The 144,179-nt window shown below is 36.3% G+C and overlaps 2 protein-coding genes across 3 annotated transcripts; one reads left to right on the top strand and one right to left on the bottom strand.

Annotated features, from left to right (window-relative positions):
• Positions 1 to 9,600: 9,600 nt before the first annotated feature.
• On the bottom strand, positions 9,601 to 64,305 carry LOC131072943 (protein CONTINUOUS VASCULAR RING 1). 2 transcript variants are annotated; one of them, XM_058009252.2, is made up of 7 exons: positions 63,997 to 64,305; positions 43,811 to 43,842; positions 43,524 to 43,633; positions 41,358 to 41,525; positions 40,781 to 40,878; positions 40,430 to 40,556; positions 9,601 to 10,024 (listed from the first exon to the last, which is right to left on the bottom strand). In XM_058009252.2, exons 1-7 carry the CDS (start codon positions 64,132 to 64,134, stop codon positions 9,927 to 9,929), a joined length of 771 nt encoding a protein of 256 aa, XP_057865235.1. In that variant the 5' UTR covers positions 64,135 to 64,305; the 3' UTR covers positions 9,601 to 9,926. The 2 variants fall into 2 exon arrangements, with proteins under 2 accessions (XP_057865235.1, XP_057865241.1); XM_058009258.2 differs by having other exon boundaries at positions 43,811 to 43,863; positions 63,997 to 64,304.
• LOC131858057 (uncharacterized) lies at positions 30,774 to 32,407 on the top strand. The gene is made up of 3 exons (XM_059210947.1): positions 30,774 to 31,477; positions 31,590 to 31,805; positions 31,908 to 32,407. The coding sequence occupies exons 1-3, from the start codon at positions 30,841 to 30,843 to the stop codon at positions 32,150 to 32,152; spliced, it is 1,098 nt and encodes a 365-aa protein (XP_059066930.1). The 5' UTR covers positions 30,774 to 30,840; the 3' UTR covers positions 32,153 to 32,407.
• Positions 64,306 to 144,179: the final 79,874 nt, after the last annotated feature.

Consider the following 144,179-nt stretch of genomic DNA (forward strand, 5'->3'; position numbering starts at 1 on the left):
GTGTTTCCATACCTACCTCAGGTTCTTGATATGCTCTGATGATTCTGTGAATATTTTTAAGTTTCTCTTTAATAAACATTTTAAATCTTCTGCAGAAATAAATATGTGCCTATTTTGTTTACAGAATATGTATGCTCAACTTATTCCCCTTTGCTTTGCTAGCACCTCGAATGCCTAGCATGGGAGTGGGCATGGGAGGTTGCTTTCAGCCAGGTATGAGTGGAATGGGAATGCCTCCCATGCCAGCTTATGGTATGCCACCTATGGGTGGCTATTGATGGGATTGAAGAACTTAACGTGGGACACAATTCTTCAATCATACATGGTTTTCTGAGGCTGGTTTTCGAGTGGAAAGATTAGATTGTCAAATTGTTTTTATTATCATTTGGTTGGTTGATACAAAATAATGAATCTTTAGTATTATTATATTGGTCAGTCAATTCAAATATTTCCATCCACCAAGCATTCGATGCCCGAACTGTCGCATGATTAGATTGTCAAATTATTTTTATTGTCATTTGGTTGGCTGATACAAAATAATGAATCTTTAGTATTATCACATTGGTCAATAAGTGCAAACCTTTCCATTCACCAAGCATCTGACGAGGATGTTGTATGTCTGACAAAATCCTCGTCAGATAAGTAGTGAGAGGCCGTCATAATTCTGACGCCCACCCAATTTATTCTGACAACTATCGAGTTTTTCTAACGCCCACCCATTTTTTTCAGACGACTTATCGAGTTTTGTTGACGCCTGCACCGTCGCACATACAGCATCCTCATTGGTGTGGATGCCCTCGTTGTCGTCGGACTTTCAACGACTAAACAGTGACGGGTTCGTCTGAATTCAGACGCCTGAACCATCACACATACAACATCCTCGTCAGTGCGGATGCCCTCGTTTTCGTCAGAATTTTGACGGCTACACAGTGACGGTGTCGTCTGAATTTAGATGGTCGAGTCGTCGCACATACAGCATCCTCGTCGGTGTGGATGCCCTGGTTGCCGTTGGAATTCCGACGACTTAACGAGTTTTACCGACGACTAAGCACAGTCATGGTCTTCATTGGAAGAGTCTTTGACGTCATCGAAATTCCGACGGTCTTGAGCATCGTCAAAATGTCTGACTACAAGTTTTTGACGGCGTTGCTCATCGGCAATCTGACAAATTATAGTCAGAATCTCGACAAACTGGCATCGAAATTTGAGGCCAAATGTACTAGTGGAGGAACCTTGTCCATTCTCCACATGATCATTCATCATAGTTTGACATGAGTGTGGATACTTTTGATCAACATTTGGAGGAAGCATCTTTATCTTCAGAGGAGGTAATGGATTCTTTGGATCTTGTTCAACATACATCTCTACTAGGTTCTGGATTGTCATCTTCATCAGTGTGGCCTAGAATGCCTAATTTGGACATGACTACTTTCAGCATTAACATGGAGACACATGAGCATTTTTTCAGAGATTTCATACATTTTGCACTTTCTTCCTTCATATTCCTTTTAGGAATGGGAAGATAGTCTACATACACCTTTGGTTTTGTTTCTTCCTAAGGGGAGGAATGTTGTTCGACGATCATGGTCCATCTTCTAGATCCAGTTTCAAGCATCAACCATTGGTACAGTTGGTTACTTTGAGGAAGTCTACATAGTCTTTCTTATCCTTTCTGTTTTGGAGGAGATTTTTTCCTTGCATGAGATTCTTTCTTGTGTTGGGAAACTTGTTTTCTTTTCTCTCTTTTGGGGAGGAGTTTTCTCCCACTAGGTTTTCTCCTTTTCTCCAATTGTGAAAGATTTTTTTGTACATGGGTACCTAACATGGCCTTGTAGTTGGAACCCATCTTTGTGTATTTTCACCCACCTAAGATACACTTAAGGGGGTTGTTAGTGTAAGTTTTTATTTTCTCTTATGTTAGGGAATATTTATTTTTCCTAGACATTATTAAGCTTGCTTAGGTTATATTAGAATGGTTAGAATGAGGACATGTGGCATAATCCTACATTCACATGTGTCATTCACACCCACATATGGGTGGTTGAATGTCACACCCTCTTTTGGATTTATTAGCCACCTCCCCATAACCATTTCTTGTATTTCCCTGAGTTGGCATAACCATGTATTTGGCATTTACCAAGTAGGTAAAACTCCCTCCTAATTTGGGCTACAAGGAGCTATTATTCCTCTTGGTTTTATATGCCCATATTTTTCTATATAAACAAGTCCTCAACTCTCCGTATGCTAAGTATTGAGTATTAGAACACTAACTCAGATTATGAGTCTAGTTCTATGTTAGGAGAGTGTTGAGTTTTGTTCATCTTTGGGTTCTTGTCTTGCTTTATTTCAATTACATTGATCTTGGGTGGCTTCACAGCTAAATTTAACAATAGGTTTCTAATAGAGATAAATTTAAGTGAATTTATGTGTCCAGATGGGGTGCAATTTTTCCCAAGTGGCTCAAGATTGGATTCAAGTGAAATTTTAATAACAAGTATGTCCCTAATGGTATCGATTTTGTCTTACCACAAACATTTAATGATCATACAAGGTGGCATTCAATGCTAAATGTTGAATCCCAATGCAAATTGTTTCTTCACCACGCTGGTAAAAGAGAAGTTTTATCCCACATTGGCTATGTGGTGAACTTGCAAGGTAAAAACATGAATAAAAGACACAGTGCAACACTAATATATTATAATATTATGACTTATTTGATAGCTTTGAGGTCTTCAATGTGCGAGCAATGTGCAAATTTTGAGTTTTGAAGTCAATAGGATCAAATGTTTAAAAAATATTAAAATGTCAAGGTGATCCTAATTTTGTCTAAGTGTTGAGATTACAACTTGCTTTGAATGTGAGTGTAAGATGTGTTTAAATGTTGCAAATTGGTGTGAATTTTGTGCTAGAGCATCAAGTTTTCTTATAGGAGCCATTTTTCTACTCCTATGAGGTAAAATAAGTCAAGTGTGCACAAAGTCTCAATGGACCCTATCCCCCCACCCCCCCCCTAAAATCCAATTAGAATGTTAAAAGCCCCAATGGAAATAGAATTTCCACTGAGTGAAATGGAAAAATTTGATAAGTTTGGGACTTTACAGTGTGAAAATTATCATAGTTCCAATGGGAAGCATTTTTCCTCTAAGTAATAAAGTAAAAATGGACTTTGTCCTAATGGAGCATGATTTTCCGCTCCAATTTTGAGGGAAAGAAGTGATTTTTATGATGAAAAACGTCTTAGTCCTGATGAGGTGCGTTTTTCCCTTCAAGGAATGACTTCGCCAAAAAAATATGGAAAAATCGTGATGCATTTGGATTTTTCACTGTGGTTGTCCTGGTGGAGGTTGTTTTTCTACCAAGCCTTCAAAAGCGAAAATATACAATCGAACACAAAATAAAATACCAAAGTATTTTACCCTCTCTTGAACAAAATAACCTCAGATGCTAAATATCTGATCAACTAAGACAATTCCAAGGTTTATACAGTCAGTTCTTGACATATGGGCAGCTCAATGGCTTGATGTGAATTGTTGTTTTTACTTGGGGACTTACATAATAGTTCTTCATGATGTTATACTTATCATGAATGGAGATGGATTTGCAAATAATTTTAAATCACTTATGATTTTGCAATTGATCTATCAATATATTCTAACAAAGACTTTAAATGAAATGCAAAAGGATGAGGGTTTAGAGGCTCTATTCGTATCCTATCTAACCTAAAATGCAAGAGGTAATTCATGATTCAATGAAATTCAACTAGGCCAAATTTCGCCATCAAAGAACAATTCAACACAAGCTTAGTGAATCATCTCAAGTAAATTTATAGATCTTCAAATTACTACCATCAACATCAATACCATCAAGCAATGCATACCAATCGATGAGCAATAATTGAAGTTCGATTCAAAGTCCAGCTAACCACACAGGGCAAACTTACAATCAACAAGAAGCTAGTGGTATGGTTTAAATAAATTTTATTCCAATGCATTCAACACTTCTTTCATCCAATCTAAAATACTTGAAACAAATTCTAATCTAAATTTGGAGGGAATGAGAACCACAAATGCTTCAAATCTCAACAAAATCACCAAACTTCAATGATTGTATTCAAACTTGTAGCATGTAGACTACAATTCCCAAAAATCTCTCCCTTACAAATGAGAGGCAAATGGGTTTATATAGAATCTCATACATAAATGAATGGCCAAGATCATGCCAAAACTGCCCTAATTAGGGTTTACATCAAAAAGTGGAATCAATTTATGCTTATTGTACAAAATACCAAAGTATTATCTGTTCAATTTACATCAATTTATCCTTAATCTTATTGGCAACAATGAAAGATAAAAACTAAACACCATGCACAAGAGAATGCCACATTTACATGAAACACGAAGAGGGAAAAACCACAGTGAGAGTTAACTCACAATATATGAACAAGATTACAATAATTGTTTTAGGCTCACTATCAAGGAAGCACACTGCTCCTGGGAGGACTTGCAGGTTGAGGTGCACTAGCCCAAGGCAAGATACTAGGGACTTGCAAGCTGAGACTCACAACCTCAAAGCAAGATACAAAGAGTTTGTTGCGGAGACCCACTATCTCTAAGCAAGGTACTTGAATAGATGAATCAAGATGAATAGACCTTTGACAACACTGCCTTCAGCAATCTCCAAGTATAAAGTTGTCCTTGCACCTATGTCTTAAGCAATCAACTTCAAAATAGTCACCACACATTGCCTCAACTTTGCATCACATACACTGCAATTGATATGATCGTGTAAGCACATACGCATGCTCTGATCCACAAACTCATGTCACACATTCACAATGAATTGATCTTCTATATATACCATCATGTTCATTACAAAACATTAATTAGGTTGGCCAAAAGAGGGAACAACTATTAGTCCTATCAAGTCAGCCATCAAGAACAATTATGGTGAGAGTGGTCCATTCCAAGAGATAGAGAGGACCTAAATCATCATATCACATCTTTCTAAGTGGCCCCAAACATTGCACACTATCACACATTCTCCAAAGTCGACAACAAGGTAACATCTAGGTAAATTATGTAGCACATAACTAGTGGACACAAAAACATATATTCCAAGTGAATTAACTCAATATAGACCCCCTCACACAAAGTAGAACCCGAATACAACATAAAACAACCTCCAATGCAAGCAAAACACCTAAGGATACATCACAAGAAAGAGAACAAATTTTGTTGTCCAAATAAGAGCAATCACCTTGAAATATTAACACCAGACACAATGCAGCAACAAATATATCATCTAGCATCATGTGGAGCATGTAAGGATGTTCCTTGAACATTCAACAACATTCCCAAATATCTCTTTCTCACCGTCACCTCAAAAACATGTTGGCACAACACAAACAATTACAAAACACTTCATTCCAAAGGGCCAAAAGACCTAGTCATGAATAGAACATCAATATCAACCCTTGTAGACTACATCAACACCTGAAACTTGAGTTGAGACAAAGAATAGTCAATACAAACATTTCCTCCAAGCCGCAACACCAAAAACATCACTGTGGAGAAATGCAATGCATTTTTTGGACCAATCCTAACAACCAACCAAACTACCAATAAACTGCAATTACCAACCACATTAGCTGCAACACCAAAGACCTAGAAAAATAGGAGTGTAATGTCCACAAAACGTACACATTATGTTCAAACCTGCAAGATCATATCATCAAATGTGGAGGAATGCTAAGCATTCTTCCCAACAGTCTTCAACATACTTTTCTACAACTACTTACACTAACAATCTTATAGAGACCAGTATATCCCGAAAACATCATTTTCCCACTCAGGAGAAATAAACCAACATTTTGTAGCATACACAAGATCATCACAATCAAATCCAGTTTATTGTCATGAATCTAATCCTCATCTTAATATTCCTCATCTCAAAGCATCTAATCCTCATCTTAATATAATATCATCATTATGCTTCAATACATCATACTGAGTGTAGACATTAAACACCAAGAAGGTGGGCATCCACAACATAGATCGTCTGCAACCAACATTCATCTATACTTGACATACTCTTGACAAACGTTATTTTGGACATCAATGATAGTGCACCAATTGCAAGTTGACATCAATGACAACAACACAACAACTGCCAACAGTTTCATGGTAGGCCATAATATGATTTGAAATGGATAATGGATGGGATCCCAATAGAGTTTCTATATCTTAGCATTATTATAGGTGGCTTGATGTGTTTACTAATGCATTGAAGCATATGATCACCCAATGAAATGCATGGTTAAATCATATGGTTTAAAAATACATTTCAAGCCCTTGACCAAGAGATATCAATTGAATGCATAAATGTGAATATAAATTGATCAAGTTGAGTGTATAACTAATCTCCTTAACTAAATTATATGTTTTTACTTCCTTCAAGATAAAATGGTATTCAAAAGGGGATCTAAAATATCTTAGATTCCTTAAGGAGCCACGTGGGAGAAAGCTTATCTTATATAATCCTTCCTAGTAAGCATAGTGGACAAAATATCTAGCTATGATGCAATGAAGAGAGACTGATGAATGGTACGATTTTGAGATACTACAAACCTTCCAAATCTCTTAATTCCATGTGGGTGCACCATGCATCTCTCTCTCTTTTATCTTCTTGAATTGATGGGCACCATAGCATCCACTATAGGGGTCATGATTGACTTGAATAATTAACCCTATTTTATGCACTGCTTGATCACCTAGTGATCAATGATGGGGGGGGGTGGGGGGGGATTTTACAAGTGTGTTAAAATGAGGTCCCTAGAAAAATTCATTTGTCCAACTCACCAACAAGAGTATGCTCACGTTAGTTGTAAAAGCACTAAGCATGACATCATTACACAACCCATGGTTTGTTGGCTAATTCATATCGCAATAAAATATTTTTGACACCACAACTAATTCATACCACTAAAAGCAAAAAAATTGCACAAGTACTTAATTAAATATGTTAGGACTTATCCCATTTGTTAGTTATATTACCTTTTATAATTAATTATAGTAGGTGAATGCTTGACCTATATTAGGTCAAGGCTTGACCTATTCTCAATGGGGTAGATGATTGTATATACGATACAAATATCATCGAGGCAAGTTAGTGCATTCGAGTAAATTATTTAATTGAGCTCTCAAGTTGGAGATATTCCATAGAGTAGCTTCTACCTTGAGTTTTGTATGGCATTCTCCTACCTTAAAGATAATTATTCCATTTAGAGTATATATTATATCAAGTTATCTTGGTCCAAAAGCATCATGTAGTGTGTTTTTTGTTTTATTTCAACATGGTTTTGCATGTTTTTGGTTTTAGTGTATGTAACAATCTTATCATGTCGTATTAGAGAAATGATTTGGGTAGACCAAATCTAATTATATAGATTGGGTGGAAAATTTAGTCATCTCTAGCACAATTTTTTTTAAATTCATATATACTCTTTGTAGTATTTTTTTCTTCACTACTTTTTAGCTTTATCTCTATTTTCAATCTCATCCACCACTCTTTGGACTACCCTCGGTTGACCCATTGTATGGGTTCTATACCACTTGACTCCATCCTTCTTTGGTCCCTTCATTACTCTTCTCACTTCCTCTTATTTTCTCTTAGCAACTCTCTTTTCTAATATTTTATACTATATTCAGCTTTTTTATTCTTACCAACGACCTTATTTTCTTTTTGAATCTCTTGTAGTCAGATATTCTCCTACTTCTAGTCTTTGCTACACTCTTAGATCCTCTTTAAGCAATTACAGGTGGTTTCACTTTCCGTTGTGGTCCCTTGTTAGACAACCTCGTCCTTTTAACTGTCCCTTATACATCCAACAATAACATCAAGTGCCTAACTTGTTGGGCTAATTGTTTGATGGCTTATGAAAAGATGCAGCTCACTTCTCCACAATCAACGCTTCTACTCATAATAATATTCCATACAATTTTCCTCAATGACTAATGAAAAAAATAAACACACTCAAATGCCTTCTAGCCTTCAACAATAAATTCAGTAACTAGATGTCTAGCATCATTTTTACCTAGTTATGAAATATCCTCATCCATAACTCGTCAAATGTCTGCAATTTCACCTTCGCTTTCATCCAATCAAAACTTCTTCGACCCCTGCAGCTGCTATTGATTTATTTAGAATCACACCAAAGGACCTCATAAATGTCAAAGCAAGTGCATGTCAATCTAAATGTTTCCATATCCACTTTTATCTTTGATGCTTTATATGGTACAATCTCCTCAATTTGTTTATGGAACCATGCTTCAACTTCTCGTTGATCATGTGATCAACTTAGTTTTGGCATCCATCACATATGACAAGCAACCCATTGTTAACTATTTTTTACCATCCATTCCAAAGCCATACTAAGTATCGTGCTCATGTTGCATTAGGTGTAAAACACTGCCTTAGGGAACAAGCATAATGAGAAGTGACAACATATAATAACAATTTACAATATTTACTATTCTCCAACTCGACACTCATCTGCTTCTGTTGTGCCCGTGATCAAGTCCTCTGTGGGAAAACCCACCCTGCTTCCCCAGAACTGGAAATTTGGAAGATATATTTCTTGGACAATTGTACAAAGACAAAATAAAGGTTTGCATAAATCTGTCTCCTAGACTGATCCTAGAGCGAAGGTGTGAAATTGAATACGGTTGGGTTTGACATCATTTAAACTGGATCCTTAGGTCTTGTTTGTCCCATATTTCATGGTACTCATTCCGTTTCCATGTTGTCTGCTTCATCATACAAGGGTTTGGGCCCTTTCAAAACCCATTTTTATCAATAATATTTTAGAACATGGAATTAAATGAAACAATGAAGAAAAACAACCAAACACATTTACAGGCAATATTGGAACCATATAGTACTTCCATTATGATTTCATACAGTACAATTTTTCTCTTTTCTCCGAACTCACTAATCTTTCTTCATTTCTGCCCACTGTATAAATAATTAAGGCAGTTGCAACTACACAAACTACCCATAAACCAAGTTACCAATTAAACTATCAAATTATACCTCACAAAAAATTAATATTGATATTCATTAATATTTCACACAATTTATACGCTTGAAAATATTGCATCTAAGTTACACTTTCACTTACACAAAACAATTCCAGTTAACTCATACCCTCATCGGCTAGTATTAATCTTAATGTTATATGGACCTATCATGCAGTGCATTTTAATCGATGCTATTATTAGTACTTCCTTTTAGCATTTGATCTTATTGTTTAGTCTAGTAACTACCAACAAGTCACTTTTCAATTGGGATTCATATATACTAAAGACTAGTTATGAGTGATTGAAAATGATCCATGACTAAGAGAGTTCCTTTCTCTAGAGACGATTTTATTTAAATTCTCAAAGTCCTTACATTGCTCCGACTCCGCAAATGCCACCTCTAACATACTAGAACTACTTGAAAAACACAAACAACCCACAGCAGAAATTGTCAAGATCATGCTATTAATTTTCATATTTCCTGAGATAAGTTACAGAGAAAAGGAAGACACAAAACCAAGCCTGAAAAAAAGCTGCCTTATCTACAGATGCCTTTACTTTCAAATTGAAAATCAAACACAAATTATGATACACTCGAACAAACCTTTTGATTCAACTTGTCACAGATTGAAATCTGAGAATCTCCAAATTTATGCAAGTTAGAGACCCTATGATTGACTTAATGTTACATTCTTTAAGCTTCAATATTACATGGATCTGACCAATTCAAAGCTTAGTCTACTAAAATACAAACGAACATAATCTTTACAGAAATGGAAGCTCTGTGTCTCAAAGTGCATTTCCAAGACAAATGCATGGTTAACCAGAGAGCTCTACGAATATGAATCTTCATCCTCTATTTATCCGAGTTCTGTCTGCTGGTGTTACTGTTCTTTCTGAAGGAGAGATTACTTGTGGCATTGTCATACCTCCAGATACAACGATCTCTGCATTTTACAGGGGGAAAATAACACATTGTAAGCAGTAATGTGAAAACCTTGGAAAGAAATTTAACAAATAAAAGAATTTTTTGTTTTCAAGTGCCATTCTGCTAATAAATTTCTCAATAGACTTTCAGAACAGTGCAGCTGCCAATAAATTTCTCATTAGAATTTCAACAAATGCAGCACAAAAGGATAAAGCACATGCTGAAAAGATCACAAGGAAAGGTCAAGGCTTAAAATCACTGTAGAATAGATGAAAAAAAAACTCTGTTACCAGGTTGTCTTCTAAGTACCCCTGTATCCAAGCCAGTAGGAACAAGATACTCCTCAAACAGTTCTAATTTCCAACCGATTCAGGTTACCTTGCCTTGATACTCCCCAGGTTATCTCCTTTGTAAAGGTAAATTTTTTTAATTTAAGATGGCAAGAAAGGGGTGATTGGTTGATGTGCATTCAAACTTGCAGCTCCAATCATGCAAGCAACTGACAAGGGTGATGCCACAAGATGTACAGATCGTCCAGCTTTAGCTTTCCATGCAAGAGCTGCATGGTGCAATTAGTCAAAGTGGTGCCATTGGAACAGCTATTGCTTGTGATTTTATGAACCAAATGATGATTTTGATGCTCTCAATGGAGAGTAATATGACAGTTTACTTTGAGATTTCCTGTGCACTATGTAGTTTGTCCCATACAAAAATTCATGACTTTGTGAAACTCAGCAGCATCGGAACCAGAGTTGCACAAAAGCTGCACAATAAAATGAATTTTTCGTGTGCACTATGTAGTTTGTCTCATATGAAAGTTCACATCTTGGCGAAACTAGGCAGCATTGGAACCAGAGTTGCACAAAAGCTGCACAATAATATGAATCTACACTGAAAAGGACACAAATAATGACAGAACAATATATTATGCTTGGATAAGTTACAATCTTATGATACTGCCTTATACAAGCCTCTACAACTAACTACTTGTGAAATCTCCCAAACGCCTATATGGAAAACTACCTCAAGGGAAATTACAAACATTAAACTAAACTAATACTAAGGGGTTGTCTCATAAATGAGATGCCTGCCCCATACAATTATTTATTTAAAAACTATATTATAAACAACTAAATCTATTCGGAACAGAAACCTAACAAGCATATGTCTGCGATTCAAATAGTTTGTACTGCACCTGCAAATTGGTACACTGTACATCCTAGTACTAATCAACTGGTGTGGCTTCACATAGAAGCCTGCTACCCCCTGAGTTGTAACATGAATGATAATGTCTTTGTAATGATGCCCCTAGTATTTTTTTTCCAAGTTATGCTAAGGTAGATCACAACATAAACATAACAATGAAAATGCTAATGAAGAATTGTCTGCTGTCATAAATTCAGATATGATAATTTGCAATTTTCTTATAACTGCTATTCAAATTTTCTCCATTGATAGATTCATTAATTTGAAACTCCGTTACATAAAGATATACATTTAAATCACAACATAAAGTCATCAATCTCATATAATGTAGGAAAATAGAATTTACTAGACTGAGATAAAAGACCAGCTTTATCAGAACTGCTGTTGCATTGATTTTCTGATGAATAAACATTGATAAATGATACTAAACATGTAATAGACGTACAATGTAATCATCCACTTAAGTAACTTGTAAACTGGACTGATGTAGCTTGTTTCTTGGTCTGAAAATGGCTTGAGAGGGATGCCCAGAAATGCTGTTCATAACTGCAAGACATGGCATTCAAGAAGCACCTCAAAACCCACTTCTAAAAGCTAATACATTTTCTAATAAAGGCAATTAGTATTAAACACTCCCAACTCTCCAAAAATGACCCTTGAACAACACACAATCTGCATATTTATGGCTTGAAATTTACTTTCAGTTAGCATCCAATCTGGAACCCATCACCAGCAAAGGGACGATTTTATCAAATCATTACCCAAAGCACCAAGCAGTCCCAAAACCTTTCACAAAAACACTCACAAACCAATCACCCAAACTCAAGAAGAATATCTGTAGTAACACTTATTGATTTAAACCTCTTTTCACAAACCTGCAAGCCAAAATGGAGGTATAGCCCTGCTAGGGCATCGCCATGAACAGCATCTGCATGGCCCAGCAATAGAATACCAGAAAACACCATCAAATGCCCACACAATCTTTGCAAAAAAAACAAGAAACAACCCACACCCTGCAACCAGAAAAAAACCTTGAATTTTTATTTTTTTTTCTTCAACCCCGATCCAGAAATGACTATGAAAACACCAAACCGGCAAGGGAATATCTTTCACCACCGAAACTAGTGTATTTGACAAAGGTTTCCGTCCTCGATCAATATTAGAAGAACTTCTCTGTTCATTAAGTGAGCAAACTCTGAATAAACCAAATGAGAGCCTCAATCCCCCTTTTATAACCTCTTGAGAGCTATTTTAGGAGAAAGTATTTTTGCTTTTTGGTTACTTTTTCAAAAAAAGTGTTTTTTGCTTTTTAATTTTTTGCTTTTTTATTGTTTTATTTTTTTGAAAAAGCACTTTGTGCTTTTGCATTGCTTTCTTCGAAAACACAATATTTCCACTCAAAAAGACCTCAAAAAAATAACTCAGTGAGTAAACATTGATAAAACCCGCAGGTCAGAAAAAAAGGTAAGTGCTTGATGACTTGTTGAGTATGCAAACTATGCTTTAATCCTTGCCATCAGCCACTTCTATCACACAAGAAAGAAACTAGTTGAGAGGAAGCAAGCACCACCTCATGCTCCATCGAAAGAGCAAAGCCATGCTTCTGCATACGAAAATCCTTCTTATCACTCTCAATAACTCCAACATCATTAGTCTTCTTGATATTTTCTGGGTCAATCTTAATGGAAGAGATAGTTGTATCAGATTTAAGTGTATCCTTCCTACATTTAATAAGAGAGCAATCTTTCCTCAATTGTCCTTATTTTCACCCATAAGACAAGCTTTAAGACCTATTGTGACGTTTTCACACATCACCCCATTGCAAATGGGGATCCCCACTTTTTCGCTTTTTAGGGTTGGTGTTTTGTTTAGGTTACCCTTGCTTATGAGAGGATGTCAATCAGAATGTTGAAAGGATTAAAATGATCCTACCCTTGCTTATGAGAGGATGTCAATCAGAATGTTGAAAGGATTAAAATGATCCTAAGTGTCAAGTTGCCTTAAAATGTGAGCGTAAATATGTCCAAGTGTTGCAAGTTGGTGATTATTGTGCGCTTGAGCGTCAAAGAGTTCCTTTAGGAGTCATTTTCTTGCTCCTAGTAGGTAAATTAAGTCAAATTTGCACTTTGTCCCAATGGAATCCCAATTTTCTTGCTCAAAATCTAGTTAAAATGGTGAATGTCCCGATACACAACAATGAAATTTGACATGTTTGGATACTTAGTGGTACAAAAATCATCGAAGTCATGATCGAAAACATGAAATTATAGTCTAAAAATGAGTTTTCCCGATGAAGGACGTTTTTCCTGAGTTTTAAGGCATAAAAAGCCCTTTTTCCGATGGGTCATGATTTTCCCCACCCATTTTCCTGAAGAGGGGCATTTTCCCCCAAGTATCCTGAGAATTGCCCTGATGGATCACGTTTTTTCCACTGAGAGGCCCAAAATTTGACCAAGTGTTGGAAATTTTCCCGATGAGGTGCGAATTTCCCCAAGAATGAATGATGAAGTTTAATGTGGACAAATTTTTTTGTCCTGATGGGGGTTGTTTTTCCCCTAGACCAATTTGTGGATAAATTTGAGGAAATGAATGTAGATAATTGTCCAGATGGGGATCGAATTTCCCCCAAAGTGGAATTTGTGGACGAAAATGAAAGAATTTGGTATCCAGATGACCTACGTTTTTCCCCAAGGTGATTTTTTCCGAACAATGCAAATAAAATGACATAATCTAATTGCCCTAATGAGGGTCGATTTTCCCCAAAGTGAATTTTTGGGACTTAGTTAATGAAATGAAGCAATTTAATGTTTCCTGATGGGGATCATTTTTCCCCAAATGGCTATTTGTGATGAGCTATGGCGAATTTTAATGCAAAATGTTGTCCAGACATGGATCAATTTTCCCCAGCTAGCTTAAATTTAATGTAGAGTGAATGATTTAAATGCTAAGTGTGCCTTGTTATAAATTATTTAATGCCCAACAACAATTATTTAATGATAAATATGTGATCTTAAGGCAAATCGATTTTCCCCCAAGAAGTATAAAGGCAAATTTTTATCCCACATTGCTTGTGTGGTGAAATATCAAGGTGAAAATGTGTGTAAGTGTGCCCCGCCAGCATTAAAATGATATTATAAGTCGCTGATTGAAGGCAGATTGAAGTTTCCAGCTAGGCGATTTTTTCCTAAATGTCATTGTGATGTCCCCACTTTGAAATATAATTTAATAATAATAAATACCAAAAAAAAAAAGTTAAAATTAAATAATAATATAATATTAATACACTTAATTAGTACTGATTAATCATCCATTTATTTCTATCAGCAATATAATATTAATTAAGTAATAACATTGAATATTTAATATGTATTGTTAAATATATATCATAAAGAAGAATGTGTTAATAACAATTAGATTAAATAATATTATTAACACCCAATGAACTGATTATGAATGCCACGATTTCTTATTGGATTGAGAGATACCGTTTAATATTGGGAGGACGTGACTCAAGACTAAGTCACGTCTCTCCCAATAAGCGTGCCTTTTCCCTTGTAATAAAGGTGAGCATGCGTGGAGTGAGGGAAGGATACGGGGAGGAAAAATATTTTAAGAGGAAAGGAAAGCTATCTTCAGAAGTGGGGCCCAGCCATTACATAGGAGTCTGACTCTGCCTTTCTACGAACTGTAAGAGAATAGCTTTCCCCTTTTTAATATAATTCATATCATACTCTTCAATATCTACAGTAAGAGATTAATATCAGAATTGATAATGTCAGTTATGTTAAGAATATGTTTGTATTAAAAATAATACTGTTCTAGAAGGTTATGTAGGGCATAATTAAATATGGGAAAATGATAATCGTGTCTTCCAATCTCTTATCAGTCTTTAGAAAATATAACTGTTACCAGATTTAGTGGACATAAATGTTATCAGATTTAGACGATATAAATACTGTCAAATAGTATTTAGAAGATATAAATGTTATCAGATATAATAGATATAATTGTTGTCATAATGTTTAACAGATTTAATAGATATAAATACTGTCATAATATTATCAGATTAAATAGGTGTAAATATTATCATATTGTTTATCAGATCTAGTAGATATGAATGCAGTCATAATGCTTATCAGATTAAGTAAAATATAAATGTTATCATGCTGTAATAATAAGAATAATATAATATAAATGTAACATGATATCTTGATATAAGTCACAGCATGATAAGCTTAGAAATTACTAATATTCAGATCTGATAACACCCTTAGATCTGCACGTGTAATTAAGTATTTAATACAAATTGCCAATGAGTATCGGATTGAAATTGTTTGCAATACAGAAGCATTATTTATCTATTTTCATGTATGCAATCTACTGTTGCATCTTGTGGGGGAAGGTTAGAGGTGTAATCCAATGTTAAAGAGGGGCTCACCAGGGGTCATAAAGACTCTGGGAGTCAAGGAACCAGTTTGCACTCTATATGCCAAACTCACAAGGTGAAGTGTGCATGCGTAATGGACGTGAAGGGCAAGCAACATGGGCCGCCAAGTCTAGCAAGGAGGTTAGAAGCAACCATTCCTTGGGCTTGGTAGACAACGGACCTGCGCAACCCCACTCATGTCTCATATACCATCTTTGGCTGCCTACATTAGATGGATTAGGACTAATGTTGATTGAACATGTATGTAGGTGTTTTCCTTTCTTTTTGGGTGCAGGTTATTCTTACAAGACTCCACATATGGTAAGTCTCAAATCTTAATTTATGTACTTTATGATTTTCTGATTATAATCATATTGTAGTATTGAGATAATAACTGGATTCGTAATCACATTAAGTAAGAACTATTATTAACAGTTAAGTATAGTAATTGTCTCCTAGTTAAATTGAGTCATATATGTATTAAAATTATACATTAACTATTGTTAAAAGGGCCTATAACTAGTAGGGGACATTACAGTCATTTAGACACCATTGTTGAGGTAGAGTTGTAGATTGAAAGGGGCGATTTTGCCCAACTATTCCCAGTGCCACCATTGGAGGGGAATTTCTAGAATTGTTGTAGGTTGTTGGTCACCATTGGAGACTTAGGCGATTTTTGTGTTTGGCGCCACCATTGCTTGGGCCACGATTTTCTGTGTGGCTGGTTATGCCACATTTTTGGGCGATTTTTTGATTGCATTTGTGGCGCCATTGCTGATGTAGAGAGGCGACTTCATCCAAGTTCAAGTTTGGCGCCATAGCTGGAAGAATTTTTCGACACCATTGGAGAACACCATTGCTGGCCTTAATCTGAAACTTCATTCCCAGCCATGTTGATTTGTTCTTAGACCATTTCCAGCTATCATTGGTGAAGGGCGATTTTGTTTGGACACCATTATTTGAAGAATTTGGAGGCATTTTGTTCGACACCATTGCTGGTGCAAGTCTGAAGCATCATTTTCAGAATTGTCTTCAGACTGAAACAACATTTCCAGACCCATAGTTGTGCCCAGGCATGGCCATATTCTAGTTTCAAAGGACAAAACAACTTAAGTGCAAAAGTACACCATGGCTGTGACCACTTCCAGCCACTGATGTTCACCATTTTCTGAGTATTTTCAGACTTTCAAAGGGTTTATTCAGATTTTAAAATCAAGAAATCAGACTTCAATACACCATTTTCTGAGTATTTTCAGACATTAGAAAGCGTATTCAAACTCAGTCCTCAGAAAATCAAACTTTATTACAACTTTGATATTAAAAATCAGTCACTTTCTGAGTGTATTCAGACTTCCAAGTGACATTTTCAGACTTGGGTATACTTTTTTGAGCTTCAAATCAGTCATTTTCTGAGTAAACCAGGGTGTCTTCAGACTTGGTACTCAGAAAATCAAATCTAAGACAACTTTTCAGCACCTAAATCAACCATTTCCAGGGGTGTCCTCGGACTTTATACTTAGAAATCAGAACTGAGATTGCATCAAACATGCCATTTCTGAGTTTACAGGGGTGTCTTCAGACTTATTTATTGCAATCAGACTTATCGTAAGTCTGAAAATCAGGTTTTCTGAAGACAAATTTTCCAAATTTTGATCAAATCTCTTGTATTTTCCGGAATTTGTGTTACCTAATGTTGAATTTCTGATTTTCATGAGCTTACAGGTCTGAAAACTATTTGAAATCAGGACCTTAATTGATTCTGGAAAATTATTTGTGAGGACAAAGTGAGGAACATTGAAGTGTCCTAATGGGGTTTGAATTTCCACTCCATCAAATGGTGATCAAATCAATACAAAATTTTCAAGGACAATGAATCCCGATGCGGGTCGGATTTCCACTTGAGGACAAAATTACAAAGGGATAAATCAATTCAAATGAAGATCAATAACAAAGTTGTCCCTATAGACATCAAATTTCCACCAAGTGAAGGAATGGACAGGGATAATGCAGATGTTTTGAGAACCGATCCATCCCTATAAGGATCGATTTCCCACTAAGGTCGAAACAAAGTTTATTCCATAGGTGTTTGATTCAATACTTGTTTGTTTTGCAAGAATGTTACGAGGAAAGGAAGCATGATGATCAAGGCTTGAAGAGGATGCATATTGCAAGGACAACATCACAAATGCGGATGAGGAAGATCAACACTTCAAATATTGAAAGAGGATTTCAGGACAAGGATTTCCCAAGGTAAAGATGTGGACTAGATCAAACATGAAGAAGACTTCACCTTGATAACACATGAAGGAAAGCAAGCTCAAGACATATGCACAAAGGATTTCACATCAAGAAATCAAGGACAACATCAAGAAATTTTGAAGTCCTAGAACGTTAAGGAGGAAATAGTCCAAGGAATTCCTTAACATAAGGATGGAATGCAAAGAATCAGAAGGAATCCCAAATATCATGAAGAATGTTCAAGGCAAATTGATTAAGTCTACAAGGCAAACTGGGGTGGCATCCCAGTCACCATTCGTTCAATCAAAGGGTACCAAGTCAACATTTATTCAAAGAGGGAATAGGTGACACGTGGCGCTACATCAAATATTATTTATCTTACTTACTCTCATCTCTCATTGGTCAATGTAATGGTGGTTATAATAACCCTAATTAGGGTTTTTATCTTTCAATCTTGGCCATTGATCTTGAATCAATCTAAGGCATTCATTGTAATGAGACCTCTATATAAGGCTCAGTGCTCTCATGTGTGAAGATTAATAGAAGAATAGTTCGTAGTAAAGGAGTAGAACAGTAGAAGAGTAGTTGTTAAGGCAATTAGGAATTAGAAGTTAGAGTAGGAGTAGAGTAGGAGAAGAGATTGTTGCAAAGACTTGTAAATGAATATACTCTTTTCATTGAAGATTTTGTGGATGATTAGTGGTGAAATTCATTTATTCCATACCACTAGCTTCTTGTTGATTGTAAGTTTGCCTTGTGTGGTCAACTGGGATATGAATCAAACTTAACTCAATTATTACTCGTTCGTTGGTATGCATTGCCTTGATGGTATTGATGTTGATGGTAATAATTTGAACATCTATAAACTTACCTTAGAAATTGCACCAGCTTTGTGGAGTTGTTCACTGATGTCAAAGCAAAGTCTAGTAGAGTCTCACCAAATCATTCACTACATCCTACATTCCTAGGATTAGATTAGACTCTCTAAACCCTTTCCTTTTGATCTTTCTTTGTTAGATGAGTTAATCTCATGTTCCAGCAACATCCAAGTATTCAAGCATTCATGTACAACGTAAGTCCCCTTGTGATTCCAGCATTATCACATCAAACCATTGAGCTTATCCACACGCCAACACCTGACATTTCGTAACCTTGAAGTTGTCTCATTTGATCGTGAAGCATAGCATTTGAGAGACTTTGTTCAAGAGAGGATAAGATACCTTGGTATTTTATTATGTGTTCGATTGTGCATAAAAAAACATCAACAAGACCTAATTTTCTAACTTCGTATTGAAACAATCTGTTCTCAAATTGAAAGCAAATTACTTCCAAAATATCTTTGTCTAGTTTAATAGAGATTTAAACCCTCATGCTAAGTTGCAAAACAATAAATCTCATTTCAACCTACAACACTTACCCCAAGGATTTTAAAGAATGAGATAGCAAAACCAAAGCTCACAAGGCACATTTTGAATTTCAATCAACTTAGCAGCTTTCCGTTTTACAAACAACCCACATCTAAGGGGTTTAAGTGCAGGTTCCATGAAAAAGCTTTGAAGACTAAGCAACTTGTGTTCCAAAGGGGCCAACCCAAAACAAGTCTTTGCATATTGGAATTTTTAAAGATGACCATAAAAAAATGTATTTGCAACATTCTACAAAGAGAAATATAAATACCCATCGATCTACCCCAAACAAAGGAAACCCAATCGTCAACAAAATTTTCTAGATAAGAGGGCATCCTTATTGAAACAAACAATAAAATTGCTACACTTTTCTTTCATTCTTCCTTTTTCACAATTTTATTCATCTCAAAATTAAAGGTAACTAGGCATTTCTTAGGCAAAGGGGGAGACTTACCACAACCATCTCCTCCATAGCTATTGCACACAGAAAACTATGAAGTATCCAACACCACAATACTTTTTTCTGCTCACACAAATTGTTTAAAGGCTACTTCTAATTGTTTCAACACCAACAAGACCATCAATTTTAACCTTGGTAGCATTAAAATAATCATTTTTGCTCACTGTGAACTTTTATTTGCTTTGGATATGGAAGGATTAGATTTTGTTCTTGGTTATCCACTATGTGAACTTTGCTCGTTACCCACTATCAATATGGTTATACATCAAAATATTTATGCCTTGGATATGGATGGTTTGGATTTTGTTTGTAGTTATCCTTAGTTAGAATCTTTGGGAATACTATGCATTAATGTGTAAAATAAGTTCTGGAAACTTTGATATAGGAGGAGATATCACACATAAATGAAGACTTTAGGGAAGTTAACCAACTCCAAAGCAACCCACTCTATCATACATCTAATCTTTGATCTCACAAGGGGTTATGCTAGGGGCCTATTGTTTTTGAGTCTTGACAATGAAGCGAGGCAATTTGTATAGCAGTACATCTCTTGCACAAAGGTCTACACAAAGCCTCACAACAAATAACTACTATGAAAGCATGGTTCACATTAAAGACAAAGTTTAAACACCTATGTTTTTGGTTCTACTGCTTATCTATGGCATGGTTCAAGATAATAAAACAAGCAAGTTTGATGTTAGTGGCAAATATTTGTCATGCCATAAAATAGAGGCCCCCCTCCTTTTACCCAATCACCCAGCCAAAAGCTTATCATTGATGTTGCTACTAAAAGAATCATAGTTTGTAGGGATGTTTAAATAGAGGAAACAAGGCCATTTTTTTCTAGTTCTTCTTTAGGGTAGTATTGAATGTTCTAACCAGCATGCACTATCGAATGATATGCAAAGTACTAGTTTTGGTATTTTTACTTTGTTGGATCATGATCGAATGATACCAAAAGTATCAAGTTCCAAGGGGGTACACAATGTGACTCTATCCCCAACCAAACATCAATCTCAATTCTTGATTTGGATTAGAGTGAGCTTTAGGATGTGTTTTCTCTAACATCTCAGATTTGCCAACAAAGGAGACCTAATTAATATCACATAACTCTGCAAGATGTGTGGGAAAATGAAATTCCCAACTGAATACACAATCAAAAATCCAAGAAAGCACCTTGTTGATGGAGTTGCCTCCAAGTAAGCAGCCCATTGGATGAAATGGATTTATAAAGTGAAATACAAGACGAGGAGTACTTTATATAAGTACAAGGCTTGTCTTGTTGCCAAAGGCTATTCACAACTAAGAAGAAATCCGCTATTAGAACTTTGATCCTACTATCAAAATGATCACATTTTGTGTACTACTCTCCATTGCAGCCCGAGTATGATGGTAAGTGTAACAAATAGATGTTACGAGCACTTTCTTGAACAAGGATCTAGACAAGGAGATATCGTACAACCAAAAGGGTTCTCATAGGCACACAAGTAACATCTACTATGTAGGTTGGTCAAGTCCTTATATGGACTTAAGCAGGGTCCACAAGCCTAGAATAACAAAATTGATCAACATTTACAATATTCTAGATTCAAATAAGGTTTTTCTAATCTCAATATCTATATCAAAAACAATGATGATAATATCGTGATTCTATTGTCTATGTAGATGAGTTGGCCATCACCAATAGTAAGGCATTGCTTACTAGAAAGTAAAATTAGATAAACGTTAAGCTTTTGACATGACAAATTTGAATGTCCACTATTTCTTAGGAGTAGAATTTTGGCAACTTGATTGTGTGACCTATACAACTGAAGTCGATGATGCCAAAAATCTTCTAGAGAAATTTAAGATGAAGGATTGTAATCCTTAGTGTATCTTAAGCTTTTAGGTGAAAAGTTTGAACTATCTTAAATCCACTCAATCAAATCTATATTTTGTTATCAATTATCTTTCTAGGTTCTTATCATGGTCAAAGTGAGTGCACTATAAAGCAGCAAAACAAGTAGTCTAATATGTCAAAGTTGCATTTGACTTTGTTGTCTTGTACCAACAATCTTCAAAGATAGGTTATCAAGGTATACAAACTCTAATTGGGCTGAATTTATTTATACAAGCAGATATGTCACTAGCTATATGTCTTTGTTATGAATGTAAAAATTGTTTCACTATAAAGCAAAGTTGCTAGTTCAAGTATGGGAATAAAATATATTATTAATATATGTTACTAGTAAATTAATAATATATAATTATGTTAATTATATATATTATACATATCATAATAATAATAATATACAAAACTAAAGTTTATTAAACGTTTTTAGCCATCTCATCTACACTCCCATCCCTGCTCCTGCTCCCATTTGATTCCAATTCACATTGAAAAATGTCATTTCTGATAGTTTAGTTGCAAACCAAACTCTAGCATATGATCACCTCATTTACTACCAAAGTAAAGTACAAGAAAATCATTAGTGTTGATTGTGAAACCATATGGTTGCACCGACAATTCTATAACTAAAAATTCGATCCAATCACACCAACTACATTGTACTTCAATAATCAATGTGTTCTTTTAAGCAGGTGATGAATCCAACATATCATGCCCAAACCAAACACATTGAGATTCATAATCACTACATTCAACAATTGGTTGATACTAAATATTTGTCTTCATTATTGTCCCTATCAAGAACAGATTATAGATAAAATGACTAAATTTCTTGGGCATGATAATTTGTAAACTTTAGAGACAAGCTTGGGGTCATCATCCTTGGTTTAGTCATTATAGACATAAGGTATCCATTTAGATATTAAGATATAAATATCTAAATGGATACTTAAGTTTTAAGATATAAATATCTAAATGGATACTTAAGTTTTAAGAAATAAATATCCGAATGGATACTTTAGATATTAAAAAACATGTTGCACACACATTCCAAGCTATGCCAATTTCCTCTATTTCCTCATCCTAACAACAATTCCAATCCTATTGATGGAAGTCCCCAAATGTCCCATCTCAAGCAAGATTATTGATAGTGAAATTCTTATTTATACTATGAAAAGTACAATCTATGATACCATGCCAGATATGTATAAATGAAAGTTTAAAATGGATTTGAATACTCACATTCTTGTGTCAAACTAAGATTATTAATTTCTTAAAGTCACCAAAGAAAGGAGTTGTATTACTCTTATACAATAACCTTCAAGATTTAGTAAGTCTGCAACAATGTTGACCACATTAACCGCAACCATGTTTCTGTTCGCCTAATGTCAACTACTTCTACATACATTTGTCTACGACTAAAGAATATCAAGCTAGAATCAAGTTGCATGGACATGGATACAGATACAGATATGGATACAGTATCGGATACAGATACAACCATTTTTTAACACCCTCAATATGTAATGTCCCCTCTTCTCTAGAGCCATTTAGAGCTCAGATTCACCTATCACCCATCTCCACAAGTGAAGTTGATGTTTGGAGATGAATTCGCTAGCCAAAGGGGACTTAGATTAGTCATTTCTTTTGACTTTGTGGGTGTAATAAAGTAACTTTATGATATAAAAGTTACATAAGTCATTTTTCTTAAAATAGAAAATCTAATAAAGTAACTTGTAAGTTACTAATAAAACTTAATAAATGACTTTATTTTAAAAGTCCTTGCACACCTTCCTAGGCGAACTCCAATAACTTAAAAGGTGGTTGTTTATTCATGTTGGAGAACCCCTCTCATGTGGGCTCCACTTTTTAGAGAATAAAAGATTCCAAAGAATCTTTCTTTGATGCCTCTAGGGTTCCTTTTGGTTAAAGAGGCTTGTACGGTTCATTTGAAGCATTCATGATTTGTTAATTTTTACAACCTTTGCACATTGGAGGTCTGCAGCAGCACGTATCCAGCTATGGAAGCCCAGGGAGGACGAAAACCCTATACTATTTGATGGTGTGGACGGAATCCTACACCCTCGGCAGCACTACAGCAGCAATCTCTTCTCAGAAATTGACCATTAAAGATTACAGTCAGCAAAGAACACACCTACAGCAACATCAATTGGTCTTAATCTGCAGATCTGAGCAAGTTTTGTATGATTTCCAGCAAGAAATAAGCCACAAATGCCAGCCGTACAACTCCCTTGGCCAGCCGTCCCATTCTCTTGCCTGGGGATCCATTAATAAATAAACTAAAGGGTTTTGGCACCACTATTGGTGTGTGAATTCATTGTTGTGGTAGTAATAAGCATAGAAACAACAGTCTGGAAAAAAACGCGATTAAACCCGATTAATCGTTGATCGGGTGTCTGGCCGATTAATTCCCCCCAAAAATCGCGTTTTAATCGGTCAACGCGGTCAACGATTTTTTCGGGTATAATCGGCAAAAAAACGAACATATTAGACGCGATTAATCGGTAAAAATCACCAGCGCGGAATAATAACCCGCGAAAACCCTAAAAATCCCCGCGAAAACCCTAAACACGCCGCGAAATGTTAGAAAATGTCAGATTTTTTATAAATACGCGGGGAAGGTGTTTGTAAATTAACAACGAAAGCCACGGGGTCGCGTAATTAGACGGAAGCCATTGTGGGGTCGTGAAATAGCCCGACGGGAAGAGAAGAGGCACGGGAGCTCGACGAAAACGGGAAGAGGTCGCGCCATTGCACATTGACGGGAAGAGGTCTTCTGCCATTGCCAGGTTTTTACACAAATTTTTTTAATCCAAAGTTTTATGTGATTTTCTGTATTTTTTATGTGATTTGCCAGAAATATACAGAAATAATTTTCCTAAATTAATTTAATGTATTAATAGATTATTAATTTTAAGTATTAATAGATTATTAATTTTTTTATGTTATTTTCTGTATTAATAGATTATTAATTTTTTTATGTGATTTTCTGTATTAATAGATTATTAATTTTATGTATTAATAGATTATTAATTTTTTTATGTGATTTTCTGTATTAATAGATTATTAATTTTCCTATATTAATTTTATGTATTTTATAGAAAATTAATACAAAAAATAGAGTATTTGTATGCAGAAAAAGAGACTATATTAAATAGAATTTTTTTATGTGATTTTCTATATAAATAGAGTATTAATTTTTCTATATTAATTTTATGTATTTTATAGAAAATTAATTAAAAAAACAGAGTATTTTTCTGTATATTTCTTTATTTAATATAGTATTAACTTTTCTTTATAATTTTTTTGTATTAATTTTCTATATTAATGGCTGTATACAGAAGTACTTATATATTTTTTGTATAGTATAGAATCATAGATTAATGCAGAAAATATATACTCTATTTTCTGTAGCCACTGTAAAAAATTTATACAGAAAATATAGCCACTGTAATTTATACAGTGGCTATATTTTCTATATAAATTTATACAGAAAATAAAGTATATATAGGAAATTTATACATAAAATATTTTTAAAAAATTTATGTATATGTTTTTTGTATATATATTTTTGCTCTATTTTCTATATAATAAAAATCATATTAAACTCCATTTTCTTTATTAATTTATACAGTTTAATTTGCACAGAAAATAGAGATATATTTTTTATAAAATTGGGTAGACTACCACAGAAACCCTACTGCTCAACCATATCACTTAAAAATTTCCTTGTTTTGGTTTTTTGTGATAGAAAACAATTCATAAGTGAAGGAACAATTAGGATTCATAATAAATTTGGCAGTTACTATGCTTAAGCCCCAATCCTTATTTCCTAATCATCAATGCTGACAAAGGATGGGGAATTACTTGTCATAGGGCGTTTAGAAACCAGTCTACTTAACATGCTTATGAAATTGTGTCTTTATTATGACTTGTGACAATATGAAGTCTTAGCTTTGCCCAACTAATATTCTATTTGATCTTGATTTTGATATAACTTTGCATGGCATTGATTCTTTAAGTGTCAAAGGTCTAATATAGGTGCCCATATAACTGTGTGTGACTTCTACTATTAGTTCTTTGTCTTGATGTCGTAAATTTATGAATTAATGTCATTATGTCACAGTTGTTTGTGGTCATCTACTAGGTTATGTATTGAGCAATGATTAAAGTATACCATTGGTGTAAACTTGAAATTCAATTACATTTAGGTTTCCAATTTCCCATGTCAATGTAATTAAAATGCAATTATTATACACAAGCCCAACCCTAGATCCCTCAAAAGTTTAAGACTAAGTGTAATGTTTTTACAGATCTGTTTTTTGATCAGAATGCCGCGTCAAAAAGACTTTGTGTGGACACATTGCACAGCAGTTCCTGGTAGCACGAAGGTCAAGTGCAATTGGTGTCTAGAAGAGATCAGTGGTGGAATTTATCGTTTCAAATGGCATTTGTCCAAAGAACGAGGAAATAACACCGTGATATGCAAGGCATGCCCTGCAGATGTCTCGTATCAGGCAAAGCAATCTCTTGACGGGATTGCTGAGAGTAAGGCCAAAAAGGCAAGAATTACCGTTGAACTAGGTTCTAGTTCTGCAGATCCCAAGACGAACCATTTGGGTGAGGAGGATGGTGAAGATGGGAGTTTCAGGGAATTGTTGACGTGTATTTTGTACACAATCATACACAGAATAAAATACCAATAGGCATCTTATCCTCTCTTGAGAAAATAGTCTCTAACTGCTGAAGATTCGCATAAAGGATCAGTTAGGTAGACTCCAAGGTTCTTTTAGTAGGGTCTCTACGTGTGGACAAGCTCCAGTGGTATGATGTGATTTGCTGGAATCACAAGGGGACTTACATGTGATGATTGAACTTCCGATCTGCTTTGCTGGACACAGGCTCTTACTAACTTAGATTTGGAAAAAAGAATGAAAAAAGGATAAGGGCGAAGAGAGGATCTAATCCTAATACTAAGAATGTAGGAGCAATGATTGATCTTTGACAAAACTCTAACTAGGTCTTGTTTTGACATCAATGGAACATCTACACAAGACTAGTGCGATCTTCTAAGGGAGCTTTATGATGTTCAAATTATCACCGCAGGCATAGATACCATCCAAGTTGATGCATATCAATGAAGAGGCAACAAATTGAAATTGAGCTTAGGCTAAATGATTCCAGTTGACTACGCAAGGCAAGTCTGCAATCAACAAACTGCTAGTAGTATGGATGTACGAATTCCACCATTGATCAATCGCATTTCCTCCATTCATCTAATCATCTACCATCTAAGATTGAAAACTCAACAAGAAACCATGCAAATTGCAAGAAACGACACACTTCACCATTACTTCAATGAAAATGGAGTTTGTTTACAATCAATGGCAACAATTTCTTGCCTTGTCCTCCTATTCTACTCTAATTGCTTCCAACTATTCTCTAACTATTCTAACTATTTACATGCTATCTCTAACTTATTGCTAATTTATTGCTAATTATTTCTCTAACTCCTTGCTAATTAGCCTTTACAAATGAAATGCCTGGGCTTATATAGTGCCCACAATACAATTTGATGGCTTAGATCAATTCAAGATCAATGGCCAAGATTTTACAATGAAAACCCTAATTAGGGTTTGTTACAACCATTACATAACATTTAATGCTTGACCAATGAAATAATTGTATTGCTTGGACACATGTCCCTTCTAGAAAAATCGACCAATGGATAGCCAGGGTAGGTACATCGGAGTTTGTGCCACCTTCCATGAGTTAAGTACATTGAATCTGGACATGCTGAGGTGGACCTCACTGACTGGAGGAGTGATGACTGGGATGCCACCTCATCTGACACTTGTAGCTTGCTAGATATTCAATTTGATGTCGTTGAGAGGCTATCTTTAATTAACTCTTGTTCTAACTCCTTTTGTCCTTGATTTGCAAGATGATGATGTACCTCGCCTTGGAACGCTGGATTGAAAGAGGTTGCCCATGTCCTTACTTGATCGTCCTGGCGAAGACCGTCCTGGATCCAGCTTGATTTTCCTTGAAGGGATCTTCATTTGATGCCTACACAACATTTCAAAATTAGTACCATGATTTTGCAATAATCATAGATTAGAGAGAGAAGTTTTTAGGAAACGTCATGATAAGTCTCTAGAGTTATCATTTCCTAAAAAACAACGATTGAGCTAAGAGAACCAAAATTCAAAACTTCAAAATTTAAAATATGACGATGAATGAATAAAAGCAATAAAATCAAATCGCCATACCTCAAAAGAGAGCTAACTCTAGAATGCAAAAAGACAAAATTCGCCTAGGCAAAATTGAGGTATAAATGATCTTCAATGTGATCTCCTCAAAAGATCAACTTCGCCACCTTTGTCTTCAACGTGATCTTCAAGTTCGCCTTTGATGTGGTCTTCAACTCTTGGCAAATTCACTCAAATGAAGTATCGCACCACCTTTGATGCATTAGCGCCACCTTTGGTTGAAATGAAATTCGCATCTCTAACACACAACTCGCACTTCTCCTTCCAAGATCGCATGTAAGATGACAAAATGGTAATGTGAAAATAACAATCTTCACCACCCTCCCTTTATAGCGCTCATCTCACAATTACCTTAAGGCCGACGTGTGTAAAAATAAGGCAATTTAAATGATTTTTAATAAATAACAAGGCCGACTCTCATAAACCAAGCGCTCCTTTTGATTTTTTTATTAAATTAATAATTAATTATTAAATGCCTTTATTATTTAAATTGTCAAATTCGATTTTTATAAAGGCAAAAATAATTAATAAATATCAAGCGCAAATTTTAAATGCCATTTTTAATTAAATTTTCAATCCATCGATTTTAGCATTTAAAATAAATTTAAAGAAATGTGTTTGAGCGCCAAATTTTGAAGATGAAAATTGCGTACCTCATCGCCCTGGTCCCTGACTGAGGGACAGGAGCGATCCATCAACTGGGTCATGATTCTTGCAATTTTAACGTTCAAAGTCTTGATCTCCACGTTGAATTTGCCATTTTCGCTAGGATCTTCGAACTTGAGTATCTTGCTTGTGCGAATGAATGTCCTTTATGACCATTATCGCTCTGGTCCCTTGGAGAGGGACAGGAGCGATCCATGTGTTTTCTCCATGATCTTGCATCTTTATTCTCAAATTTCCATCATAAGGCGAACATTAGTGTTATTTCTTCATTCCATGCTTGTTTCGCTTGAATTCTACAAGGCGTTTTTTGATGTTTAGAGGATCATCGCCCTTGTCCCTTGGAGAGGGACAGGAGCGATCCTTGTCTTATAGCTTAAGATACTTTGTTCTTGATTTAACTTCACGTTCATCACCTTTTAAAAGACGTTTCAAACCCTTTGCAATTTTTCTTTAACGTGATCTTCAAAGGATAACATGTGTTTTGGCAAATATCGCCCTGGTCCCTTGGAGAGGGACAGGAGCGAATTTGTACTTGTAGTCTCCATCACACTTCGCCAGCTTCCAAATTTATCTTCAACGGTCTCGTAATGTCCCCTTTCATTCATCCATGCCTTGGGTTTGATTGTAACTTAACCAGAAATTTGTCTAAGACAAAAATCGCTCTGGTCCCTTCCTGAGGGACAGGAGCGAACTTAAGCATTTTGGTCCCTTGTTGGCGTTTCATAATCGTCAATTTATCTTAAACGCGTTCATTTTGCCTCCTTCCTTGCCTTCAAACGTAAACTTGACTCGATCTTTGCCTGAATTTTGTCTTGTGAAGAACTTCGCTCTGGTCCCTTGGTGAGGGACAGGAGCGAATTTGACCCTGTAGGCAAAAACTTCATCATTTCATTGTTTTTGATCAAGTCTGGATGCTCTATCATGCTCATTTCGTCCTTCACCATGCCTTTGATGTCTCGATTCGTCCAAACAAGGTCAGGAATGGCTCAACTAAGCATTTTCGCTCTGGTCCCTTGGTGAGGGACACGAGCGATTCGCCTTGGTCCCTTGGAGAGGGACAGGAGCGCTTTTAATGTTTTGGACCCTTGGAGAAGGACACGAGCGAAATTTGTCTTTTCGCACTCTCTATCAGGATAATTTTTATGGAATATAACATTTAAGTATAAGTGACATTATACTTTAAGTTATATTCCATATATACTTTCAGGATGTTTGAGAGTGGTTTCAGACCTCCAGGAGTTATATTGCAAAATCTAGTTTTTGGAGGTTTTTTTTAGTTTCCAGACTTAGTCAAATTCAGGATCAGGGCATTCCAGACTTAGCCAAATTTTCAGGACATTCCAGACTTAGCCACATTTCAGGACTAGGGCATCACTCAAAATGCAAAGGCTAACTAACAAAACCCTAAAAAAACCTAAAAAAAACAAACCCTAAAAAGCAAAAAACATGGGTCCCCATTTGCAATGGGGCGATGTGTGAAAACGTCACAACAGGAATCTGGGTCGACACATAATTCTATAGCACATGGACCAAATACAGGTGGAGGAAACACTAATGCTTTCTTCCAACCTCGTACCACACCAGGATCACAAACCACTTTGGAGAGTACAGGATGGAGGAAAACTGTCACTGAACAAGCAAAGAAGGCAATTGCTAATTATTGGTACTCCTCTCACACGGCATTCCATGCTTCCAGAAATCCATATTGGCAACCCATGGTAGATGCTATTGCAGCTGTAGGTCCTGGGTTTCAAGCCCCATCTTGTGAATCATTGAGGGTTGGTATGCTGAAAGATGCAGTAGAGGATGTTCAAGATGTTGTTAAACAACATCGATTACAGTGGGCTAGAACTGGTTGCAGCATCATGTCAGATGGTTGGACAGATAGAAGGAACCGAACTCTCATTAACTTCCTTGTCTCTTGTGAGATTGGCACTGTTTTTTTGAAATCTGTGGATGCATCTAATATGATGAAATCCACAAATGCATTGTTTGAGATGTATGACGTGGTAGTTATGGATGTAGGGCCACAAAATGTGGTTCAATTTATCACAGACAATGCTGCTGCTTGTGTTGCTGCAGGGAGACTTCTGACAGATAAATATCCTTCCATGTTTTTTACACCATGTGCAGCACATTGCCTTGATCTAACCCTAGAGGACACTGGAAAAATTGAATGGGTTAAGGCGGCATTTCAGAAAGCTCACAAGGTTACCAAATTTGTTTATAATCACACAAGGGTTTTGGCTATAATGCGCTCTTTCACAGGAGGCAAGGAGCTAGTTCGACCAGGAGTGACAAGATTTGCAACATATTTCCTTGCATTACAAACATTATGTGAACAAAAAGGTAATTTAAGGCGAATGTTTGTTTCAGCTGAGTGGATGGAGTCTGGTTTCACAACTCAAGCAAATGGCATAGCAGTGGCAGGGTATATGTATTCTACCACATTTTGGGAATCTATTGAACAAATTGTAGAATTTTCAGAGCCTTTAGTAAAAGTCTTGAGACTAGTGGATGGAGATAAACCCCCCATGGGATATGTGTATGAGGCCATGGATAGGGCCAAGGAGGTGATAAGGAGTAAGCTGGAAAATAACAGGGATAAGTATATGCCGTTGTGGGACATAATTGATAAGAGATGGGATGGACAAATGCACACTCCTCTCCATGCTGCAGGATATTTTCTCAATCCTCTGTTATTCTATAAGACTGACTTCCTGGAAATTGATGCTGAGATCAAACAAGGCTTCTTCAAGTGCATGGAAAAAATGTTTCCTGACTTGGAAAAATTTGATGCGGCTACGATAGAGCTGGAAATGTACAAGCATGCTAAGGGCTTTCTCTCTTCTAGGGCTGCTATACAAAGCAGAAAGACAATTCAACCAGGTACACTCTATAAACTTTTGACAATCTCTTTATTTTGCCAACCATTAAGTTTGTTAAGATTATAAGATATTCTTAGTCTTACAATATCATCTCCATATAATGTGTTTTTCAGCTGCATGGTGGGCTTCTTTTGGAGATGAAATACCAAATTTAAGGTGGATGGCGGTGCGTATTTTGAGCCAACCATGTAGCTCATCAGCTTGTGAGCGTAATTGGAGTGTGTTTGAACACATACATTCTAAGAAACGCAACCGCCTATCACAACAACGACTGAATGACTTGGTATTTGTTCATCACAACCTCCGCTTGAAGATAAGGAAAGCTCAAGGTGAGAATATTAATATATAGTTGCAGTTTTTTGAATTGTATTCACTATTCATTGGTTTTTCATTTGTAAGGGAAACACTAATTTCTACATGGGCAAAATCAGGAACTATTGAGGAATGCTTGCCAATTGACCTCGATGAGATATATCCAGAGTGCGAGTTGATTGCTGCTGATGATGCTGATGATGTTGATGATGATGTTGATGATGATTATGTTGTTGCTGATCGTCCGCTTTTGTCTGAAGAATTTGATATCATGAGGCAAGCCAACTTTCGTCCTGAATGGGTTGAAGGAATTAGGACAGGCTCTTACCCAAGAGCTTCATCATCAGGGCCTCCTGCCCTCTAGCATGTCATTGCCTACATTTGAGATTTTGGAATTTTGTACTTAGTTTACAGGTTGACTTTGTTCAAAGTCACAAACTATATTGTAATTGACATTTTGACATCTATCACCATCTAGATATTATTTATGGTGTAGTATATTTTGTGGAACGTAATCAGTGATATGAATATAAACAACGAAAATCTATTTCCTGCAATTCATGTTTTCAAGTGTCTATTTTATTTGCCTACAATATCTCTATGCTATGGAAATACCCTAAAATATATTAAAAAAGTAGTTTTTGATTGTTTTTCTGCAATTTTTTACCTTTTTTTGTATATCCGATTTTTTCTCGATTTTTTGAAAAAATCTTATACTTTTGTTTTGCCGATTAATTCCCCAAACAATTATTGTTTCACTGGTAATAAGTGATCACACTTGGTTTGGTGTGAAGAAAATATCAGATTTGGGCAGCAGCAGCAATTATCTGAATAATTCTTCAATATTAGTTTTTGGTAATTATCCTAGAGTTAAATAAAGTCACTTGCAGCCATTGGTAGCAGCTGGAGGTGCTTGGTTCAGTCACTGCTTCATTCCATGCTCAAATTTCACCCTCAAACCCCAGCTTTGGACTCCTAGTAAGCCTTGAATGGCTTAATTCTATCAAGAATCCTCTTTACTGTTTATTGGTACTTGCTGCAATTAATAATCAAAATTCTGGAAACTATTATCAGTTCTGTATTTATTGTATTGCATTTATTATTTTCCATGTATTGTCAAAAATCCAAAAAACTACAAAAAAATTGAAAATACAATAAACTTCCAAAAAGCTCTTTCGCTGGTCAAAGAATTTGAATTTGTAAACAATCAGCATTTTGGTTAAGAGATCTAGTCAGGGATCTTTCACAATATGGATACGGCTGGATACAAGATTCATAAAAAACACATACACGTATATTTGACACAATTTTCTAAGTTATTAGATGAGATTTTCATTCATTACTTTAAAAGCAATATAGACACATAATTGCTACATAAATAATTACAAGTTAATTTAACAATTTTTCAATATGCTAAAAAATGTAGAATTGCATTGGAAGATAACCGAAAAAAATGGATTGCTAAAATAGAAAAAAAATAAAAAATTGAATGATTGAAGTTTTTTAAATTAAGTTTAGGAAGATTAATCTCAAATTTTAAGAAAATCAAATCACATAGTATGCAACATGGTTGGAAAATCAATGTTTTTTGGGCACATGTATTTACGGTATCCGACATGTATCCATGTTGTATCGTATTGTAATGTCCCCTGCTAGGTGTAGGCCTGTTTTAACCATAATTACTCTATTTCAATATACTAAAATTGATTGAGACTAACCATGAAGCCAGTCATTGATATTCTTCAATTGATTAGTTATTAACAAGTGCTTATTTATTTTCCTCATTAGATGATTAATTTCATTATTCGTAGTTCTTAATATAGATATCAGATCCTGCTACTACTTCAGTTTTAAGGGAGAAGGGTTTATGTATGTTACCAAAGCGCTTAGAGACCAAATACAATAGGTTCCCTCAAAGTTTACAAATCCAAGCCCTTACCTATCTTGGGTCTATACCCTCAAAGCTTATGGGTCGCTGATCCCCAACCTATCTTGGGACTTAGCCTATTGCTTGGATTTAGATTGCCCCTCTTTGGAACATCTCATTCCCATCTTAGATACTGACAGTAATAACATGATTCAGACTATGACTGTCATACATATTGCAGTCATATTAATATTACTATTAAATTCTGCATAAGAACATTATCAGGCTTCATATATTAAGCATACATTTAAGCACATCTCACGCATACCACCAAGAACAAGGACGTTACTGCCTGCAACTTAATAACAGTTCTGATCTCATCTGATCCATGGTGATGTCACTAGATGATTTTGATTCCTTCCCTTTATATCTCTCAATGTGAGGGAGAGATCACACCTCTTCATCATGTATGCCCTTTGGCAAGAGACACACCCTTTGGAAGAGTGCAACTCTTCATTATTTCTGCCCTTTGAAAGGGACACAACCTTTCACAATCAGATCTGCACTTCTTATTTAAACCAGATCTGCACCTCTGATTTCCAAATTTTGCCCACCTCAAATGAGGTTCTCTTATCCCTTTTATATCTCACGTTTGAGGGAGTCACAACTTATCATTTCATGCCTTTTGACCATTCATTAACTTTAATCAAATTTTAATTATATTTAATTATACTCTTTTATATTTTAATTTAAGTTTTATATTTATTATTTTATATTTTAATTTTATTATTATTATTTATTATTAAATTATATTTCGAAGTAGGGTCATTACATGTATCCATATCCATATCGAATATGCCCAGGGAGGGGGAAAGGTGTAGCCGACTACTGTGACTAGAATCTTTTTTTTTTTACTCTAGAGGTATCCCGGTGACCCAGCCCAACACCCAACCCGCCTTATCTTGGTCTTACTTACTACCAAGTTGGGGTCCAGAAGGGGCGAGCTGAGGCGAGACTAGCCCTCTAGGGATGTACGCAGCTGCCCGCAAGCCACGTGCATTAGGCGAACACAAGCCTCGGAGTCAAACACGAGACTAATGGAGAGAAAACCCACGGCCCAAGCCAACTCCGCTACTCGTGCGGGCTCTGTGACTAGAATCTATATTCAAGTCATCTTCAATGATCAGCGATTTCAATCACCTTCCCTTTCATGGGTATATTCCTTTTTATTATTTGTAGCTTTCCCTAGGTTTATAGCATATACTAATCTTGGTTGGACACAAACTATCCCTAAAGATGTTGCCTTCACCAACAAGACCTTAGATTCCTTCCAACAATCTCATCAAAAATTCAACATACAAAACCCTTCAAAAGGTGTATTTCATTTTACAACAAGATTGCACTTCCTATCTAAACAAACCCCTGTTGCTAGTACCGAAAGATTTGAGGATGATAATAACCAAAAAATGATTAATGTGTAAATTTAGATAGAAGGAACCCTCAACAACTGGAGCACAAATTGGGACCCTCTCTCCAAGCATGGAATACATGAACTTCATTACCTCTAGATTAACATGTTGAAGGTTGCTCATAGCTAGAGCATGTTCAGTAATTCCCGAGGGAATATGAACCCAAGACATCATCATGATAATGCTACATCTTCACCATTGAGTCTAGCTCATTGGACTAATAATAACAATATCAACATTATTATTAAGCATTATAAAAAAAAAAATATAGCAACAATCTTTGTTGGAAACACAAAATACAAGTATCTAAATTATGAAATACATTACACAAGCTTAGATTGTAAAGACCCCTGTCCTTCCTTCTTTATATATTAGTTTGTATGGGTTGTCATTTTGACAAACACTTGGCAAATAATGTCACAAGCCTGATTTTTCTGAATTTGCAATGGGCTGCCTTGTTTGATACAATCTTTTCACAAACAGTTTGAGGAATTTTGTCAAACAGTTGTCACGTACACATTCAGTGTACTGATTCTTTCTTATTGTAAGGGTTTGCTGCTGTGTTTTTAACTGGTGCTATTTTCTTTGAGTTTCAACCACAAAGTTGCCAACATTCATGAACAATACAAAACATACTTTTTACTTGCATTTGCGCCAAACTGAAAATTTCATTGTACAAGTAATTCTGAGTTTTTTAGATTTGCACATTATATATTCAAGATGCACATGATGATAACAACACACAATGATAGATGGAGCAGTGGGGTGGATTTTTTCCTTTTGGCGATGACTCAAAATGTAGTAGTAATGCTGTTGTTACCCCCTATTTCAGTATATATAAGAGATCACTACAGTTGTTGCAGGTGGATTGGAGGGAAATTTTGGCTACGATTTGGTTTTTGGTCGATTCGATATTGTAGTTTGTGGTGTCAGTCTTGCTTACTTTTTTTAGCACTTCCAGTCATCTATGCAGACAGTTGTGGAGGATTTCTTGGGTATAGCTCAGTTACCTTCCATCTCTACTTGTGGGAGCATTAGACACTACAGTCGTCACATGATATCAGTATACATGCCTTTTGTTTGCTGGTCAGCTGTCTTTTCTATGTTTGATGTCTCTTGCTTTTTGTAGTGCTTTAATGGCTATCTTTTGATCTTAACTTGTAATGGGTTTCAGGGGCCCATTGAAACCTGTGTTCCCTTAATCAAAAACACTCAATGATAGATATTTATATTCATGAAAAGCAGAAATTTAATCCAATGAACCTGGAATATCTCCAGTGTAATGTATAATCTGCAGGGACAGCTTACTGCAGTCTTCACAATTGAACTAATACCAAGGCTCACCCTTCATTTATAGACTCCAGCACTACGAGAAACCAAGCACAGCAAGAAGGGGATTACTCATGGCCACTCTGGTATTTCATTGGGGTATACAAGAGTGTACCACCTGGACTGTATGTTGAGGTATATCCATCAATTTACCTTGAGCCCACATACACAGGATTTGACTATGTCATTGATGGCAGGGAAAGGTGATTTAAGTATATGGAGCTTTGGGGGCCGTCCTGGTATGACATGTTTCTAATGACAGGTGATGAGACCACGTTTGGCAAGTCTCACACCCTGTTCTCACCAGCTAGTTGCTTACAGAATCCGATGTTTGAGATTTGGTTTGATTGGACTATATAGGGTGACAGAGTATTGCAGCGTCAGCGGGGTGGATTTTTTCCTTTTGGCGATGACTCAGAATGTAGTAGTAATGTTGTTGTTACCCCCTATTTTAGTATATATAGGAGATCGCTACAGTTGTTGCAGGTGGACTGGAGGGAAATTTTGGCTAGGATTTGGCTTTTGGTCGATTTGATGTTTTAGTTTGTGGTGTCGGTCTTGCTTGCTTACTTTTTTTAGCACTTCCAGGCATCTGTGCAGACAGTTGTGGAGGATTTCTTGGGTATAGCTCAGTTACCTTCCACCTCTACTTGTGGGAGCATTAGACACTACAGTCGTCACATGATATCAGTATACATGCCCCTAGATGGTGATTGGTTGATTGCAATGAGTTGGCTTGGTTGGTGCTCTCGAGTTTCTTTCCGGTATAGCTCAATTACCTTCCATCTCTACTTGTGGGAGCATTAGACACTACAGTCGTCACATGATATCAGTATACATGCCTTTTGTTTGCTTGTCAGCTGTCTTTTCTATGTTTGATGTCTCTTGCTTTTTGTAGTGCTTTAATGGCTATCTTTTGATCTTATGTTGTAATGGGTTTCAGGGGGCCATCAAAACCTGTTTTCCCTTAATCAAAAACACTCAATGATAGATATTTATATTCAAGAAAAGCAGAAATTTAATCCAATGAACCTGGAATATCTCCTGTGTAATGTATAATCTGCAGGGACAGCTTACTGCAGTCTTCACAATCGAACTAATACCAAGGCTCACCCTTCATTTATAGACTCCAGCAGTAAGAGAAACCAAGCACAGCGAGAAGGGGATTACTCATGGCCACTCTGGTATTTCATTGGGGCATACAAGAGTGTACCACACTTTCTATGCTCAGCAAATATCAACACTTCAAGCTGGGTCTTCGTGCCCAGCAAGAGAAATTTCACAACAGCAGATAAAGAACTCAGTTAATGTCCACACCCAGCCACAAAATATCAGAAGTTTTAAACACCATTAATGATACCTTGCTATATTGGAGCAGCCATCCCAGTTCCAGCACTACGCCCAGCAATATAAATTTCTTACGCCCAACAGTAAGGGTTCATCACGCCCACCAAAGAGAGCTTGTACACTGTCTGTAGAATTGGGAGTTCGAACTGCATTGGGGTTTGCAAACTTAGCCAACTATAATTTCCAACTTGTGCCCATACTGCTCCTGTGCGTATTCCTCGTATGTTTACAGCTGCTATGTTGTTCAATACCCACGAGTATGTTCAATACCCACGAGTATGGGATTGATATTGATTGTTCTAGCTGCAGAAAATCTCTTGTTTTTGAGTCTTGACAATGAAGCGAGGCAATTTGTATAGCAGTACATCTCTCGCACAAAGGTCTACACAAAGCTTCACAACAAATAACTACTAAGAAAGCATGGTTCGCATTAAAGACAAAGTTTAAACACCTATGTTTTTGGTTCTACTGCTTATCTATGGCATGGTTCAAGATAATAAAACAAGCAAGTTTGATGTTAGTGGCAAATATTTGTCATGCCATAAAATAGAGGCCCCCCTCCTTTTACCCAATCACCCAGCCAAAAGCTTATCATTGATGTTGCTACTAAAAGAATCATAGTTTGTAGGGATGTTTAAATAGAGGAAACAAGGCCATTCTTTTCTAGTTCTTCTTTAGGGTAGTATTGAATGTTCTAACCAGCATACCCTGTGTACTCAAAACAAGAGATTTTCTGCAGCTAGAACAATCAATATCAATCCCAAGATGTTCTTACCAATCAATCCCATTACTGCGACTCCTCTATGGATGATTGTTCGATTTGCACTCCAAATCCCTGTTTCCACTCTCTGCAATTTAATTTAATGATTTCCCAGATTTGATCTTTCACAAACGTGGGAAATGTTACATCTGAGGATGAACGTCCCTAAAATGCCTCAAAAATTCTCCAGAGATAAACTCCAGAAAAAACACACAATCCCAGAAGCACACAAATTCCTCAAGATGTCCTTTCCAGCCACTTGAGCTCTTATTTATTACTTCACTTTGGCACGATTCCCAATGCATGAGAAATGTGGGATAAATAACTCCCTTTTAAAAAATCACTTCCCACTGAAATTAAATGTACCTTTAGTTATAAAGTGACTTTATGAGTTAATATTGTACTTTAATATTTAAGTCACTTTATTAAATGAAACTCCCTTTTTCCTCCGAAAAATGACCTTTCCAAAAATATAACAATATTTTGACACTAAAGGTCACTGTTTCATGCGCTCAGGATTTAAAACTTTTTGCCCTAGTTCCAACGAGCTATAACACTAAGGTTGGAATTGCAGATTTTAATTAAACTTAACCAACCTTAGTAAAACAATTAAAATAACTCATTAATGCACCAAATTTGCGAAAACTAGTTAGGACACATCGGAATCAAGTTTCGATCGCACCAGAGTGATCCTGTTGACGAATAATAGCAAACGGGGCCGATCAGGTGACTTACTAAAAATAGACGGCTTCTCCAAGATTCTTGGAGACCAATCCAGAGGCCAAAAATTACTTCGGAAAGTGGCGTATAACTCCACTAAATCAACTCAGCTCATCCGAAACATCAGATTTACTCATCTGAACAAGGTGGCGTGAGCCAGAGTGTCAACTACTAAAGCTTGCTAGAGAACCAAAAAAATTGGGGACATTACATAGCTCCATATTTAATATTATATATAATAAGGTATGATATTGAAGAATTCCCTTTAATGCAAGTAACTAAGATCCATATTTAAGATTATATATAATGAGGTATGATATTAAAGTCTTCCCTTTAAGCAAGTATTCGCTCATTGGCAATTAACTTGTTAAAGAAGAATGAAATGAGCATAAGTTTAACAATTAATAAAATATTGAACTCATTAGGCATTATTTGTACCTCATCTTCTAGAGACCATAACATAAGTATACAAACTCCATTGGAGCTCCTTTCCAAAGAGTTGGAAAGATAATTCAAAGCTCTTCACAATGTAATACTTTTCTTCAACATTTGCTTTCATCTTTTGTAATCTATTTTCACCACATAGAGATGGTTCGAGATGTACATATACTAGTTAACTATCCAAGTTTGTTGCCAAATAAAAGAATGTCATTATCACATATATTTGCCAAACTTAATATACCTTACATTTAAAATATGCTACTCACTGGTTTCCCTGCATGCAACTATGATCGTAAGTTGTAACAATACAAGAAATTAGAAAATGTTCAGTGACTATGAAAAACTGAATAACTCTACTAGAAACTTAGGCTTCCACAGTCCATAAATATTGAAGACGGGATTTCTAGGAAAATACTGTGCATAAAGATTTTAAATCAAAATTTTGTTATGGAAATGCAATTTTGAAAGTCAGACCACATACATGCATCCAATACAGCTAGCATTGATATTTTACTTGGGGTAAGTTTGAGCACAATCCAGCACATTAAGGAGTTCAAATAATTGGAAGAAGCATCCAAGTGAAAATCCAAGAATGGAGAAATTATCGACTCTAGCTCTACTGATGATATAGGTGGAAAAGAGGATGAAGCACAACTCAGAAACATATTAAGAAATGGAAAACATTGACAATGCAGAAAGCAATCTTACCTATGCCTTCACGAACAGACAAATTTGGTCGAATGATGTCTTTAGAGTTGATAAGCAAGATGTCACCAATATATAAATGATTTGTAGGAACATAGACGCTGCATAGTTCTTCATCTCCAGTGTCAGCCTTCATATAAATACAGAGAAATAATAGTCACTCAGGCTAAATCACTACCAAAGAGTACTTCCCCATGCAAGTTTACAGAACTTTCATGCATTTATAATGTGACAGATAAAAAGAAAACTGAAAGAAAAACCATGGAATAAAATTGTCAAACTAAAAGTTGCATATAATATAAAATAACTAATACTATGTCATTGACTATGGCGTATCCAACTTAAGCAAATTACCTGAAGAATAAGTGATGATGTGATAAAACCAAATGCATATTCACCTATTCGTGGATGCCGTATAATAGCAACCTCTTTGAATGCCCTTGTATTTTGATCTGAAATGAAAAGCCATGACAACAATACAAAATTAGTGAGAAAAGAGAGACTGTAATATAGCTAGTTCTGTAATGCATATATCCAAAGGGTAACTCTTTAAATGAAATTGCAGTCCAGCGATTCATGGCTAAATTTGTCTAGTGTTAAGCACATTAATTTTTCTTCTTGTTTAAAGGAAAGCTTAGAAAATAAGGTCCAAAAAAATCGTAAGAAAAAACCAGTATATAAGAACCATACCATTAATCGAGAAGCTATATACATGTCTCTTGAAATTACAAAATTAGGGAAAAGAAAAAATTCCTTATTAAATCTTTGAATTTATACAGGCAAGATGATTGCATATACAACGAAGGGTGTATGAAAACTGCAATTGCTCAAATCTTTTTAAGCATGCTCCAAACGAAAGAAAACTGAGCCTCTTGTAATGGACTTATACAATCTAACATGCAAACAATATTTTTGAATAATCAAATGATACCTGGAGAAATGGCAGCGCTTATTTGTTTTGAGGCTGAGTAGATATGCCTCACAAGAGGCATCTTCTTTATAAACCATTCTCCAACCCAGAGAACAGAGGCTCCCATCCAGGAAGATACAAAAACACCAATCAATAATATGAAGATCAAAGAGGTAATAAATCCAAGACCTGGAACAGTTTTACCAGAAATGAATGTCAGCAAAGGTCATGCTGTAAGCTTAACTGGCTAGACTATCAAAAAAGGAAATTTAATGTGCCATAATCTGCATTGGCTGGTACTTGTGTAATTAGACAAAAAACCATAAACTTGTTCATCACTGTGAGCAATAATTCAAGCTTAAGCAGAATATGAGTAAAGACTGCATGATGAGATGGCATCTAATTTGTGTGAAAAAGGCTGATCTCATCTCAAAATCCAGAAAGCACATACTCAAATTCTACAAAAAGCAAAAAATTATTACTACAAAGATGACAATATAGGGCACCAAAACCCATACTCATACGCATTGTCACCTACATGCTGTGAGATATTTCTTGAATCGTTCAATCTTTCATAGTCCATATAAGGAAAAGTAGAAGTGAGAGCAGAGTTATTCAAGTGCACTACCACATTCTTTCCCAATACAGAAAGAAGACGAGCAGCCATTGTGAATTTGCCACCTTACAAGTAAACAAAGGGCTTCTCCTCAGACATGTGCACAATGGAATCAAGCATTAAATTTTATTTAACAATTTGCAATCAGACTTCATCTTATAGCCTTTTGGCTTTTTGCTTATTGGATAATAAGAAATGTATTATTATTTTATTTATTAATTTTGCTTTCGCAACTAATCAAATGTCATCACAATGGTAAGACTACTTTGGTGGCAATGCCAAATCACTTTTTTGGATAGCAATATGTATTCTAACCCAATCATGCAATTCTTTTGCTTGAGAGAATTCTTGGAGTGTATTTGCGCAATTACTCTAAAAAACACAATCTCTTGAACCAACAGTAGACATATAATTTGGTTTTCATCCACCACAAATTTCATCTTGGCTTGACAAAAATTCAATATTAGAAACTTCACAGTTTATGACATTCAGTAATTTTTTAGATTTCTAGCATACATTAGTAGGTCAAGGATTTATGCATTTGTCGTTGCTAATCTTAGGTAGTGTCAAAGATGATCAACAAATTGACCTCAATGAGATTGATCCTAAAATTCGAAATGGATCATAGCTGAGGAGATGCATTCATTTACTGAAGAGAATTTGGCTGTCTTGTATGTGGCTTGGAATGACTGTGATTGCACTCAAATGGAGGGGAATAGGGATGTAGGGGGCATCAACTTCCACTTCATGTTCTAGTTTAGGAGGCTACGATCATTAGAGTATTTGTTTGGTAAATGTACTCTAGGCCTGAAAATTGGTTACTTAAGGAGAATTCAAGAGTAATTAGGAACATTGAATCTTTATTTATGTCTTATAATTGAAATTTAAACATGATTTCTCTTCCTACACACTCTAATTGGCATGAAATAACTAACCGTGGTTTTTTCTTCCCTCTTTTGATGACTTATTCAAACTTTTTCAGTTTGCCATGTTTTTGTCATTTTAAACCCATGTAATTGAATTCCATTTGCAATTTTGGTTTGTTGTGTCATTGCCCTGTAAATATAATGCTACTATGCTTCGAAGTTGTTAAATCTTCCCTACAAAAGTCTTACAGAATACTCAAAACAAGGCTCCCCCAAGGGAAAGATAATGGGTATGCAGTTTTTTATTACAAGAGTATTTACAAGAATAGCAAATTTCTAATAAAAAACTGCTGAGAAGATCGAAGAAGATCTTACTAAAATAGAATAAACACTATTGAGCATTAATACTAAAATTAACATTATTTTAATATTCTAATAGTCTGTGGAAAAATGATATTGCTTTTCCCAAATGTGAGGAAGGGTTTATTGCATGTGATAGCTCAATAAGCTGAACAGAACTTGTGAATAAATGTTAATGTTAACGTCTATGTATATTGATGAGATTTTATCTGGCAACACATATATATATCAACAAGCAGAAGGCATGTAACGTGTAAAATTCAATCAACATTACTTGCAACAAAATTGTTAATTAAGTTCAGGCTTTAAAACTGCAATTAGGGAAGAAAAAGTTGAGAAGCATACCAAATATGTTAAGTCCCAATCTCACATATATTGGTTTAAAGAAACCATCGACAAACTGAATAAACCACCAGGTGATGTAGAAAGTTATTGCAACTGGAAACAGAACCACACTGCAAAATTGTGTTCAACATTTCAATCCCACATAATCAACTACTACACATTTCAGGGTAAATTAATAAAGCCCAAATCCTTATTAGAACTGGAATTTGCAACAAAAGAAATAGTCTATCAACCAATAAGTTTTAATTGATTGTGCAATGTAATAAATGGAAAAAATGTCTTCTTACCATCCACTAATAAACTTTTTCGATACCCAGCTCTGCAGAACAGCATAAAAAGCCTGGTCAATTCAAAACCACCCAACAAATTTGAATTAAAAACCCGTTCAAGTATTTACTAAGGTTTTGACAACAACAAAACAAAAGATAATCAATAGAAAAATTGGAAACAACATCACAACTGCCCAATGGTTGCAGAGACAATTAAGGGTATGAATGATTTTACCAAGATTCATTATTCAGTTGTTAGTCTTATGAAAACAAACAATTCCACAAAAATCTACAGAAAATTGATAAGTGTCCTAATATCTTGTCACCACTGGTTCAAATATCCATGCTGACATCAAAATGCATGGCACATGTAAAGATAGTCACAACATGGAACTACTTTATTAGCCAATGCAATAAGATGCAACCTTTTGTTTCTAAAAACGTAAAAAAATGGTATTACCATGGATCAACAACAAAAAGGCAAAATTAGCATTCAAAGTTTAAACCTAACTCTTGCCAGGTCAATTTCAAAAAAGAATACAGAAACCCTCTTCAACACATGGAATTTTTCAAAACCTATCTATTGACATATAGACAGCTATAAACCAAAACTGAACAGAAGAAGCGTACACAAACAAAGGTCTATGATGTGATAGGAAACATCTGACATGGTATTTCTACCTTAAATTCAGTTACCATTTTACATAGTCAGAGTTGAGTGCCCCTCTCCCCATCATTGTATGTGTTGCTTCAAATGATAAAATAACAGATAATTAGGTAGAGCTAAAATGCGGTTGCAGAACTACTTGAAAAAAAGACCAATCAACCATTAAAAGTAGGAATGAGGATATAGTTGCACGTATATTGCAAATCCCTTACGTCCCATATGAATGAGCCTATGGCCTAGCTGTGACTACATGAGTTGCGAGAGAGGCATAGACAAATCAGGCATACAAAAAGAAAACTCAGATCGTATCTTTAAACATAAACCAATATGTTTTCACATCCTAAAAACCAGCTTGATGCAGGAGCTTCTAAGCTTCAAATGACAACCCTGTAAATAACATGAAGAAGTAGCAACCTTAAGGAATGTGGAAGATATTCCAAGAACCAAAAGATATACCTGTATTTGAAATTACCAAAAGCTGACTGTGCTGCTAAATTGAGTTTCACAATATTATGAGTATCAAACACTAAAACTGGAGTTAAACTGTAAAATCGGGGTTCATTTTTATCAATTTCTCTGTCGATACACTATGTTATAATAAAAATCCTGCAACTGTATAAGCACCTGTCTATGTTTCTTAATTAGCTACATCATTTGATTATATAGGGTCCCCTCAAAGACTTGCCAGAAAGGAAAGCCAACGCAACAAGATGAAGTGAGATCATTTGGCAGTCAACTATTGTTAGGAAATCAAAACTAAATTTCACTCATAAAATGGCACAATCGTTTATATGTTTTGTAATTTATATTTGGAGATTTATATCAATCATTTTTTAAACCCACTAATGACCTGATTATCAGATTTTTCGGTACTCTCGGTGGTGATTTCTTCTTACTGATTTATTTGTGAGAGAATTTCAATATGTTTCCCATTACATGAAATAGTTTCCCTTGCAATGTTTCCCCTACTACTTTGTAAATAACCCAGCATACTAATGTAGATTTCATGGATAAGAAATAGCATAAATATGAGAGAATCCAGCTCTAACTTTGAAATTAAACAGAATAGCGGATACCTGCGATCTATAGAGCAATCAAAGAAGAAGATCCATTCACAACAGTACATGACCCAGTATGTACTTCAGACAACATGTATGTACCACTTATAGTTATTATAGCCATAGTCAATATAGTCAATATGGTTTGAAACATTCAATTCATTCAGGAGGTCAAAAAACTCCAAAATCTAAAAAAAAGTTTAAAAAACGAAAAGTTGCCAGATTTCTCTAACAATTGAAAAATCCAGACTGAATCAGGCAAATATGTACAGTCCAAAAGATCCAGACTGAACCGGATTTGGTAACTATGATAATAGCAAATAATTAGGCATTCTAATCTGCTAACTTTACCCATGCAATACAACAGCTGAATACTGGTCATTTTTAAAGAAAAATGGTTTATAATATATATAAACTATAAAGTATAATAGCATTATCATGGTTGAACAACTCGGACTCGGCAATGACTCAGCTGACCCAAATTTTCAATCACTAAGGTCTCAGCAAAAACTTGAATAAAAACTCAACAAATTTTCCAAACATTAGAAAACACAAATTTATTAAAAATTCTTCAAAAACATGCATACTACTAAATTTAAGGAACGTGTTACTGATTTCCTTCATATATAGATCAAAATCAGAGTTCAATACATGTCATAGACCAAAAATGAAAAACAAGTTCAATTCATATGAATTTCAAATTTCAATATAAATGAAAATCACAAATTACAGTTTCAATACTAATAATCTATATTTTACTTTTAAGACAAAGGCTCAAAAAAGGCTTCCTGGTCACGGGTCAATCGTTGTTAAAAACAATATAAGTGCTAAAAGATAACTGCCATACGAAGGTGGAATAAGTTTTGATAGTGTCTCAAGGAAAGCCAGGGAATGCAGTGGCTGGAATTATTATTTGCAACTCGGAGATTTGCTTATGGCTGTTTCAAAACATTTTGGCAAGAAAATCAATAATGTAGCAGAATGGAAAGCTCTCTTACCTAGCATTAAGGCAAAATATGTGGCAGGTTTTAGCAGACTAGAGATAGAAGGAGACTCCAAAATACCAGTGCAAGCAATACATAAGTAATATTGTCCTAATTGGAGTCTTAAAGCAATCTTCAAAAAAATATTGAGATGAATAGAGAGATTTGAGATGTCTATGCTGCATTGCTTTAGAGAACAAAACAAAATATATGATGCCTTGCTAATCAAGGGGTGAATAAACATGATTTCTCCTCTATTGAAAGCAAGGCTGTTAATGATTGGATCGATCTCGATAGCATTCTTCTACATGATTGTCCCCCTTGAAATCATGGTGTTAAGTAGATTGAAAGGTACTTATGAAGTGTTAAAGTAATAAGGGAGTTTTTACTATAAAAGTGTAGTGAAAAGTCTACTTGAGCGTAAGAAGTGAATCCTTGATTCTATCCCCTCTATTCTCCATCTAGATGGTACATGTGGACAGTAAGATGTGTGTTAAATTGATGGCGGGGCCACTTGTTGTTGTGGCCATCCGTGTTTGTGTTTCCTTCCTTTGGAGCTATGTAATAGCTTGAGGTTACTTAGTTGTTTGTTAATGAATGACGGAGAGAGTTGCGCCAAATATTCTCTCTAACATCAGAGAGTGTCTGATTATAGACTTAAGATCAGTTATAGTTGCTTGTCCCCTAGTGTCCTCAAGGTTATAAAGGTGATTTTGGGTACTAATGGTAGTGTGTGGTCACAAGGACCTACAGTGGTGGATTCTGAACAAAACCTTAAGGTGGCAATGGAAAACAATGAGATTAGGGCTAGTTGGGAGAAAATTCTAATCAACATAGATGAGGAGGAAGAAAAGAAAAGGTAGTACAAGAAGTATTGCTATCGTAACATTAGCAACCATGGAGAGCATCAAGGAAAGAAATGACACAAGTGGTAGGCACTCGGCTCCTTAATGCAAGCATCTTGACCAAGAGGAGCATATGAGATCTTTCGATATTTATTGCAAAGCCTTAAACCTAGTGTTACAACACTAGGTGATTTTGTACCACAAGGGTTCATTGAGGTTGCTAGCAGTTACACGCTACCAAAATTGGAAGATGAGAGGATCCTTTGAGCAATGTGACAAGTGGAGTTGCTAAAAGTAATCAAAATTCATGGGTTAGATTCTGCGACCAGTCTACAAGTGCTACCAATGAAATTCATAAATGGAGTTCACAATCATGCTCATGAAAGTTAGAAATTGCCTTCTCCAAGTGTTGGCCTTGATTGGTAAGAGGTGTCTGAAATGCCTTAACTTGGACTACGTTTTCTGTGCATATGTATCTAGTTTTTGGGTATCAAATAGGGTAGTTGTATGTGTACATGTTGTCTATGGTACAGCTATGCCTAATCATTGGGTTGTTCATGCTGTTTCTTACAATCTAGGTGCTCTTTGTTAGAGTTTCTTTCCTCTTTCTATGGAGGTTCTTTATGCTATTTCTATGTTATGCTACAAAGGAATGGTTTAGGGAGTATGTGCAGCATTTTGCTTTGTAGTTGTAAACAATATTTCGCAGGGAAGAGGTCTTTTAATAGAACCCCTATATTATACATAAAAAAAGGATGTCATTATGTAGGTGTCCTCAAACCAAATCTCCAACTTCTAGTTGAGAAACAATATCATCCTCAACAAAAGCATTCTTTGAAAGAGATGAAGCCCATACTTATGGCCTGCCTTCTCTCTCCTCTAAACCCTAGCTGAACACAAAATCTCAAAAAAAACAACAATAAAAATTAGTAGAATGGGAGTTTTCTTTCAAGAGGATGGAGTTAAAAAATCATGGCCAAGTTTTCCTCCAAGAATTATTATTTTTTGTTGAGTAATCAATGAGCAATTGGGAGTCAATAATGAGTTTTATTTAATAACTTGACGACGAGTCATTTTGCAAGTAACTCACAAATACTTGTGGCCAATTGTTCACAGGTTTTGCAACTATGGTTTTTGATGTATCTATTGTAGAGGTAGAAAGTCTCATCCATGGAGAAGGTTTCACCCTCTTCTTTGAAAGGATCTCAATTCATCTCTTGGGCTATGCATCACCTATGCCTTTGTAAAAATTCTACAAGTGTCTCTCTAACCTACTAGAAAGAATAACATATAGTGGTAAAGATGGACTCATATCCTCTGCTTGTTCTATCACATTTTCCTAATGTGGCTGAATTTTAAGGAGATTGCAACCCTCGGAGGAAGATGCATTTGTAATCTGCTTCTTTTTGAACTTTGTTGTTTTCAATTGTATCCAATTACAAGCTCTCTGGATCACTTTCTCATTTCTATGCTCTAAGAAATTAATAGAAGGATCAACCCAATTTATTGTTTGGAATGTAGCTATGTCTAACCCCTTTTGATCATTAATAAGTGATCCCACCTCTTCATCGTCCTCTATAAGCTCCTCAGGGAACTTAGATAACTGATATGCTTTTACCTAAGAGTATGTAATGTCCCCGCTTTGAAATAGAATTTAATGTAAATAATAATAATAAAATTCAAATTCAAAAGAAAATAAATAAAATTAAAATTAATATATAAAAGAATAATTAAAATTTAATTAAGTTAATGAATGGTCAAAAGACATGGAATGAAAAGTTGTGACCCCCTCACACATGAGAGAACCTCATTTGAGGAGGGGTAATTTGGGAATCAGAAGTGCAGATCTGATTTAACTAAGGAGTGCAGATCTGATTGTGAAAGGTTGTGTCCCTTTCAAAGGTCACAAATAATGAAGAGTTGCGCTCTTTCAAAGGGTGCTAATGGTGAAAGGGTGTGTCTCTTGCCAAAGGGCATACATGATTAAGAGGTGTGACCTCTCCCTCACATTGAGAGATATGAAGGAAAGGAATCAAAACTATCCAATTACATCACCATCAATCAGATCAGATCAGATCAGATCAAAACTGTTATTAAGTTACAGGCAGTAACATCTTTGTTCTTGGCGGTATGCATGGGGATGTGCTTAATATATGCAGCCTGATAATATTCTTATGCAGAATTTAGTAGTAATATTAATATAGACTGGAATATGTATGACAGTCTTAAATTTTATATACATTCATAATAATTGAAAGACAAATACATTCACAGTCTAAGTGATTAATTAATTCTAATTCTATTCCCCAAGGGAGACGGGTGCTGTTAGGGAGAAGCAGAATAAATCCACTGCAAGATGATCGAACCCCAAGGATGAAAAGACTGATGTTCCTGAGGTCTGGGCTGAATTAGGGAGGTGGTGTCATAGCGCCCTAGACAAGCCAATGCCCTCATTTGGGATTAAGAATGAGAAAGGATTAGGAATTACGACTAGAGTAATGACAATATTAAGTTGAATTATGGATAACTTAATTATCTACTCCGAATTAATGTAATATACTAGGCAGTAATGTATGTTTGCCTTTGGAAATTGACAGCTTCCTAATAGGGGACATTACAGAGTAAGGTGGCAATAATCTCTATCTCTAACGTGAGATTCATTTGCCAAAGTGTCCAAAAATATTTTAACCAGGGTACATAAGCATACTTTTGCCCATTTTTTCTTTGAAGAAACCCCTTAGGTCAAATGACAACATAGCCTTAAACACACTAAAGTTATCAATGCCAATCTCTTTATCTGCACTCTTGGCAGTTTCTCTTGCCTACAAGAACAATAACCAAGGATAATAGACCATTGTAGTCCCCATTTCTGCATGAATCTGAAAATGGAATCAACCATTGCCAATCGCCTATTCAATTGTAATAAAAGAATCTTGTTAATATCTCATGCCCCCAATCTGATATCTGATGTACAGCAAATTTAAAATGAAACTGTCTTACAAAGACAGACTTCACAATTTCATATGATTGAGCACCATGCTTTAAATGGCCTGCCCCATATTATCAGACTTGCTAACATAGAACATCATTAGTGTCAAAGGATCGATCCTCCTTGGTGCAGCAATCTCATCCCTAACTATTAATTGGTTAATACAGATTAAAGTGGAAAAGTTCAGAATTTATAACTATTGATTAGTTAAAGATTAAAATGGAACAGTTTAGATGTGATGAAGCAAGGTGTCTCCAAGCAAGGGTCAATTAGGAAGAGGCAGCAGTCAACCATGAAGGAAAAACCATGACTTTCCAGTCAAGCGAAGGAAGGGTATAACGGATCACTCCAGCACCAAGAGAAAGGCATCAAACAGAAAATCAGAATACAGAATACTGAACACCTAACAAATAATCAGATCAGACTATAATTGGTAATATTCCAATACACTGTAGTAATGTAGAGATTATTGTTTAGTTTTATATATGAATTTATATGTATATCTGTGTTATAGATTAATAAGCATTCAAATATACACAACAGCACTGCAACAGCCTATCACGATGTCATATCCCCGTATAGACAGCGGAAATGATTAGAAACATAAACTATACGCAATATGTAAATATGTATTTTTTCCAATTCATAAATTATTTTGACCGCTTAAATGCGTTTATATCTTAACTAGTATGAGTGATGAAAGGACGTGTCCATTCCCAAGTCATCTCCGGAATAGAAGCCATGTTTCCAAGGGAATCGCATGGTTTCAAGAGGTATAAACCCCGCACCCCAAGGGAAGCACGGGAGAAGGAGGTGACAAGGAGAGAAGGGCAAGGAGAGGCGTCTAACAGGTAACCTCGTTACTCAGCAATAATATTTATTTCAGTTTCATATTTTACGATGCCTAGACAGCCATGAGGGTTAGCTAGTGAGCGCATCAGACAGCAGACGATGTGGAGGGCTAGTCGTTGGTTCTTCCCAGCGATGTAGAACCAGCGCCTAGTAAAGCATCCCTCCCCATCGCTGGCAGTCTAGCACTATTAGCCCTAAGAGACAGAATGGGTTTGGATGGGTAGCCCAGCCAACCTGGAGAGTCCTCAAAGTCTAGAATGGGGCGTGTGCGTATTTTTTACTGCAAACATTATGCCACTGATTTAATATTACTGCTGACATATAAAAATGAAATATCTATAATGTTGCAGGAAACCATAGATCCGTTTATTTGCCCTAATAAAACCTTCGGTGGACAGATCAGCCCCTAATTATCAGCAAGGTGAGGCAGGTACAGCAAAGGTTCATTACACACGAAGGTGTAAGGAAGGAATCTGCATTAAGGGAGAACAGCTTTAGGGCACCTTGCTATAGTGACAAGTAGGGAGAACGGCTATTAGGGCACTGTTGACGTGTATTTTATACACAATCATACACAGAATAAAATACCTAAAGGCATCTTATCCTCTCTTGAGAAAATAGTCTCTAACTGCTGAAGATTCGCATAAAAGATCAGTTAGGTAGACTCCAAGGTTCTTTGATGTAGGGTCTCTACGTGTGGACAAGCTCTAGTGGTATGATGTGATTTGCTGGAATCACAAGGGGACTTACATTGAACTTCCGATCTGCTTTGCTGGACACAGGCTCTTACTAACTTAGATTAAAAAAAATGGAAAAAGGATAAGGGCGAAGAGAGGATCTAATCCTAATACTAAGAATGTAGGAGCAATGATTGATTTTTGATGAAACTCTAACTAGATCTTGTTTTGACATCAATGGAACATCTACACAAGACTAGTGCGATCTTCTAAGGGAGCTTTATGATGTTCAAATCATCACCGCAGGCATAGATACCATCCAAGTTGATGCATATCAATGAAGAGGCGACAAATTGAAATTGAGCTTAAGCTGAACGATTCCAGTCGACTACACAAGGCAAGTTTGCAATCAACAAACTGCTAGTAGTATGGATGTACGAATTCCACCATCAATCAATCACATTCCCTCCATTCATTTAATCATCTACCATCTAAGATTGAAGACTCAACAAGAAACCATGCAAATTGCAAGAAAAACGACATATTTCACCATTACTTCAATGAAAATGGAGTTTGTTTACAATCAATGGCAACAATTTCTTGCCTTGTCCTCCTATTCTACTCTAATTGCTATTCTATCAACTATATTCTAACTCTTCCAACTATTTACAACTCTCTCTAATCATCTAAAATTCCCTTTACAAAATGAAATGCCTGGGCTTATATAGTGCCCACAATACAATTTGATGGCTTAGATCAATTCAAGATCAATGGCCAAGATTTTACAATGAAAACCCTAATTAGGGTTTGTTACAACCATTACATAACATTTAATGCTTGACCAATGATAAAATTGTATTGCTTGGACACATGTCCCTTTTAGAAAAATCGATCAATGGATAGCCGGGGTAGGTACGTCGGAGTTTGTGCCACCTTCCATGAGTTAAGTACATTGAATCTGGACATGTTGAGATGGACTTCACTGATTGGAGAAATGATGACTAGGACGCCACCTCATCTGACACTTGAAGCTTGCTAGATATTCAATTTGATGTCGTTGAGAGGCTATCTTTAATTAACTCTTGTTCTAACTCCTTTTGTCCTTGATGTGCAGGATGACGATGTACCTCGCCTTGGAACGCTGGATTGAAAGAGGTCGCCCATGTCTTGGCTTGATCGTCCTGGCGAAGACCGTCCTGGCGAAGACCGTCCTTGATCCGGCTTGATTTTCCTTGAAGAGACCTCCATTTGACGCCTACACAACATTTCAAAATTAGTAACATGATTTTGCAATACATAACATAAATTAGAGAGCAATTTTTTTAGGAAACCTAATGATAAGTCCTTTATTAATCATTTCCTAAAAAACAACTGAGCTAAGGCAAAACAAAATTTCAAAATTTCAAAATCTAAGCTATGACGATCAACGTTCAAAATCAAAACAATAAATTCATATCGCCATACCTCTCTTAAGAGCTAAACTCTAAAATGCAAAATGAGGAATTTGCCTAGGCAAAATTTGAAATAAGATGGTCTCGATGTGATCTTCAAAAGAACGTTCCTCTTATCAACTTCGCCACCCTTCAAGTCTTGGACGTGATCTCCTCTTCAAGTTAGCAATTTCGCCATCTTTGATATGTCTTTGACGTCCTAGGCAACTTCGCTCAAATGGAAACTTCAAGTTCGCCTCTCCTTTGGATAGTAGTTTCGCACCACCTTTGATTGAATTCGCTCCTCTTCTTGAATGATAATTTCGCCCTTCCTTTGTATGAAATTCGCTCCTCTTTTGCCTTCTCCAAGTTGCATATGAGAGATGATAAATGATGATGTGAAAATGAAATAAACACCTTCCTTTATAGGCGCTCACCTTCATATTGACCTTAGGCCGACTTTTTGCAAAATATAGCAATTAAAACGATTTTTAAATAAATAATAAAGGCCGACCTTGACAAAATAAACCCAAGCGCTCCCTTTTGATTTTTATTAAATTAATAATTAATTATTAAATGCCTTTATTTTTAATTAATAAATTTCGATTTTTTACAAAGGCAAAAAATAATTAATAAATACATACCATGCGCTATTTAAATGCTTTTAATTAAATATCGATTTTTTTCTAGCATTTAAATAAATTTAAAAAATGTTTGTTTAGCGCCCAAAAATGAAAAAGTGGGAAGATACGTACCTCATCGCCCTGGTCCCTGACTGAGGGACAGGAGCGATTTTGCTCTTGTGGGCCTCATTTCACTTCATCACCTTCGAAAATTATATTCAACGGATTCGCAATGCCTCCTTTCATTCATTCATGCCTTGAGATCGGTTGAAATTTGGCGAGAAAATCATCTACAACAAAAATCGCTCTGGTCCCTTCCTGAGGGACAGGAGCGAACTTAAGCATTTTGGTCCTTTGTTGACGTTTGATAATCTTCAATTTGTCTTCAACGGGTTCGATTGACCTCCTTTCTTGCCTTCGAACATAAAATTTGCTTGATCTTTGCCCAGATCGTACCTTATGAAGAACTTCGCTCTGGTCCTTCAGTGAGGGACAGGAGCGAATTTGACCCTCTAGGCAAAACTTCATCATTTCATTGTTTTTTGATCAAGTCTGGATGTTCTATCATGCTCATTTCGTCCTTCACCATGCCTTTGATGTCTCGATTCGTCCAAACAAGGTCAGGAATGGCTCAACTAAGCATTTTCGCTCTGGTCCCTTGGTGAGGGACACGAGCGATTCGCCTTGGTCCCTTGGAGAGGGACACGAGCGCATTTCGCTCTGGACCCTTGGAGAAGGACACGAGCGAAATTTGACTTTTCGCACTCTTTATCAGGATAATTTTAATGGAATATACTTTCAGGATGTTTGAGAGTGGTTTCAGACCTCCAGGAGTTATATTGCAAAATCTAGTTTTTGGAGGTTTTTCAGTTTCCAGACTTAGTCAAATTTCAGGATCAGGACATTCCAGACTTAGCCAAATTTCAGGATCAGGACCTCACTCAAGCCGGACTTGCTACCCTGTTGATCTCCCCGACAGCACTTCAAGTTATATTCATTTGATAAAATGTACCTCTTTGGACCTTCTCACATCGTCAAGACGTTAAAATCTTGCAAGGACAAAGCAAAATTGGATTTGTAGCTCCGGTCCTTCACTGAGGGACAGGAGCGATTTTTTCCCTTGGAGGCATTTCTGTGCTCATGAAAATCTTCAATTTATATTCAATGGAAAGATCTCGCCTTTCTCCATCACTTCCAATTCGTAATTCATCTTGACCCTGCAGGGATAGTAAAATATTTGAAAACGAGCTCCCGTCCTTCACTGAGGGACAGGAGCGATTTTGCTCATACAGGCCAAAATATCATGATTTTACACATTTTATCACTTCACAAGGCAAAAACAAATCATTTCCAATGCTCAGGATCAAATATCAAAAAAGTCAAAATTTGGTCAAAATTACTCAATTGGACAAAATTCACATTTCATCTTCAACACTTAGACAAATTTAAGCTCTGCATCAACATTCCAATTGAAAATTAGACCATTCTGGCGAATTCATTTCATTCAAAATTTGCATTCTAGAAAAGGAAATTCAAAAAAGCTCTCAAAACTGACTGGATTTTGGTCCGAAAAGACGGTAATTAGAACCCTAAGGCTTGACCCTAAATCCAGACAACTAACAAACTAACAAAACCCTAGAAAAAGCAAAGTGAAAACGAGCAAAACGAGCAAAAAAAACATGGGTCCCCATTTGCAATGGGGCGATGTGTGAAAACGTCACAACAGGCACCCTATTGCACTGTGGAAGGGAGAGAACAGCCAAGGGCACCCTATTGCAATTACCCTTCCAATCCCCTACGCTGAGGGACTGTTGATGAACACAAAGATCTCCAGACATGGAAAAATGCAAGGGATTGAACGAAGAGAGAGAACGGTTGTCTTAAGACACCCTACCATGCCTACTTATTCCATATCTTCTATGACTAAGATTCACAGACACGCTGCATATTGATGAATATATGATTTCCCTGATCTAATAATAGATGTATTTCATGAACTGTGTCTACAATGTTAATAAACTTGATTGCAGGTTTCCAGAACAGGCTTGGCTCATCTTATTCTTAAGTAAAGAATGTACCCCTTGTTGAGACAGGACCAGCTAGGACTCGAACCTAGGACCTTCCATATGCTGCTGGAGTGCTCTACCACTGAGCTACTGGCCCCTCTTGGACCAATCCATCATCGGTCCGGGTGTGGCTTATTTCCAACACCAACACCCCCCCTTAAGCCACACCTCTCGTGTGCTTGGGGCTCCTAGCCTGGACTTGGCTTCGATACCATGTTGAGACATGGACCAGCTAGGACTTAAACCTAGGACCTTCTATACGCTGCTGGAGTGATCTACCATTATATGCTTGTTTCCTTTGGTTTTGTGAATTTAGGGTGAAATATAGAGTGATCCAGCAAGGGGATTACATGATAGGGTACCTAAGTAGCATAAAAGGAATCTCACTAAATCTTACAATCCTGATGTAAGAGATGTAAGTAAATGTCGGAAACTAATGAATTTCAATCTCCATATTCATAAACCACCACCGTGGCTTCCTTTGAAAGCCACTCCCTAAATAAATGACTTGTATATTCCCATTATCAAGTTTTCAATGAATGCATCATTTACTATCCCTTAGTGAGTTAGAGTAACCATGATATAGCTAGGGAAGATGATTATAAATAAGATTAGTGGGTCCATATTCACCCACTTTGTTCAAACCTTAGAATATACTCACACACACCAAGTTGTACCTCTAAAATAACATCATATAAAATTCTCACATCTAAGAAACAATGCACAACTACCAATTTATGCTTTGACTAATGATGAAAGCCAAACCAATCTTACAAGTTATCATACTAACCATGTTCATCACATAGAACATCCGTGGATGGAGTGTCCTTGCCTCTAGTGTACAAATTATCATATTCAAGAATGTGATTATGCCATCAAGGACATCATGGAATTCATCCCTTTATAAATGTATTAGCAACAACATTGCAACCCTCTTTTTGTCGACCAACCAATGATGAGAAACCTATTTTTAACATGCTTCTTAGTTTGGATCCCATTGTGCTTAATTCAACCATAGTAACCCTAACAACAAAATATAAGACAATAATGCCCAACAAATGAGAAAGTCTCTAGTGTGAATCTAGCCAATATTTGCCCCATCAACACGTGTGATTCCCTTGTGTCACAACAATTAAACTGTGTGGTTGTGAAAATAAGCTCAAGAGATTAATGGAACCCTTGGAATGCCAAGGCTTCCAAAATACCAAAGAAAAAAAGATTCTTAGTTACCATATCCTCCATTTTGATTTTACTATTAAATTTTCCCTTGACAAATCTATGTGCCCTATTTCAATATCTCAAATGTTGACCAAATCTCTCTAAAGAAAAATAGGGAGAAGAACACCATGCTATTGGTATTCCATTTTAGCAGCCCTAACAAGTACCATTTTGATGTTTCTATCACAATTCAACTACATAATTTTTAAGTCAAACTCATTGACCCAAATTTCATGAGCATTCACACAAACCCATCTCTCTCATGAGAATGAATAGTTCACTTAGCACTCGTTGTATCTAGGTACATTTATTATATTTTGTACAGCTAAAAGCCAAGGGGCATGCACAATGCCCCCCTTTTGGTACATTTAGTACTTTGTGCCAAAAGTGCCAACTTGGGACGTACAACCTAAGGCACTTTTATTTTTTTAACTTTTTCTTTATGATTTTTTGCTTGAAGTTTTCACTTATGCCACTGATGCACATAATTATCACTATTGCCAAAAGTGCCACATTGTGCCTTTTCTAGTCAAAATGAATTTTACCCACCTGTTTTTAAAAGCACACTTAACTTTGATATTCTGGTTGACCTAGCATATCATTGGAGCATTTTTTGCACTTTTAAGTCCATGTGACTTTGTTCCAAAATTCAATTACACTAGCAAACCCAAACCAAAAAATATATTTCCCCTACAAACTTTCAGCAAAATCTAACAAAATTGATATTTTGGATTTTTTTAATTTATGGCACAACTAGAGGTAATTTTGGCACTTCCATATGCCTCCATTTTCAAGCTCAAATATCTTCCATTTTTTATCCTTTTCAATCGGTTCCTGTATTTTAATTTTTAATAATAATGTAGGGACTTTACAGCATCTAGTCTGTTTTACTTTTAAACACATCTAGGTCACAAAAATGACCTTAGTGGCATCATAAATGGTCAAAACAAGGTAAAACAAAGCTACTGAATGTGGTTGCTTCAGTAGGATTGCCACGAAAAGCAATATGAGGTTGTGGAATGGGATGAGCTAAAGTAGTAAGAACTTGAGCCTTTCTAATATTAATAGACATCACTCGTTAATGGATAAGAGCCCCCAAAGTTAGTAGGCGATCAGCTTGCCAGTCCCCTCCTAACAAAAAAGGTTGTTTGAAGCTAAATTTTAATAAAACCCCAAGTGGCAACCCAAGTGTAGCAGGTACTCCAAATAATATAAAAGATAAAAAGGGTAAGCTAGTTATAGCTTGACAGAGCACATTCCTCTAGCAACAAACAATGAAGCAGAAGCCTTAGCTCTCATGGTGGTCTCAAGCTCACCCACATTTTGAATATAGAACTTTCAGAAGACAAAAGTGACTCCCTCAGTTATCAATTCAATGATGAAGGGAAGCATTCAAAGTTGGAAACTCAACATGTGATTTGAGAGGCAAACCAAGCAGCTGATTAGCTAACCAATGAAGGTGTCTCCCTCGCAATCTTTTCAAAATGATCCAATTCTGTCATGGTAGAATGGCTAGGCATGACCCCTCTAATTTGATCCTATTCCTTTCCTCCCTTGTTTGTTATTACTCAATAGTAAAAACAAATTAACTAAATGAAAGGGCATCAATCAAAATAAGGATTCCAAATCTTTCTCTATTTTTCAAGATTGAGAATATTAATTAGTAATTACCCCTTGATTTTGGAGTAGAGCACACCATGAAAACTATACTGCCATTTCTGCTTTAACCAGGCCTAATTATTACACCAAAAGATTGATAAGCAGTATTGCATGCTAAAAAATGTAAAAAAGACCACTCATATTTATTAGCATTGAGGCTTGCATTTAATCCTGTCCTCTTGGATTTTTTCTCATTTCATTATTTTCACTCTGCACTCTCCCTCTCATGTTCACCATCTGTTCCTAGTTTTTTTTCTGTTAGTGCAAAATAAATTCTAGTGGACCTGTTGTGTAACGGGGAATACACCTGCCCGAGATAGCCCTTATGTTGGAGCAATGTTTGATAGGAGGCTTTGTAAGACTTTTCATGTTGGGGATAGTGATAACCTTTGAATGATAAAACAAGTGCTGGGAACAATGCACTTAGCCAACACGGGGCTCAGACAAACAAGGGCAATGATAGAAGAGGACTTTAAGTTCAAACTAGTGGCAATTGTAAAAATGTTGTAAAGACCCACCCTATTCTGATCTTCTACAACTTCTGATTTTTGACTTTTTTGTTTTCTGATTTTCTGTGTTTTTGTGTTTTATGTATATTCTGATTTTTTTCTGAAAATTACAATTTTCTGATTTTTTTTTTGGAGTTTTGCTTGGGTTTTGCAATGAAGTGAATGACAATGAATAAAGAATACAAGAAAATAACAATAAAACCAATACATGCACAAAAATGGATTTTGGTATTTAATTTGAGTAAAATTGACAGTTACATACCCCACAAATCAGGTACAGGTCTGATGTGTTTTTGCCATATGCTGAAATTGTCACATTGAGTCTGAATTTTAACCAACAGATGGATTTCTTTTGGTCTGATCTACAATATCAGATCTGTATCAGATCCAATCTGCTTTTTTTGCCTCCCCAAACCCTCACATCCTCTATGTGAATGGATGCAAATTGCTCCTGGAGTGTACGTCTAGCTGTAGGTGTGTAGATGTTGGCAAATGCTGACCAAGATGGTTCAAATCTGATCCCTGGTCTGAAACTTCAATGATGTCCTGTCCTTTTCACTGCTGCAATCTGAAAATAAATTCTTTTTTTTAATTTTTCATGAATGAAAATGTTGATTCAAACCCTTGGGAGGTCCTCCACTCCTATAGGCCCTCTGAATTGAAGGGGTTTTCGTCCATACAACCTCCGAATCTGACCTTGATCGCCAGAGCTCTGAATTTCCAACTTCTTCCTGTTAAAATAATGCCAAGAATAACCAAATGGAAGCTCCCAATGTCACTTTATTCTCCTCAAACCTTAATCGAAACTTTCAGGGTTTCATATGATTTAATAAAATGTTTCCCTCTAAGCTAGGCGTACATCTCTTGAGCCTTATTTAATGTTTTGTCCTTTTTAAAACAACATTATGTCCACTAGGTGGACATACCCCTTGGTGACCCCCTTTTATGTAAAGTAAAAGTACTTTATTTTCTCTAATTAAAACATTATAGTAAATACTTTAATATTTATTCCTTATTCCGAAACCATCACCGGGCCATTCCCAACTGAATACTAATGATACACCTAATCCCCGAGTGATGTCTATAATTGGCAAGCTAACTTCCAATCTCCCCCTAAAAAATAGGAGTCTATCTCAGAACATTAGAAAAGACTCACAAAGCCCCCTACAAGGCTCCATAAGCTCCAAGTGGTCAATAGGCAAACTGTCAGTCTCCTCATAAGAAATAGGAGCCCCTCCTAACAAATAGAAGACTGCCTCTGAGCTTTTGAAACGCCTCACAAACCTCTCCAAAGGTCACCTGACCCCCTAAATGGGCTCACCATCCACTATATTAACCTCAGGAACTCTAATGATAAGCTAACCCTGCTACCTAACCACTGTATAAGCCTATCATCATGGTTCTTGTAGGCTAATACAGTGGATAGGGAGCCCAATCAAGGAGTCAGGTGACCTTTGGGGAGGTTTGTGAGGCATTTCAGAAGCTCAAAGTCAGTCTGCTATTTTTTATGAGGGGCTCCTCTTTCTTAGGAGGAGACTGTCAATTTGTTTGTCGACCACCCGGAACTTTTGGAACCTTGAAAGGGGCTTGATGAGACATTTCAGGTGTCCAGAGACAGTTTCCTTTTTTTTAGGAGGAGAGTGGGAATTGACCTGCTAATTTTAGACGTCACCAAAAGACCGAGTGCATCATCAGTATCTAGTTGGAAAGGTCACATGGATGGATTCGAACTTAAAATATTAAAATGTTACCTTTAATGTTTTAATTAAATAAAATAAAAAACTTTAATATAGAAAAACTTTATGATATTTTAATAATGTGTATAATAAAGGGGATCACCATGGAGCACACACCCCTAGTTGACATGATATTGTTTTTAAAAACCCAAACATTAAATAAAAAGCTCATGAAGAGGTACGCCTAGCTTAGGGTGAGTAAATTAAAATTTATAAAAATCATGAAACCCTAAAAGTGGGCATTAGGGTTTGAAGAGAATAAAGTGACATTTGGGCCTCCATTTGGACAATTTTTGACATCATTTTCATAGGTGGAGATTTGGATTTCAGAGCTCTGGCATAGAAAGTAATATTTAAAGGTTGTAAGGACGAAAACCCTTGCAATTTAGGGGGCCTGCAGGAGTGAAAGACCTCCCAAGGGTTTGAATTATTACTTCATTCAAAGAAAATCAGACAAGGAGCCCATTTTCAGGTTGCATCGGAGAAATCTGTTGGATATCATTGACATCTCAGACCAAGGAGCAGATCTGAAACGTTAAAGCACCTTTTAACAGCCACTTTTCATACCTATGGCCAGCCATACACCTCCTGTAGAAAAGTGTAGAATTGCATGTTGAAAACGTGAGGGTTTGTGGGATACAAGTAAGCAGATCAGACCTAATTTAGGTCTAAAAAATCAGATCAGAGCAAGAGAAATTCCTTGTGGGTGGAAAAATCGAGTTTAATCTGACAATTTTGGCATGTGGCAAGCAAAATCAGACCTGTACCTGATTAGATCTGGTATGAAACTGGCAATTGATCCAAATTAAGTTCAAAATTTCATCCATTATTGCATGTACTCGCTGTACTCTTAATTTTCAGCATTTATTTATTGTCTTTTCCATTCAAATTGCGAAAAAACAAGCATAAAACCCTAAAAAAAACAGAAAACTTAAAAAAGCGAAAAAGCAATAAACAGAATAAATAAATTTTAAAAAAAAAAAAAAAAAACTCTAAGCATCATTCTGGGGTGAAGCACTACATAAAAAAAGGTTGCTTATGGATTCTTGAACAGGTTTCAGCCATAGATGAAGTTATCTCATGGTCCTAAGTCAATGGTGGAGCTAATCTTCCGATCTCCCCAATTCTGAATGTCTGGAGGCTATCACAGCAGAGCATTAGAATTCACTGCTATTAATTGGATCTTGATGCATGATCAGAAGGTCAGTCATTGTCACTTTCAGTCAAGAAGATGACAGAAGACTCTGACAACACAGAATACTTGCTACAACAGCTTCGAAGCCAACCAATTACTCCTTGGTGATGAAGATAACCTTGGGTGCATCCACAGCTTTTTAGGTAAGTCAGCAAACAGGGGAAATTTAGACAAAGCAAAATATTTCAAAGTTGATGATGACAACACAGATTTAAGTAGGGGGGCAGTTTTGGAATCATCCCGATGGTTTCAGAACCAATCCAGCAGTTATGTAACCACCAGTCTACCTGAAGCAGCAGTTTTACCCACATTGTCCGTACAGGAAGACCAACAGTTGCAAACATTGTCTCTTCCTCTCCTAGACACTATGAGAAAAGAATTCCACTGAAAAAAGGATTCTTCATGTTCTTTGATTATTTGTAAGGCCTCGTGCAAAGGCTGGCTCAAAAAATTTTATCTTTCTATGTGTTCATATATGACTGTGGCAGGCAGCAGAACAGGGACATCATAGTATTGTAGACATATTCAAGAGTGGAACTCAGTAATGATTAATGCCATGGGTTCCAGATAATCATCAGAGCATCAAAACCATTTATAAGACTGAAATAAAGTGACTTGAGGGGTCTTGGCCCCCAATTACCTAAGTCTTTCCCATTATACAGGTTTCTCTAAGTGAATATTCTGTTCTATATCCAGTCCATTGTCTATGTTTGCATCTGTTGTTTTAATCCACTATCAGTAGGTTTACAATCTAGCTTGCATGGGTAATTGACTAGACTGAATTCTTTAACATTTTGAGCTTGTTTTTGGTATGTGAAAGTGTATGTTTTAAGGCGGGCAATGGAAATCTGTTGTTGAGAACAGTGTAGTGGAATATCCGCTAATTTACAGATCAGGGAATCTGTGTCCAAAACAATTTGAGCTCAAAGAATTTTTCAAGGGTCTGGGAAACTACCTTCAGGGCCTTCATATTGTTCATCAAAACAGTGTTACGGGAGTTGCCTGCTTGGAAACCCTACTAGTCTTCACTGCTGACGTACTCACTCGTTCTCAAAGGGGTGTGGTTATTGAGCTGAGAGCGAGATTCCACTTGCCACATAACCAGGATCAGAAGCTGCTGCTGCTGCTGCTCCAGCTAACCACTCCCCCCCGGATCAGATAGAAGCTGCGTGTTCTCCCCTCACTCTCTCTTCTGCTGGTTTTATGTAAATCCACTTTAGGAATCGTTCTGTCAGGTTCAGGACCGTAAATGTTTTGTTCAATGTAGTTTAATTTTTTATCAATTTTTTTTCGACCTTTGTTTCGAGAATGTAATAGACAATAACCAAAACCCTTCGTTGGAACACAACACAGAAATATGAAGCTCACGTTGTCATCTTTAGAAATCTGTTTTAATTTGTCTACGTAGACTGTTATATGCAAATCTATGAAACGAACTATACAGCTGGACAGCCGGTGATGATCTGGGAAAATCTGTAAGTTTCTGTCATCTACCGTAGTTTGTATAACTGACTTTTTCACTTATTATTTGGCTGGGTGAGGGCCTATATGGAACCCTCAATTTACCAATTAAAAGAAAAAATAAAACCCTCAATTTTCAAGGTAACATGATAATTGATTTGAGGTTTCCATGGCCAAGTTGAACCAGAACATCGAGAATCCTTTATATATACAGCAGAGTGAAGTAAAAGAAAAACCTCGCGGCTGGAATTGTAAGCACGGGGAGAAGCCAGGGAAGGCTTGGCGGGATCTTCTAAATCATGAGCACTGTGAATGAGCATTTCTCTCTCTTCCCTCGCCATCCCCGACGGACTCGCTGCCTTGTCCTCGCCCATCAATTGATTTTCTTTACTCTTCCTCTTCTGCCGCACACTACCCTGCGTGTATAATGTTAGTTGCTATCCTCTCCCAAAAGCACCCATCGCTCTCTTCTCTCCCTGCAATTCGCGTCAGGGTACTCCAAAAATTTCCCTTCGCCGTGTCCCAACGAATAATTTATCTTTATTTTTGCGTGTTTGACCGGGCTCGCTATACGTATTTTGGAATTTTCAAATTTCAAAAAGCCGTAAAATTTGTCGATTTGATTCGCCGATTGTAAAGATACAATTAATTATCTTATCCGATATTGGAAACGTAAAGCGGGTATTTTCAAATATTTGAAAAAACTGATTGGTTAAAATACCAATTAATTATTAAAATGATATTGTGATGATGAATTTTGAATACCCGTGCCAATGGCAATGTCTAGGAAGAGACCAATTTTTTGCATTTATTAATTAAATTGAAAATTAAAATATTATATTTTTAATTTAATTAATAAATGCAAAATAATTGTCTTGTTAGGTGCAATTTGATCTTGTGTAAACAATTCTCGTGCTAATTATTATTAATTTTTTGGTCTATCAAAATTTATGTCATCTTATATATATTTTCACAGATTTAATTTTATCTTAATTTTTTTTTTTTTAATTATTATCCATTCATCATTATTAACTAGCAATTGAATCTTGGTGTGCAATGGGTACATCGAAGAGGTGTGGAAGGTCACTATTTTTTCCCATGCATTTTATCTTATACATGAGGTAAATTGGTAGACAAAGATATAGAGGGAGAGAGAGGGAGAGATATATGGGTAGAGAGAGAGGACAAATAATAGGATAGAGATTGGACAAATAATAGGATAGAGATTGAGGGAGAGATGGAAGAATAAAATGAAGAGATAGAGATAGAGAGGCAAATAGATATAGGTACATAGGTCTAGGAAGAAGGAAAGTGGGAAGGAGAGAGTGGGAGCAAGAGAGATGGATGGACAGAGAGAGGGAAACATGTCTAGAGATAATAGGAGAGAACAAGATAGAGGTTGACATGAAGATTGGAGAGAGGAAGAGGGAGAGAGATAAATAGATGGATGGGAGTAGAGGGAAAGATAAGAATAGAAAAAGATAGGGAGACTGAGACTGAGAGGTAGAGAAGAAGAGATATAGAGATATAGAGAAAGAGATAGAGAGATATAAGAAGATAGAGGAGAGAGAAAATGAAGAGGAGGAGAAAATGAGAAAGAGAGAGGAGGGAGAGAAATGGGTAGAGGAGGGAGGGAGTGAAGAGAGGGGGAAAAGGAAGAGAGATGAGTAGAGAGGGAGAAAGAGAAGGGGAGAGAAGGATGGGTTGCTCAATATATATATATAGAGAGAGAGAGAGAGGCAAAGGGAGAGATATAGATAGAGGGTGATATAAAGAGATAGAAAGTGATAGGAAATGAAATCGATAGATTGTGAGATAGAGGTAGAGAAAGATGTGGATAGAAAGAGAGAGAAAAGTGAGAGAGAGATAGAGAGACAAATCTAGAGCCGGAGAGATGGAGGGAGAGGGAGGGAGAGGGAGAGAAAAGGGGGGAGAGTATGGGAGAGGGGGAGAGGGACGCAGCTATTATGGCTCCAAAACACTAATGTCGTACCAACAACATGCATCGACATAAATGCCTATCCATGCCCACTTGTTAGGATGGCGTGGAGGTCCAAACACACGCACAATAATTACGTGGAGATGTCAAAGGTCGAGTAGCCTAGTGTCAATTGACTGTGTGGTGAATGGAACGTAGTTGACCACTTTGGAAGGTTAACTTTGCATAACAAGTATATAAAAACAAAAAATGGCTACCGCAGACTGCAGCAGTTACAGCCTCCCGACAGTTAGGACCCAAAAGGCGGGAAAGGACAGTGTGTTAGGAGTGTCAAAATTTAGCCTCTTTTGTCTCCTAAATCCCCTAGGGTTAGGTTTTTTCTAGAATTTTGTAGGGTTTAAGTCCTTTGTGCCTCAATAAAGTTTGCCTTGTTCTTTTTTTATTTTGCCATTGATCTATGTAGCAGCTTGTAAAATATTTAAGTTGTCACTGGGAAGGGTTTTAATTGTGCTTTGATCAGACTTTAATTTTTAGTATTTTAGTATGGGGGTGGGCTTTAATTTTTACTTAAGTCCCTAAGTCTTTGTTTCCTAGCGTTTTAAGTCTCAAGACCCCATTTTACCTTCAAATAATGACCACGTGCTAAATTTGTCACTTATGTGATGACCTAGAACAATTTGAAGTTCAGCAGGATGGCAGGGTTCGAGTCTTATGTCCTTTAATTACCTTGCAAGGTCTATTTTGCACTTGTTGAAGCACCACGGAGTAGCAGGATATGTGTTGGCAAAAAGAAAATCCTACCCCATGCATCCCTTTTGTCAGGCCAATATGTTTAACAAGATGGTGGGATGCATGTAAGGTGCAGTGTAAAGGTGGCTCTACCACTCTGTGTGGTTGGGATAGCAGTAGAAATATCATTGTGGGCTAGTGGGATACACTTAAGGGATAGAGTATCTTTACCCCGTCGGGATCAAAAAGCTTAAGGAGATGTGATGCAGGTTGGCGGGGTATCATATGTGTTAAGGTAATTTGATGGCCCGGCAACCCTGCAAAATCAAAAGTAAGAAGAAGATTGCCCTGCGAGCTAGCTGGGCGAGTATTAAGAGCAAGGATAATCTTACCCCATGGGGGTAAAAGGACTTGAGAAAAAATGATGCGAGCTGGTAGGATAGATGTAAAGTGACTACCCTGCCACCTTATGAGCCAAAAATGAAGAAAGTGATCATGATGTGGGCCAGCGGGATAAAAAGAAATAAGTAAAAAAAGGGTAGCCCTACTACCCTGCAAGCCAAACGCAAAGAAGATAACAACACCACAAGCTAGTGGGATAAGAAATACAATGAAGGAGATTGTGGCCCCGCTACCCCGCAGCATGGAAAATGATGGAAAAGTAACCCCACAAGGTAGCCAAATGGTGAAATTATGAAGCCATGTTGTCTTGCAAGAGAAAATAACACATACGAAGGGGGTAAAAATAATCAAAAGAATGACTTTAGAATATAAGAGAAAAATCAAAGGTGGCAAAGGAGAAATTTTAAGGCGCCATGTCAATAGTCGAGGAGGTCAAAGATGTAATCTTAACCATCCATTTCTAGATCTACGATAGAATTTGAATTTCGAAGCCACCAACTCACTAGGCTTGCACATAGGAATTAATGGCAGCCTTCCTGCAATCAATAAAAGCAATTTATAAGACTCAATTGCACACCATGTATTCAAAGAGCAATCGAAGAGTGACTCAAGGTGATTTAGAGCGACCCCCGAGGCTTCCAATTGCATCCAAGTGTTTTCAAAAATCCAAGTAAGTGGTATTCAAGCCTATTTCTCTGTGTTTTTGTGGGAGAATTAGGGACTAGTGTAGGCTTTTGTGTTTGAAGAGATAGCATAGTTTTTAGCCCTAGAAGAATAAGAATGGCTTCCCCAATGAAAGAGACCAGCTATTTAGCCTCTTAGAAAACCCCTAAGAATGGAGAAGCTTTTGCCACCCCATAAATTATCCATGCCACTCCTCTTGTTGTAATTCACCCAACTCCTACCATCTCTAATGAGTCGGTTGTCATACCTAACCCTCCCTCTGTTGAGCAGACCCCTCCCAATACAAAATAAAGTCGGCCTTCCCAAGAAGAATCATTTAAACCGAAAAGGAAGAGGGCATCAAAAAAGGATGCAACTGCATCTTTTGAGCAAGAATTACGTGTTGAAGAGCTCGATCCTTCTACTTAATCTGATACCCCACAGCCAAAAAGGAGGAGGGCTCCCACCAAGAAAATTGTTGTTGTATCATCTAAGCAAGTCCCACCCATTACAAAGAACCCATCCATTGTTGAATTGGACCCGCTCGAATAAACCCCAAATCCAAAGCAGAGAAGAGCTCCTAGTGAGAAAGCTTCGTTGTCATCCTCTGAACAAACCTCAATTATCATAGAAAAACCTCTTGCTACTGGAAATCCTCCACCTGCTTGACAACAGCAACTTGCACAAACTTCCACTGAATCAATTCTGGCCAAGAGTGTTGAGGAGCCGGCTAAGGAAGATGAAGAGAAACTAGAGGAGATGGAGAAAAATAAAAGGAGAAATGCAAGGGGCCTACATTAGGATCTTCTGGAGTTGTTTAAGGCTTCCACCATGTAGGAGACTTAAAATAATGTTTTCTCATATAAGAATTCAAAATGTAGAGATGCCATCACCACTGAGAGAGGATGGGACATCTTTTACTACTTCCATGGAAATAGAGATAAGATCTCCACCTGCTCGACAACAGCAACCTGCACAAACTTCCACTGAATCAATTCTGGCTAAGAGTGTTGAGGAGCCGGCTAAGGAAGATGAAGAGAAACTAGAGGAGATGGAGAAAAATAAAAGGAGAAATGCAAGGGGCCTACATCAGGATCTTCTGGAGTTGTTTAAGGCTTCCACCATGTAGGAGACTTAAAACAATGTTTTCTCAAATAAGAATTCAAAATGTAGAGATGCCATCACCACTGAGAGGGGATGGGACATCTTTTACTACTTCCATGGAAATAGAGATAAGTCCACACCAGTATCAAATTGCTAGAATCTAGACCTAGCCAGACTTATTGTCCTCAATGTTTTTGTGGAGCCATTGTTAATTAGACAATTGGGGAAACAATACCATCCCGAGAGCATGACAATCAGGACCACAACAGGGCACGTTTTGGTTGATGTGGCTAGAGATGCTATAGTTCAATGCTTTGATTTGAATAGAAGTGCCCTCAAGGTAATTGACCTAAAGAGGTTAGATACTAAATATGGCATCAAGAGGGATTTTTACAAAGAACAAGAGATCCACCACTATAGAGAGAAGATGTATCAAATGGGGAAGAACTACATTTTGAATGTTTAAAAGGAGCCATTTGACTTGGTAATTTTTGAAAATTATTTTGTAAAAACTTACTATGCTCTTTATGAAGTTTTGGGAATGGATTGTGGGAGGTCAAAAATGTTTATAGATCTCATGATGATGGAGATAAAAATCTAGCATCTTCAATCGAATGAATTATACGATTTTACAACATATATTCAGGATAAGTTGAATGAAGGGCTAATGAATGCAAAGGATGAGAAAGTCCGATTGGAGTTAAGATATTATTCTTTATTGTGCCACTTAATTCTTTTTCAGAATAAGATTGATTAGAATGCAACTTTGAAGGTGAATAAGTTTGATTCTAATATAGGTGGCAGATGACCAGTTCAGAGGTGGAACCAAGTATGGGATAAGGGGTCCAGGTGGTCCAACTATAATGCATTTTTTGATCATTTTGTGGTTAAGGTTCTAGAGCATTGTGGGTACCAAATTCCAAGGCTCCCCAAGAACATTGTAACATTATTGAGAGTGAGGGATGCAAAGCCCAAAAATGTCCAATTCCCAAAGGGTGCATTCATCCACAATTTTGGAGATTTATTTTTGTATTTCGATTACACACTAATCAGAGTCTATGGTTGTAGCCAACCACCTCACATTTTGCCAATAATTGTATCTCTAAGGCTAGACTTCATAGAGTTCATATGGCAAATGTTGTGGATGGAGAAGAAATGGGTGCAAACAGAGAAGAAGGGGACACCCCTCCCTCAGATGGTTTTATATGAATATTTTACTATGGGAATTGAAACTTTGGAAAAGGTGCAAGATTTCATGGTAAAAACATATCGCCTCTGAATTGGAAAAGTTTGGGATTATGATCTAGAATGATACATCAATGAGCTCGAAACATAAAAGATGAAAGTGAGAGGCATGTCCCATGAGCATGATGAATATGAAGAATTGATAAGAAATTGTCATCCCAGTGATGCCACTCATAGGAGAAAGAAATGGGACATATTGAAAAGAATGGAGCTAGAAAGAAGGTAGAGGGACCCTGTCTTTCAAGGTTTTTGTTCTAATATTAAAAACGATTTTGCACGAATGCTCTGCAAAATGAGAAGTTTTGAAGAGATTGTAAAAGAGGCTCAGGCAGAGCAACTGACAGGGGGAGCAGAAGAAGAAAGACCTACACATGTGCCTACAACTGTCTACAAAATAAAGGGAAAGACAATTTTGGTTGAGTCTTCCCAAGATGCTTCCTCTTAGTAGATTCCACAAGAAGGACAACCAGTTGCAGGGGCAATTAGAAGAGTTGACAAGGGGAAGGCCACTATATCTGATTTTATTAAAATTGTAGATGATGGAGTGGATGCAAATATTCCTCCACCTTAACCTCCAAGAGAAACATTCAAGGATGATGATTTTGTTGACATTCCAAATGATCAGGATAGAGCAATTATTCCTAACTTCATCCCTGAGGAGGAAGCTAAGGATGAAAGGGTCATCGCTACAACTCAGTTTTTGTCAGATGATAATTTCATTAAAACCACAAAATTCAAAACATTTTGGTTGAAGGAGAAATTAAAGAATAGGTTAGATGATGATATTTCCAATTTTGATAAGGATAATATAGAGTGCACACCCAAGAGGCTAGGGAAATGATTAAGGCCAGCGGTATGATGTTAATCCCTGGATTGGACTTGCAGAGAATTTTTATTTTGGATCAAGTAAGGATCCAATCTATGCCCGAGAATTTGGAAAGCATGGATGTAGATTCAATCCAAGTATCAAGGCATTCACACAATGGGTAAGGGCCCCCAATACAAATAATCAAATTTTATTGCATGGGGTAGAGCAAAGGGTAGTGGATTCTATCATTAGAACCCCTGTTGACACCACAACTGTAGAGGTTGCCACATTGGCATTTTGTGCCTCGCATTTTGCAAAAGTGTCTACTGAGGAGGAAGAAAAGAAACATGAGGATCTTAAGAAGAAACGTGTTGCTCTTTTTGTCAGTCGTAATGAATTGTACATAGAAAATGTAAAATTAAAGAAAGAAATAGCGACAAGGGATGTCGCCTCTATGACAGGACAACAACTTGAGGACCTGCAGAAGATGAAAGAAGATCTGTAAAAAATGAAGGAGGAAGTAGAGAACATGTCCCTAGAAATTAGAAAGACAATAATTTTGCAAATAACTAACATAATGCTAAATAAGCTAGATCAGGTGCATGCCTCGTGTTCTTTTGTTTCTCAAATGCACACCCAATTGGGTGGTATTATTTGATTCTTCCAACCATTAAGGGCCACATGGTTTCTAAAGGCCGCTATGTTGAAAGAGGTCCTTTTAGCAATGAAAAATGTGTCTTCTGCATCGCAAATTGTGGGGGTGGCATGGAAGAATTATAACATAATGATAAAGGAGCTTCCACACATAAAAGATGAAGACAATTTATTAAAGGAGAAGATGGCATCATTTAGGGGTCTTCAAAAATGGGATATCCCTAAAATTTTGACCAAGGATGACCAGAGTAACCAGATTAAAGATTTGGACAGGTGGATGCTTGACTTTAAAGACTCAATAGATATAGTTTTAGGCCATTTGGTGGTAGGGGGCCACACTCAAAAGGATACTTACCATTTGACTATTGAAAGGATTCTTGATATTGATTCTTTTTACCACAAGTTTGTTGTGGAGGCTACCATTGTGCCTGCAAATAAGACAAAAGAGGCTATGAGTAAATTGCAAATTTTAAGAGCTTATACTTGGCCCACTATTGAGCAATTGGACAATTGGCACAAGCAATATTGCTTTCTTGAAGAGGATTAGTCGAAGGAAGAAGAATAGTCACTATTTTTGCCTTTTTTTGTGTCTCCCATATTCTTTCTGCAAGTTTCCACTTTTGGATGTATACTTTGGACACACAATCAGCACGTACCTACCACAGGTTACATTGCCTTTAGCGCCAAACTTTTGAATCTCAAACAATGACAAATGCTACAACAAAAAGGACACATCAACCCCATTCTCATCAGGCCTATTGTGCTATTTCGAAAGGTTGTTACTCCAGCCGCCTTCCAACCACTCTTCCAAGGGTGATTTTTTGAATGTACTTACAAAAGATGCCTTTTGGCATATTCCATTATAGCTAGCACTCATTTTTTGACAAGTGTTTTACTCGCCCCGAAGCTTGTTTGCTCCCTTGTCTTATAAAAGGGAAATTTGGGCCAGTAAGAAAGGATTTTGAAATTTTTAAGAAGTGGAATGTACTAGGAGTTGAAAGCAATAGAGAAAGTTATCTTTGCAAGTCTGTTGTGAACAATTTTTGTGATGTATTTTACCTTTTGAAAATCAATAGAAGAAATCATTTCCAAATTGCTCCTATTATTTGTGTATGTGTTGTATGAATTACTTTGTTAATGACATTGTAATCTGTCTTCTCTAATGGAGAATGTATGTTCTTAGTGATAGGTCTCTTTTTAAGTAAAGGAGTTAAATTTTGTTCTAAGAGTGTTGCAATACATATATAGATGAATGTGATGAAATTTGTATTGATTTTAGTTTGAACATTCCATGCAAGTCATGAAGTGTTTAATGAAGGGTCGTAATATTGAAATAGAGCATATTTGTTCATGATTAATTTGCAGTTAGACTCTATTCTCCAGAGGTTTGGCATTGGTATTCTCTTTAAAATTGTTTCAAGAGTCATCTATTATCAATATCTTTTCATTTATGCTATAGGAGCGGTGTTAGTATAGAAACTAGTCATGATGGTTGCATTATGTTTGAAAACTGAGGTTGTAGCCAAACCAAAAGTTTATTCATTTTTCCTTGGTATATTTTCACTGGGATGTCTATTGTAGTGTACAATGTCTAAGCATAAAGTGAAGTAGGTCATTTGGATATTATCAAGGGAGACCCACCTTGGTTTTGCAGAGCCAAAAGTGCAGAAGATTTCACTCTTGAGACTCAATCTTTTTCATTGGCTAAGTCCTATCTTAAACCAATTGATAAGAAAGTGTATGATCCTACAGTATTTAGGATCTGTTGATTTGGAAACCAACTGTTGGATGTTGTTGGTTATTGTTTCTGCTAGGATATGTTGTTGTCATTGATGCCAACATATTCCTATGTATTGCTCCAGTGATTGTAGATTGGGAAGTGTTTCTACGCCTGAATGTCATGTGTTATTAAGCTAATTAGCAAGTAATAATGAATCACTAATTCTCAACTAATTAACAAACAAACAAACATAATCAATGAAAATCAATATGAAATAAGGAATAAATTCAAATAAGAACTCCCTCATTTTGCATCTTTGCTTCCATTGTGCTTCTCCAATTTGAGTGGTTGGTGGCTCTCAGGTATTGCACTAATTTCTTGTATACAAATACTTTGAAGACTTTGATTCTGTGATTCTAAAAAAGCTAGATTGAATTGATGAAAATGATGTTTAATTTATAGATTTTCAGTACAAAGGGGGTGAGAAATAGAACTCAAGTGTTGATTGATAGATAACTGAAATTGATTGATCAGTTAACAAAGTTGATTGATTTGTTAACTCAATAGATTGATATGTTAACAAGATTGATTGGAGAGTGAACTGAATAGATTGGCTAGTAAACTCATTCGATTGATCAGTAGACTGAATAGACTAAGGAGATAACTAAATAGATGGATTAGTAGACTAAATTGATGGATTAGTCATAAAAAGTTGATTTTGAGTTAAAAAGGATAATTGATGAGTTAACTGAGTCAATTGATTAGACAACTGATTTGATCAATCAGTTCTGATTTAGCATGTGTTGTAGGAATTTGAAATTGAATTTGATTTTAATTTTTCAATTTAGATTTGAATTTGGTCATTCGAATGCTGAAATGCACATGAAATTAACTGAAATTCGGATTTGGTGAAATGTGAATTTGGAAATGTGAAATTAGATGAAATGAAGTGAAATTTGAATTTGGAGAAATATGAATTCGAGAGAAATGAAATGAGATGGAATTAATTGGAATTATAATTTGGGGAATTGGAGGAATTTAATTAATTTAAATAATTTAAATGAAATTATTTAAACTTAGGAGATTGAATTAATTAAATAATAAAGATTATTTAATTGAGGAATAAATCATAATTCATTAAATAATTGATATTTGATTAATAACTGAGATATGGTTGTCCAAGGGGTTGAGCTTAACTGGTTAAAACATTGGGTTCTCACTATGGAGACCCAAGTTCAATTCCCAATAGGGACATCTGAAGTGGAATTCTAAGTTGTGACTCTTGGCCTTCCATAGGATGGGGAAGGTGTTGGGGTCAATCTAATCAAACATAATAATAATAATAATAATTCAAAGATATGTAATGGGGATGGGGCCCCCTACTATGTCCCCACTGGTTCATAGTCCAGTCAAAAGCTATTAAGGCTTCGGCCAATTACCGATAAAAAAAAAAATAACTGAGATATGGTTAACTGATTAACATGATTTAAGAATAGAAATAGAATAATTAGAAGTGTTGAAGGGCGATCATTAGAAGAAATTGTTAGTTTAATCAAATAATTAAAGAATTACTTAATTAAATAGATGACTAGTTAGTGTAGAATTAATGAGACATTTTTAGGTGTCTACATTTGCCCCTCTTCGAGACAATGTCGAAACGATGTCGTTTCAAAGAAATGAAAAAGAAAAACTGCTCTAGTATGCCCCGGTGACACTTAGGGTATAAATATGCCCCCTCAGAAAAAGTGGTTGGAAAATTGTGGAACGAAGACCAATTTTTCGGAAATGTGCTAGATAGTGATAATATGAAGTTTGAAATGGTATCGATCTCATATGCTATGTCTACAACTGCGTTGAAGTTGGAGGAGTCCATGGGTGTTATGTCGAGAAAAACCCTAATTTCTAGCTTATAAATTGAAGATTGGTGTTTATTTAAGCTCATTTGCACTATTTTGTTTTGATAGGAGGTAGAGATGGAGGAGGTAGAGGCGGAGGTGGTATAGATCTGATAGCAGCAGTTGCAGAGCAGGTGGATAGTGGAGAGGAGGATGTGGATATTAGTGGAGAGACTACATCTATGGGTAGTTCTGATGAGGGCGATGAGTCAGGATCAGGCTCATCGAGTAGCGATGGGGATGAGGGTGGCGACGATGGACAATATGTGGAGATGCCCCAGGTTGTGGAGTCTGGAGGTGCGGAGAGAGGAGATGAGGAGGGATTGAGAGATTGAGTGAGGCATTTAGAGGACCTGGTTGCTACTTTGCGGCAACGATGGATGGAGGATAGAGATCAGTACAGGCAGACGATGGAGGAGTTGATTGCAGAGAGGGATCATCTATAGAGGGAAAGGGATGAGGCGGTTAGGAGAGATTAGATCACTATGAATGCATACGATCAATTATTTGGGCCAGTAACAAAGGCATGTAGCTAGATAGATAGATATTTTGTTGCTTCACTGAAGGCTATTTATTATCGGCAGGCTTATGAGAGAGTTATTCCTGAGGGTCAGAGGGAGCTTGGTTTTAGTGCTTTCATGGGGAGAAGATAGAGTCAATCTACCTCTCGACAGACTAGTAGTGGAGGAGTGATGGGTCCACCAAGGGTGCCATTAGGACAGACTGGAGTTAGGCGAGATGCACATACTGATAGAGGCAACATAGGTTGAGAGATTGGATATTGATGTTGATGTTGTAGATACGATGTATTTTGACACATTTCTATATGATATATGATATGCATTCTTGATGAGCTATTTGATGATGAACTTTATGGTGTAATGTTTTTTTATTGTGTTTTATGCTATTGTGACGATGAATGCAATGTGAATGTGGTATCATGCAGTGATGTTATGTACCTTTATATTGCGATGTATAATGGTTGATGAAATTCTTATTATAATGCAACAGACTAACATTATGAAATGATATATGAAAATGTAATGTGATGATGTTTATTTTTGTGTGTCAAAATAGGTGTTGAAAACTGTGAATTTGGAAGAATTGTTAGTTGTTAGACGTAGAATAGATATGAAATGATCAATCAATTGAATCAACCTTTTTTTATTCCAGGTTTAGATATGATAGAGATGATTTCATAGAATTTTGATGAGAAAGTCTTCATTGTTTTATTTGTAGTGCAATACATTATCATCATTGAGCTTTGTTATGTAACAATGGAGCTTATTACACCAGGGTATGAGGAACAAAGATGTATAGATATCTCATTGCAAAGAAAAAAACATGTAGCAGATAAGGAATGATCCCTCCATTCTGGGAATCACACTAGGGATCCAGGTATGTGTGGCATTCACAAGTTGAATGCTCGTATCACAGACACCCACTAGAGTAATTGCCCTAGAACTTCATTGGTTCAAACCACAAACAACAAACAAAGAAAAGGATCATGCCCATTACGACTCCTCTAGTCACTTTTTGGACATCCTTTAGTAGCTAAAAGCAATTATCTTAGCCAATTTGATCAAAAGAGTCAACCAAAATAGACAAAACTCGGCAATTGGACTGACTGTGCCTTTGCTTTGATATGTTTGATGTGATTTTGATAATGTCTGGTTTCAAAAGTTTTGGACCCCGTTTAAGATTGACTTGTCTGGTTTCAAATGTACCGATTCTATTTAAGACAAGATGTTGATCATGTTGATAGTTTGATAGTGATAGATTAGACAGTTGATTAGCTTGATTGCAGACGTTTTGACAAGATAGTTGTATCCTTTTTTTAACTTCGTGTGAAGTGTTTGCTGGATATCTGCTAGGGTGTTTGATTCTTGCGAGATAATTTATTGCAAGTTTTTTTTTATGTTTGGATTTTTTAGTTTGTTTTTGATTGATTTGTTTTTTCAGGACTTTTTATGAATGTTTGAAGTTTTGAATTTTTTGATGTTTTTCAGGGCTTTATCTGAATGTTTTTTTTTATATTTGAATTTTTCGATGTTTTTGTTTGATGTTTTTCAAGACTTTATCTGAATGTTTTTTTATTTTTGAATTTTTTCGATGTTTTTGTTTGATGTTTTTCAAGACTTTGTTTGATTTTTAGAAATTTTTCAAGTCTTTATCTGATTTTTAGAATTTTTTCAGGTTTTTATCTGATTTTTAGAATTTTTTCAGTTATGCCCCCAAGTGCAGACCTATGATGATGATATGCAACATGTATGTGGAGACAATAATTTTTTGATACGAGTTATGCTAATGCACGATGCATGACAAGAATGTAGTTCCTATTCGAACAAGGATGATTGTGTGTTTCCTTCAATTTTACATGCACTAATTGGATTAAAAGTGCAAAAAGTTTCAGAGATAGGAGTTCAATCCATTCTCAAAAGACTTAGACCATCCAACCTAACACACTATGTAACCAATATTTATGAATGGAGGTGCAAAAAACTTCTCCATCAATTCTTGAAACGTTGATCTTCTTTTTCCCATGTGTGTGCAATTGAGTTTATTCTGACTCTATTAACCATCAAAGACCCTTAGAATCCTATGTGGCTAGCTACGTGAGTTATTCTAACTTCAAAAGCATCCTGGATAGAGCCTCGCTGGCAACAAGCTTTTAGGGCTCCGACGAGGTTATGCACTATAATCTCTCAAACATTGCTCCACTGCCAGTAGGCGTCCATAGCCCTTATGGAGTTACTTGCATGTTCACATAGTCAAGATTTTATCGCACATGATATTTTAGTTATATATTATTGTTTATGTTGCCTTGAGATTGACATAACACTTTTTTTCTTTTATTTTCTTGTCTTGACTTGTAAGTAATGAAACCTACTTGGGTATGACAATTACAACGACGCTGAAGTAGAATATTGGATTTTTCACTAGCCACATGACCAACTAGGTATCTGTAATGACTTAGAGCTTTTGATTAATGTGTGAGATATAGCAATTGATAGATTTTGGGTAACAAGACTTGATAATGAAACCTTTACCCAACCAAGGATAAAGCTTAATAACAATGTGACGTTGAAGATGAATGACTAAAGGCCTCCTAAAGACTTCATGAACAAGTATCTAGGAAATGAGACAACCTTCATTCTTTTCAGTGTAGACATGTGAGTAACTCAGACAATCATCATGTTTTATTGATGCAACTATATGAGAAAGGAATAATGATATGCAACGCGGTAAAGAAATATGCAAATGCAATACTGAAAATTGAGATGAACCCACCCTTAGATGTAATATCTTTTTAGGTGCATGTTGTTGATGGGATTAGGGAGTGAATATCCCTCCATCATTTTCAAATGATAAGCACCATGTCCAATTACTTTCGTTATGACAAAAGGACCTAACCAGTTAGGCTCAAAATTTCCTGGTTTTTCACGTTCAACAAGGTTCCTTTGATTTTCTTTAAGAATGATATCTCATATTTCGAAGCAATGTGGGTTGACTCTTTTGTTGTAGCTTCTTCTCATTCTGTTTTGGTATCCTTGTAGATGATTTAGAGTGCTTTGTCGTTTTTCACCTAGGAATTCTAACTCTTGCAAACGTGCTACTCTATAGTCTTCTTCTGAGATAATGTTTTTTAGAGAGACCCTTAGGGATGGCGATTCTACCTCGATAGGAAAAATAGCTTCTACACCATAAACCAAAGAGAATGGTGTTGTACTAGTTGTCGTGCAGACACTAGTTCGATAAGCCCAAAGAGCCAAATTCAGTTGGAGATGCCAATCTCGTCCACTGTCATTGACAACTTTCTTTAAAAATTTCAAAAGTTTTATTTGTTGCCTCAGCTTGACCATTGCTTTGGGGATAGTAGTGTGTCGCAAAACGTTGTTGGATGTTAAATTGTTCTCAAAGCTCACTCACTTCTTGATTTTTGAAGGGTCGTCAATTATCAGTTACAATGCACATGGGTACCCCATGTCTACAAATAATATAATTCAAAATGAAATTAGCTATTTGCTTTCATTTTGTGAAAGTCATTGGGATTGCTTCAACCCATTTTGTGAAATATTTTGTAGCTGTGAGGATAAACTTATGTCCATTGGAGGAGGTAGGGTTTATTTTACCTACAAGATCTAATCCCCATCGTGAAAATGGCCATGGTGATGTTATTGGTTGAAGATCTTGAGCAAGTGCATGAACGAGGTTCCCATGTATTTGGCATTGCTTTCATCTTTGGACATACTTGTAAGCATCCTTTTCCACTGTAGGCCAATAATAGCCTGTTCGCAACAGTGTTTTTGCTAGAGAAGGTCCAGAAGAATGTGCACCACATATTGCATCACAAACTTCTTTCGAGGGGATTTGTGCCTCCTCAACATCAAGGCATCTGCGTAAGGTGCTATCTACACTTTTTCTGTACAAAGTGTCAACAATAATTGAATGTTTTGACAATTGTCAGATGAGTGCCTTTTATTGATTACGTGAAAGATTAGGAGGTATATATTGATCATGAAGGTATGCATATATCTCTATACCATAGGGACTTAGGTCCTATTATCATACATACATATTCAGTGGATGGTATTCCATAAGCTGGGACAATGAGTTGTTCCACTTGAAATTTAAAGTGAGTTCCATCGTTTGGTATATCCAAGAGAGATCCTACTGTTGCCATTGCATTTGCTACCTTGTTTTGCACCCTTGGTATCTGTTCAAATGTGACTTTGGCGAAGTGTTGCTTGTATTATTCCACCAATTGTTTGTATGGTTGTAGCTTATCATCTTTTGTATTGTAATCATTGTTGACTTGATTAATAATAATCTGCAAGTCTCCAAAGACTTGTAGGTCCTTGATCTTCCATTGTAGTGTAGTGTGTAGTCCTACCATCAGGGCTTCATATTCAACAATGTTATTGGTGTAAGGGAAGCTAATCCTGAATGATTTGGGAATTGAATCTCCTTGAGGTGTTATGAAGAGGATTCCTGCTCTTGCTCCATGATTTGTATCTGAACCATCAAAGAATAATTTCCAATGTGTTTGTGCTGATAGTGCAAATACTGATTCATCTGGGAAATCTATCACCATTGGATGATTATCTTGTAAGGGTGCTTCTGCAAGTTGGTATGCTATGATTTGTCCTTTTATGGCTTTTTTATTGAAATATTCGATGTCAAATTCACTGAGTATCATGACCCACTTTGCAAGTCTTCCGGTTAGTGTTGCTCTATTCATCAAGTACTTGAGTGGATCAAATTGTGCAACGAGTTGTACTTTATGACACAACATATAATGTCTCTGTTTTTGTGATGCAAAAACTACTGCAAGACATGCTCTTTCTATTTGTGTGTAGTTGAGTTCATACCCAATGAGTGTTCTACTGATGTAGTAGACAACTCTCTCTTTTCCTTGTTCATCATGTTGTGCTAGGAGAGCACCTAGGGAGGAGTTTGTTGTAGATATATATAGGAGTAATAATTTTCCATGTACGGGTGAAACCAATATCAGTGCAGACAAAAGATATTCTTTTAGTGTCTCGAATGCCTCTTGGCATTGTTGCGTTCATTTGAATGTAACACCTTTCTTTAAAAGATGTTGAAACATTTGGCATTTTTCTGCTAATTGGGTAATGAAACGCCTTATTGACTGTAATCTGCCTTGTAGACTTCTGAGTTATTTGAATGTAGTAAGTGATGGCATGTCTAAAATAGCTTTCACTTTCTCTGGATCTATCTCAATGTTGTGATTGGATAAAATGACACCCAAGAGTTTGTCAGATGTTACTCCGAAGACACATTTTTTTGGATTGAGTCTTACATTGTATTGCTCAAGTCTATTAAAGATCTTAGCCAATATGTCTAGATGGCTATCCCTTGTGTTGGAATTTGCTAGCAAGCCGTCTACATAATCTTCCATGATTGTATGTATCATATCATGAAACAAGGTGGTCATTGCCCTTTGATAAGCGGCACTTGCATTTTTAAGGCCGAATGGAATCACATTCCAACAATATGCTCCCCATGGACAAGTGAATGTTGTTTTAGGTTGCTCTTCTGGTGCAATTTTGATTTGATTATAACCAAAAAAATCATCCATGAGTGATAGCACTTCATTTCCAGCTGTCAAGTCCACTATGATGTCTATGTTAAGGAGTGGAAAGTCATTTTTTGGGCAAGCCTTGTTGAGATCCCTGAAGTCAGTGTAGATCCTTATACCTCCAGTATGCTTGGATACCAGGACTAGATTTGAAATCCATTCAACATAGTCTATGAGCCTAATGAAACCCACATCTAACATTTTTTGTAGCTCGATTTTGACTAACAAGGTTATGTGAGGGCGCATCTTCCTGAGCTTCTACTTATATGGTTTTACTCCTGGAAGCAACGACAAGTGATGTAAGACCAATTTAGGATCTAATCCAGGCATATATGCATAAGACCATGCAAAATTGATTGGTCTTTGCTTAAAGAATTTGATAAATTTCTCTTTTTCCACTGGATCTAGGGATTTTGCTAGGTGAATGTTACGAACTTTCTCAGCATCGCCGATGTTGATTTCCTCAATTTCTTCTACCAATAATGTTGATTGTTCTTTGTCAATAGGTAGAGAATCCATTATGTGTTCTGTTTTATTATCATTGTCATGATTAGGAGAGGAGCTTGCTTCTCCAAAATATGCAGTTCTGTCCAAATCCACTGCATAGCCAGCTTTGTGATCATTATAAGGGAATCCGTCCCTTGCACCCAAGAATTCAACTATGGCTTCATAATTTTGAAACCAATCTAATTGTGGCTTTCCTTCTTGCCCCCAGTCAATTAAACATGGATGCATAAGGGGTAAGTATTTGTCTCCTATTGTCTTAGAAGATCTTGATATCATGCATACTTGGTTATGATATGACGTGTATTCATCATAAATTGGTTGTGGGTTGTCTTCATTGTCAGATGGAAATTCATAGTCATGAGAATCCGTGACACTTTCTATGTATGTTTCACTTTTTGATTATGTGTCACTCATATTCTCTTGTTCTTGTAACTGAGTTTGTTGTAAATCAGTGGATCTTCTTTGTATTGTGGATACCCTTCTTAAGCTTGGTATTAATCTTTGCAATCTTTCTTCATCTGACTCAAATGGAGGAGCTGAAGTTATTTGCCTTGGCAAAAGTATTGACAGCAACCAAGGATTTTCCTCATCTGCCGGTGTGAAGTCTATATCCATTACCATGTTTGCTTGTGCAGATGTTTTAGGCACTATACTGCTAGATGTCTCTATGCTAGGTTCTTGTAGAAGTTGCCTCATGTCTTCACCATTTGATTCCATGATAGGAGATGTTGGTGCTCTCTTTCTTTTCTGAGGTGAAGAGAAATACATCTTTGTTGATGATTGATTATGAGGTATGTATTCTGAGGGTAACCTAGGCTTGTTCAGTATATCCAATGTACGTTGTCTGGATTCTGTTATTTGTGGCACATGTTTATATCCCAAGCCTTTAGTCTTTGGGGTTTCATGTGGCAAAACAGGTTCTAATATTCCTTTCTTTTGTAGGCCTAATCCTATGGTGCCATCATACCCATGTTTTTGTAACATCTTGAAGTCATTGCCATATTGATGTAGAGGTATCCTAGGTACTGTCATGTCATCTTCTTCTCTGTATATCCAGTGATTGATATCTTCATTTAAAGATTCTTCTTGTAAGTCTCCCCATCTAATGGAAGAGAAAGAATATGAATACTTCACTATCTCTTTTCCTTTATCTTGCTTTATTATTGTGTTATGAGGCTTCCCAAAAGACCTAGGAGAGAAAGATGATTGTTTGCCTTTTGAGGTACTTGAAATGGAATATTCTCCACAACCAACTTCCTTAATCTGCAAAGAAGATGTGGTTGGTGTATTTTTCTATGTTTCTCTAATTGATAATGATTCCATTTGTAAGTGAAGAGGGGCTTCCTGATTGTTTGGTACTTGATTGTCTGTGCTTGCCCTTAAATAATTACAGTGTTGAAAAGGGTTTGGGTCACCATAGATAGTGATCTCTATGCCATTGTATGGGAACTTTACACATTGGTGAAAAGTTGATGGTACTGCTTGCATTGTATGTATCCATGGGCAACCTAACAACATATTGTACCTGAATTATTTGTCTAGGACTTGAAAGGTGTTGTTTGTTGTAGCTAGTCCCACTTGTACTGGTAAAGTCACCACACCCTTAGAGGGGCATTCCTCATCATCATAGGCTTTGATATTGATTCTCTTGGTAGAATCAATATAATGTTCAGAATATCCTAAAGCTTTGATCAAATGTATTGTGCATATCTTAAGGCCAACTCCACCATCTATAAGTACTCTTCGAACTTTTTTTCGGTCAACCAAAGCTTCCAAGTGCAAGGGATCATTATGCATGGGTCGGTTTGTAGGTACATCTTGTTTAGTGAATGTGACCTCTGAAGCTGCCAAGTTTCCAACCATGGATTGGAATGTTTTCTCATCAATATCTCTAGCAACAACCGAATCTTGTAAGGCTTTATCCAGGATTGTCTTATGAGCTGGCGATATGCACAATAACTCAAATAGTAAAATTTGGGTTGGAGTTCATTTCGACTGATCCACCATATTGTAGTTGCTAGTTATTGAAGGGGGGTTTGAAGGCACCCCTTGTAATGTGACCTTTGATCTTCTCGTGATGACAACCCAATCTCTTCTTTTAGGATTCACAGTGATTGTAGGTACCATTTCATCTCCTGCACTTAGTGTGTTAATGGCATAGTCAAATGCGACATTGGTATAATTGGCAGTATTGTTTTGTGCATTAGAACTAGAAGCCTTTTCTTTGTCATGTTTGACGAAAGGATCCTTAAAAATGATATGATCTATGTTTGGTGCCTTAGTGGTTTCCACAGTAATGTCACCTTGATCAATGAGATCTTGGATGAGGTTTTTCAATTTGTAGCGACTTGTTGTCTTGTGACCCTTATTGCGGTCATACTCACATAAATCATTGTCATTCCACTAGGCAGGCTTAAATGGCCTTGGTTCATATGGCCTAGCTTCTGGTAAAGTTATGGCATTGCTTTGTATCAAATTTTTCAGTGCTGATTCAATTAGTTCACCGAGGGGTGTAAAGTTTCTTCTAGGTGTGCCTATCCTTGGTGGGCTTGGATTGTTTAACTGTAGTGCATTGTTGTTGTTTGTCTGAGACTGGTTCTTATTGGCAAAATCAATTGGTCCTTGTAGAGATACTATTGGTTGAGCTCTATTTACAACACGTGTGTCAACAACTCCATCATTTGTGACATTTTTGTTTCTAGACCAAAATTTTGGCCTTTCATTGTTTGTACTTGTGGTCGGTCCACTATCCTTGTGGTGTTTCAATATCCCTCATTCTAATAGTCCTCTCTCACATTTGATGCCTTTTTTCTGTTATGTCTTTAAAATTGTTCAAGCATTGCATTTGTAATGGGTATTTAATTGGAGGCACAAGATTTTCATTGAAGATATCTACTTGCTTCGCTTCAGGGATGTGACTGACATCTGTGATATAGGCCTCTCCATCTTTGCAAGAATGTGGTGAAAGTTTCACCTTCTTTTTGCTTTGTTGCACATAAATCCATTAAGGTAATTGGACTATCTATGTTAAAGGCAAAGTTCGATATAAATAACTCAGCCAATTCTCCCCATGAAGTAATTTTGGGTGGAAGGTGTGAAAACCATTCCAACATTGTCCCTCCAAGACTCTTGGAAAATAGCCTCATTAAGTATGTATCATTGTGAGCTACTTCAATACATGTCATGAAGAATTCTCTTATATATGATCTCGAGGATCCCCTTTCCCTCTATACTTTTTGAACTTTGGAGTTTCAAAATGTGGGGGAAATGGTGGCACGTATAATTTTCTGTCAAAAGGATACGAACAGAGGTCCTCCATTGTGCAGCTCTTTTTATTATTAACTGCTTGCATACTGGCCATTTGCTTTTGAAGGTTCTCCATTTGTTGGGTCAAAGTCTTTGTTTGGGTCAATGGTGTATTGGCTTGATGAGTTTTTCCCACAAAAGGGATAGTATTTGAGTACCTTTGAGCTTGTTGAAATATAGACAAACTAGGTAACTATGCACCATAAGTTCCAGTAGGTGGTGTGAAGTATGTAAATTACAGACTGACATTTGGTTGAGCCAAGTTAGTTGTCCCTTGATTCACATTCTGACTACTGTGGGTGGAACCAACCGAAACTACGGGTTGAGTTATATTTGCCAAGGTAGCATTGTGAGCCATTGGAGCTTGCATCGTCATGTTGGATGTTGTCAGCGGTGTAAGATTGGTACTTGCTAATGCCACTATTGACTGTGCTGAGGTTGTAGCCATATTGGCATTTTGAGATATACCTTGCATTGATGTAGCAACTGCTGCTTGCGTTTGTGTTGCAACAGGCATTTGAGGCATATTTTAATTTAATGTCACACATTGCGGCAATATCGTTGAAATGTCTACCCCTGGAGGTAACTTGGCCCCATTCTGGACTAAGAGAGCAAGATATCTATATCTATCATTATTAACGAGAGCGTTGAGAATCATTAGTATCGCGGGATCTTGTTGGGCTGCTTCTAACTCTTCTTTTGTCAAATTATGTTGTATTTCATCAATGGAAGACATCTTATTTGTGTTTGTTGACAGTGTTGCGGGTGTGAGACCCTGTATTTTTGTTGTGTGGATAGATCCATATTCCATGTTAGGTTAACCAAGGGATCATTGTTAGGATCCATTTGGTGTTTTGCCTTTTGAGCACACATTAATGGCATGAATATTGTTTCGAAGTGATTTCGACTCTCTAAATTTTGTATGCAAGACTCAATTAAATGCAACTAAATATGTTTCTATGACTTCCTGAAAACTAAAGTGTAGACAATGCAATCTATGAATGATGACTCGCTATCGAGGATTCCAAAATTCAAACACAAGATCTACACAGCGTATTGCCGAAAAAGCTTCAAATTCTACCTCTTCTTTGATTCAATTTTTGAGGTCTATGTCTATTTGTATTGATTTCCGAACTTCTTCATCTATGACAACTTGGACTATGTCGTATTGGTACTCTTGATCAATTATTAAATCCTCAGCAAGGATATTCAAATCGTCAATTATTTATAATTGACCGTTGTTTGGCCCAAGATTGGGTTGTTTAAATGGGAATTTATCATTTCCTTTTAGACCCATACATTGAAGGCTACTATGCAGACCCTAGAAATGATTGACACCTTGCTCTTTTAACACGATTTTAGAAATGTTGCTATGGTCTTTTCTACCAATTGTCTAATGGCTTCTTTATGAGCTGCTCTTTGTATCTTTTTCCTTAGTTTCTCATCAAGACAAACAGACTTTCGGATTTCATCATTTATGATGGCCTCAACTGTATCATATTGGGCATGATTGACTCTTACTTCCCAAGCGAGGTTATCTAAACTATCAATTATTTGTAATTTGTCATTGTTTGGCCCAAGATTGGGTTGTTTGAATGGGAATTCTCTGTCTCCTCTGATACCCATGGACTTAGGTATGATTCCTACACTCTAATGCAACACTAAATCTTAAGTGAGTGAAAGAAAATTTGGTGAAATGACTTGTGTGAGGACTTTGTGTGATGATTCTAATGGTACTTCTGCATGAATTGAATGCCTAGGACCTAGGATCACTTGAAAGTAACATGTACATCATCTTGGAATTTGTGCAAAAAGGTTTGGATCTGACGTTGGTGTTAATGTTGATACTTAACTTTGTTGAGGTTGTGATTTATTTCTTGTTGAACACCGAAACTTTGACTTTGTTGAGGTTGTGATTTGTTTCTTGTAATGTTTTGAATTTGTTGAAGTGTAGCAAAGGACTCAACAATCACATTAAAAGAATAAAACCATGAAAATAATATTTGTTTAAGGATTTTTTTTCAAATTTCCATGAATGTTGGGATCTTTCTCAAGATCTCATTTTGTTCTTGATATATTGGGGCCATTCGATATCACATTAGACAAACTCTCCTAAGGTCAAAAGGTCACAAGTATTACCACAACCCACATCTTGATACTCTGTCAACTCAAACAACCCTGTCACACCCTAAGGTGAGCTCATTTTTTTGCCTTTTTTCCAGAAATTAGACCAAAGAAGATTGCTCCTCAATTAATCCGTTATCTTGGGAGATATATGGTGAGTTTCTTGGGGGCGGATTCTTCCCCACCCTTGCACTATGATAAAATAAGTGTTTGGTTACTGACTCGGTATGGCTTCTAATTTCTATGGTGTTTTGATAGGGTTTCGTTCGAGTGGTCACAATCAGTAGCATTTTACACTCCATTGAGGGAGGTCTCCCAGTCTATAGAGGTTATGCTCTACATATTTTAATGTACCGTATAGGCACTGAGGGAGGCATAATATTGTCGTGACAACATGTAACACTCGTCGCATATGATTTTCATCACATACACATTTATTTATAGTGGCTTGGATTACTTAGCTTTAGCCATTGCCACTTAGGCCCTTCCCCTCTCATCGACCTTAATGGCGCCCTAAGGGAAACTCGGGAGGGCAGACCTTCTAAAGGATTTAATTGCAAGAAATAAATAAAAGCTTGAAAGAAGAGAGTCTGATTTTCTGATCACCCATTGAAGGGGAGAGCATAATACCTATCCCTTTGAATACACGAAAAACAAAATTTCTTTTTATCCTTCCATTGCAATGATTTTTTATTATATTTGGAGATGTTGCCCAAAAAAGCATGGGGTTCAATTTTAACCTTCATCGCATTTGTGAAATAAAAGACAAGTTTGTTTGTGGTTTATTTTACTTGCACCAAATTGAAGTGTTTCTAAGCTATCCTGGCATAAAATGATGCTAGTAAGCACACGGTGGGCTATCCAGCCTAATTTTCCAATTACAAAGTTCTGTCTTTTTACAAACAAAAAGATATTCTGATAAAAACCAGAACTGAAATAGAACAGAAAAAGAAAAACTTAATCTAACAATTGCGAATTACCTACACAACAAATGCGAATTGATATCAGATCAATTATGAATTGATGTATCATCAATTGTGAATTATTGTTTAAGCAATTGCAATGTGATGACTGCTTAATTGCGAATTGATATAAGATCAATTTCTCACAGTTAAAAAAAAAATATTTTTAATTTTTTAATTTTGAAAAAACAACAGAAAAAGACAGAAGATAGGAGGGTTATTCTGCAATGATATTGTCCCACACCACATGAGCCATCACATCAATCTCATCAAAAAATTTGTACTTGGTTAAGAAACGATGAATGTTTCTATGATATTGAGCAATCTCCTCTTTTTCATAGATTTCATAGAGCTCCCTTTCTGCCTTTAAGAGTCTTTGATATGTCCTTTGTTGTCTCCTATGTTGTTTTGCCTTCCTTGCACCTGAAATTCTAAAAGTCACCTTTCCTGCCATTGGATTAAATACATCTTATATGCAGAAATTGAATTTTCTAGAATTTGATGAAATTTCTGGGTTAGGTGCACAAGATTAGATAATAAAGAAACGACAAAAGTTTTTTTGAATTTGCAACCCCCTAAGGCAATTGCGATATGTTTTTGCAATTGCGGTGCCACTACTGAGCAATTGCGAATTTCTGCTTAGGCAATTGCGAAATCAGGATCCTATTTTAGGTACTGATCTGCAAAATCATTCAAAACAAAAAATCGAGGTTAGCATGCTTCACGTCGGGTTCACCATTGTTTCTAAACCTGAATGTCATGTGTTATTAATCTAATTAGCAAGTTAGAATGAACCACCAATTCTCAACTAATTAACAAACAAACCAACATAATCAATGAAAATCAATACAAAATAAGGAATAAATTCAAATAAGAACTCCCTCATTCTGCATCTTTGCTTCCATTGTGCTTCTCCAATTTGAGTGGTTGGTGGCTCTCAAGTATTGCACCAATTTTCTGCATACAAATACTTTGAAGACTCTGATTCTGTGATTCTAAAAAAGCTAGATTGAATTGATGAAAAAGATGTTTAATTTATAGATTTTCAACACAAAGCGGGTGAGAAATAGAACTCAAGTGTTGGTTGATAGATAACTGAAATTGATTGATCAATTAATAGAGTTGTTTGATCTGTTAACTCAATAGATTGATCTGTTAACAAGATTGATTAGAGAGTGAACTGAATAGATTGGTTAGTAAACTCATTTGATTGATCAGTAGATTGAATAGACTAGGGAGATGACTGAATAGATGGATTAGTAGATTGAATTGATGGATTAGTCATAAAAAATTGATTTTGAGTTAAAAAGGATGATTGATGAGTTAACTGAGTTAATTGATTTAATCAATTGGTTCTGATTTAGCATGTGCTATAGGAATTTGAAATTGAAATTGATTTTCATTTTCAATTTAGATTTGAATTTTGTCATTCGAATGCTGAAATGCACATGAAATTAACTGAAATTCAGATCTGATGAAATGTGAAATTAGATGAAATGAAGTGAAATTCGAATTGGGGAAATATAAATTTGAGAGAAATGAAATGAGATGGAATTATAATTCGGGGAATTGGAGGAATTTAATTAATTTAAATAATTTAAATGAAATTATTTAAACTTAGGAGATTGAATTAATTAAATAATAAATATTATTTAATTAAGGAATAAATTATAATTAATTAAATAATTGATATTTAATTAATAACCGAGATATGATTAACTGATTAACATGATTTGAGAATAGAAATAGAATAATTAGAAGTGTTGTAGGGCGATGATTAGAAGAAATAGTTAGTTTAATCAAATAATTAAAGAATTACTTAATTAAATATATGACTAATTAGTGTAGAATTAACGAGACATTTTTAGGTGTCTACAGGAAGATCGTATGATCCGGTTTGCAGTGTTGTTTTGTTGGTCACTGTTTTGCAGAGTTCGGTATTTCCTTCGGTATATTCTGGTGTGATCAGATCTTGTGCTGAGATTTTGGGATATTATTTAGGATGGTCTTGTGTATCATCATTTCAGATGGATCGTGATTTGGTGCTCCACAAGTTACCTTTCTTCATGATAGTTGTTGATTGGTTATGTTCTTGAGCTTTTAGATGTTGACAAATGAAGATTTGATAAGTGGTGTTGGTGCAGCTGATACTAATTATTCTAACATTCTTGTTGGTGTTTCCTAGTTGTGTCCTATTTGTTTTCGTGATCCGCATTGATAGTTGGTCGATTTTTTGGTGGTTTCTATGAATCGGTGATGTTTTTCGTGTTATGCAATTTTCTTGGTGGTGTAGTGTGTTGTAGTTGATATTGGCGTGATTTCCGGTGGAGTTGTGCATTTGGAAATTTGAATTAGGTTGATGTTATGTCATGTAAATCATTGTATTGGTCCAGTAGTCGATCTTTGTATCATGTGATGTAATTTTTTTAATTGAGGGTCGAGGGTTTAACCGACCTTTTTATCAAGGTTGATGAATTGTATACATAGGTGATATATTCATGTAATTTAGGTGTCGATGTTGTGTCTACATTATCAGAGAGGTTTATGCAAGTGATTTATCCTTTGATGTTGAGATTGAGGAGAGATTGGTGTTGCAGAGCAGACATGTCAATGTTGTGTCTGCATTAGCAGAGAGAGGTTTATGTGCGAACAAGTGATTTATCCTTCGATGTTGAGATTGAAGAGAGATTGGTGTTTAAGAGCAAATAATTGTGCTTAACCAAAACCGTGATCAGGCATTTGGAGATGTTATTATTTCAGTTCATTTCTTCCATATTATAGTCTGAATCTTATTGTAAGTCAGTGAGACTTCCCTGAGGGTTGTAGCCTTTCGTTATAATATTTTCACATACTATTGCAGAGTATCATTTTATCATGGATAAGTTCCCACTGTGTTTTTTTCCTTAACCGAGTTTTCCATGTCAAATCTTAGTGTTGTGTGTTGTGCCTTCAATTTGCTTATCTATCTTATTGTTGCAGTTTATCAGATCTATCTTTGTAGTTAAATTTGTTGTTTCGATGAAGACTGATTCACCCCACTCTCAGTCTTCCTTCTTGGTTGCTGGTAACACCAACATAGTGGGAGGTAGTTGTCTCTCCCACTGTCTGTATAACACGAAAGTCAATAACATTTATCGGCAGACTTGCATCACAAGAAAGAAAAGTTAGTGAAAACAAATGTATGTGACGACATAGGACTAGATCTCTTGACCTGCATTGCTTTCTCTATTGAGGACCTACATTGCTTTCTCTGCATTTCTTTCTATTTATACTCACGAAGTTTGGGTTCAAACCATAGAGCTTTCACAAATTTTCAGATCGAGTCATTTTTTGTTGTTGGAAGGTGAGATTTATTTCCAACGCTTGGGTGAGGTGGTTATCAAAAAGGTTGATTCGTGTTGAGTTTTTATTCGTGTTGGGGGGTCACATATAGATGCATTAACAAAACAAAAAACAATGAATCAACAGAGGTACATAATACAAACCACAATGGCGAAAAGAGAAGGAAGGTCAAATGAGGATGACGTGTATGTGAGTGGCAAGGGAAGAAAGAGACTTGGCAAGGGTAGAAAGACAAGGCCTTCGAGTGCATGTACGCTGACGAGAAAGTATCAAATATTTCTTTTTTGTCTTATGCTTTAGGGTTTACAAAGCAGGCTGCTAACATGAGAGTTATTTGTGTGTAGGTACGAGGGTTGCAGAGGTGAGCTGGACTAGGGTTTGGCGGCCAAGGCACTGGCTAGAAAGGTAAGTCTAAACCCTGACACAACACGAAGGGTATTTTTAATGTGTGATTTATTCGGTATTCAAGCTTACTATACCCATTAATGACTTTACTTAAATAACTTATTGTATACAACTAAAAATGACTATGATTAATTAAATAAATATTTATTATTTATTTAATGATTAATCTTCTATCAAATAAATAAATTGAAAAGTTTATTTATTTTGATTCATTAGTTATATTCCTCTATGTCAATTTATTAATTAAATATTAATTATTAATTGTCTTCATAATTCTTCTAAAACTCTTCCATGATTGAATAAATTTAAATTATTTAGTTAGATCTTTTCCACATCATTCTTTCTCCACATCATCTTATTTTCCAACTCATTCCTATGTGGCTAAATAAATTATTTTTTCCTCATATTTAAATTAGCTACATTAATTCTCAACTTTTATTCCTAGTCAAGAGGAGGAAGACACTTAGCTGTCCTCCTACTCCCTATATTCTCTCCACTACTCCTACATCTTTGGAGGAGGTTTTTTCCACCTCGCCCTAGTCAACATCCAGTTGTCCTACATTTCCTAGATCATCTCCAACCATCCTATATTCTTGGGTTTTCATCTCTATTCAAAGTGAGCATATTGCCACTTGGACTCTTCTTCCATCTTTTCCTTCGTCTTGCATGTGTAGGAGGAACATCTTCCTCCTTTCTCTTTCACATTCTAACTAATCATTCATAGCCATTTATCTATCAAGATTTACTCTCAATCGTTGATCTTTGCCATGTAGGATTTTGCTCATGCAAAGTCTATAAAAGAGATTTTCTCTAGCATTTTTGAAGTTAGTCGTTATCTAGTAATCAAGCAATTTTAGAGCAAATCTAGCATTTCAACATTTCTATAGTGTGCATTTGGCTTAGAACATTGCATTAATCAGTCCAGTTGCATATTTCATCTTGCATACCACAGTCCACTCACCTTTGTCATCTTGAAGCAAACTAGTACAAATTGAGAGCAATCATTTCAGCAAACAAGAACAGAAGGTGATAGGACACAATGAGACAACAAATGGAGGTTTATTTGTTTTAGTTTACTTCTTCTATTTGTTTCATTGGTAATTTTTGATATTCTGTAGGATTTTAGAGTCCATGGTAGCTTAGTATTGTCTTGTATTTTACTTCATTTTTCCAGGTTACATTTTTGGCGCCCACCATGGGGCTTAAGCCCCATTTTTACTGATTTTATTTGTTTTAGTCCATGCAGGTTCTAAGTACACAAAGTTGTGCTTTTGTTCCACAGATTCACACATTTATTTCACAATTTAGCGCATTTGTTTAGTAGAGTCGTGCATTTACTCCACAGTTTAGCACATTTGTTTTACAATTTAGTGCCTTTTTTTTCACAGTCTCGCATTTGTCATATAATGCATTTATTTTTTAATATAGTGCATTTGTAATTATCTGCATTTCAATTCAACGCATTTGTTTCACAGTGTAGCACTTATGTAAAACAGAATAGAGCATTTGTCATACATTGTAGCACATTTACATAGGGTTTAAGCGCATTTGTCAAATAGAGTTGCATTGAATTATCTGACACTTTGCAGGTACACGACCGTCGAAGATAAAAAAATTGAAACTACTAATTGGTGGTTTTGCGGGGGTTTTTGCTTGCATTTAGGAACCTAATTTAATTAGGAGGCAATAATTTACCATGTTTGTTTCAAATAGTTTAAGTAAGAAGTTAATTTACAACATTAAAAAAAAAGAAGAAAAAATCTACATCTCTATCTTTTTAAAGAAGTTGCACATAGATTAAATTTAGGTGGTCAATAAATCATTATTTTCTTTGCTTGCACAAAGTGGTAGGTGATTGTGCTCTCCCCTTAACTGGGTGATAAAAAAACTAGACTCACTTTTTTTAGATTGTTATTACCCATTAGAGGGCTTGCCTCCCAATTATCCCACAATATCCCATAAGGCCAAGTGAGAGGGAATGAACCAAGTTGCAACGGGGCTAAGGCCAAGTCCTTTCGAACCACTATAAACAAATTCACTTGTGAGGAAACTCATAAGTGACAGGTGCCATTATGTCATACCGACGTCAGTCTCCCCCAATACCCATAGTGGTGCATGAAAACCCGCAAGGGATGGGAGGCCTCTTTGTATAAAGGGTGAAACATCACATGTATGGCCATTTGAATGGATGTACTTACTAAAAACTCTTGTGATTAGAAGCCCAAAACCTTCTATCTGTTGGCGCAGGAGGTTAAATCTCTGAAGCGGCCCACATTTTTACAATTTATAGTAGAGAGAAATTTCATTTTTTTTTTGAAATTCAGAACTGCCCAAGAAGTGAGTGTCATGGTGGGGGAGCTAGTGCTACCAAGTTCCTAGGTTGTCTGCTATAGATAGGCACAACTAGATTAATTTTCACGTGGGATTCAACAAATATTGTCCTGGCTAGCCACTAGGATTGTGCTTGTCTTTTGTTTTTATTTTTCAAACATTGTGTCTGCTATGTCTGTTGTGTGTTCTCATCAAGATAGAGAAAATAATCCCTAATCAACATTAGAGAATCACAAGAAAAAATTTCAATGCAGCAAAACTTTAGAAAATTTGTTAGGAAAACTTAGATTAGCACATACATTGCTTAGAAAACCACATTTAACACTCAGAATGGCACTTTTGTAACACGAAGTCTCGCATTTGTCACACATAATAGCACATTTTTATTTTATTTTATCATAATAGCACTTTTGTTCAACAGAATAACGCTTTTGACCGATAGAGTAGTGCTTATATTTACCAGAGTAACACATTTGATAAACAAAGTAGCGCATCTAAGTATTACTATAGCGCATATACCTTAAATAGTAGTGCATCTGTGCCATAGAATAGCACTTTTGCACCACATAGTAGCACATTTACCAATTGTTATAGTGCATTTGTCAAAACAATTAGCGCATATACTTTAGTGCATTTGTGACAATGGGTATTTCCGAGGGTTTGAGGAAAATTTTGAAAATTGATCTAGATACCCTTTTTGAGAAGATTACACCTTGATCAACACATATTCAGTTTCTTATTAAACCAGGGGTATTTTTGAACATTTTGTATACAAGACCACTTTACATATATAATCAAGATATACTTTGGTGCCTTTAAGATCTAGACTATTCATTGGTTGTTTTAGTTCTATCATCAGTATTTTATCATCCTTTCAATCTAAGAACTATAATCAAGAATCTTAGCAAAGCGAGTTATTATCATCTTGAGATCTATCATCTCCTTATATTGACTTACTTTGATATTACTATTCCTTAATAGTCCAAGATTACTAATTTTGACAAATTAAATCAAAATTGCACTTTAGGAATCTTGATAGAAAACCTTTTGTTGGTCTAAAGAAAACAACAAAAATTGATATACAAACACACACAGTAAAATTTAGAGCCCCTCATATGGTGGAACCAATAAGACAAGGATCAATCAGAGAAACAATGAAATTCTTTACAAAAGTGAAAGGAAAATATCCTCAATATGATTCATTAGATTTCTTTGGAGGTACTTCAAATGCATTCTATGACAATGATAGCAACCGTGAGACCTATAGTGACATAGATGAGGCACATGTTCTTGAAGAAACACAAGACCCTATATTTCATAAACTTATGAAAAAGGTGACGGAAAAAGATAAAGAGAAATACTTCCTTCAACTTGCAGATCAAGGTGTCAAACTTCCATCCAATTTCAATCTTTCAAAATTAAAAGCAATGACTAAGTTTGAGAAAAATGCCAATATGAACACCAATGACAATACCAATGACAAAATAAATGAGCACAAGATTTAAGAGCAAGAAAGACAAAGATCCTCTAGTGAATCCTTTGAGTACACTTACGCAACAAATTCAAGATCTACAAACACAACTTGCCAAGTTATAATCAGGATCGTCACCCAACCAATACAAACTTGAGGATATATCTCCCTACAAATTTGACAAAAACTTGATCATATTACCATTTCCCCCAAATTTCCAAAGTTTGAAAAATATAAAGGGAAAGGTGATCCACGTGATCATATCAGAGAAGTTTGTGCCGTATGTATGGAAGTTGCACAAAATGAGACCTATCTAATGCAATGTTTTCCTAAGAGTTTGGGTGGCCAAGCTATAAAGTGGTTTTATAATTTTCCACTGGAAATTAAATCATTCGATGAACTGGTAGACAAGTTTATTACACACTTCTCCTACAACATTGAGCATGAGGTATCTATGTTAGTACTTTGCAATAGAAAAAAATGAAATGGAGAGTCATTCATTAGTTTCTTACAAAGGTGAAGACAACTCGTCAACAAATTTCCCTATGATTCACCTGAACAACACAAAATTGAGATATTTATCCACAATCTAAATGCCGAATTGAGTTATCAATTGCAACTCTAATGTCCACCTACCTTTGCCAAAGTCATTGACAAAGGTCTTCTCATTGAGAAAGCTTTGATTGAAAAGGTACAAATAAAAATCTACAAAGAAAATATTGGTCCAAGTAATAACAATGACAAATCAAGGTTTTGGACCAAGAACAAAAAAAAATGTCAATGATGGTGTTGTAGATGCACAAACTCTTAAAGCAAAACAACCTATCTTAAATTTATCAGGTCCTCAAAATAGCACAAGCAATCAAAATAGTAAAAATATGTCCAATCCCAAGACTTCTTATGGCCCTCAAAGGAAATTACCAAAAGCAAGAGACTATGAACCAAAGGTTAAACTTACATGGGGGAATGCCCAAGACTATTGTGAATTTCATAGAAGTAAAGGGCACGAAACCAATGATTGCCAAAGGTTGAAACACACTATACAATATTTGATTGACAAAGGGGACATATCTGTGGATGGCCATAAATCCAATGAAGAGCATGTGCCATTTAAGGATCCCATTTCAAATTATGAGAAGGGAACTCCCTCCAAATCAGGTAAAGAGAAGGTCAACTATACAAATGGGTCTTATGACTATGTTATCAATCACATATCTAAAAGTGATTCCTATGTAAATGTGATTACCATAAATAATAAACCTGATTGCAATGTGATAACACGTCATGGAAAAGTCACCCTTTGATGCAGAGCCAGACAACAAACTAGGTAAAAACCTTCTCGTACCCACAACTACTATGTCCAAAACAAGTTCTTTGTTTTTTTCAAGGTAAACAACACACCTACCAAATACTCAACTCACACAACAATTTGTGTGACCGGATCCATATTGGTTTAGTATCTTCTGGTACCGGTAGGATGAAAACACTCTACCCTTGTGTGAATAGTAGACAATCTTCCAGTACTGGTGGGATGAAAACCTATTGGATTTTGTCTATTGGTGGTCCAACCAACACAAAAAACCCATAAGATCTGACTATCAAATGTGTTAGGGGATACTTGGCTCACAACTGTCCTATTTGTCCAGTAGCCCTATTGGTAGCCTAGTAGCCCTATTGGTTGAGTTCTCCAAACACAACTTAACAAAATTCCAAAGGATAAGACAAACTAAGGGCAGATTCAGATACCCTTTATCAAGTTACACAATTCCCCAAAGGCTTAGACTCTAACCACAAGTTGAAAGGTCTATACCCTTACTGTCCTTCCAGACTAAATTAAGCCAATTAGGCCTAATTTACAAAGCAAGTACCCCTTGTATGTTAGACAGTTCTGATAACTGGAAGACAACTGAGAGCGGGGGTGAATAAGTTGTCATAGATTACATGAACATTCAACAATTAAAACTTTAATACTGGAATCCAAAATAATGATACTAGAATAGTAGTTAATCCAATTAAGCATAAACAATAATCACAGAATAAAAGCCATCCACACAATACCAAGATTTGTACGTGAAAAACCTAGTAAAGGGAAAAACCATGGTAGGAAGCCTACCCACAGTTAGATAATACTTCTGCAGTAAGTATGTGAATTACAATGAAGGGGCCTGCACTTGCAGGAAGGCCAACAACCTAGAGCACACTGCTCATCACAAAAGGAGCCTCACTAACTACATATAAATCTAGATTATAATCTAAAGAGGTGTTGATCTGCAAAAGATAGCATCTCCTATGCCCGAGTATAGTTTCGATTAAGCTCAATACCGAAGGACTAAATCCTCTTACAAAAACCCAATTCGATCTCCAACGATCGACCAACTCCTCTGCCTAAATGATATTACATTATTCGCACTTTACATTCTTTGACCATGACCTCTTCCATTAACCATGATGATCTATAATGAGATCTTAAATCTATTTATACAAACCCTTGACCATAAACAATTAGGTCGACCACTAGATAATAAACTAATTACATAATTACAAACCATGTCGTCCTTAGACCAAAGAAGTAATATCAACACATAAGACATCTTGGAAATACATCAATAGATCCTATCCACATGTTACATTAATGTCGATCGATAACCTAGATCAACCGGGACCAATTATAGGTCCACACGCTTCAACAATGATCTCCAACCACCAAGTCTCGAACACGATCACCAACAACATCTTGAAACTCCATCAGAAGCCGCACCAACACCACTTATGCAATTCATCAAAGATATCCATCAAAAGCTCTGTCGGTGAAACCCTTGCCAGAACCAGAAACCAATCTTCTAAGCAAGTAGGATAGCATCCAATCACCAGACCAAAACCAACTGATCAAATAAGAGTATAAGTATCATGAACAAGCCATTTCCATCACTAGATTATACCGGAGTATACTGAATCATGCCGGATCCAAGTTAGCCAGAAACCACTCATCCTACTGGGACCAGAAGGGTGCCGGTAAAGCATCCAAACAACTAGTGTTGACATAAATGACAAAACATAAATGCAACACATAATCAATTCCACCAAATGGCCAACAATATCTCCCTTTGGCATTGATGGAAACACTAGATGTGAAAAAACATCTAAGTACCAAGAAATGCCAAACAAGTCTCCCCCTGTGGAAGACAACCAACAATAATCTAAATATAGCTCTAAATAACAATATCTCTCCCTTTTCATATTTCTCCCCCTTTGACATTTATCATTTTCTTCCTTTATCTTTTTCACGTCACTATCTCTCCCCCTTTGACATCAATGCTAGAAATCTGATAGAAATATCAAAGCAAAAACATAAGCCTTTGAATCTCAAAGCTGACTGCTCCCCCTGAGCAGAAGCATCCCATATCAGTGCCAAAATGAATAGTATCTCTAATAATGTATGGAGGACTGATGCCAAATTGCATCAATCAAGTCTCTACCGGAGGGAGAGAAACCTTGAATCTGTCTTTCAGGTACTCAAATGGTTCCTTGGATAAAGGTTTAGTGAAAATATCTGCAAATTTTTTCTTTAGTGTTCACATAAACTAGTCTAACTTCATTTGCTTCCACCTTCTCCTTCAAAAAGTTATACTTGATAGATATGTGCTTCGTCTTAGAATGAAATACCAGATACTTTGATATATCAATAGTAGGAGAGTTATCACAGTGAATAACTACCGGTGCATCACAATCCACCTTTATATCCTTCAACATTTGCTTCATCCATAAAACTTGTGTATAGTTAGTAGCAGCAACAACATACTCAGCTTCAGTAGTAGATAAAGAAGTCCATGATTGTTTCTTGCTGATCCGTGAAACCAACTTCTTTCCAAGAAAGAAAGCTCCACCAGAAGTACTTTTCTGGTCATCAACATCTCCAGCCCAATCAACATCTGTATATGCACATAAAGTAAAGTTATCATCCTTAGGATACCATAAGTCATATTCTGATGTATCTTGCAAGTATCTAAAAATCCTTTTCACCGCCATCTCATCATTTTCTCTAGGATCACTCTGAAATCTTGAAACAATACAAACAACATTCATAATGTCAGGCCTAGTCTGAGTCAAATAAAGTAGACCTCCAATCATAGATTTGTATCTTGTAAGATTTAGCGGTGTAGAAACATCTTTTCTTGTCAATTTCTCACTTGTAACCATAGGCGTACTTACCGGTTTAGAATCTCCCATACCAAATTTATTCAACAATCCGTTAGCATATTTAGTTTGACAGATAAAAATGCTTTTGTCAGTCTGAGTAATCTGCAAACCTAAGAAAAATTTCATCTCACCAATCATAGACATCTCAAATTATTTCTCCATATTCTTAGAAAATTCTATGCATAATTTATCTCCACCTCCAAAAATAATGTCATCAACAAATATTTCAACAATCAGTATATCATCATCAATGATTTTATAATATAAATTACTGTCAGCACTGCCCTTACTAAAACCAAGCTTCAAAATATATTTATCCAACCTTGCATACCAAGCTCTAGGTGCTTGTTTCAATCCATATAAAGCTTTCCTTCACTTGTAAACCATATCAGTATCATCTGATAGTGAAAAACCATCGGGTTGCTCAATATAAACTTCCTCATCAAGATCCCCATTCAAGAATGCACATTTAGCATCCATTTGATAAACCTTGTAGTTTTTATAAGCAACATAGGCAAGAAATAATCTTAGTGCTTCAATCCTAGCTACTGGTGCAAAAGTCTCTCCATAATTAATTGCTTCCTTCTGAGAATATCTTTTACAAACCAATCTACCCTTATTCCTTATAATTTGAACATCCTCATTCAATTTATTCCTAAAAACCCATTTAGTTCCAATAACATTTTTATTTTTAGGCCGAGGAACCAAAGTCCATATGTTATTTTTGTCAATCTAATCTAATTCTTCTTCCATAGCTTTTAACCAAAATTAATCTTTACATGCCTCAATTATTGATACCGGTTCAACTTGTCAAATTAAATATACTTCATTAGTTGCAGTCTTCTTCTTGTCATCACTCCATTGCTCTTGTCCCCAATGATTTGATCTTCAGAATGATTCAGTCTCACATACCTAGGAGTCTTCTGACTCTTTTTTCCTCTTCCTCGTTCTTCAGTTACTGTAGAATTCTCTGATATTGCCGGAGTAACTGGTTCAACTCTTTGTTTTGGTAAAGGTGCTACCGGTTTAGATATAATCATTTCCATTGCCGGTTCCTTCTCATAAACTCTGATTTGACTTTTGTTCAACTCATCTACTTTGACATTAGCACTCTCCACAATTATCTGCAATCTCTTGTTATAACATCTATATGCTTTGCTTTCATTGGAATAACCAAGAAATATGCCTTTATCACTTGCAGGATCAAATTTCCTAGTATCATCTCTCCTGATATAACATTTGCTACCAAATTTTTTGAAATGCTTAACTGTAGGTGTATTGCCAAACCATAATTCATAAGGTACCTTACCAGTTTCTCTTTTGATATGTACTCTATTGAATGTATAAACCTTTGTACTCACTACTTCTCTCCAGTATATATGAGGTAGATTAGCTTCTATCATCATTGTTCTAGAAGCATCCAAGATAGTTCTGTTCTTCCTTTCCACAACTCCATTCTGCTGACGTGTCCAGGGAGTAGAAAATAGTCTTCTTATACCATGCTTGTCAGAAAAGTTATTAAACTCACTGGATGTGAATTCTCCACCATGATCTGATCTCAAACATTTAATCTTCAATCTCGTCTTAGTTTCCACTTTAGCCTTAAAGATTTTAAACTTTTCAAATGGTTCAGATTTTTCTCTCAAAACAGTAACCCACATCATTCTAGAATAATCATTTACGATTAGCATGAAATATCTATCACCATGAATTTTTTTAACTCTAGCAGGGCCACACAAATCAGTATGAATAAGATCAAGAACATCATTTGATTTATCTTGTATACTCCTAAAAGAGGTTCTGACTTGTTTACCCATTTGGCATTCTTTACATACTGGATTATAGGGCTTCATAATTTTAGGTATATCTCTAACAACCTTAGTTGAACTGATCTTCACAATGCAATCAAAATTCACATGACACAACCTTTTATGCCATAGCCAACTCTCATCAATATGTGTAATTAAACATGTCTTCTCACCGAAGTTTCAATGAAATATGTTACCCTTTGTTTGTGTGCCGATTGCCATCTCCAAGTCAGATCTGTTAATGATTTTGAATTTTCCATCCTTGAATTGTAATTGAAATTCCTTATCTACCAATTGTCCTACACTCAAAAGATTATGCTTCAAACCTTCAACATAATAAAAATTGTCAGTATTGTTCTTACCATCCAATGATATAGTTCCTTTTTCTTTAATCATGCATGCCTTGACATCTCCAAATCTAACTATTCCACCATCAAATTCTTGCAAAGACAAAAACTTCCCTTTATCTCCAGTCATATGATATGAACAACCACTATCAATTACCCATTCATCATTGTCCTCAATTTTAGCAGCAAGTGCCTTCTCCTTAGGTACATTCTCTTCCAGTGACGGATCATCTTCCTTGATATCCAGGAACACCCATTCCTTCCCATTGCCGGATCCACTAGCAAAGTCTTTTGTCGGTTTATCATCTGAATCAGTAATGCCTTCCTCATCCGCTATGTAGCATGATTTGTCTCTGTTTTTCTTGAATCTATACTTGTTTAGATATCCAAGGTTAGGCTTAAATGATCTTTTAACTATTTCTTCAAATCTTGAATTTCTTTCAGGAAATCTAGATGCAAAATGACTAATCTTATTACATGCAAAACATTTAAAAGGTGCTTTTCCTTCATACTTACTTCCTACCGGTCCTTTCGGTACTCTTCTAGCAAATAGTACTTCAAGTTTCTCAAATGCATCATCTTCTCTCTTCATATCTTCTAATTCTTTTGCATATAAAGCTTTCCAGTCTTGCTTACCGGTTGTAGATGTAGATGCATGAAAAGTAGGTTCAATCTTTACAGCTCCAAAAGGTCCAAAGTCCTCAGGTTCAAAAGCATATAGTTTCCCAACCAAAGTATCTCTGTTGACAGATGTATTAGCCATTGTTCTCAACTCATTAATAGCAGTAGCCTTCCTTTTGTAAGATGGTGGTAGGGCTCTTAGGACTTTAGAAATAATTTCATCTTCGCTTAGAGTTCCACCACAACATTGAATTCCCATAACAATCTCATTTACCCTTTCCATGAATGCAATAATCCTTTCATCTTCTTTCATCTTCTTTCATCTTTAGGTTTTCATATCTCACTTGGTAACCATCAAGTTTATCAATCTTCACTATAGGGTCACCTTCATTAAGAGTCTGCAACTTATCCAATATAGCCTTTCCAGATGATTTGTCGATTAATCCCATTATTTGCTGATCAGAAAGTGCACGCAAGAGGGTTTCTCTTTCTCTATAGTCATTCTCAAACTCCTTGTCCAGGTTTACCGGAGGAGGATTGCCACATCCTGGATTAAAGGGTGTGACACCATTCTGTGTGACTCCCAAATCTCCTAGCCAAGACATCTCATATAAGTTTCCATCCAAATCTTCCATACTATATAGTTTGTTCCTTCAAGCCTCAATATATCCCTTCGAAAGATAGCTCTAGAAGAACTAGATGAACTTGAACTGTTAGTCACCATAGGATCTTCCTCAAGTGGTTAAGCTTTCTTTAGAGAGGACCAAAGCTCTGATACCAATTGTTAGATAGTTCAGATAATCGGAAGACAACTGAGGGGGGGGGGTGAATTAGTTGTCATAGATTACATGAACATTCAGCAATTAAAACTTTAATACCAGAACTCAAAACAATAATACCAGAATAACAGTTAATTGAATTAAGCATAAACAATAATCACAAAATAAAAGCCATCCACACAACACCAAGATTTGTATGTGGAAAACCTGGTAAAGAGAAAAACCATGTTGGGAAGCCTACCCACAATTTGATAATACTTCTACAGTAAGTATGTGAATTATAGTGAAGGGGCCTGCACTTGCAGGAAAGCCAACAACCTAGAGCACACTTCTCATCACAAAAGAAGCCTCATTGAGTACATATAAATCTAGACTACAATTCGGAGAGGTGTTGAACTGCAAAAGATAACATCTCCTATGCCTGAGTACAATTCTGGTTAAGCTCAATACCGGAGGACTAAATCCTCTTAAACAAACCCAATTCTATCTCCAATGATCAACCAACTTCTCTGCCTAAATGATATTACATTATTCGCAGTTTACATTCCTTGATCACGACCTCTTCCATTAACCATGATGATCTATAATGATATCTTACATCTAGTTATACAAACCCTCGACCATAAACAATCAGGTCGACCACCAGATAATAAACTAATTACATAATTACAAACCATGTTGGCCTTAGACCAAACAAGTAATATCAACACATAAGACATCCCAGAAATACATCAATAGGTCTCATCCACATGTTACATTGATGCCAGTCCATAACCTAGATCAACCGGGACCAAGTATAGGTCCACATGCTTCAACAATGATCTCCAACTGCCAAGTCTCGAACACGATCACCAACAACATCTTGAAACTCCATCAGAAGCTGCACCAACACCACTTATGCAATTCATTAAAGATCTCCATCAAAAGCTCTGCCGGTGAAACCCTCGCCGGAACCAGAAACCAATTTTCTAAGCAAGCAGATAGCATCCAATCACCAGACCAAAACCAATTGATCAAATAAAAGCATAAGTATCATGAACAAGCCAATTACATCACTAGATTATACTAGAGTCTACCGGATCATACCAGATCCAAGTTAGCCAGAAACCACTCATCCTACCGGGACCAGAAGGGTGCCGGTAAAGCATCCAAACAACTAGCATTGACATCAATGAGAAAACATCAATGCAACACATAATAAATTCCACCAAATGGCCAATATTGTATTAGTCCCTCGACAAAACCAACACTTCTTCAAGGTGGGGTAAGGTGTCAAACCACCAAATCCAAGGTTTCAGGACTTGATCCCATCTTCTTTGTCTTTTGCAAGTGATTTCCACTTCTTCAATTCAGGCGGTCACATAGAGATGCCCGCCTAGGGTCAATTCAATCTCTTCGAGCTTGGAGTCTCCCTACAAACAAACACCTAATCTTATGGTACAATTTCCCCTCTAACATTTTCCCATATTTTGTTTGGTCCTCTGGTGAAAATGTTAGATTAAGGGCATCTTTACGGTGAAACCCTAGGTACCGGCAGGGTTTGCGACCAATCCGGTTAGATTTTGATGGATCTCTACAACCTAATTGTTACAAGACCTCAAACTTGATTCAAATGAAAGGTAAGAGACTTCCCTAACTCATCCAATTGATTTGAGGAATCCACCAATCCATACTGGTCAGAAATGAACAATAAAAATGCAGAATTTCAGAAAACTCCAAATATATTGTATTGCTCCAAACTCCAAAACATCATCAATTTCAACAACTTCAACAACGCCAACAAAAACCCTGGAATTGATCCAAGTGGGCATAATATAGCCTCCCTAATAGTTTCCAACCACTTTTTAAACTTTGGAACCGTTGGAGGATTAGTTATCCCTTTTTACAACATTTTGCAACGACAACAAAAGTTGTCAACTTACACTTTTCAAATTTGGCAACTCCAAGGTGTATTCGACCTATTCCAAGGATTGGTTTGATGTTTCTAAGACCAAAATTTATTTTCTCGACTCATGCCTAGACTCCTACTGACCCACATGGTCATTTGTCCATGGTGGCTTATAAAATGCAACCATGACAATGCCTTACATCAATTGGGTCTTATTGACTCACAAACCTATCAACCTATTACATATGATTATTTTCACCTCATGGGTGATATTAGGCTCTTTTAGGCTTCATTTGTGTCTTTGGGTGCTCCTGCACCATACTCCCCAGGTGATTGAATCTCAAGTCCACTTGAGATGAGTTCTGACAATGTAGTCCCATGTTTCTTCATCTAATCTTCATCCATCCATATTGCATCTGCCTCAGGAAGTCCTTGCCACTTGACAAGGTATTGTTTGTAGACCTTATTCCTACTTTTCTTCACAATCTTGGTGTCCAATATCCTTTCAAGTTTGGGTGGCCCTTGACTTGGTAAGTCTTTCAGTATGTCTGTAGCATCTTCCACCGGAAATGTACTATCTTTCTGCACTGTACCTTTGAATGGTGTCAGATCTGCAACATTAAAGATTGGGGATATACCTATATCCGAAGGTAATTGGATTTCATATGCATTGTTCCCAAACTTCTTGAGTATTTGACAAGGTCCAACCTTTCTCATCATGAACTTTGTATGTTTCCCTTTTAGCAATCTCTCCTTTTTCAGATTTGCCCATACCATGTCTCCAACTTGAAATTGCACATCTCTCTTTCTTTTGTCAGCCTGCTCCTTGTACTTCTCTACATACTTCTCTGTAATTTCATCTTGACTTGGTCATGAGTATCCTTTATCCCTTCAACAAATTCTTCTCCACAAGAACTGATATGTTCACTTGAAGGTAGATTTCTCAATTCCAGCACACCTCTTGGATTCAATCCATAGACAATTTGGAAAGAGCTTCTTTCGGTACTCTTATTGACATAATCATTATAAGCATATTCTGATCGGGAGATGATGGAATCCCACTTTTCACCATGCTGCTTGGTGAGGCACCTTAACAAGTTTCTGAGTGACCTATTGACCACTTCTGTTTGGCCATCCATTTGGGGATGATAAGTTGAACTAAAAGACAAGTTTGTTCCTAAATTCCTCCAGAAAGTCCTCCAAAAATGTCCTACAAATTTCACATCTCTTTCTGACACAATTTTTAAGGGTAAACCATGTATACGCACAACTTCATTAAAGAAAAGGTTTGCAACATATGTAGCATCACTTGTGCTCTTGTATGGAAATAAATGTGCCATCTTGCTAAACATGTCAACAACCACAAAAACACTGTCAAAACCTTTTTGAGTTCTTGGCAAACCCATCACAAAGTCCATGCTCACACTTTCCCAAGGTCTTGAAGGAATGGGCAATGGCTGGTATAGTCCTGCGTTTGTTGTTGTCCCTTTGGCCTTTGGACACACCACACATGAATCCCCAAATTTTCTGACATTTGTCTGCAATTTAGGCTAGTGATAAAATATTCTCACCAACTCAAGAGTTTTGTCTAAACCAAAGTGTCCCCCCATACAACCACTATTCTTCTCCTTAATTATGTTATCCCTCATTAAACATTTAGGAATGCATAACTGGCATCCTTTGAAAAGAAGACCATCTTTAATCAAATAATTATAATAATTTAAATGGTATTGGCTACCAAACTTAGTGTATACCTTGTAGATGTCTTTGAAATCTTCATCTGCAACATACATACCCTTGAGGGAATCAAATCCTACACTCTCCAACTGAATTTCTAAAACTGTTAGTACCCTCCTGCTAAGAGCATCTACAACTTTGTTTGAGACACCTTTCTTGTGTTTGATTGTAAAGGTGTAGGCTTGAATGGACTCAACCCACTTCATATGTCTATGGCTCGATTTCTCCTGACTATTTAGGAAGCTTAGTGCTTGATTATCTGTATACACAACAAACTCTTTGGGAATAAAATAATGCCTCCACTTCTTTAGTGCTTGAACTAATGCATACATATCCAAATCATAGGAATAATATTTCTTTTTAGCATCATTCAAGTTTTCACTAAAAAATGCAATTGGTCTACCTTCCTGACTAAGTACTACACCTATTGCCAAATGACTTGCATCACATTCAATCTGAAAGATTTTGTCAAAATTAGGTAAGGTAAGAACCGTTTGTTGTGATACCTTAGCCATGTGAGAATGGCATTCACTATATCAGCATCCATTTTTAGATTTCCTCTAGAAATCACAAACCAAAGGTAAGTCAGTTCTTCCTGCAAAAACACACACTTTTCCATGTTTATCATTAGTTTCTCTTCATTCAACCTTCTCAAGACCATATCCAAATGTTTTAGATGCTCCTCCTTTGTCTTTCTAAACACTAGGATGTCATCTAGATACACTATGAGAAACTTACCAATGAACTCCTTCAACACCTCATTCATGAGTCTCATGAAAGTGCTAGGGGAATTTGACAACCCAAATGGCATCACCCTCCATTCATACAATACTTCGTTTGTTTTAAAAGTAGTTTTCCATTCATCACCATCTCTAATCTTTATTTGGTGATAACCACTTTTTAAATCAATCTTGGAACAATATCTTGCACCTCCTAAACAATCAAGCAAATCTTCTATTCTAGGCATAGGGAATCTATACCTGATGGTTATCTTGTTAATGGCCCAAGAATAAGTGCATAATCTCCATGTTCCCTCCTTCTTTGGTGCTAAGACAACTTGGACTACACAAGGACTCAAGCTCTTCCCTATCAAACCTTTATCAAGCAACTCTTGGATTTGCCTTGCAACTTCCTCATTTTGTTGGGGAGTCATTTTCTAGGTTAGCTTGTTTGGTAAGGTGGCATTGGGAATGAATTCAATGCAATGGCTTATCTCCCTTATTGGTGGTAGGGTTCTTGGCAACTCTTCTCCAACTATGTCCTTGTATTTTCTCAACATTTCCTTCACCTCCTCAGGGACTGTCACCCTTTTCTTTTCTACCTTTCCATCTGCAATGGGCTCTTTTTCTTACCTTGGTACTGACATCACTTCAAAACAAGGTGTTCCCTCTTCCTTGATTGCCTTGAGGAACTCTTTTCCTTCCATGATCATGATCTTGGCCTCCTTCTCCTTCCAATCCTCACTATTATCAGGTAGGGGTATCAATTCAATCACCTTTTCATCTTTGGTGATGGAGTAGGTGTTCTTGTGTCCATCATGACGGGCCTTGAGGTCATGGTCTCCCAAAAAGAAGATGCCAGTCATACATCTCAACAATATCAAACAGGATTTTGTCTTTGTATGCTCCTATCTGAAATTTAACCCATGATTCCCATGATTGCTCTTCTACCAAGGTTTGTTTCCCTTTAGTAAGCCAAGAAACTTTATATGGAAATGGATGAGGAATTCTTCTCAATTTTAGTTTCTCTACCATTTCTAAGGATACTAAATTTCCAGTTGAACCTAAAACTATTATAACCTTACATACCTTGTCTCTTGCTTTGCATGTGGTCCAAAAGAGTGTCTTCCTTTGTGGAGGTTCAATATTGCTTGGTACCTTCAACAATATTCTCCTCATTATCAAGGCTTCTCCTCTCTCTAGAAGTCCATAGGAATCAGATGAATTGACAATTTGACAATCGGTGTCTTGAACCAAATGTGTTCTCCTCTCTCCTTGGGAGCTTGATCGGGTCTTCTCAAGGCACTTAGTTGTAGTATGACCTAATTGATTGTAGTTGTAGCATCTGAAAGGCTCTGAGCTTCTTCCACCAAATCTACCTCTATGATTGGGTCTTCTTCCTCCGAAACCCCCTCTTGTGTTACCATCTCCATGCTGACTTGCTTGATTAGCCTCCCCTTGTGGCCTAGGACTCTATCCTCTACCATTCATACAGCCTCTACCTTTGAAGTTTTTGCCCCCTCTACATCTGTTATTTTGATCATTCTTTCTCTTTAGCTTCTCCTCTGCTCTTAGTGCTAGTTGAAAGCACTTGTTCACTGTCTTCGGTGCTAGTATGCTGATCTCATCTTGGATACTATATATTTCAATCCACTAAGATATCTTGCCTCTTTCTTTGGTTCCTCCTCATGGTGTTTGTACCTTAGACTCAACCTATGGAACTCCTCGGTATATGTACTCACATCAAGGTCTTTTTGCCTCAAACCTTGCAACTTCTTGTAGACTTGGACTTCATAGTCTACTGGGATGGATTGCGCCTTCACTTTTGCCAACATTTTATCCCATGAGGTTATCATACCTATACCTTCCTTGATCCTCTTGCCTTGGAGGTAGTTCCACCAAGTGAGCACTTCTCCTTTCATCTTGGACTTAGCAAATATAACCTTCTTATTCTTAGTGGTCTCTTTGCATTCAAAATGATTGTTCAATGCCTCAATCCAATCCATCACTTCTTTTGCATTCATTTTACCACTAAACATAGGGTTGTCATCTTTACCTAATGAGGATTCTCTGCCAATGGAATTTAGGACCTCAAAAAATTCTCTCTGATCTACGGGTAACTCAACTTCCTACCTTGGGGTCTCTTCTTCTCCCCCCTGTTCTTCTTCTTCATTAGAGTCACATTCCCCCTCCTTTCCTTTGCCTTTGGCCTTCTCTAACTCCCTCACTCTAGTTTCAAACAACTTCTTGATGTCATCTTGAGACATACTCTTAGGAGGCATGTTTCTATCCTCTCCCTCACTTCCTTCCATGGACATACACTCCAAATCACTTTCCCCAAGCAATCCAACTTGTGCTCTGATACCAATATGATGTAGATCCAGGCAACAAACTAGGTGAAAACCTTCTCATACCCACAAATACTATGTCCAAAACAACATCTTTGTTTTGTTCAAGGTGTAAAAAACACACCTACCTAATACTCAACTCACACAACAATTTGTGTGACCGGATCCACACCGGTTTAGTATCTTCTGGTATCGGTAGGATGAAAACACTCTGCCCTTGTGTGAATGGTAGACAATCTTCTGGTACCGGTGGGATGGAAACCTATTGGATTTTGTCTATTGGTGGTCCAACCAACACAAAACACCCATAAAATCTGACTATCAAATGTGTTAGGGGATACTTGGCTCACAACTATCCTATTTGTCTAGTAGCGCTACTAGTAGCCTAGTAGCCCTATCGGTTGAGTTCTCCAAACACAACTTAACAAAATTCCAAAGGACAAGACAAACTAAGGGAAGATTAAGATACCATTTATCAAGTTACACAATTCCCCAAAGGCTTAGACTCTAACCACAAGTTGAAAGGTCTATACCCTTATCGTCCTTCCAGACTGAATTAAGCTAATTAGGCCTAATTTACAAAGCAACTACCCCTTGTATTAGTCCCCTGACTAAACCAACACTTTTGAAAGTTGGGGTAAGGTTTCAAACCACCAAATCCAATGTTTAAGTACTTGATCCCATCTTCTTTGTCTTCTGCAAGTGATTTCCACTTCTTCCGTTCAGGCGGTCACATAGAGATGCCCGCCTAGGGTCAATTCAATCTCTTCAGGCTTGGAGCCTCCCTACAGAAAAACACCAAAATATTATGGTACAATGGCCTCTCTAAAAATTTCCTATATTTTGTTTGATCCTTTGGTGAAAATGTTAGATTAAGGGCATCTTTACGATGAAACCCTAGGTACTAGCATGGTTTGTGACTAGTCCGGTTAGTTTTTGATGGATATCTACAACCTGATTGTTACAAGACCTCAAAATTGATTCAAATGAAATTTAAGAGACTTACCTAACTCATCCAATTGGTTTTAGGCATCCACCAATCCATACTAGTAAAAAATGAGCAACAAAAATGCAGAATTTTAGAAAATTCCATATATATTGTATTGCTCCAAACTCTAAAACATCACCAATTTCAAAAATTTCAACAAAAATGCCAACAAAAACCTTGGAATATATTCAAGTGGGCCTAATATATCCTTCCTAATGGTTTCCAACCACTTTTCAAACTTTGGAACCATTGGAGGATTAGTTATCCCTTTTTACAACATTTTGCAATGACAACAAAAGTTGTCAACTTGCACTTTTCAAATTTGGCGACTCCAAGGTGTATTCGACCTATTCCAAGGATTGGTCTGATGTTTCTAAGACCAATATTTATTTTCTTGACTTATGCCTAAACTCCTACTGACCCACATGGTCATTTGTCCATGGTGGCTTATAAAATGCAACCATGACAATGCCTTACATCAATTGGGTCTTATTGACTCACAAACCTATCAACCTATTACATATGATCATTTTCACCTCATGGGTGATATTAGGCCCTTTTAGGCTTTATTTGTGTCTTTGGATGCTCCTGTATCACCCTTCAAGGAGTGTCACCTAAGCTATCATAAGTGACTAATCAATACAATGTCATAGAGCAGCCTAAGAAAGCACCGGTTCACATATCTATCCTAGAGCTTCTACGTTTGTCACCTACTCATAAAGAAATTTTGGAGAAAGCTCTACAAGAGACCAATTTATTACCAGATCTTGATCCCACACATTTTAGGCCATGGTGGGACACTTAACCACTCCTCATTTCCTATCTTTCACTGAACACGATGACCTTGCTATAACTCAACCCCATAATGTGCCTCTTCATATAGAAGTACTTGTACATAAACATAGAATAAAACATGTCCTAATAGATGGAGGGGTTGGTTTGAATATATGCTCTTTTAAATTAGTCCTTGCATTGGGATTTTTTGAGAACGATGTAGATCGAAAGAAAAATATTACTATTAAAGCCTATGATGAGGAATATAGAGCATCAAAAGGATTGTTTGTCTTGCCTATTAGAGTGGGACCAGTGGAGAAAGATGTGGTTTTCCAAGTTCTTTCCCTTGATCTATCTTATAACATACTCCTTGGATGACCCTGGATACATGCAATGCGAGCAGTCCCATCTACGTATCGTCAGTGTTTGGAATTCCCTTATAGTGGCCAAGAGATAACCATTAAAGGAGATCCCAATCCTTTCCAATATTACAATACCATCAAGCTGAATCCTAAAGTAATTGTCTCAAATAATTGTCGAGCTTCACCTCCTATCTCACAAGTTGACCCAAACTCAGTACCATCAACATCTAAAGCAACCGAACCAAAGCTTAAAATTAAAGATCAAGGTATGGGGGAATATTCTATTGAGAAAACCTTTTGTATTTCAGAATTACCCCCTTCACCGAAATCTTATGGCAAACCAATGTTGGGTGAGCAAAATATTTGTGTTCTAAGAGACAACATAGAGATACTTTTATCAAATGGGGAACATTATCAGATAAAACTAATAAAAAATATATTAAGGAATGGCTATACAAAGAGGAAGAAGATAAAGAAAACACATCAGAATCAGATATACAATTACCTCTTGAGCAACATGGTAAAGGGTTCACTATAATGCAAAAAATGAGATATAATGGCCATGGTCTCATTGGAAGAAAGGAAGGAATTATTGAACCTATACTACCTGCTTTTCTAGCTCCTAAATAAACAAAAGGATTGGGATACATAGAAGATATTGAGGAAGCTACCCACAATTTGTATTAGGAAATTCATGAATTACAAGAAAACAAATATGGGAGGGACTTTCAGAAGTATCTTTCGAAGACAAGCAAATAAACATGGTTCACTCCTATAATAGACTGGATGATGAAGGACCTAGTTGAAGGTCTAGATCATTAGAGAAAGACCCACATAATGCTAAGAGTAACTCTCATGAGGAGGGTTGGATATCAGATGAACCAGACAACCTTGAGTTGGTTATCGATCTCGACCTCAAAGGGATTATCATTGGCCTTCAAAAATTTTATGTTCTAACCATCATGTCTTTTGATACCAATGAGCTTGATGATCTCCCACTTGTACATCTCAAACTTATTGACTGGGGGAAAGAAACCCCACCTGAACTTCAAACCTTTCATAATGACCATGCCATAATAGATTATTTGAATCACATGGGTCTTTTATATGCAAGAGTTAACAACACACGTTTAACTAATGAGATCAACACCACAACTAAATTTGGAGAAAATGCCAAGCCTTCTAGTCACAAAAATATAAAAATGAATAATAGATCTAATGGTGAAAACCATAATACGATAGTATTAGATCTGGAAAAAGTAAAAAGAAAAGATGTATCTGATGGTGAAAACCTCCTTGAGGCACCAAATGATGGAAGGCTTGACATTATTCCTTAGCCGGAATATCAAGAAAGGTCTTCAGACATCAATATAGAACCAATAGTGTCTGTCAACATTGGAACAAAGGATAATTCTAAAATCTTTCATCTAGCAACATCTTTATCAGCAGAGGAAAAATAAAAATTTGTCAATTTTTTTAAAGAAACAAATTAATTTTTCTTGGTCATATGCAAATATGCCCAGCTTGGATCCATGCTTAATTATGCATCATTTATCAATAGCTACAGGGGTCAAGCCTGTGAAAGAAAAGTAGTGAAAAATGCATCTGCATATAGCCTTGTTGGTAAAAGTTGAATTGAAAAAGTTGATGGATGTAGGGTTTATTAGGTCTATCGATTATGCAGAATGGATTTCAAATATTGTACCTATTTCAAAAGTAGACGAGCATTAAAGTGTGCACAGATTTTAGAGACCTAAACAAAGCATGTCTAAAGGATGATTTTACTTTGCCAAACATAAACATTATGGTGGATCTGATTGTAGGGAATTCTATGATATTGTTGATGGATGGATTTTCTAGTTATAATCAGATAAGGATAGCCCTACAAGACCAAGACAAAATAACTTTTACCTGTCCCTGGGGAAAATACTGTTGGAATGTCATGTCATTTGGATTGAAAAATGCAGGTACAACATATCAGAGGGAAATGACCACAATATTCCATGACATGATGCATACCTTTATGAAAGATTATGTTGATGATATCTTGGGAAAATCATACACTATAGAAGAACACCTCAACATTCTAGGCAAGATATTTAATCGCATGGAGAAATTCAATGTGTGCCTTAATCTAAAGAAGTGTATCTTCGGAGTAACATCTGGCAAACTCCTAGGATACATTGTATTAGCAAATGGAATAGAGGTAGACCTTGAAAAAGTGAAAGCCATCATGGAGATGTCACCTCCCAAGAATATCAGTCAACTGAACTCACTTTAAGGAAAATTGCAGTCTATCCATAGATTATCTCACAATTAGCAGATCGATGTCACCCTTTCTCACACCTCTTGCACAAAAATGTACCTTTCAAGTGGGATGACATGTGAAGAATCTTTCCAAATGTTAAAAGAGTATTTAATGAATCTACCAATTCTCATGCCTCATATTGAAGGAAAGCCCCTTTTTTTTAATATATCAGCTAATCAAACATCTCTTGGTGCTCTCTTAGCTCAAGTTGACTTTGAGGGGAAAAAAATAGCAATTTATTATTTCAACAGGACTCTTGTGGTCATTGAATTAAACTACACTACAATCGAGCATGCATGTTTGGCTGTAGTTTTTGCATCTTATAAATTGCGCTACAACATGTTAACTCATCAAATAAAACTGGTAGCCAAGATAGACCCCTTAAAGTATTTGCTCAGCAAGGCAGAGTTGACAGGAAGATTAGCAAAGTAGGTTCTAATTCTTAGTAAATTTGGCATACAATATGTGGATCAAAAATCTATCAAAGGTCAAGTAATTGGAGATTAGTTGGAAGAGGCACCTTTACTAGATAATTAACCATTGTATTAAGAATTTCCAGATGATTCAATTCTTAAAATCACTAAGCATACATGGAAACCATATTTTGATGGATCTTATACTCAACATGGATCAGGAGCTAGAATTTTGTTTGTTACATCGTAAGGAGACACCATACCAAAATCATACCGGTTGTTATTTCCTTGTACAATTAATATGGCTGAGTATGAAGCACCAGTGACAAGAATAAAAATGGCAGTGGAATGGAAAATAACAAATTTGAATGTTTATGGAGACTCTCAGTTGGTTATCAATCAAGTGAATGATTATCAAATTGAGGATGAAAATTTAATGCCATATAAGCGTATGGTAGATGACTTCATGAAATATTTTGTCTTCATTCACTTTGAACAGGTGCCTCGATTAGAAAAAAAAGTATTTGATTTTATGGCTACCATTATTGCCTCTCTACTTGAGATACCTGAAAAGCATGAGCGTTATGAGTTTTTGGTTGAGCAATTATATGCTCCTGCATATGAATATCCATAATCCTGAGTTATATGTCATTTGATAGGACCTAATTCTCCCATATATGGTGATATTTATACCTATTTTAAAGATAATACCTTTCCTCTTGGTTTATCCAATAATCAAAAGAGAACCCTCACCCGTAAAGCCTCTCGCTACACCATTATTGCTAATACCCTATATCGACGAGGTCTTGATGGTACACTTCTCAAGTGTTTAGAGCATGACAAATATCAAATCATCTTGAGAGAAGTTCACAAAGGCATATGTGGGACTCATTCTAGTGGTCCTACTTTAGCTAAGAAGCTCATTCTTGTAGGATATTATTGGCCAACTATGGAGATAGATGCACATCAATTTGTTAGAAAATGTAAGAAGTGCCAATTTCACGGTAATCTGATACATGCACCAACACAAGAGTTGCAACCTTTGGCAACTCCATTTCCCTTTTGTTAGTGGGGACTTGACCTCATGGGTAAGATCCTTCCACCATCCTCCAATGACCATAAGTTCATCATAACAACCACTGAGTATTTTACAAAGTGTATTGAAGCCATCCCTCTCACAACTATTATAGGAAAACGAATCTCCTCCTTTATCCTGAATTATCATTTGTCATTATGGAATACCTCTATCCATTATCACTGATAATGGATGACCTTTTAAAAAACAGGATGTAAAAGAAATTTGTGACAAGTTTCACATTCAACACTATTTTTCCACACCTTACTACCCACAAGGAAACAAATTGGCTGAGGCGTTTAAAAAAACCATCTTGAAAATATTAAAGAAAATAGTCAATGAAGTTGGTCGTGATTGACATGTACAATTAAACCCTACTTTATGGGCCTATAGAACCAGTATTCGCACAACCACTGGCAAAACACCCTATTCTCTTGTTTATGGATCCGAAGCCCTCCTGCCTATTGAGGTCGCGTTACCATATCTCCAAGTTTCACTTAAAGGCTTAATACCATATGAGGATTACCTCGTCTCTAGGTTGCAAGAACTAGAGTTGTTAGATGGGTGGCGACAAAAGGCTTTCAATCATTTAAAGGCTTACCAACAATGCATGTCTAGAAGCTATAATCATAAAGTTAAGCCTCATGTCTTTTAGGTTGGCAATATTTTTCTTAAGGAGAATCCCCGCAATCAACAAGATTGAGAAATGAAGGGGAAATTTGAGCCCAATTGGATAGGTCCCTATGTTATTGTAGCTGCTTACGGATCAGGGATCTATCAACTCTCTACACCTAAAGGTGAATTGTTGGATGATCCAATCAACAATATACATCTTCATAAGTTTTTTACCTAAGATTTTTTGAAAACCCTAATGCAAAGGGAAAAAAAATCAAGAAAAATACAAAAAAATCATAAAATCAAAAAAAGTGCAAGAAAAGTAAGTCGTGAAAATCTAGCAACAGGTGCTACTTGTGAAAAACTAGCTCTTCTATCTATTTGGATTCTAGGTATTCACTAATTTCATAATCATTGTATATATCCATAATAAAACCTCCTATCCACGTCTATCTAAGTATATCATGATATTCCTATCCATAGCCTATCCATTACCCATTGTTTATATCCCATCAATAAAATCCTACCATGGCTTGTAAACTAGTGCTTCCATATACCTATCCTATTCCTTCCATAATAAAGTGTCATCTATCTTTCCATAATCCATCCATCCATAATAAGGCAATTCATTCCTACGTTGGGGGTAAATCCTAAACTTGGTTAAAGAATGAGATCCTTGAATGTCACACTTCAAAGAATAACAATTTGGATTTTGATATATGAACGCCAAGCAACATAATAACTAGCTTTTAAATAAAATTATGACATGGACCATTGGATGATGAGCGTAATTGAATCATGAGACATTGTCTTAGAAGTTCAATCAAAACAATGACAATCTACATAAAAAACCATTAAACAAGATGATCATATCTGTTTTGATAAGAAAACATATCTATGGCTTGGAAGGTTCAATGTTTGTGTCTTGATTTTTGTTAATCATGTTTCCTATGCTACTCAAGTATGTCTGAGACTAGAGGAGCTATGATGGGGCATGGTTATTCTCTTTGTTTTCTGCTTGTGGATTATTCTTTGGTAATGTGTATACTCTTCTAAGGACATGATTGGCAAAAGATCATTGAGGACGTTCTGAGTTATGCATGAAAGGGGATAATCCTTGTTTGTTGATGCAAGGGATACTCATGTCATCTTGTTCTCATTATACCTCGATGCTTGTATTAACTTTCTAAATCAAAATCTATGTAAGAAATACTTAGGTCATCTTGGTGTAATTATACCTAGGTGCTTATATTTTCTTAAAAAAATTTAAAAGCTCAATAATGAATATTTTCTTACATTTTAAAATCTCAACAATGAAATGAAGCACTACAATAATATGTTGAAAAGATGACAAATCATTTAGGATAGGTTTTACATTTCATTCCATTATAAGCATTTTATCATCTATTCATTAGGTTATCGTTTAATCATGATATAGGGTCAATGATTGTTAAGTTGTGATTGAGTATACTTGGACAAACAAAAACATTTGCATTAATATTATCATTTAGAGTCTATCAGTTTCATTCATTTTAGATATTTTCATTATTTTCATTATCTTATCATTACTATTTAGGGTTCATAACATTTATGATTTAAGATCATTTAGGTTCACTTAGGTTCATTTATTATCATCATATTCATAAATTCACAATAGGATTGCATATATTATATCATTATAAGAATTCCATAATACAACATTCTATACATCATTAAAGGTCCATTTCAATATAGTTATTACACATCACATATGTATATACCATTATTACATTATATTTTATTATCATAACATCATCACATGATATAGGCATTATAAGAATACATTGAAACAATTATAAGCATCTCATCAATTATAAAAAGATCATCTATATCATAAGTACCATACATCTAACATCATCATAGATATGCATTAAACATCATAGTAACATGTAAATGATCATAACGTCATCATCTCATAGATCAATGTATATAAAATCATGATAGAAATCAATCTAAGCTATGCATATAAATATCATCATCATAATAGCATGGTTGAAAATCAAATTAAAACACATATAGAGAGTTCATAAATGTTTGTTTGCATATCATCATAAAATCATAAAAATGTATAAGTATACAATGATATCCAAGTCATAAAAAATATACAGTCCCATATGATACAACAAAGAATGAATCAAGTCTCAAAAGCCTTAAGAGGCACTCCCTCTTGAGGGTGCTAGTCTTTGATGCCCTGCACTTGTCCCACTAGATGGTCCTACCCTTGGATCTAGATCTCTCCATGGAGGAACCATGACATGCCTGCTCTTTGTCTATGATCGTCAAGAAGGTCACTGGGAGGAAGGGACATAACTACCTGCTCTTTGGCTAGGAGGAACAACATCATAGTATAACTATCGCCAATAAAAAATCTCCTTCCTAGCCTGTACCATCTCCTTGATAGTGTCACTGCGAAGGGCCTATGTCCCAACCTACTGGATATGCTCGAGGGTACTCTCAGCTTGGACATAGTTCTCAATAGTTGTATTTGTCTCTAGTGTCAAGGCTTGAATCTAAGTCTACATCTATTCTATCTATGCCTGTAACTATGTAATTTGATCCCTCAAGGCAGCTGTGTCATCTGGCTATCCCCCTGATGGTTGCTTTGCCCATGGCTGCTCTACCTATTGTGCCCTCACCACACTCTGCCTAATCAGTGGCACATCATCCTCTGAATCCTCTCCCTCCTCATAACCCCATAGCCACCCACACCACCAATATTATGTGCAATCCTTGCCCTCTCCCTCCACCCCTGCATGCATCTCTCCCTCCACCCTATTCACACCTCTCCCTTCATCTCTCCCAGCATCCACCCGACCACCCCTAATTCATCTTGTGAATGGTCCTTCATGAACTCGTACTCTCCTCCCCGTCTTCCCCGTCCCTCTTTCTCCATCATCACCACCTTGACCAATCTGTCATCCCCTCCTCCTCTATCATGGCTCCCCCTCCTCATCCTCATCTTCATCCTCATCACCAGAACTCAGTGGTGGATCAGTAGGATTTGTCAATTTGGGGAATGGATGCTCTGCAAAGTACCAGGCATAATCTACAATAATCCCTGCATCTAGTAACCGTGGTTGTAAATCATAAGCAAGATGAGGCATGGAAATGAACTCAACGTAGGCAACCTCATATGAAATCGAAGGACCCCAGTTTGATCTGTTCTTGTATGTTTGTGCATACAAGGCCATCCCCTGTGGCATCCCCTAGACTCTATGAAACCGTTTGTAAATCCGTGCAATTAACTACCACTCGATCACATACGAAGTCCGTCCAATCAAATATTGAGTATGAAACACAACTAGCATTTCCCTAGCATCATCTGTCCATGGTTTGCAGTCAACATATGGCCTCCATGTCACAATATCCATCGTATTTAAAACATATCTCTAGTACTCCAGCTTACCTAATTTAGGCTAGGTGACAATACCGTAATATGCATAGATGTAGGGCTGCATATCACCCCACACTCGATCATGTATCGATCGTGTAATGGCAATGTGCTCCTAGCACCATATCTATAGCAATGTTACCCTAGAAGACAAATTGGTTTTCCCATCATATACAACCTAATGTAGATCATGGTATAAATGCACAAGCATACACACTCCCCAAGCATATTGGGTCCTGTGCTCCATCATCTCCTCCAAAATGCGGCCCCATCCAACTGAGATTCTGCATGACCTCCTATCAAGACAAATAAAACCTCCAATCAAACTGGCTAATATTGATGGTAGGGGCTCATAATACATCAACATATCCTCCCACAAAACCTTTGAGCCATTTTTTGCATAATCCTTAAATACTCTCTGTAGTGTTGCTGTCCCACCCATCTTGTGGTGATCATGTTGTACAAGCTCCCCAGTAATTGGGATGCACAAAATCCTATACACATCGTCCAAGGTCACACTAATCTCGTTGGTAGGAAGGTGAAAAAGTTGCGGTCACTATGCCAACTCTCTATGAGTGCTGTCAATAATCCCATATTCGTCCTAATCTTAGGCATATACTGGAGGTGCCTCAAAATACACGCATCGATATCCCTAATCGCTGCAGCATCTAAATCAGGTATAAGTGCCTCATCACAGGAAATTGCTCTAGATGGACATTGTTGTACATCTAAATCCTCTTGAATTATCAAACAATGTTGTCTAAGTCAATCATTGACTATGGTTGCATCTATCCAGACATCATTACTGGCACACAATTGTCTATCCTATCGGTTCTTCAGAGACTAGATCGGTCTCCTTGATCTCTTGTTTTCTCTCATTGTAGCTCTTCTGATGATTCACTGGGGATTTCATAGAGAAGATGTGTGGTAAGATTACTACACTCCAGTTCTGCTCTTTATCATGTGCACTTACTCTCTGTGAATGGTGACTTAGCATTTTACTATGTTTAGATTTCTTTGTGACTTTCAAAATATTACATGCATCCATTTCAGGCACATTTTCTATTGTTCTTTGTCCGTTACTCATTGTGTAGAAGGTTTGGATTCTTAACTATTTTCTATGAGTATTTTTTGTAGTCATTGTTGATAATAGTCTTTTGGAGCTAAAATCTATCATGATCGCCTCTGCTTTTCACAATATTGAAGGAAGTTAGCTTGACACTTACCTTTTCTGGCCATATCTCACTGTCCATTCAAGGATTCATTATGTCTTTTCGCTGTTATTCTTGCACTATATCTCTGTGGCTACATTGAGATCTCTATGCATGCAATCTTTTAAGTGTTTGGACTGTTACAAAAGATTGTAAGATTGCCCTTGAATCTACGTTGCTTGCTCACTATATCTCTACATTGCACTGCTCTATCACTGTTAATTAGTGAACAAGGTCACTGTCTTGTATTTGGCATTGAGGATAGGCTTTGTTTTCTTACCATCATACTGATCTCACTGACCTTTTTGCTTTAGATTCTCTCATAAATTATATGATTATCTTATACCCTGCCTTGAATACCGTTCATTGTCTTTCTTAATAGTGAGGAATAAGGGTAAATGACATGGACTGCTTACTATTATCTGAAAGTGTGCTTTTGAAGTTATATTTTTTCTTCACCAGGACTATATATTTCTCTCCCCCCTTATGACAATGATATAAGACACTTTCTGAAACTATGCATTGTATTGCTCACTGTCGTTACATGGTGATATAAAGCCTTCATGATCTCATGCAAGATTTGTTCACTATTTTGATCTTGAATCATGCTATATTAAGTTCAAGGATTTCAAAATCACTATTCTTTTGATCAACACAGTACCTTTCTCATGACAGGAATGACCAATATGACACTAAGATCACTGTTTGAGTTTGTAAGATGTCTTCTCATATATTGACAATGATTCTCTGTCTTGCACACCTTATGGATGGTCTAGTGAAGATGCCCTTACTGTAGCAGTGATATTGACTATCTCTCATGATAGTGGTCTGCCTTCATTTTTGTTTCTCTACCTATATTCTGCTTTTGATGATTGACCATGCTCATTGTCTTTACTTGATGCTTCTTATAGTTTTTAGAGATTCTGATGCTTATAATCTCTATCAAATCTTTGTGTTCTTCATGGCTGCAAACAATACTTAGGGCTAATGATTATTATAGCCATATTTCCTCAAATGATGAACGGTGCCTTTCTTTGCATTATGGTTGTGTACCCCCCATTTCACCGAGTCTTCTGAGAAATTAAATAGATATGTGACTGCTCTAGGATTGTGTCTTCATGCTCCCATGGCTTGATGGCTCTGTTTTGATTGCCAAAGCTGCTTCATAATAGTGACCTCCATGACTGAGCTGTCGCATAAGCCTCTGAGACTGCTTTTGGATGATTCTTTTCATCAATGTGACTGCTTCTTTATGCTTAACTGCATTCTTTGTCCTTATTACCTTCAATAGACTTAAGGTAACATTGCGATTCACAATAACATTGTCTTATGAGATCTGCTCTCAAATGAGTTATTGATTGATATACCTGCTCATACATATTACTGTTGGGGCTCTTTGCAACCATGTGATAATACATTTCCATGGTTTTGATGTCTTGCTGTGACTAATATATTCACTGTATGCTCATTCATTGTCAAAATTCCAAGATATAACTTTCATTATCTTCTCTATAACCTGTATTTCATCTTCATGGATTTTCCTTTCATGTTCCTTCACTATGGCTATCAATTAGGTCTTGAAACTGTAGGTTATTCATTATCGTAGATTGGTTCTTTTCATTGCACTTTGTGATTGTCACTGCAATGTTTGATTGTGTGTACCTTGTGTGATTGGTTTTACTCATTGCATAAGATATATTTGTTTCTCTATGGTTTGGGACACATTGTGTTCAATAGATTTTGATGACTGTATTCCCTTGATTTTCTTGCTTGACAGTTCATTATGGTGTGATTATTAATCTGTCCATGCAACCTTCTTGTTCATTGTCGGCTCATAGGGATTGTATGATGACTGTCATCATTGTATTTATGTTGACTTGGAATTTTCCATAGACTATGAGTTTTGTTTGACAGCGTGAGGTATCTTTGTATCTTCAAATGAGTAGTGTGAACCTCTCCTCACTATTCTACCATTCTCTATGTCACTTGTGATGAGTGTGATTTATCTCATAACTGCTGAGATATATGAATCTTTTCTTCATCAAAAACAAATAAATGAATGCTCTTATTACTGTACTCTATCTTTGTGGTTGTTTATGATGCAAAACATTTGTCATTTTATATGACTGTCTTTAATAATAGTGACTGCTCCTTTATGCTTAACTGTATTATTTGTGAACCTGATATGTATGCTTGTTCACTATCATCCCATGATCATGTTGATATAATGACTTTTAAAAAATGCATTTCCTTCTTTAATAAGCTCATTATTTGATAAATCAGCATGCCAGGTTCAACTCTTGTAGGAGCCACATTTTAACCGACATGCTCTAATTTGGTGAATCAAAATAGTAGCATTACTTTTCCTGCATCTGCACAAGAAACAAACAAGTTAGTAAAAATAGTGAATTCAATGATTTATTCCTAATGATTTGATGTGGAATTTGTTTTCTTGGGCTTCTATGACATGCTAGTTGTTATGGTGCACATGAGGATCGGATTGTGTGTTTATAGATTAATGTACCTATAATAAATGATGGCCCTCATTGCTCTAACAATAATTATCTCTCTCAGATGTAGGCACTCAGGAGCAACAAGGAAGCAATAACTGGATGTAGGATGAGCGGAAGATATAAGATGATACAAGGCAAATCAACCAGGACTTTTCATTCATGCAATGATGAGTCACCCTTCCTTATATGTGCATTTAATCTTCTTTGCATATACAAATGCATAATATTTTCCTTCTTTTGCATTATAAGAGTTAGTCTCATGGCTTGTGTGAGACATTATCCATTTATATTATCGATAAAGATTACTTTTTCTCAAAAATTGTGCATTCTCTCCTATGTCATATGCATCTGCATAATGGAATGTGACTGTGTAACCTTTTGTTCCTTCTTAATGCACATGATTGTGATAAAACAAAATTAAAATGTACCTTACTATTCATTCAAAAACATAAAAGTTCTAACTATTCATTCAAAAACATAAAAGTTCTACCTGATTGAGCTTATTATTGAAAATAGGTAACAATATTAATTATTAATTATCTTCATAGTTCTTGTAAAAATCTTCCATGATCAAATAAATTTAAATTATTTAATTAGATCTTTTCCACATCATTCTTTCTCCACATCATCTCATTTGCCAACTCATTCCTATGAGGCTAAATAAATTAATTTTTCTTGATATTTAAAGTAGCTAATTAACTCTCAACTTCTATTCCTAGTCAAGAGGAGGAAGACACTTAGTTTTCCTCCTACTCACTATATTCTCTCCACTACTCCTACATATTTGGAGGAGGTTTTGTCCACCTCACCTTAGTCAACATCCACTTGTCTTGCATTTTCTAGATCATCTCCAACCATCCTGTATACTTGGGTTTTCATCTCTGGTCAAGGTGAGCATACTGCCATTTGGACTCTTCTTCCACCTTTTCCTCCATCTTGCATGTGTAGGAGGAAAATCTTCTTCCTTTCTTTCTCATAATGTAACCAATTATTCATAGACATTTATCTGTCAATATTTACTCTCAACTGTTGATCTTTTCCATGTAGGATTTTTCTCATGCAAAGTCTATAAAAGAGATTTTCTCCAGCATTTTTGAAGTTAGTCGTTATCAAGCAATCAAGCAATTTTAGAGAAAATCTAGCATTTTGAGTATTTCTATAGTGTGCCTTTGGCTTAGAACAATGCATTAATCGGTCTAGTTGCATATTTTATCTTTCATACCACAATCCACTCACCTTTGTCATATTGAAGCAAACTAGTGCAAATATGAGAGCAATCATTCCAACAAAACAAGAGTAGAAGATGATAGGACACAATGAGACAACAAATGGAGGTTTACCTGTTTTAGTTTACTTCTTCTATTTGTTTCATTGGTAATTTTGGATATTCTGTAGGATTTTTAGAGTCTGTGGTAGCTTAGTATATTCTTGCAGTTTACTTCATTTTTTCAGGTTACACTAATAGAAATTTTGTTCCTTCAAATTTATCCATTGAATGTATCGTTCTATTTTTCATTTCTTTGATTTTTCCTTTGTTCTAGCTCAATGTTTTGGATATAAATTGTTCATATTTTCCATTCAACATCTACCACATTGATCTAATGTTATACATCATTCACTCCTTAAGACATGATAGTCATGGATCAATAATTACAAACCTAATTTATTTTTATTCTTTTCTCAAACTGAATCAAAATCTCTATGTTTCTTTTCCCTTGCAACATAGCCAAGGCATCTAAATTTTCTCATTTAAGTTATTGGTTGGCAAGGAGGTGCTAGTGTCCCCTTCTATTTTCCAAATTGAATTAAAATCACAATTTGTTCCCTATTATTTCTCTCATTATAGTCATAAGATTTGAACATTTGTGTATCTAAAATCGTAACCAAGGTCCAAACCATGGAGTTGCCTTGTTGGTTTTCTATATTCTATGAATAGATCCCTAGGTCCTCTCACTCCAAAGTCTTAAATGTCTTAATGAGAAAAGACACAAGATGAACTTAGGGATAGTAGAAGTAAAGATAATGTAGAGACAATCATTTAGCATAAATAAGACATAGTACATTGTCAAGGAAAGATACTGATTTATTTGTTGTCAAAGCAATAAAATGGGTGAAGAGCAAAGGAGACAATGATTTGGAATCTCCAGAAATAGTAATATCAAAAGAGTTTGAAACAACGAGATGCAAAGGGAATGACAATGAATGTAAAGACTATTAAGGTTCTTAAAATGAATAGTATTAATCAGATAATGACAATATCCTTAATGGGCAGCCATGAAGCATGAGTAACAAGGGCTATCATCACAGCCAGGGATGAAGAATGGGCAATAGTAGTGGTTTGTACAAAGAAAAACAATGACACATGCAAAATTAAAAATGAAAGTGCAATCGATATTATGAAAGGAACATGCAAGAAGTGTAAGAACAATAAAATTGAAAAATACATGAGCAATAAAACAATGACTTTCATAATAGGGATAGTGGCTCAATCTATCAAAACTGTGGCATAGTGATCAATATAGAACAAACCAATAATAAGCAGTGGTATCATATGATCTAGAGCAGTGATTTCAAAGAAGCATGAAATTGTGATTCATAATGCATGAGGATATGAGGAAACAAAAGTAGTGAAGAATGTGCAGAGAGTTCTTATAGAGGAGGTCAAGCTGAGAGAAAAGAATCAAGAATGTAATACGAATAACAATAGCAAATCAATAAGATTATATGTTTTAGAACAATGAAAAGATAACATGACAATGCTATGAGTAGTCAATACAATTGACAATGCAATGAGTACAAGATGAAGCACACAAAGTATAAGTTCAAAGACATGACATAACAAGAGCAGTTCTATATATGACAGTTGCACAATGAAGAAAAGACAATAAGGCAACGTAATCAAAATATTATTTGATGGTGAAAGACAATTCATTTACATTAGAGAGGTGTCAAGGACCAAGCTCAATGACAATATGAAGGATGGGACATCAAGGTAGTCAAAAAGTTCAAGTTACCTCATTCCCAAAAGGTAGTCATTATTGTTAAGATTGTCATTTATATTTTCATGAGAAGATTTCAATAAAGGCTACATCTAAAAAATAGATAAGAGAAATGACTACATGATAAACATTGGCACTAATAGGATCTAGGATTTCAGGCTTATACCAAACATAAGTCAAAGTATGTTTATTTGGTGATTATTTTCTCTGCATGCACATAATAGTGTCATAAAATCTTAAAAGGTCACCAAGGGCACTAGTGTGTCTGAAAAAGATATACATTATAGTTGGAGATCTTGTAGATGAATACAATTAAAATATCCATTTCTAGATCCTGTCTTATTTATGCACAATCGCTAGTGATCTCCTCAAACAAAATTAAAGTAGCTTGACTAAAAACACCCATGAATTAATATGGCTAATGACTGGAAAGGTAAGTCTAAACTCTAACACATAAGATGAAGGTTACTTTTTGTGTGTGTTATTTATTTAGTAATCAATCTCAAAAGAGGTATGTCAATACATAATATTTCTTAGACTCTAGATTTTGGTATCAATTGTTTCTTGAATTGGAGGTCATGATATCTTTAACTTATTTGCATATTGGAAAAAGCTTTGTGATTTGAGATTGATATTGATTTTACCTTAATTAGGTGTAGGAGAGCTCTGATAAACTTATAAAGCACTGAGACCCCGGGGGTGGGGGTGAATCAACAATACCACTTTAAACATTGACCGATAGAGATACTTAACAAGTTTACTAAACACTATGCATGCAATCCACAATAAGTAAAACATCCACCATAACACAAGTGTTTATACGTGGAAAACCCAAATGGGAAAAGCCACAATGAGATGGGACTCATAAGTTAACTATCTGCAGTAATAGATAACTGAGCGGTTAAGGTCTACAAAAGTGCTCTACTAGGGGTGAATCCTGTTAAATATCCCAAAGCTCTGTTAGGAGTAACCTCGATAGAGGATTTTAGAATCCAAACTAATGGATCACCTTGTTAAATGATTTGTACATTGAAGCTTGTTAGAGCTTACTCAGTTAGGGGATTTGACTATTGTAGTGATTAGAAAACAACAGGTGGTGTGCTCTAGAAGTAGCACAACTTGAATGAATAGATCCTCTTCTGCTCAATCAAAACTGCATCACCAACATATTTCTGCAATGTCTTCAACAACTTAACACTTCTATCTCGCATCATATCATATGTCAAAATAGTTCATCATAATATCATTGTATAGACATTAGATTTCATGTCGGCTTAGGAATCATATCACAATTTCCTAGGTGCAGTGTATCTGGACAATCTAACATAACTCATCACAGATTGTTGCCAAATCTGTCAGTTAGGAGTAACTCATCACGACCGATGATAACTCATCACACAATCAATGAATACCGGTTGGAACACTAATACTGGTTAAGAGTTAACCTCATTCAACACATAAACTGATTATCCTTCATTGCTTCTTTGATGGTCTCCGCTGAATTTACAAGTTGTTGTCAAGCCATTCCTGCATATACCAGTTGTCTACATATACCGGTTTGACACTCTCTAAACCATCTTAAACTAAATATCCAATACTGGTTGCAATACAAGTAACTTTAGAAGTAATACCGGTTTGTCTTAACTAAGATGACAATGACAATGTGATCATATGTGTGTGTATACATGTTCCATCAATGACAACACATGAAGTCATCCATTACAATCATCATCAAGCCAACAAGCTCAAGGATTTTGAATACACCTCCTATTAAATCAACACCTCAAACACTTTACATGAATAACTTATTTATTAATGGTTTGGCCTCATTCACTAACAAAGTGATCTACAAATCAAAATACACTTTGATTTTGATAGGAAATACTTTTCATTATATGTGCATCCTTGTTTTGACTTTATATATCCCAGACCTCTAGGGTTTTGATAATACTTGATGGAGACCATCTTCTTTTGAAGGATTATGTATCTTTGAGAAGACTATCTTTCTTTGTGTTTGACTGCAATATCTGATACTGTGATGATTTGTCCTTATTTAGCAACATAAAAAAAAAGTGCCATGGTTGTCCTATTGATCTTAGAAACCTTTATTCTTCATCTTGCTACTACAAGTCCTCATGGTTGATATGTAGGTATATGACACTATCTTCTATCCTTAGAAAGGGGGTCCACCATTAATTTCTTTGTATCCTATCTTATTGATTGATTTTGATGACTTTCCTCAGTCTATATCTATCCTTTGAGTGTTCTTATGAACCATCATTGACCCTTTGAATTAGCTCAGTACCCTTGTATATCCTCTTTACTACGCTTTAGATGCATGCTTACGACTTATCCTCTATATTGGTATTGTATCCTTATGAATCTTTGATGTTTTATGACTGAATTTTCATATTGAGGTTGTGATCTTGATATCATAGATGCACCACAACTTGTTCTAAGCTGCCATGGATATTGCAGCTTTTGCGTGATCTCTTCATGTCTTTTATTTGCTTGCCTTGACAATTCTCTTATCTTAAGGAATGAACACTTCTCATTAAAACTTTTGGAAAAGCTCATTGTCCCTTTGAAGAAAACAACAAAATGGTGTGAAAGAAACCAACTCAACATTAAATAGAGCAAATTTTGCAATGCTGAAAACTTTAAAATAATGTACAAATAAATCAAACCTTGATTGCCAAATTCTAACACCTAGACATGCCAAACTACCTTGTAAAAAAATAGTGAAGGTTATTTATGATTGCATAAAGGTTGCAAAAGTCGTAAATGTAATACCCTAAAAATGGTCACCTAAACCATGGGCCCCTAATCTCGACAACATCACGAAGGTTCTAACCAAAGGCAATTAAATCAACTTTGAGCACACAATTAATTAATTCTTCAATCATTAAATGTCACATGGCAAGTGAATTATTCTTTATTAATTAAATATTTATTTAATTAATTAAATCATTCCAAGAAAATCATTTTGATCAATTATCCTGTTTAATTTATTAAATATCCTAGCATATTTAATTAATTAATAAATTTGCCATTTAATCATAAAAAAGGAATTAATTTATTACAAAAGAGGATTCAATATGCAAAGCAAGAGTTAAATTGAAAATAGAATAAAAGAATTGAATTGAGAGAGAAATCAAACTTGAGATATTATTTCTTCTTCTAAATTGAGATAACTTGAAATCAGAAAAGTAATTAATTGAATTATTAATCATTCTCTAAAATTGGAACTCAAAGCTTTTGAGAAAAGAAGTTCAGTTGCATTGAAAAGACTTTTTTCTTGAATAAATCAAAGAAATATGCATGGAATTACCTATTTTTATCTCAAGTGCATGGAATTAATTGAATTTTATCTCCAATGCAAACTCAAACTTATAATTTGAATGCATTTCAATCAAACTATAATTGGAATCTATCTCAAGGTTAACTGAATCTGATCTCTCAATTATTTCAATTATCCTAAATTGTGTTTTTTCTTAAATAATCTCAATCGCTCGTTGCTAATTGATCTTGACTGTTGGTCTCTCTTGTGATTCTCTTTAAATTCAGCCTTTATTTCTCATTCAAAACACCCTGGAGATTTATTGTTATTATACAGTTTTTGCTCTGGAGTCATTGAAGATATTGTGCTTGCTATTTTGAGATTATTGCATCTTAGTTTAGCTTTTTGCATATTTAGTTTAATTATGATTGCTTGAATTCATTTAGCTTACTATTCATCCATCTAGCATAATCTTGCATCCATTTAGCTTAATATCATGCTCATATAGATTAAATCCTTCGTCTTGGTGTAGTCTAGTCACTGGTATTGCTTATACAAATATGAGAGCAAGTCTATACTCGCATCTTTTAGAAGGCAATTGGTCGATTTGTTATGGTTTTATTATTCATGCTTATATCTGTCTAACCATACATGTAATGACTTAATTAAATTGTTGTGTCTTATAGCTTGTAGATACTTATTCCACTTTTCACACACACATTTCTGGTGCCATCGTGGGGCAGAAGACTACATCTTTTTGGCCTCAAAGACTAACTTTTTCTTATTTTTCAAATTTTTTTAAAATTTTTTTTTGGATTTTTGTTTGTACAGTTATTGCGAAATATCGTACGAAATTTCCCACATACCCGAACGACAAATTGCAGATATTGTGTGATCTCGTACGGCTCGATGAGAATCGTCATACGGTATTCTATATTTTTCGTTAAAAGCAGATTTCATTCTTCAAGTTCTTTATTCAATTTTGATTCTACTAACACTAACCCTGGCTTGTTGTTCGTTTGTCTGAAGAATTTTCCCAGCCTAATAAGTTTTTTGCAGAACGCTTGTCAAAGAATATGCTTGTCAAACAAAGACAATATGACTACTGATTCGTTGTCTTTGCAGGTTGCCTGAGGAGATTCAAGTAAACATCGTGTATTCTTTAAATTTATTTTTAGGCACCTAAATTGCTATCTGGTTAATGAACAAATCTGTCTTTTGTGTTTTAAGAAAATTTTGAGAGGTAGGAGAGTATGCTCTTGTCTGCATAGACAATAAAAAATCCAGACCATTGAGGCTTTTTCTAAGTTTGAGATTTGTGTACCTTTAGCGGGCTTGTCACAGTGGGAAAAAGTAATCACCCTATGAGAACGACCCAAGTGAGTATAGCCGGACCTAGGCATTCTAACTCACTATAATAAATAGGCCTTTGGTTGATTAAAGTCTCAAATGATGGTATTATTTGAGTTTTCTCTTTGAGATCTCTCATATCGAGCATTTTGTAGGGCCTCACGATCTCAATCATGTTTACGTGACTATAACTTATTTCAGTACCTTATCGGGCTATAGGCCTCAATCATGCTTGCGTGGATTCAAGGGGTAATTTCAAATGGAATTCCTGACTAAGAACTATAAGATAGAGGCTACCCGGTTCACCTCCAAAAGGGGGGATAATCTTTGTGCAAGACAGATAGTAACTCTCCCAAGATACTTTCCATTTCATGCTCCCATTAGTGTTTGGAGTCAGCTAATACGACGTTGAGAATCCATTGCGTGAGACTCAACGGTTGTATTTTGATTAGCTATTGGGTGTGTACCTAAGTCTGCAAGCAAAGTTTTTCTTTTCTCACCAATTTTCATAGGGTTAGCGTGCTATGATTGAAGTCATTATACATATTGCGTGAGGCTCGTTGTTTATTTGTCTGAAAATTTTTCATAGCCTAATCAGTTTTTTGCAAAACGTTTGTCGAAGAATATGTTTATCAAACAAAGACAATATGACTACTGATTCGTTGTCTTTGCAGGTTTCCTGAGGAGATTTGAGTAAACATCGTGTATTCTTTAAATTTATTTTTAGGCACCTAAATTGCTATCTGGTTAATGAACAAATCTGTCTTTTGTGTTTTAAGAAAATTATGAGAGGTAGGAGAGTATGCTCTTGTCTGCATAGGCAATTAGAAATCCAAACCATTGAGGCTTTTTCTAAGTTTGAGATTTGTGTACCTTTAGTGGGCCTATCACAGTGGGAAAAAGTAATCACCCTGTGAGAACAACCCAAGTGAGTACAACCGAACCTGGGCATTCTAACTCACTATAATAAATAGGCCTCTAGTTGATTAAAGTCTCAAAGGATGGGATTATTTGAGTTTTCTCTTTGAGATCTCTCATATAGAGCATTTTGTAGGGCCTTGCGGTCTCAATCATGCTTACGTGACTATAACTTGTTTCGAAACCTTATCGGGCTATAGGCCTCAATCATGCTTGCATGACTTCAAGGGGTAATTTCGAACGAAATTCCTGACTAAGAACTATAAGATAGAGGCCACCCGGTTCACCTCCAAAAGGGGGGATAATCTTTGTGCAAGAGAGATAGTAACTCTCCCAAGATACTTGCCATTTCATGCCCCCATTAGTGTTTGGAGTTGGCTAATATGACATTGAGAATCCATTGCGCGAGACTCAGCGGCCGTATTCTAGTTAGCTATTGGGTGTGTACCTGAGTTTGCAAGCAAAGGTTTTCTTCTCTCACCAATTTCCATAGGGTTTGCATGCTGTGATTAAAGTCATTATACATATTGCGTCTCTACTGTGTTTTCATCCCTGAAACTGAAACTGGAATACCAAAACTCGAGAAAACAATAAACATCTTAGTCATCAAAACTCTATCCGTATTAAAAACTAGTCTACCTTAGTTGTCAAAACTCTGTTCGTATAAAAAATTAGTCTATCTTAGTCGTCAAAACTTTGTCAATATCACAAACTAGTCTACATCAGCTATAAAAAAAAACTCCGTCCATCTCAAAACTGGTCATCGTCAGTCATTGAAAACTCTGTCTGTCAGAATTCCGTCTTTGTTCGGTAAACTATCATACGAGTCTTTTGATTTATCATCCTGCTACATAACTATTTTCGTACGAAATTTCATCAAGTCTTATAGTTTGTCGTCTGAGTCTCTATTCTATGTCATATGAAATCTAATAAACTGTCGTCCTGCTTAGGGAAGTATCGTCTGAGCCCTGGTCCCGTGTCGTCTGATAAAACATCACATTCATCAATTTGTTGTCTGAGATATACCCACCCGTCATATGAACCTAGGCAACAACTCGTATGAAATAATGTTTTCATCATCCTGAAGATATCAAAGTGTCGTTTGGTCTTGTAAAACCTATCGTACGAATCTCTGATTTTTTCAGTCCAGAACAATCAAAATTGCTTGAAAACAGTCTACAACAAGCATACAACTAGTTATCATCATCTTGAGCATAAACAAATCTAAACAATGTACTTCTGTCGTTGTGTTGCATAATTTTGTCGATCATCTTTCAGCTAGTTCAATCAACCATTTATCAAACTTAAGTTACTTAGATAACGTCTTACTCAGGATAGATCGTTCCTGAAACCAAACCGAGTCTTAGTCACTTCTCTCAAATCAAACTAGGTAACTTAGATCACGTCTTACACATGATAAATCTTTCCTGAAACCAAACTAAATCTTAGTTGCTTCTCTCAATCAATACATTAAATGAACAACTAGCTTCAATTTGATCTTGACTTTTGCATCACAAATAGCTCTAGGTCACATCTGTCAATAAAAAATGCCTACTCAAACCAGAATTTCTCATAAGAAAGCTAACAGAGGCAAAGGACCATCCTTTTCATATTGGGATAATCCAATTTACATAGAGCACCTTGTCACTAATAAACCTTCATCATCATATATACCAGTTTATGATCAACCCTTGTCTCCTACCATATCTGGAACAAAACAAGAAAGAGGAGCTGCTAAACACAATACTTATGATGATCTCAGTATCCATGCTATAGATAGTGATTCCTCATAAGGCGAATCTGAGGCCTTTGAACCTACCAAAACAGATATTCATAAATGTCAAAAGGATAAAGATTTCCAAAAATGATGAAGGTTATCATGGCTAGAGATAAATAAGACTATTTTCTAGAACTAGCAAAGCAAGGCGCTAAACTTCCTACTGGTTATAACGTTGAGTTTGTCATCACTAAAGAGGAAGAGACACCCTTAGTAATGGTAAACAAACAATTACAAGCGTTACAGACTAAGATCACAAAATTGAAAAACAAGGATAAATCATCAAAACAATATTCTCTGGACACGATATGCCCATCTCCATTTGATAAAAACCTTTACATGCCTTCATTTCCTTCATTAGTGGAGATTCCAAAATTTGACAAATACGATGGCAACTTAGATCCTCAAGACCATGTCAGAGAATTTTGTGCTTTATGTATGGAGTTCATGCACGAACAAACCTATCTCATGCGCCTTTTCTTGAGAAGTTTAGGAGGGCAAGCTATGGAATGGTTCTCAAGCCTACCTATGGGAATAATTTTTTTTGAAGAATTAATCCAATTGTTTCTACAATAATACTCTAAAATTCATCATCCAGTCACTATGATAGAGCTTTGCAATACCAAACAGAAAATAGGAGATCCCTTTCTCACTTTCCTCCAACGTTGGAAAAACATGTTCTCTAGATATTCACTTCCTATTCCAGATTCTAAGAAGATGAATATCTTCGTCAACAACTTGATCCTTGAATTGAAATACAATATCCAAATGCAAGTATACCCTTCATTCAACAAAATGGTAGACAATGCCCTCAGAATGGAAGATGTGCTTATAAAGAAAAGAGATATCTCACTTTAGAAAGAAACATAGCAAGGTTCTAGTTCCAAAGAAAAGAACAAATATAGGAAATATGGAAAAGACAACAACAAAGTGTTGTTAATGATGGAGTGGTAGACACTGTTAAAGCAAAATCAAAATCCATGATATTTAATCTGGCTAGTGGCACACAAGCACTCAAAGCATCTGAAATTGTAACAGAAAATCCTCCGAAGAAAGTAAAAGAGTGGTTTAAAGAGAAACCTTGGCTTTCAAAACCTAAAAATGACTTCACTCCTTTGGAAGAATCATATGAATTCACTTTCAAAAATTTATTGGCAAATGACCTGATAACCTTACCAAAAAATTCTAGGCCATATGATCTTAAGTCAAACCAAAATGGTGGAGAGAGAACGAATACTGTGAATACCATCGAAACAAAGGTCATAACACAAACAACTGCATGAAGTTCAAGCATGAGATTCAAGATCTCATTGACGTTGGCAAAATTATTGTTGGAAACCACACAACTAATGCTGATCACAAAGATTTTAAAGATCCCTTACCTGTTTACGAACAAGGTGATTCCTCAAAGTCAAAAGGAGGTGCCAAATTTAATTACACCTATACCAACAATGACAATGTGATCAACATGATTGAGTCTTCTCAACCTAAATATTGCAATGTGATCATAATTAAAAATAAACAAAAAAAATCACAAAATACAAATGCTGTGACCCGCGCTCAAAAGAAAGTCACTCCCAAGGAGCTAGTTCTTCAACTCCTACTCAAACAACATCAAACCTACCAACTTCTTCAAACAGACAAACAAATACAACCATGGCTAAATCCAAACAACTGGCTTCATCATTCTCTCCTGGTTATAGCATTGTCAAACAATTGAAAAGAAGGAATGCTCAAATATCCATCTTTGAATTGCTCAAAATCTCTTCTGATCATAAAGAGATCCTGGACAAAGCCTTGCTCACTACTAATGTCCCAAAAGATTTAGATATTGATAGGTTTCAATCTATGGTGGGTCACCTGACTTTGCCTCATTATCTCACTTTCTCTAAAGAAGATGACAACTCGCTGAATCACCCACATAACCAACCATTTCACATTGAAGCTATGATCCATAAACACTGAATTAAATGTCTTTTGATATATGGAGGCACTGGGTTTATTTGTACCTATAATTTGCTTACACAACTGGGATTTTCTAAAAATATCATTGACCCGGCCAAGAAAATAACAATCAAAGCTTATGATGAAGAAGAAAGAACCTCTAAAGGTCTAGTACCTGTAGAAAGAGATGTTATTTTCCAGGTGCTTGATCTTCCTCTATCATACAACATCTTAATGGGTAGGCCATGGATTCATGAAATGAAGGCAGTTCCATCTACATATCATCAGTGCTTAAAATTTCCTTACAACGGAGTTGAAGTCAATATTCCTGCTGATACAAACTCCCCCTGTAATGAATTGACAAAGAGTGATGATACCTTTGTGCCTCATAATAGAGCAGCCTCTACAACTGAAAGTTCAGAAACCTTGATGAAGGAATTAGAAAAGTGTAAAGCGGAAAATCGCAATCGAACCCTAGTTGCTGTCCCCTCTTCCAACTCTGAGGAGAGAGAAGGGAGAATCTCTAGGGTTGATGGTTTTCACTTAGGGGAGAGACTTTACATTCAAAAGAGGGGTTGAAACCCACAAGATCCAATCCCACACAATGCAAGATTGGATGCTAAATGTGTTTCAAGGGTTAAGAAAGCAAGGCTACCCTCTTTTGTAAAGAATGTTGATAGAAGAATTAAGCTAGGAATGCATAGAAAGTGACAAAGATTCGCTTATAAACTGAGATAGGGATATAGGATGAAGCTGCGGACCTGGAATTAGCAGTAAAATGTCGATACGGCGCTGTCCTGCAATTTTGAACAAAAGTTGTCGGGACGATGGCGCCCGAGCGCCACGGTCCTCCGAAAAATCCGCGAAACGAAGGGGGATCTGTTCGTCTCTGCACAAGGATTCCAGATCTTCAATTTCAGCCGCGTACCTGCAACCTACACACAGAAAAGAGAAGACGATTGGGGGGTTAGGGATTAGGGGTTTGCCTTTAGGTCAAACCCCGGTTTTGGAATTAACCAAGAAATGAGCAAGTGCTGTAAATGTAAATGTTTGTAATGTAAAACAAGTACTAATACCTTGTTGTAAGGATGTTTGTATCCTTATGTGCGAAGGTATAGATGTTGTATGTTGTATGTTGTAGTGGTATGTAGTAAGTGATCTCCTCTTCAATGGTTGAATCCTTGTCTTGAATGCAACACTTAGCCTTGAATGGAGACTTAGAAGGAATGCTTGAATGTTTGAATGCTTGAGTATAGTTTCCACACTTGTACACATATGTCCTTCTTTTTTTCAACCTCCTCAAATGGGAGAGGAAATGTAGTTTATATACTTGTCATTTAGGGCTAATAGATTGATTTTCCCGACCTTAGGCCGACCAGGAAAGATAATTTTCCAATTTGCAAACATAAAGACCCGAAGTCCAAAAGAGACCGGGCCCAAAATAGGACCCAGGGACCGGGGCGATGGGCGCCATGGTCCTGGGGACCAGGGCGCTGGGCGCTCTGGTCCCACCTCTCGGGACAGCAGGGTGCAAACGAGGTTCAGGCCAGGGTGCAAGAAAATGCAGTTTTCAGTGTCATAATCAGGTTTCGGGGTCTCCATTCAGGTTGCGTGTTGCGTCGCCATCGTGAAGACCAAAATGCAGTTGAAATTGCAAGTGTCACAATTTTAGGACGCTACATTTAGCCCCCACTTTAGCGGGAGTATGTATGCTCATACTTTCGGTAAAGTACAAGGAAACAACATTGAAAGACTTTCACCATGTCAAGGAGGCAAGGTACACCAAGCCCCCAGTGGACTAAGGATCTTACGACTTCGATTGACAAAGTAAAAGGGAAGATCACGAGGGAGAACCATGACTGTCAGTAGTAAGGTTCCCTCACTATGAGTCATGCAAGAAAGATATCAAAATTTTTCAAGGCAAGGTTAAATTTGCCAAGAAATTTTCAAGTATCTTGAAAAGATATGAACGGGATGTATGCCCCCTACGTTAAAGCGATCGCACACGCCTCACTGGGGGTGATTGCTTTAAGGTAGTGATACATATAAGAAAATGAAAAAGGGAAAGGAGCACGTTATCGCAAGGATTTAGCCCCCAAGTGTGAGATAAACCCAAGGATAATAGACACAAAACACAAAGCACAAGGTGACTTCGCTTTCCTCGGGGTCAGTATGCTGTATGATAATTCATGTATATCATATGTATAATTGTTCTTCATTCCCCAGTCAAGGAAGGTCACCTAGAAGAAGGGAACACATGTGTCTTTTGAGTCAACATGAGAGAGATCGAGAGATCTCAATGCTTTGCATCGTCCTCAAGTAGACAACACTAAGGACAACAAATAGAAGAATGAGAGTAACACATAGAAGAAGTAACAAAAGAGAGGGGAAGAGAATCTGCTATGCTAATGTAACTAGTCTAGCATGTCATCTACCCCCCGATCTTGCTGATCAATGTTTCGGGAAGGTAGGGAACACGCTAGAGGAGGAACATCCAACACAGCAGATGGAGCTATCACAAGATCCAAACAAGGGCTATGTTCATATCCCAAGCCGCGGTGTTCTTGTCTAGGAGCTAGGATAAGTGCTTTAGAAAATTCATTAGATAAATGGTTATCAATATCAACAAGTTCATATTCACTATCAGAAGCAAGAGGAGTAACATTTTCATCATGAATAACATTTTCATCTATATCATCATCAAGATTTATAAAAATAGGATCTTTAACTCGCACAGGATCAAGACCATCATGCATCTTATGCTTAGGAGATTTAGGCTCAATGTCCGGCTGAGGAGAAAATGGAATAATGCTTGTTGAAGGTGTTTTTGGAGATTGTAAAGTTTGAGAAGCAGCTGCTTGAGCTCTAAGACGATGCTTTCGTCGGCGTTCACGTGCAGAACGATTTCGTCTAATCTTAGTAGGAAGTGGAGAAGATTGAGGAGGAGGAATGTTCTCATCCTTAGCACTTGGGTGTTTAGGTTGAGGTCTCTTAGGCTGGATAATAGGAGAAGAAGAAGGTCTCTTCTCTCTATAGAAGGAAGGAGGAGGAACTGCTCCATATAACGGAGGAATTTTTGTATTAGGAAGGAGACCAAGTCCATCATGACGAGGAGGGATAGGTCTACTTTTAGGAAGTTTATTAGATATAGACATAGTCACATCCATAGGAACGGGTTGGGAATCTTCTTGAGGAAAGACATTAGTTTTATCTTTCAAAGGAAGAACTTCCTTCTCAAGAATGATAGGAATATCAAGTTTAGGTGTTCTAGGTTCACTTAGAGATAGGATCATATCTTTTTTCCACTTTTGATAAGATTTGAAAAGATGATCACTTCGCGGAGGAAGAGATTGGAATTGTTTAGGCCAAAAGTAATCAATAGGAACACTAGAAGTTCTTTCAGCTGGTTTAAAGAGACTATGATTGACAGTAACAACTTCACCATTATGGGGAAATTTCAAACACTTATGAATAGGAGAAGCAATAGCTTTCATGGAAGATAGCCAAGGATAACCAAGCTTCACACGAAATTGTTCAGAAGAAGGAATAATAGCAAAGTTCACATCAAGAGATTTGTTATGGACCTCAATAGGTAATGTAATAGAACCAATCGCAGGTGAAGAAAATGCATCAAATAATTTCACAACCACATCTGTTTTGTCATAGATCACTTGATTCAATTGCAAAGTAAAAAGAAATTCTTCAGTAATAACATTAACCATGCACGAAGGATCAATAAGCACTCCACGGCAAGGTGTATTCTTGAATTTTGCAACTATGTATAAAGGACCATCAGGTGCTCTAATGGTTTCACTAAAATCAAATGTGATGGAAGGTTCTTTAGGGTTTTCTTGCTGCTCTACAAAGTTAATCACATTCGGAGTCATAGACACAAGACCATCAGATGAGAGAGAGGAATCATTAGCCTCAATTGCATTAGAGGTATGAGAAGGTAATGGATCAGTGAAAATCTGAAGATTTTGATTAGGAGGAGCTACAGATGTGTTGCCTTTATCATTCACTCCAGAAACAGAGATAGTATTATTATCAATCAAATCTTGAATTTTACCCTTTAAGGAAAAACATTTTTCAGTATCATGCCCAGGCTGACGATGAAATTGACAAAAAGATTTGTTATCAAAATAAGGTGAATTAATCTTTGCAGGATCAATTTGCCTTATAGGAGGAAGTGTAAGCACATTTTGTTCCAATAACTTATTCATAATACTATGCAATGATTCATTCAAAGGAGTATACTTTCTTTCTTTCTTGAAAAATTTAGAAATAGGAGGCACACCTGATGCTGCATTCACATTGTTGTTGATGATGTTTTCATTGAATTTAATGGGCTCTCTGTTCGGTTTAAACTTCCCAAATGGTTGTTGACTGCTATCACCCTTATCACTCGGAGCCATAGGATGTGATTGTTCCATTTGACTCATAGTCAGTTGATAATTGTGAAGAGTTGCACACAACTGTTGGAAAGAAGTAAACTCAGAAAATAGAAGTTTGTCTCGAATATCTTTTTGTAAATTAGAAATAAAGATTCTTTGAATATCATTGTTAGGCATTGGAAAAGAAATTTGAGCATACAAATGCTTATATCTACCAATGAAATCAGTCACTTTTTCTTTAACACCTTGTTTACAATGCATTAAATCAATCAAAGTAACTTTAGGACTTATATTGTTTTGAAATTGTTGAATGAAAGCATTTGCAAGTTGTTCGAAAGAAGTAATAGAGTAGGAAGGCAACGAGCAATACCATTGTAGGGCTTTGTCTCTTAATGTTCTAGTGAACAGTTTTGCAAGCAACCTTTGGTCATAAGCAAAATCAGTGCATATTGTTTGAAAGGTCTTAACATGTGTTAGAGGATCACCTTTACCATTATAAAGCTCCAAATGTGGGATTTCAACATGTTTAGGGGGGATAGCTCGAACAATGTCAAGAGAAAGTGGGCTTGCAACATCAAATGTGGGCACACTAAACTTAGATTGATTCATAGAGGCAATTTGTTGCTGTAAAGAAGAGACAGTTTGTGCAAGATTGTTAATGGTCGCTTCAGTCGAAGAGTTCATATTAGACGTGTTAGATTGTGATGGAGGTGTTATGTTATTGAAAGAAGGTAGAGAGTAAGGTGGTGGGACACTATGATAGTTAGTCATAGGAGATGATTGGAAAGGAGGAACACTACAAGGAGGAATGGAAAACGAATTGCCCCCTTGTGTCATGTTCATTTGTGGTGATATAATAGGAACACTCATTGAAGGAATGAATGAAGAAGTCGGATTAAATGAAGGAAGAGGGTTAATTGAAGAAGAAGGGTTGCCCCCATGACTGGTGATCACAGGAGGAATGTCTTGTGTAGAAGTAGCCATTATGTTTGATGTAAAGGTAGGTATGCTAGCAATAGAAGTCATCAAAGGAATAGAATGATTGACTTGAGTAGGAGGTTGTGTATAACCCAAATTTTCAGCACAACTCTTCATAGGCATCACATTCGAATCCAAAATGTGTGCAATACCACGCAAAATATCAATTCCATTCTTATCACTTTGAAGCATACGTTTTAGACCCTCAATTAAAGGAAGAGCTTGACTATCAGGGTATTCTTGAGACATCCATTGTCGAAAATCGTCAAATTGGTTATCCAATTTCGAAAGTTGTTCTACAGAAACCTCATGGAGAGCTTCTTCATCATTAGGAGGATTAGAGGAATTACCCATGTCCTTGTTAAAAAGGCTATTCAAATTAGGTTCCATCTCCTCGGTAATTACACCTTGGAAAGACTTAATTCTAAGGCTTCGCCTAACGGGAATAGTGTAAGTAGGGCTTATTGTTGTAAAACTCATGCACTAAAAAAAGAGAGAAGATTTTGAATTTAGAGGTAGCAATTTTCAGTAAAATCAGCCAATCTTCTAGATTTAAGCTGTTAAATACAATCAGGACAATCTCCTGAAATTTCAGAAAAAATGTCAGGGACCGTGGCGCTTCGGAGTGCACACGGTCCCGACAACTTTTTTTGAAATTTGCAGGGATGAAAGTTATGATGATTTTAGAGCTAATCTGAAAAAATTGAGTGATTTTACGATCTGTAGATAGGCCAAATTAAAGTTGCAATCTCAAAATTGAACCCTACCAAGATTGTCGAAAAATGCAAAAAATTGAATTTTGAAAAAGAGAGGGAAACTGAAATTTTGAATGTTATGATTTTAGAGGGAATGTCAAGAGCAATGCAAATTTTGAAATTTAAAAATTGACTCAATTTCACGCAAAATTCAATTTTGAAAGCGGAAATTAAAGTTGTTGTAATTAAGCACTTAATTTCAAAAGTCACAAATTGTAAGAATTTGAATAAAGCACTGAAATTTCGAATGAATGATAACACACTTTTCAGATTTAGAACTGTAAGAACACAATTTTGACACAAAATTTCAATTTCGATGATTTTTTGAATGTTTAGAAGCCTTAATCTAAGCAATCACAAGACCAACTTTGACTGTAATTTTGAAGATGTTAAAATTGATAAAATCAGCCAAAATTCTGGATTTTAGCAGGAAAATACAGTAAGATCTTGCTCCCGAAATTTCGGAAAAAATGTCGGGGACGATGGCGCTCGGAGTGCACACGGTCCTCGCAACTTTTTTCCAAATTTCAGGGATGAAAGATATTGTGATTTTATTGCGGAATCCAAAGTTACAGCTGATTTGGAGATGTTTTGATCAGTGAAATTGTCGGACAAAGGTTGAATCAAGAGGGTTTCAAAAATTAGGGTTTTGACACTTAACCACTTAATTTTCAAAATTAAAGCACAAATATGAATTGATAATTTGTAATAGAAGGGCAGATCTGAAACAAGCATTAACAATTAAACATTTCACAAGTTTAATTACTTAAAAAGAAAATTTAGGGTTTTTATGCAATTAACCTCTAAAATTTTGCAAAAGATCAAACATGGAAATGTAACCAAGGAATCCAATTTTCAGATCTAATTATGAATAATCAGAAAGGATGTTCACGTCGGGTTCACCAAAATGTAAAGCGGAAAATCGCGATCGAACCCTAGTTGCTCTCCCCTCTTCCAACTCCGAGGAGAGAGAAGGGAGAATCTCTAGGGTTGATGGTTTTCACTTAGGGGAGAGACTTTACATTCAAAAGAGGGGTTGAAACCCACAAGATCCAATCCCACACAATGCAAGATTGGATGCTAAATGTGTTTCAAGGGTTAAGAAAGCAAGGCTACCCTCTTTTGTAAAGAATGTTGATAGAAGAATTAAGCTAGGAATGCATAGAAAGTGACAAAGATTCGCTTATAAACTGAGATAGGGATATAGGATGAAGCTGCGGACCTGGAATTAGCAGTAAAATGTTGATACGATGCTGTCCTGCAATTTTGAGAAAAAGTTGTCGGGACGATGGCGCCCGAGCGCCACGGTCCTTTGAAAAATCCGCGAAACGAAGGGGGATCTGTTCATCTCTGCACAAGGATTCCAGATCTTCAATTTCAGCCGCGTACCTGCAACCTACACACAGAAAAGCGAAGACGATTGGGGGGTTAGGGATTAGGGGTTTGCCTTTAGGTCAAACCCCAGTTTTGGAATTAACCAAGAAATGAGCAAGTGCTGTAAATGTAAATGTCTGTAATGTAAAACAAGTACTAATACCTTGTTGTAAGGATGTTTGTATCCTTATGTGCGAAGGTATAGATGTTGTATGTTGTATGTTGTAGTGGTATGTAGTAAGTGATCTCTTCAACGGTTGAATCCTTGTCTTGAATGCAACACTTAGCCTTGAATGGAGACTTAGAAGGAATGCTTGAATGTTTGAATGCTTGAGTATAGTTTCCACGCTTGTACACATATGTCCTTCTTTTTTTCGACCTCCTCAAATGGGAGAGGAAATGTAGTTTATATACTTGTCATTTAGGGCTGATAGACTGATTTTCCCGACCTTAGGCCGACCAGGAAAGATAATTTTCCAATTTGCAAACATAAAGACCCGAAGTCCAAAAGAGGCCGGGCCCAAAATAGGACCCAGGGACCGGGGCGCTGGGCACCATGGTCCTGGGGGCACCCTGGTCCTGAAGGACCAAGGTGCTGGGCGCTCTGGTCCCACCTCCCGGGACAACAGGTTGCAAAGGAGGTTCAGGCCAGGGTGCAAGAAAATGCAGTTTTCAGTGTCATAATCAGGTTTGGGGGTCTCCATTCAGGTTGCGTGTTGCGTCGCCATCGTGAAGATCGAAATGCAGTCGAAATTGCAAGTGTCACAATTTTAGGACGCTACAAAAAGAAATTGAAAATCACAAATA

The sequence above is a fragment of the Cryptomeria japonica genome, chromosome 9 (genome assembly GCF_030272615.1).
Source record: "Cryptomeria japonica chromosome 9, Sugi_1.0, whole genome shotgun sequence".
In the NCBI taxonomy this organism is placed as follows: domain Eukaryota; kingdom Viridiplantae; phylum Streptophyta; class Pinopsida; order Cupressales; family Cupressaceae; genus Cryptomeria; species Cryptomeria japonica.

Excerpts from the sequence above, each read along its gene's own strand:
- LOC131858057 (XM_059210947.1), top strand. The coding sequence starts at position 30,841 with ATGCGCTCTTTCACAGGAGGCAAGGAGCTAGTTCGACCAGGAGTGACA. Across the intron at positions 31,478-31,589 it reads CAGAAAGACAATTCAACCAG|CTGCATGGTGGGCTTCTTTT; the intron begins GTACACTCTATA and ends TGTGTTTTTCAG. Across the intron at positions 31,806-31,907 it reads GAAGATAAGGAAAGCTCAAG|GAACTATTGAGGAATGCTTG; the intron begins GTGAGAATATTA and ends GGGCAAAATCAG.
- LOC131072943 (XM_058009258.2), bottom strand. The coding sequence starts at position 64,134 with ATGGGCGAGGACAAGGCAGCGAGTCCGTCGGGGATGGCGAGGGAAGAG. Across the intron at positions 43,864-63,996 it reads CTTACAATTCCAGCCGCGAG|GCTTTTTATGCTGTTCTGCA; the intron begins GTTTTTCTTTTA and ends TGAATTGACCAG. Across the intron at positions 40,879-41,357 it reads AAGCGCTGCCATTTCTCCAG|ATCAAAATACAAGGGCATTC; the intron begins GTATCATTTGAT and ends TTTTCATTTCAG.